Genomic DNA, 141744 nt, shown 5'->3' with positions numbered 1-141744 from the left:
CCCCACGCTTGCTGGCTGAGCCCCCAGAGCCCCCCAGGCCTTCAGACCCTAGAAACATCTGGGCTCTCAGAATAGCTGGGAGCAGAGACTCTGGAGGGGGTGGTCCAGGGTCGGCCTGCCTGCCACTTGAGCAGCCGCCCTGTCTGTGCTCAGCCCCAACGCCCAGGCCGCGAGCCTGAACCACAGAGCTGTGTCCCCAGGAGTGAAGCAGTGCGCTCAGAGCGCGGGCCAGCTCAGAGTGGGTGTGTGGTCGGTCTGCTTGTCATGATGTCCACAGCTGCTGCCCACTGGTGGGCGGAATGCCTGCCTGTCACCGGGGAGGCAGGAGCTGAGCCCCACTGTGGGGCCTGCTCACAGGGCCCCAGCCATCACTGCGCCCGCCCTCCAAGACCCCTGCGCTCTGGCTCTGTGGACGTAACTGAAGAACAAAGGAAGCAAGCGCTCAGGTGATCAGTCAGGCACTGTTCTTGAGTCCTCACCCCCTGGATGGGGACCCCGCTCCTCCTCCAGGACGCTGCCTGCTGCTCTACTTCCCATGGCTTTCTTTTGAGCCAGAAGCCCAGAAGCCCCCAGGCATCTGACCAGAACCAGGTACAGGAGACAGAAGCTTTGGAGCCCCTAGGCCTAGACCCCCACCTGCCTTGGGTGAGGTCTTGTTTCTATCGATGAGCCTCCTTCTATCGTTTCCCCAGTGGCCACCCACTGTGGTGCACAGATGCGAAGGGTCCGAGCTGGACTCAGAGGCCTCCCCCGCACCCCTTGCTGGACACCATGTGTGTCACCGTCCCTGAACTTGGGAATGACCTGGGCCAGACGTGCCCACCTGTTCCCTGCTCCCTGAATCTCTCAGAGGGGGAGTGACACACAGCTGATATGTCAATGTGAGAAGAAGCCCTCGGAGACCTCACCAAGGCTGTTTGTGATGGGTCCGGTCCCCTTGGCCTGAAAACAGCCGTGTCCCCGCCCAGAGCCCCACCGCCCCTGTCAATCAACAGTGTGAGGCCAGGCCCTGAGCACACACGCCCCAGAAGGCCGGTGACAACAGCCGGATGGGAGAGTAGGGCAGCCACGCTTGAGCTCGGCTAAGGCTGTGTGGTGTGTGCGGGCTTTTTAGGAGTTTCTGAGCCCAGTGCCACCTGGGGATGCGCCACTCAGATTGTCCTCCTAGAGAGACCGCCAGTCACTGCTGCACCAACGGCCTGGGTGCTCGGGTGACCCCAGTTCACAGAGGTGGACGAAGCCTTGCTGACATGTTCACTCCTGATAGCATTTCTTCTAAAAGAAGCCCGAGGAATTTCTCCAAGGAATGGCAGTTTTGTTGGCGGGAATAACTTTAGAACTCCTACTAACAAATTGTGAAAATTGGCCATTAACCTTTTGTGCATTTGTCCTTTGATTCATCTTCTTAGGTGTAAGCAAAGGCAAAAGTCTGCTTGGCAGCCTCCAGATTTACACAGAACTGGAGGCTTGAACGAGTCCTGGGTTGGAGCTACCCTGAAGGTGCTGAGGGGCGCGGGGGGCACAGAGGTGGAGGGGCCGTGGTGGGAGACTTACCCCTGCAGTGTGTGTGTGGGGGTCACAGCCCACTCCCCGACCCCCCTCAGGCTGCCGGAGAACCTGGGTGCCTGTGGTTGTGGGGGGCAGGCGGGTGGGGAGCGGGGCTGGCCCCAGCCGCCTCCTTGAGCTCAGGTGGGGGCTGTGTGCAGAGGGAAGGGTCGTGCTGCAGCATGTCCTGTGCCCCTTCCAAGTTTTGTTTTCGTCTCCATCTGTTTTGCTTCCACCATGGACGGCCGGGAACCATGCCGGCAAAATCAGAACGTGGCCACTCAGGAGCGGGGCCCCGGGGCCGTCCTTCACCACCCGCAGCAAGTGGGTGGATGGGCAGCTGGTTTGCCAGAGCTGCCTGGGGGCCTGTCACTGCCACCAGGGAGACCCTCCCCTTTAAGAAGCATAGCACAAATGCCACATACCCACACTGTGGGGTCCTGCTTGTGGGGGTCTCCACCAGCAGGGTCGGGTCCCCGTGGGGGCTCTGACAGGGACTCAGACAGAGTCAGGGAGTGGTGCCCACACCCCCATCCCACTGACTGCGAACGGGCAGCCTCCTCCTCCTCCACTGCTGTGCGGAGCCTGAGAGCAGAGGACCAAGGGCCTCCGCCGGTGACCCCGGGCCCTGTGGTCAGGACAGCTCTGTCCAGACCTCCCTGCCAAGGGCTCTGATCACCAGATGCGTTGCCTAAACCCCAAGGGGCACTGGAGCTGGAGGCAGAGCATGGGGCCAGGCTCCCCGACGACAGCAGGTGGCCCCACCAGTGGGACCAGCAGGCCTCAGCTGTCAGTGGAAAGTTTCCAGACACAAACGTCTGCAGCGTCCGTGGTGGGGACAGGAATTCCTGGGTACAGGTGAGCAGAACACTCATTTACACAAATTAGCCTTTCAGATGGGAACGCTGCTCATGCGAGACCTGGCTGGTCCAGGACGGTTGCTGGGGGGACGCTGCGTCCCGGGCACAGAGTCAAGGTCTGGGCAGCAGCCCGGCTCCTGCGCCACAGCTGCTGGAGAGCTGACCACCTCCATCAGGAGGACCACAGGGAGCACCTGCTCACGCTGACCTGGAGTGGGGTCAGTGTGGGGGCTGAGCACACCTGCCTATACTCTCTGGCCTGACTCTTGTGCTGGCTCCTTTAGAACACAGGGACTCTGACGTTCAGAGAAGATGCCGGGAAAAGCGCTGTTCCCTGCGACCCCCACACAGGCCTGCACTGTCCTGCAGGTGGGGGCTGCGTGTCCAGCAGGAGGCAGACCCAGCCCAGCGTGCACCACGTCCCCCCCAGTCTGCTGCACTCGGCCTCTGGGGCCGCCCAGGCACTGGGGGCCACCTACAGCCTTCTGGCCCTGGGCAGCCTGAAGTGGCTACGGGAGGGCGGCCCGGCAGGAGGGGGTGCTTTCAACTAGATGCTGCAGGAGATGAGGACTTCACTGTGTCCCGAGGGAGGGGGACCCCTGCAGGCCTGGTCTCTCACCCAGCCCTGCAGCACACCCATCGAGGGGACCGAGCTGTGTCAGCCCAGTCTTGCCCAAGCACAGCAACTTGTTCAGACTCCCATGAGGACGGCCACAGACACAGAAATAAGGGCTCTTGAGGGACCCGTCCCCACTGGAGGAAGAGGACCCAAGAAAGGCTGCTTGGTCCCTGAAGGCCCGGCCAGGAAAGGTGGGCTGTGTTGGCCTCTGGCCTCCTTGGTGAGGGACGCTGAGCCCTGAGCGGCCCCACTGAGTGTCAGAGTGAGTCCTCTGTTCTAAAGGCACTAACACGAGAGTCAGGCCCGCGGGTGAGGCGGGGACTCCAGCATGGACCCTCCCTGCTCCAGCTCCTTGGGCTCCGGGACCCCTGAGGCCCGATCCTCATGGCACCCTGCCAGGGCCTCTCCAGGACACCTCCCCACCGGGGCGCATGTGGCGGCTTCACCGACCCCACAACCGGGGACACCAGAGCTGGGCCTCAGAGCAACAGTGTGACTGAGACACACTTTCGTCTCCAAGGGCAGCGGTTTGAGCCTCCACCCTTTGCAGTGGCGTTGTCCCAGGCCTGTGACAGGCACTGCAGCTGGCTGCTCTGGTTTACCTGCGGTGGCACGAAGGCACGCCAGGAGCTCACTACACGCTCGCCCGACACAGGTGCTTTTGTGGGTGCCATGGAGCACGGCCTCTCTGTGCTTCAGTTTCCCCGTCTGCCAAATGGTTGTGTGAGCATGATTGAGGGAGGACAAAACCAGGGACTGCACCTCTCTTTTAGTAGATGAGGAAACTGAGGCACGGAGAGAGGGCAGGCTTTGCCCAACCATGTGACTGATGGTGGTCTGTCCGCATGAGCGGGTCCCTGCAGCCCCTCACTGCCCAGCTCCACGCGTGGTGATCCGTGCTGTCCTCAGGTTCTATGGGGACCCTGGGGGCAGTAGCCAACACCACCTGGTTTGAGCCTCTCCCATGCCAAGGTCCATCCGGCTCAGGGTTGCAGGCTGAGCCCGTCACCCCAGGGGAAGTCCGGGGGGTCCTGCAGCCTGAGGCGCTGAGATGAGGTGCTCCTGGCCCCACCAGGCTCAGGCAGCTCAGACCGGAGCCTGGGATCCCTAGCAAGTCCAGCTGTGCCCCCTCTGGCCTCCTCCCCACCGCCTGCTGCACAGGATTTCCTCCTGGTTTATGTCTGCAGCCTCGTCCTTACCCTTCCTGAGACCTTGCAGGGCAGAACCCACCCTGGGCCTGGCGGCATTGGCCCCGTGGGCACAGGCTGGGCTGAGGTCATTGGGCTGTAAAGCAGATGTGGTTGTGTTGGACATAAACCAGGACTTCTTTCTAAAATAGGAGTCGCCGGGTTTATTGAGTGTAATTCTGAGGAAGAATTGGGAAGCCAGCCCTGTCTGACTCAGCATTTAGTGGCTCAGGAGAGGGTGTGCAAGGTGCCACTCCCTCTGTCCCTCCTCCGGCAGTCCCCTGGGGTGGGCAACTGGAAATTCCTCCCCAGTGCCAATGTGCTTCCTTGGCCGGCTCCAGCCAAGCCCCCAGGTGGCCGCTGGTGTCCCAAGGCCAAGAGACCGGACAGCTGAGCTCCAGCAAATAGCAGCTGCCCGTGTAGATTTCAGGAATAATATTTTCCAAACCCAGCCTCCCCTGCTTCCGCTGTCTTGGCTTATGAAAACAAGGGCGTTTTTCTTGGGAATGCAGAGGGTCGCTCGCAGAACAGCCACCATCATTGGGCCCCCTACTGGCTCACCTGCCCAGGGTCACAGACGTCACCAGCACAACCAAATACGTCCAGCTCACCACATACCTCACATAAAAATGCTGCAGTTTGTTTCAGCCATTCTGCGGTTCTGAGACCAAACTGAACGCTTTGTGCTCTGCTCATGATGGACGCCTGCTCGCCTGGGCAGGTGACGGCCACCGCCTCACAGTCCTGCTGCCTTTTCTGTTTGGGCTGCAACCAGGTCTGCGTGAGTTACCACAGGCTTTGGCATTTTATGGAGACGTGCCAAGAAAGAGTACGCGCACTCTCACAGGCCGGTGCCCTGGTGCGGCGGGGGCCCGCAGGCCACGGTTTCGGGCGCGGGCACGGGTGGCCTCTCGACAGGATGGGCACCATCCTCGTGCTGGCCTGCCGTGAATATGTCCATTGTTCTGCCTTTGGACTTCCGTATTTAGAGAGCAGGCTTGAGCTGCACAGAAAGCAACAACAGCGCACACTTACCCCCGGCACGTCCCCACCCCAAGTTTCATTTGATACCCCTGGGAGGCCCATGTAGCAGGTCCAAGGGACAGCCTCTGCCCATGCCTTCTGCTCCCACGCTAAAGCAAGGAAGTGGAAGGCGTCGGTATTGGCCGACGACACAGTCTGGGGGACAGGCCCTGTGCCTCGGTGGCCCTGGCCAGGGACTTCCTCCCTCAGAGGCAGCACTGTGGCCTGCAGCAGCCAGGCCCCTTGGGGGGACCCTGGCCCGATGCTGGTCGGCTGTGCTGCCTTTGGGGAATGAGTGAGCCTCTCTGTGCCTGGCTCCCCGCTGTCAGCAGGAGAAGCACGTCTCCTGCTGGTCCAGCGAAGCCACTGCCCAGCGTGGGGCCAGAACGAGTGTCCCCTCACTGAGCACTGGCTGGTTGGCACTGGCGGGTGGCGCTTTATGTGAAGAATGATGGTGCCAACAGTGACCCGGTTCACTCATTTGCCCAAACGGCCTGGGAAACAGGTGCTCTGTCAGCGGGGGGCGTGTGCGTCCATGGCACCACACACATGCAGGCCTCAATGGGACGTTTCCCTGTCACTTCAGGGCACCAGGGCAGAAGGGGCATCCACGTTTCTTTCCAAACCCTGGAGTCCCCAGCAGGAGAAGTAAGAGGCTGACAGGGGTGACAGGGGAGGCCGGGTGGTAGGGTGCACCGGCTTGGGGCAGAGGGGGCCAGAGAGGGTTGGGCCGTGGCGCGTCCCTGATTAGCAGCTGGAGCCCGTCACGTAGCAGGTGTTGGAAGACACGTAGAGAACGAAAGCTGGCACACCTCTCAGCCTGGCCCCGTCCCCTGCGCCTGTGGACGGTGTCACCTCTGGACACCACAACATGCACGGCAGGACAGTGGCTCCGTTGGTGACCCCTCTCCTGACCTGCTCTGGCATCAGGCAGGCTGAGTGACCACGTCAGTATTTGTTGAAGAGCACATCTGACTTTTTATTAATGTCACAAATGCTCTAGAGGTGTGATCTGATGTGACCGCGTGTGACAGCCCTGCTGTTGGTGGCCAGGGAATGCACACGCTCCTGTGGGTTTTCTCCAGGGTTTTCCTGAGCCCACAGGCCTGGCTGCAGTCGGCTGTGCGGGCGGGAGGCCGGCCCGAGGGCCCCCAGTGTGTCTCCTGAGCCAATCTGTCCACCTGTCTGCAGCATGGGAGACACAGGGGACGACTCAGCAGGCCCGTTTGTGTGGACAGCTGTCCTTGAGACCAGGGCCAGACGCAGGCACAAGGTGCTCTGAGAGCAGCAGCGATCTGTGCGTCTGTGCCTGAGTAGTGCCCTGGGGGGTGGTCCGGGACTAGCCCCACACAGTGTTCTCTGACAAAACTATGTCCACCTGCCCTCTGGATTAGCTCATCTGAGACGGGGCTGCCTACAGGGTCATGTGGGGTCTGCCTGTTGCCCCAGGAAGGAGATTAGAGGTGCGGCCTGGATACAGCAGAGGACTCCTAGCTTTGGCTCTGAGCCACTTACTGTGTCTCTGGGGTGACCAGAGGCAGAGGGCAGGGTCAGGGAGAGGGGCCCCCTACGTGTTCCGATCTCTGAGATGCATTCTTTTCCCTTGGAAGGCCAACACCCACACCCTGTGCCCCTACCGCACCCCGACAGAATATTCTGGGGAACAGCAGGCATCAGCACTTAGTCAACGTCCTTACTGCCTGCTGGCAGCTCGCCCACAATCGGGCACGGTACTGGCACCCCCTGGACGCAGGATGGGCTGGGAGGTGAGCCAGTTTATGACATGCCATATTCTTGCCTTAAACCCCAAACGCTGTGCTTTGCCCTGCCTGTCACCTTAACCTGCTTGCAGGAAGGGAACTGCCTGTCCGGGAATGCGTGACTCTACAAATCACCTGCTCCCTGACCTTGGCCTCCCGGGACTGCTGTCCCAGCGCCAAGAGGGAAAAGCACACGGAGACGAGACGGGACAGCCTGGGCCCTCGTGGGTGACCTATGCAGATGAGCCCCTCAGCAAAGCTGCAGCTTGTGGGGGATATGAGCACAGTAATAGTGAAACAGCCCTGAAACTGTCAGTAATGGCTGTGCTGGGGGGGTTGCCCCAAAGCCCCACCAGGGGAGGTGCTGACGCCGGTGGGTGCCAGGGTCTGGGTGACGCCAGAGGCTCCCTGTGGCAGGGTCCTGCATGGGAGGCCGGGGAGTGGGGGCTGTGCCTTTTCCTAAGACCCCCACCCCCATCCTGTGACCTTGGTACCGTTCACAGCAAGACCCAGCCCTTATCGGGCGCTTTCCCTTTCTTTTCATTAAATCCTTATCAAACAGTAGTGCTGGCGCTGGTGAGATACCCGGGGTGGTGGGGTGGTGTTGGTGCAGAATTATATATTAACTCATGCTAATTAATGTTTACGCAGCCAGGTACAGCAGACGGCGCCTTGGACCACCACCTGCAACTCGATCAGAGGCAGCCACCTCTGTGTGGCACTCTGGTCTCAGGCCTCCGGTGGCCAGGCCCTCCCGTCTGCACCCCACCTGAGACCCTTTCCCCACCTGGGGTGCTCCCAAACCCTCCTGGGCCTCCCTCCTGAGAGAAACAGCAGTGACTGGGGGGCCGCCCCGCTCTGAGCCTGTCCATGGTCTCCCAAAGTCCTCTGGTCACAGCAGCAGGAGCCACTGCGTGTCCCGAGGCCCACGGAGGCCCGCATCCCCCGCTTCTGTGCTGTGTCTGCTGCTGTGAACCCCTCCCCCCCACGGCCACACCTTTCTTTGTCTTTGACCCACTGCCCCTGAATGGGCTCCACCAGGGTCACCTCCTTCCGCCCGCCTGCCCTCCACTGTTGTTCTGAAGCCGTCCCAGACCCACTATCACTTCACAGGCAGTAATAATGATAATAATTATAGCAATAAGGTCTGTAGTCAGACAGCGCATGTGAGCCTAGCCCTCAGGGAGCCTGATGGGTGCTGGGACTTCTCCTCTCGCGGGGCCGACCCTCCAGCTCTGGTGGTGTGGGAGGGGTGGTCTGGTCAGAGGTGCACTGTGCCCTGAGCTGCATGGGGACTGTTCCCACTGGGGAGCAGGCCGTTGTGCAGCGGCCGCAGGGTGAAATCCCGTAGGGCCTGGGGCAGCTGTGGAGTGAGGGGCATTTCCAAGGAGGAACCGCAGTTGAAGGCATGCAGTGATGACCTGGAGCCCGGCCTGCCTCCCCATGTCATCAGGAGTGCCGTGTGCTGTAGGTAGGGTCTGGAGGGGCTGGTGGGCAGGGCCAGCGGGGGCACAGTGCTGAGGTTCAGTCGGGTGTAAGGGTTGGTGGAGGGCCAGGTGGGGGGTGTTCCTGCCTGAGAATTGGCTAGTCAGTGAGACCCCAGCGTCCAGGACTGGCTGAAGTGTCTGTGCAGCCTTGTCACAGGCAGGTGTCCAGGGTGCGTTTCAGGGCTGGTGGGCGGGGGGTGGCTGATGGCCTCCCCTGGCCCAGCACCCTAGACACTGGCTTGCATGCCCAGTCCAGTGCTTGGCCCCAGCACGGTACTCACTGCCTCTTGACCCTCTGTCCCCTCAGCCTTGTGCTCCATCTCCCGGGTCTCAGCTTGCTGCTCCCCTGTTACCTCAAGCCCAAGTTTGGAGGATCGTCCAAACCCCCAAGTCATTCAGATCCTCAGGCTGAAGCTCCAGGCCCCCGAGCAGGAGGGCGTGGCTGGGCCAGAGAGCAGGTGCTTGTTCCCAGACGGCCACCCCACCCAGATCAGGCCCTGAGCCTCAGGGCCTTGGACTCCGGCCCCACAGACCTCCTTCTGCAGCGTCAGGCTTGTCCACTGACCACACTTGGGAAATGCGGCCTGGGTCAGGGAGATCCAGCAGTCCTGTCTGGCTTCAAAGCAAAACCTGGATGCCCTCGCTGAGAACATCCCTGCTGATTGCCAGTGTGCTCAAGGGAAGGTTCGAGGGGCTGGGTCTTTGGAGCTCCCCGTGTGGGGGGTGCAACTCACGACGGGGGCAAACTGATTCCAAGTTCCTGTGGGGGCAAAAGACCCACAACAGCCAACACAACACTGATGGAGAAAAACACAGTTGGAGGCGACACCACTCAACTTCAAGATTTTCTGTAAAACCACAGCAGCCAACAAGTAAGTAGACCAATGGACCAGAAATAGACCCACATCATATAGTCAACTGACTTTGACAAAGGAACAGAGGCAACACCATGGAGCAAAGAAAAGTCTTTTCAGCAAATGGTGTTGGAACAAATGAACATTCATATGAAAACAAAAATTCTAGGAACAGACCTTACATCTTTCATGAAAATTAAGTTAAAAGGGATGAAGGACCTAAATGTAAAACACAGAAGTATAACAGACCCACAGGAGGAAACCTAGACGTCCTTGGGTTTGCAGGTGCCTTTTTAGATATGACACCAAAGATATGATCCACAAAAGAAATAACTGATAAGGTGGACTTCATTAAAGTTACAGACTTCTGCTGTTCAAAAGACAATATCAAAAAAGTGAGAAGACAAGCCACAGACTGGGAGAAAATATTTACAAAAGACACATCAAATAAATACACAGCGAACCCTTAAAACTCAACAATAATAAAACACACCACAAACAGAAACGGGCCAAAGACCTTGACAGACACGTCACCAACACAGATGTTCCGTTGTCACATAAGCAGACAGAGATGACCCACATCGCGTGTCACCAGAGAAACGTGAATTCAAACTGCGAGACACCACCACACACCTGTCAGAAAGGCCTGAATCCAGGACCCTGACATCACCAAACGCTGGCAGGGCCACGGGGCAGCAGGAGGTCTCAGTCGCTGCTGGTGGGGACGCACAGTGTGACAGCCACTTTGGGAGACAGTGTGGCGGTTTCTTACAAAACTAAACAGTGCCACCACACGATCCAGTCATCACACACCTTGGAATTTACCCAAATGACTTGAAAACTTACTTCCACACAAACACCTGCCCGTGGGTGTTTATAGCAGCTTCATTCGTGTTATGAATAATTGCCAAAACTGGGAAGTGACCACAATGTCCCTCAGTGGGTGATGGATAAACAAACGGTACATCCAGACAATGGATATTATTCAGCGTTAAAAAGAAATGAGCCGTCAAGCCGTGAAGAGACACGGAGGAAACTGAGATGCGCATGCCTGAGTGAGAGAAGCCAGTCTGCAAATGCTACACGCCGTATGATTGCAACTCCGACACTCTAGAAAAGGCGAAACTGCGAGGACAGTAAAAGATCAGGGGCTGACAGGGCAGGGGAGGCGGAACACAGAGACTTTCTAGAGCAGTAAAACTACTCTGTGTGACACTGTCATGCTGGCCACGGGGCACTATCCACCTGCCCAAACCCACAGTCTGTGTGACACCAAGAGGGACCCTAATGTCACCTGTGGACTCTGAGAGGTGACGTGTCTATGTAACAAATGTCCCATTCTGGTGCGGGCTATTGACAATAAGGGAGGATGTGTGCATGTGAGGACGGGGGTGTGTGCATTTTGGGGGCAGGGGGTATACCTTCCTCTCAACCTTTCTGTAAACCTAACACTGCTCTAGAAAAATAAAGTCGCAAGCACAATAGGAAAAGAGCCAAAAGTGTGTCTGGCAGGGACACTGGATTTTAGCTAGTCCCCAAGGAGGGGCAGAACTTGGTGGTGGGCACTGGGCCCCTGTGAGTGGCCACGGGAGGAAGCCCTGCGGCTCTTGGCACTCAGCTGCCCTGTCTGCCGGCCACTTCCCTGGCTGGTCCAGGCCCTTCGCCCCATAGGAGGCCGAGAGACCCTTTTGAAAGGGGTGGGGCTCAGCGTCCTGACCTCGCAGTCCTGGGCGGTGTCCCACCTCCCGCCTGGGAGACAGCGGCCCCCACCGCACCCCCACCCACACTGCCGGACATGGAGTGTGTTCTTCCTTCCGTTGGTGTAGAGTTTGTTCTGCTCACTCTGAGCTCTGAGGGACAGGACTTCTCAGGGGCGGGCAGGAACGGCCATGCTCCTCTCCAGTCACGTGCACAATGTTGAAAGCGGGGCTGCTCCACTTCTTTTGCCCTAAAGCTGTGGAGGGGACATCCTCTGGGCTGCTTCACTGTCTCTTAGGAAGATACTCAGTCCCGACTGCTCAGAAGACGATGATGCTTCCCCCGCAGTCCCCATGGGGTGCCGGGTGGCAGTGGGGAGGCAGGGGCCTCGGGTGGGGGGAGAACTGGCCAGGGTGGGCATCTCAGCTGGACACACTCCAGCCCTGGGTCCAGCCATGAGACTGCTTCTGGGTTTGTGCTGTTCTCTGTGGACGCTCCCTAGGTCCTTGTCATCTTTGGACATCAGAGCGAGCTTGGCCAGGGTTTGGGGTGGGTCAAGGACCTTGGCGGGGCCATGCTCTAGACACTGAGAGGGGAAAACAGGCTTTGGGGCCCCTGGGGTGGGCGGGGAGGGTGCCTCAGAGGGTCTGGGAGGGCGGCTGGCTGACAACAGTCACTTCCGAGGACCCTGCCACCCGGACGTGGGTTACAGCCAGGCTCGGAGGAGACCCAGAGTCTCTGTTTTCTGCACGTTCAGTCATCAGCCTCATGTGATTTAGGACACGCTAGTCAGCAAAGAAGAAGAGCTCAACGGGCAGGAACAATGAACGAAACTGGAGGCCATCCTGTCACTTGTACAGAGAAAAAGCAGCTGTGGCAGGAGCTCGGCAAAGAACAGGATTGTCTCACTGTGACGGGCAGGGCCCCTGCTTGGGGCCCTGAGGATGAAAATCACTTCTCAATCAAGTCACCTTTAGCCAACCTCGCTCTTTAGAAGATGAAGGGTCAGTGCAGGGAGGTGGACACGCCGGCCCAGTGCAGGCTCAAGGTTCTGGTCAGCGAGCTGTGGGAGGAGCTGGGCCTGTGACTCCCACTTCCTCGCCTTGTTCACATTTCCGTGCTGCATGGTCACGCCAGTGGGGTGGGGAGGGCTGGTGGTTTCTGCAGATACTGGTAACAACCAGATACTGGTGGTTTCCAGAACATGAAGCCTGGCACATCGCCCCTAGAAAGTGAGCACACACTGGCCACACGTGGTGGCCCTCTCCCTAGGGACAGCAGCCATGGGGGACGACGGCGTGCTTCCATATTGTTCCTGAGGAAGAGCCACGGCTGGGAACTCTGAGCAAAGCCAGGGCTGTCTCTCCCCACCCCCACCCAAGGGTCCACGCCACCCACACCACACCACACCTGCTCTCTGGGCCCATCCAGCCTGGCATGAGGTAGACCCCACCTATCACAGGAGCCTGGTGAAGGACAAAACCCAAATGGCGCGGAAGACTACCCCAGACTACCCAGAGTCACCACTCACTCGGGGGCAGAGATGGGTGAGGTCCCCTGTGCCTTGCGTCAGCTGCTCAGGGCACTTTGCCCCTTCTCCTGCCATCTGCCTCCAGGGCAGAGTATCAACATATGTCCTCGAGGTTCTCTGGTGCTCAAACTTTCCAAACCATTAGAGGGGCATAAATAGGGCTTATCCTTCTAAGAGGAGCTCCGTCCCCAGGGGCCCTGGAGCCATCTGTGCAGGACCTTCAGCTGTGAACGCTTTACTAAGTCATGACCAAAGAGGTCTGGCTGGATTCTGAGTGTGAGCAGGTGACCTGCTGAGGATTCGTGGGGCAAGTACGAACAGCACGTAGACTCTTCCACCCAAACCTGGCCTTTAGGAAGCCCTTCCTGGTGGGCATTGCAGGACCGATGTGTGGCTGGACACGAGAGTGGACAGAGATTGGAGTTTAGACGTCATTGGTGACACTGCCAGTTGTGGGTGACCTCAGGGTGGTGTGAGACCTCTGGGTCCACGGATGACAGCCAGTGGCCCAGATAACTTCATCTTCCCTGCTGGCCTGACCTGTCCCTGGGAGTGGGACCACTGCGGGGAGGGTGCAGGACATGCCAGGTGTGGAGTCAGGCACCCAGTGGCCCCCAGGGACCCCAGACCTGAGCTTGTGCTTGGTGGCGGGCAGAAGGGTGGGAGCCTGGGCCCCATTGGGCCTCCTTCTTTGCTGCCTGCGTGGGGTGCTCCCGGGGCCAAGCAACGCCCAGTCATTCCCTAAAAAGCTGTTGTCTATGTTGACCCCATTTAAGACGTGAGGGTGGGGCCCTGTATGAAGTGCACGTTGCCCTCTCTCTGTGTTCCTCCTTCCCCGCCTGGCTGCTTCTCTCGGGGGGCTTCACTCCAGCAGGACAGCCTCTGACCTGTCCACCCCTCACCTACTGGGGTCCCGCAGAGACCCAGCGGCCAAAGGCACGGGGTCAGGGGTGCCCCTGGGGCTGCTGCTCAAGGCTGTGAGCAGACCCCTGGCCGGCAGAGCCTAGAATGGGCCCTGGGCCCTGAGGGGCGCAGGTTGGGGGAGAATCCACACCTGAAATGCGTCCCTCTGGGTCCCCACAGGCTCAGCCTCTGCTAACTTCAGTGGCTTGGGGAAGGTTCAAAGAAGGAGGTGGGGGAAAGTCACTTTGTCGTAGCCAAGGCCTGGAGCAGCTGCCAGGGGCTCATCAGGAGGAAAGTTCGCCCGTGGTCATGCCCGTCACTGTGTGGCCATGACACTGACACGGAGCCCTGGTCCACGCCAGTGGATTTCTTCACACGTGTGTGGCCGTGGGCTGCATTCGAGAGGCTAAGTTGCCCGGGGGCCGCTGGGCTCTCTTGGCCTTCCTCACCTCTGCCCTGTGCCTCGCTGGAGGCCGAGCACGGGTGTCCTGTGTCCTGAGTGGCTTGCTGTGGACTAGGACACACATACTTGGTGCCAAAACTATTTTTAGAACAGGGGCAAACGGGATGGAAGACGGCCCCTCCCGCCAATAAAGTTCAGAGTTACAATCTTGGACTTTGTGACATCAGATGGCCCCTGCTACTCAGACCTGCCGTGCTGACTTCCTGCTTCCTGGTTACACGGCAGGACCGGTGTCCCCACAGCTAAGCACCAGCCCTGGAGCCTCCTGGACAGAAGGGTGGGAGGCTGGGCTCCACTGGGCCTGAGCGCCTCCTCCTTTGCGGCCTGAATGGGGAGCTCCCAGGGCCAGGAGTATGGCGCCTGCCTGCCACTGCCTCCTACACGCTCAAGTTTAAAACTCATGGACCCATCCTAGAGGGGAAAGGGCCCCCTGACGGTGCACCTGGAACTCTAGGCAGAAGGAAGAGCAAGTGTGGGGCCCAGGAGGTGGAGGGGGTGCTCCAGGGACCTCCAAGGTGTCAGGAGGACTTTGGCAGACGAGGGTCTCCCCCTGCACCCCCGGGCCCTGGGAGCAGCCTGGGAAGGGGTGAGGTCAGCCATAGCCACTGCTCCCTGCGGTCCCCCCACCCCAGACCCCAGGACCCGCTAAGCAGGGGGAGGGAAGCTCTACCTTCAAATGGAGCTCAGTATTTCAAAGACCAGATGCTAGAATCACTGAAATGGGCCCCTTGCTCCTGAGACGACTGAAGCAGGAGCCCCTCTTTCTTGTCCACACTCCCCAGTGGCCTTGGTGTCTGCAGGATGAGTTACATGCCACGAGGCACCGGCTGGACAGTTCAGTCCAGCAGCTCACAGCCCCAGGGGCTGGGAAGAGGCCGGGCTCTTACTCTGCGGGCAGTGAGCAGCCCAGGGTCAGGGCTGCTCAGACCCGACGTCCGAGAAGGAAGCAAGTGTGGGGTACAGCAGCTGGTGTCTGCAGCCTGGAGGTCAAGGTCCGCCCACAGGGTCTGAACTGAGACACAGCGGCTGTCAGGTGGTCAGAGGCTTACGGATGGGGCCTGGCTGGGCAGGGCTGACAAGGCAGACGGGGCTCCAGGACCCTCATCAGCAGACTGGCCTATGCTGGGGGCCCACGGGGGCAGCTTTGAGGTGGGGTGGGGCTGTGTGCTGCCCCCCGCCCCGCCCACAGGCAAATCGGCCAGGGCAGCCAGACCCACGCGTGGTCCAGCCTGCCGTGCAGGTGAACCCAAGCTCTGCGGAGGCTCAGGCACCAGGTCGAGGAAGCCTGCTCTGCCCACACCTGCACGGTGAGCCAGGGCCTGGCCCTCAGTCGTCGTGTCCTGCCTCCTGCCAACCTGAGCACAGGAACCCCCACGCAGGTACCGCTCACTAGGGCTCGTTGGCGGGAAGTACACGATTGGTAGTTTTCCGTTTATCACAATGAATGGATGTCCATCTTATGATGACTAATTTTGCTCATGACGGTCTTGTCTGTGGACTGGGTACAGTTCACACAAGACACCTCATTAGAATTGCAACTCAGACAATCTGGCTAAGTTCAGGTGACCAAAGTGAGCCAGCAAGCAGACCCTAAAATCACCAATGCCACTGTGAACAGCTTTGGGGGCCACGAGATGTATCATGCGGTCTGTGTTTGGGAGATAACTGCCCATCGACAACTCTCTGAGGAAAAGCCCCTTCACTGTGTGCCCTGGAGAGAGGGGCCTGTGCGGAGGCCGGCTGAGTGTCAGGGAGGGCCAGGCTCCTGCTTTTGTGGAGGATAAACTGGGTTCCTCCTCCCAAAAAGCTCCAGAGTCATTTCAGCTCAGTGCAGGGTCTTCTGGGGTGTGGGAGCCCCCGCCAGTCCCAAAGGGGAGGCGCCTAGCCAGGGGTGTGGGGGCTTCCTGGAGCAGGTGACATTGGAGTAAGACCTGAGGGTGGGCTTCGCAGGTGGAGATGAGAGAAGAAGTCGTCTTGGCAACCTAGTGACAGTAAACAATTCGCTCGCCTTCTGCACTGTTCACATGGGCAGAAGGAATGAGCACTTCCAGGTGCCTGGCCAGCAGTCACACAAGCTCGGTGGAAGAAGCCACCTTCCACAGGCTGCAGTGCCAGCGGTGTGCTGCCCAGTCGCTCCGTGAACTCGGGGCCAACCCCAGGCGTCTGGTCCTCGTCCCTTGACCTTCTGCACGTCAGCCAGGTACCCATCACTTTCTTTAAATTCAGCTGCTAAAACGGTCACTTATGAGGGCCCAACAAGTAAACATCTGTTAAAAAGCAAGGCTACAATCTTGCTATGTTTATTCACTTATCCAGCCGGCCCGTCAGATCTTGGCATCGCCCCCCGCAGGAGTTCCTGAGAGGAGCCCTCGGCTCAGACAGACAGGCTTGTCTGGGAGAGGCCAGCAGAGTCCAGGCCCCGCACGCTGACCTCCTTTCAGGGTCGTGGTAGCACAGAGCTGAGAGGAGCCTGGGTGGCCATACCCCCTCCTCAGTCTAACGCAAAGGACACTTCTCAATCTGCACTGAGGTCGTGAGCAGCCTGATGCTGCTGGGGGTCTCCCCACCCCCCACCCCCCGCCACAGGGCGAGACTGAGGGGTGCGTGTGACAGAGACACACACACGCTTTTCTCTCACATCAGGCCAGGGGCTCCTTTTAATCTGGGGACTCCGCTCTTAAGGGTCTAACCTGAAGAAACCACAAGTTGCAAAGACAAACTTTGGTCCATAAAATATGCTTTAGTGAGGAAGACATGGAAACAACATAAACAAGGGAACTGATGAAACAAATCACATTCAAAAGATGGGTGGTGTACTTCCTGTAAAACTCCAAAGAATTTTAACGACAAGGGAAAACACTCACTGTGCGGAGAAGGAGAAGAAAACATCAGGACCCACACATGTAAATCATGACTGTAACTATAAGAGAGAGAAATATCGCATATGGATAGGCATGCAGAAATGGCTGGACAGAAACGCAGTTAGGTCGCAACAATGTTCTAGATAGGATTTGGGATGGATTTTATTCATTAACTTTCACTTTTCTATATCTTCCATTTTGTTTTCACAGTAAACACACACAGCTTACAAATAAAAAAGTTATTTAAAAAGTCAACTGACTTCCTCTTCCAGCTAAGATGGAATAACTGGGACCAGATCGACCTCCTGCCTGAGAAAACTGGAAATAGGAATAATATATGAAACAAAGGTTTGGGGGATATTGGACATCAGGTCACCTAGACAGTAGTCTTTAAGAGACTGGAAACAAATCGACAACGTCTCATGGGAATTCTAATGTCTGTGGAACAAGCAACTGCTGTGAGGCCTTAGCTGGTCGGCACCACTGAAAGGCAGAGTACGAGAAACTAAGGGTGCATCATAAACCCCCACGCAACCATGAAAACACAACAGACACACAGCCCACAATAGCCAAAACCCAACAGAGGAGACTAAGTGGAATCATAAAACCAGACTCTTCTCTGGTGGGGTTCTCGCTGCTCTGCTCCCTGGACTCTGACCTCCTACCGGAATTCTGATCGTAAAGGAGAAAACTGTGAGGACAAGCAAACCAAGCACATATGCTCCCAAGATAAATGGCAGTGACCAGGGCAGCAAGGCTGCTCTCCGCTATGGACTGAGAAACAAAAGAGAAGGGACAGCAAAGGAAGGGGCCTCTGCAGATGGTGGCCCCAGCAGGGAAGTGACGGCCTGCCACCTGCTGGAGAGCCGCTGCCTCCCCGAGCCACAGCTGTGGTCAAGGCCGCCTAAAGGAGCTGTGGGTTTCAGCACAACACCCAGCTGTTATGGCCCCCCTGAGAAGCCAGACCACATGCAAGGCTGTTGAAACCATGCTCCATAGTGTCACCAGAGGAAGGGACAGAGCTTAATGTCTCAGTGGTCAGCCTCACCTCTGCCCTGCGCCCCACACTGCCCAGGCCATCCAGCCTGTACGACCACTGATACTGTACAAATCACGCACACTGCTGGACCGCCCACACTGCTCAGCCCCACATTGCACAGACCCCACACTGCACAGATCCCATACTGCACAGACCTCACACTGCACAGACCCCACACTGCACAGACCCCACACTGCACAGACCCCACACTGCTCAGGCCCCACACTGCACAGACCCCACACTGCACAGACCCCACACTGCACAGACCCCCACACTGCTCAGGCCCCACACTGCACAGACCCCACACTGCACAGACCCCTCACTGCTCAGGCCCCACACTGCACAGACCCCAACTGCACAGACCCCAACACTGCACAGACCCCACACTGCTCAGGCCCCACACTGCACAGACCCCACACTGCACAGACCCCACACTGCACAGACCCCACACTGCTCAGGCCCCACACTGCACAGACCACACACTGCACAGACCCCACACTGCACAGACCCCACACTGCTCAGGCCCCACACTGCACAGACCCCACACTGCACAGACCTCACACTGCTCAGGCCCCACACTGCACAGACCCCACACTGCACAGACCCCATACTGCACAGACCTCACACTGCACAGACCCCACACTGCACAGATCCCATACTGCACAGACCTCACACTGCACAGACCCCACACTGCACAGACCCCACACTGCACAGACCCCACACTGCACAGACCCCACACTGCACAGATCCCACACTGCACAGACCCCACACTGCACAGACCCCACACTGTACAGATCCCACACTGCACAGACCCCACACTGCACAGACCCCACACTGCACAGACCCCACACTGCACAGACCACACACTGCACAGACCCCACACTGCACAGACCCCACACTGCTCAGGCCCCACACTGTTCAGGCCCCACACTGCACAGACCCCACACTGCACAGACCCCACACTGCTCAGGCCCCACACTGCTCAGGCCCCACACTGCACAGACCCCAACTGCACAGACCCCAACACTGCACAGACCCCAACACTGCACAGACCCCACACTGCTCAGGCCCCACACTGCACAGACCCCACACTGCACAGACCCCACACTGCACAGACCCCACACTGCACAGACCCCACACTGCACAGACCACACACTGCACAGACCCCACACTGCACAGACCCCACACTGCTCAGGCCCCACACTGCACAGACCCCACACTGCACAGACCCCACACTGCACAGACCCCACACTGCTCAGGCCCCACACTGCTCAGGCCCCACACTGCACAGACCCCAACTGCACAGACCCCAACACTGCACAGACCCCAACACTGCACAGACCCCACACTGCTCAGGCCCCACACTGCACAGACCCCAACTGCACAGACCCCACACTGCACAGACCCCCCACACTGCACAGACCCCCACACTGCACAGACCCCACACTGCACAGACCCACACTGCTCAGGCCCCACACTGCACAGACCCCACACTGCTCAGGCCCCACACTGTTCAGGCCCCACACTGCACAGACCCCACACTGCTCAGGCCCCACACTGCTCAGGCCCCACACTGCACAGACCCCAACTGCACAGACCCCAACACTGCACAGACCCCAACACTGCACAGACCCCACACTGCTCAGGCCCCACACTGCACAGACCCCAACTGCACAGACCCCACACTGCACAGACCCCCCACACTGCACAGACCCCCACACTGCACAGACCCCACACTGCACAGACCCGCCCACTGCACAGACCCCACACTGCACAGACCCCCACACTGCACAGACCCCACACTGTAAGACCCCCACACTGCACAGACCCCACACTGCACAGACCTCCACACTGCACAGACCCCACACTGCACAGACCTCACACTGCACAGACCCCACACTGCACAGACCCCACACTGCACAGACCTCACACTGCACAGACCCCACACTGCACAGACCCCCAGACACACTGAAGAGACCCACATGGCACAGACCCCCCCACACTGCACAGACCCCCACACTGCACAGATGCCCCCCCATACTGCACAGACCTCCACACACACGCTGCACAGACCCCCACACTGCACAGACCCCACACTGCACAGACACCCCACCCCGCTCATTGCTCAGGGTCTCAATGTATCTGCCGCCTAGGAAAATAACAACAGCTGACGCTGTGGGGAGGTGGTCGAGTGCCAAGCAGGCTCTATGAGCACAGTGTCCACTCACTGTCATCACACCCCGTGAGGTAGGTGCCATTACTGTCCTGTTTTAAGGCAGGGAGTCACAGCTCGGTGCCACCTCTCTGATGGCAGTCCTTTCCAAAGCAGTGGATGTGGGGTTATCCCGGGAGGGTCTTCTGTGTTCCTGATGTCATTAAGGAGAGACAGGCCCCACGCTCTTGCTGGGTAGACACCCCAAGTCTGGGGCACAGCTGGGCAGGGGGCATCTTCAGCAACAGGGGACCCAATGTCTAGACAAGAGCATCACTTTCCACATATTAACTGTAATTAACTGACTAAATGCACACAAGTCTGCTAAAACAAAAGCAAAGTAAGAGCCATGTGGTCCTGGGGGTAGGTGAGGGGTGCCATAAACCAGATGAAACAACTCAAAGGATAGGTTTAACAGCAAGTTAGTTTCAAATTTTCAAAACTGCTCTTCAAGAAACACACCTTCAATACAAAGTTATCAGCTAGGAGAAGGTCACAAAAGGGGCAAAAGACTCGTATCCAGAAAAACAGAACTCCTGTAAGTCAAGGTGACAAAGACAAGTCATCCAAAGTTTTTGTTTGAAGTAAGATCCAGTTTTATTATTTGCTTTTCCCTGAGCCCATGCCATACCGCCCTAGTGACTGATTTTATAAGAAACTGTGCTGGCTGGTATGGCAAGTCCTCCTGACCTTGAGACTATGGGCCAGGAGAAAACTGAGCAACATCTTACCTGTGGTGAAAGAAAGGAAACCCTCGCGCCAGGGGTCGTGTACCCCCTGGAACCATCAGCCTCAAAGCAGAATAGAGTAGCTTCCAAATAGGCCAAAGCACAGCTGCACCACACACAGCACGGAAGGCTCCTCGGGCCCAGGGAACTGGTCCCAAATTGGAGGAGACGAGGAACCCAACCAGAGTGGGGACATGGGAGAGAGCAGCACCCAGCCTGGCGGTGTGGGCCTGCCTCTCTGAGTGCTGGACAGGGGGAGAAGGGTGCAGCTGGGACGGTCGGAGACCTGCGTGTAGGGCTCATACGTACCGTCCAGGTCTCAGGACTGCTGTTCACCGGCTGCTGGGATGGGTCCATCCAGCGTTTCTCAACTTTAGCATTGTTGACATTCTCACCCCAACATTTTATTGTGGGAAACTGCACAAAACATAACACGGACTGCCTTAACCATATTTAAGTGCCCAGCTCAGTGGGCTTTGGAGCTGTCACACTGCTGTGCAGCCATTACCACCGTCCATCCCCAGAACTTTCCAGCTTCTGTCCCCGTTAGACACTCACTGCCCACCCCTCCCCCAGCCCCTGGCACCACCATCCACTTCCTGTCTCTATGAATCTGACTCCTGGGGATGGGACACCAGTGATGTCACAAAGTATTCATCCTTTGGTGACTGACTTGTCTTTCTCGGCGTGAAGTCATCAAGACTTTATCATGGTGTAGCCTGTGTCAGAATTTCCTTCTCTTTGAAGGCCGAATAATATTTCATCGCGTACAGATCACTTTTGCTCATTCATCCATCTGTCCCTGGACACTTGGGTTGTTGCTTCCACATTTCAGCTGTTGTGCGCGACGGTGCTGTGAACAGGCGTGCACACATTTCTCTTTGAGGCCCTGCTCTCAGTTCTTTTGAGTACATGCCCAGAATGGGGATGGTTGGATCACATGGTAGTTTCATCTTTATTTTTATTTTTAGGAACTTCCACAGTTCTCCACAGTGCTGAACCATTTTGTATTCATTCCCAACAGTGCACGAGGGTTCCAAATTCTCCACATTCTTGACAATACCTGCAATTTTCATTTTTTTTTTAAATAGAAACCTTGCGAATGGGTGTGTTAATTGGACAAAAATAATCTTTTAGATAGTTCATCAGAAGGAGGGTTTATTCAGGAAAAGAAAACAAAACCACCACAGCAGTGTGGGAACATGCACCTTCCAGCAGGCCATCCACGTGCAAAAGAGATCTCGCTAGATGGCTCCCTTATATACACCCCCGCCGGAAGTTGGAACCATAAAGTTTAACAGGAAGCCGGGACGAGAGAGTAACAGGAAGCCCAGCTCCAGTCTAGACCTCCCAGCTCCCTGGGCTATTTCCTTAGAGTGCTGATTCACTTTTATCAGATGTGAGGTGGTACCTCATTGTAGTTCTGATTGGCATTTCCCTGATGGTTAGGGATGGTGAGAATCTTTTCATGTCCTTATTGACCACCGTCATTGACTTTTCTTGGAAGAAATATCTATTCAAGTTATTTGCCCATTTTTGAATGGGGTTGTTTTGCTGTTGTTGTTGAGTTTTAGGACTTCTCTCTGTATTAAATAATCCAGCCCTGCCGACACCTTGATCTTGGACCTGTAGCCTCCAGAACTGTGAGAACACAAGTTTCTGTTGTTTCAGCCCCAGCCTGTGGCATTTGTCATGGTGGCTGCTGCAGACTAACACTGTAGGAGAACGTGCTGTGCTGGGTGTCCAGACTAAGAAAACCAGAGCAGCTAAGAGTCCGGTTCTGGCAAGACGTTGAATGAGAGGGAATGGAGAGCCCAGGAGAGTATGTGTATGAACACTTGACTTGTGACAAAGGTGCATTGCTGGCCAGTGGAAAAAGGATGATTTTTGTAAGTAAAACGTGTTGGGACAAGTGAGTCTCTGTATGGAAACCAACCAACCAACAAACTAGGCATCCATTTGGAAAGATTTCTTAAGTAGGACACAAAATAAATTAACCATCAAATATAGATAAATTTGACGACATTGAAAGTAAGAACTCCTATTCATTCAAAAGACATGATTTGAAGAAAGGAAAAGGCAACGAGAGTTGGAAAAGATACATGATTATATTGAGTGACAAAGGTTAGTATCCAAGTTATGTAAGGAGCTCCCAAAAAACGAAACAAGGAAAGTGGACAATAGACTCAACAGATGTCACCATAAAGGAAATCCAAGTAGCAAGTAAATATATGAATCGGTTCACCAGCCATCAGCAAACAAAACCAGAATGAGAACCTAGAATGGCTACAATTCAAAGGTCTGATAGCAGCAGCTGTGGGACATGAAACGTGGGACGTCCCCACTGCCATTGGGCCTACTCCAGCTAGGCAGCAGCTGCCAAAGTTCACCAGCCCACGGCCCCTATGTTTCCCAGCAAAACTCGTGCACATGCACAGCAAGAATGATGACTGCAAGAAGACCCCCAGCAGCCCCTGGGGACAGCCCCTGGGGAGAGTCCCTGGAGAGAAGGGACCTCCACGGGGTGCCGCTGGCGCCCACACACACCTGCCAGAGGGACCTCTCCCGGCGACGCCTGGGAAGCGCACTGTTCCTGAAGCCCTGAAGCCCTTTTTTCAGGCATCAGAAGGATTTCCACACAGCACACAGCAGCGGAAAACAGCTTGAAGTCGCCATCTCCGAAAAGCAGTGACACAGGCGGAGGTTTATTCATGCCACGCCCTTCTGGGGTGCGTTGTCAGGATAGCCACACCTGTGACCATTGTCACCCAGGTTCCCCCCCACACACACAGTGAGGAGGAGGGCTGCACCCACCACCTCCCCATCCCCAACCTCGCAGCCTGTCCTCTCTGCCCCAACATCCAGGGCCAGCACTGCCAAACCCGCTATCTCCATCCTTGGCCACCATCATGAGCTCCGAGTCCTGGACCACAGTTGTTCAAGGTCCTGGGACTCTTTGCACCCCTTCAGTACCCTGCAGCCCCAAAGCCTGTTTCCTGGGCTCCTCTGAGCCACTCTGAGCTCACCAGCTCACGCTGCAAGAGGAAGAAAGTCTGTCAAATACGAGGACACCCTCTTGTATCAGAACCCGAGGCTGCTCCTTGAAGGACTTCCACGGGCTCCACCTGTAGCCCACACAGACGCCTCAGCAAAGCTGGCCTCTCAGCTCACTGTTCTGCTCCCAGGGAGTCCCGGGGCCATCGGAAAGTTCATGTGTAATTAAGCAGTTAGCGCGCCCCAGCCCCCCATAACACTGAATACTCCCTGTTTCCTGAAGGATGGTGAAACCCCGGGATTCAGATACCACTACTTGGGAACTTGAATCTGAATCCACTATCCCTGTGTGACACCCTTGGGACAGGTGGCTTGGGGGTGCAGACCTTTTCAGGGCTGGGAAACGAGAGTGGTGTGAGGACATGGCACAGCCCCACAGCACCTAAAGCAAACACGCTTCCGACCAATCCCTGGAAGAACCGAGGACCACAGAGTTCAGGCCACACTTCGCACCAGACCTCCATCAGTGCTCCTGGGTTTTAGAATGGCGGGTGAGGAATGGCGGTCTGAACGGGGCTTCTCAGAGCAGTGGATGAAACGCTCCTGGCCTGCAGTGGGCAGGTCAGCCCCGAGGCCACACAGTCCCTGGCCCTTCCCAGCTCTCACTGGAGAAACAGAGGGATGCGTTCCAGCTGCACCCCAGCCAGGTAGGACCCACCTCTGTCTGCTGACAGCCCTGCAGGATTGGCACAATGTTCTTTGTAGGTGTCTCTACAATTAGCAAAGTATCTCCCCTTCATTTCCTCACAGGGCTGTGCCTAGGCAGGACTCTGCTAGCCGAGGGTCAGCCAGTTCCACCATTTAGGAAGAACACGTAGCCACTGATGGCTGAGCAGGGCTCAGACCAGCCCCTCGGCCTCCAGCCCCCATCCTTTCTGCTGCAGGTGCACACACTCATGGCTGACTGGTTCTATGCACGGACCAGGAGTGTTATGGTCAAAAAAACTGTCTTTGTGAAGAGGTCACTAACATCAGACACAATGGGATACGCTCACTGTCTTCTCTCAATCTGATCACCCACTGGGATGTCAGTTTTTAATTCAATTTGATGCTACAGCCCCCAAATCCAGCTTACCTGACAGCTGAGTTATTTGTACCACGCAATTTACCAAGAGCTGCATGCTTTATAAGGAACCAACACTCACAAATTCACAATTTGAAATGTGTGAAATTGCTGGTTGACATTAATCTTTTCACATATGATATAAAAAAGCTAAACAAATACACCAACAATTGACCCCTGTGCAAGGAGCACGGCCTTTTCCACTCACATTTCTGCACAGACACATGGAGGCCACGCATGCAGGCCCTGTACCCCGGCCACTGAGGGGCTCCCTCGGACAGTGGCACTAGCCTGACAGCACCTGTGTGCATTCGGATGTTATTTCACCCCAAGGGGGCCCCCGAAGGCCCAATAGGCTCCACATCTTGGCCTCATCTTCACCCCACTGGGCAGGCGTGGGACTGAGACAGCTGGACAGGGTGTCAGGGCCCCAGAGCCAAGGAGATGGGACGGCAAATGACCAGTGCTGTCAGCCGCTCGCCCAGGCCTGGGAGGCCAGTTTGCTGCTTGTAGAACATTGACAAGGCACGAGGAGTCATGAAAAGAAACCTGAAAGGCCCTGCAGACTGAACAGCACACAACGCTTCTAGAAGCTTGTTTTGCGAACACAGTGGAAACACTCAAACCGACGTAGTGCACTTACCCACAAGAGATGAAAGGGCCACAAGGGTCCACAGGACGATGAGAAAGTGGCTGCGTGGAGAACCACTTCAGGCTGGCTGCTGGGACCGCCGCTGTTCTGGAGGGAGAGGGGTGTGGAGTGGGTGCTGGCCCCAAGGCTGCAGCTGACCAGGGCCCACGGATGGATGGTGCCTGTCAGCCAGGCCAGCAGTGCAAAGGCACACAGGCCAGAGCCCTGTGCCCACGTGCTGGGTGTGGGGTACTGTCCTCCCAGCCAGGCTCCAAATAGCCACCGCGGGTTTTCACACCTGGCGGCAACCCAGTCAATTCAGGGAATGGCCCAGCTGGTCTCTGGCGGCACACTGGCCCCACTTCCTTCCAGCCGCCTCATCCTGAAGCTGAGGTATACCCTCCACCTCACACCCCTTCCCCTTCACTGACCACAAGCCAGGGCAAACCCATGACCCCAGGTCACCTCCATATAGGCCCCCAGTTCTTTCCTTGCCCATTGAGTCTGGCCAGTGGGCCTTCCTTGGAGCTGGCTGTCCTCACAGGAGTTCAAAGCCTTTGCTGGGATGGGACACCCATTTCCCTGGGCCGGGAAGATAAGGGGCTGCTTGTCCCCATGAGATTACGTACTGCCTGTCAGGCCAAATCAAAACAGATGAAGAAACGGGGTTTAATTGCTTCTTTATCAGGTGTTTCCGTCTCTGTTTGGAACACCGCGGTGGGATGGAAAAGGGCTCACAAAGCCTGACCTGCAAACGCAGCGCCAGCAGTGCGGTTCCTGTGTGGGGTCTGCTGTGAGACGTACACCTCACAAGGTCCCCCACCTCCCGCGGGCTTCCTCGCAGGACAGTGGTCCCTTCCGCCAAGGCCTGCTCAGGCTCGTTGGGCCTTCATCTCAGCTGCTGCCACTCAACTGAGTCAGGTGACCTCACTCACTGCAAGTGAAGAGCCCGTGTGGGATGGAGGGGCGTCCCGTCTGCCAGTATTCTATGATTAACAGAAGAGTCACAGCCGACGGACCTTCCAGCACAGCTGCTGTCTGGGTTGGGACACAGAAGCTGGGGTCTTCCTTCTGTGCCATCCTCCCAGAATCCCTCTCAACCTCTTCTAGGAGAAGCATTTTCTTCATTTCATTTTTCATTTCTTCATAACATTCATTTCTTCATAACATTCATTTCCTCATAACATTTTCTTCATCCTAAAGGTGGTAACACTACCCAGGCTTAAATGGTCTTTATTCTTCCCTCAAGATGAATGGCTGTTCCAGCTCCCCTGGAAACCACTGAGCAGAAGTGTTAGGTCAGCTGTGTTTTAGATCTGGCGTCTTTGGTCATATGAACAGGCAGGGTATGTCCCTAACTGAGCTGATTCCTTTGCATGTGGCATTGGGAAAAGGGACACCGAGCCCTGGGGTGTGCTGGCCTGGAGTTGGGGGTCTGCCCGACTCAGCCTCTTTGGTCCAGAGAGACATCTCTCTCTTTGGCTGTAAGTTTCCTCCAGCAGCTCCTTTCACCACGTCTATTTCAAAGGGAAACAAAAGAACCAGTTTTCAAGTGTCCCATATGAGGAAAGAGGATTACGACTGGATGTCATAAGGTCTCCAAAGGAAGACGCCGAGAGCAGCCAGAGTACCTCCTCCTTCTGGGCTTGGCTCCAGGCTGCGGGGACGCACCTGTGTGCCTGCCCACCAGGACACAACCTCACTCAGGGCCCACACCATCCAGTCCATTAAAACTCTTCCTTTCGGCAGAGACAGGAGGATGGGTGGGAACTCGTCCACATTTCTCAGCATTGTCTCATGCTGGAACAAAGGGACAGGGAGCCCCAGTTGTCTCTCTCGGTGTCCTGACACTTCTGTGTCATTACACTGAAAATAGATCTCATGTATGTTGAAATGTCACCCCCAATTGCGCCATGTCCCAGGACACTGCAATCCATTTCCTTGGATTTCTTTTTCCACAAGTGACGTAGGAGGTGTAACTTTCTTGACTGACAACAGCATGTATTTGAGTGAGTCTTTCCAGGAAGTGTGGTGAGGAAGCATCTCAGGTGCTGAGTCACGTGAAAGACAGAGTCTGAGGTGGAGCCAGTGCTGAGGGACCAGCGGGCAGGTGCACTGTGGTGCCCCACACACACCAGGGGTGGCAAGTGGACTACAGCAGACTTCTCATCCACAGCCGCACGCGGAGGGAACAATGGAACCACAACTTCATCATGCGAGAGGCAGGCGACGGTCACCACGAGTGAGGATAAAATAAAGGCACTCTGGGACATATCAAGACTAAAAAGAGAGTGTATAACTCACAGGCTTTCCCTGCGATAACCACTAAGTATATCCTTCACCCAGGAGGAAGGAGTGGGAGGAAAGAAGCAAAAACAAAGAACTTGGTAAATCCTATTTGTAGATGCAAATAGGCACCAACTATTTTTAAGTAAAAATCTGAAGGTGTATAAAAACTATGGAGAGCTTTGCTTGGTGAATGACAGTAACTTATGCCAGAGTAACTCTCCCATAGATAATAACTATACATTCTGGAAAAATATAAAACACTACTTGAAAATACTGGGGAGCAACTACAAGGCAGAAACTTACACGCAGACAGCCCTTGAAAGAACAGCTGCAGCAGGTGACGCTCATGTGACCACCTTTTTGCCCAAGATCACATGGGCCACTGTGGCAAGCCAATCAGCGAGCTACAACCTCCCTGGTTTGAAGAGTCTGATGCTGGAAAATGAAGGATAAAATCTCCAAACAGGGGAGCCACAGACAATGAGGCCCACACGTCTGTGTATAACCCCCCAACAAATCCTCGGCGGACTCCTGACTGCTTGCGAAGGGAAGGTGCTAAGTATCCCAGCGAAGAAATGCAGCTGCTCGAGGCAGAAGGAACTGAGCACAGGTGGCAGTTGCTTGCGTCCCCTCCAGGGTACAAGAGCTGGTCCTTGGGCCCTGCCAGGTAAGTGACCTGCAACAAGGATGAACGCTCGTCAGATGAAGAGAACACAACCCAGAGTCACTACCGCATACTGACAACAATGACTGACATACAATACTTTATAATAAAAAGTTACGAGCCATGCAAAGAAACAGGAAAATGTGACCCAGGTACAGGAAAAGACAGTCATTAGCAACCAACCTCAGAAAACAAAAGACAGTGGAACTAGAAGTCAACACCTTTAATATGTTCAGGGAATTCAAGAAAAATACAGTCATGAGGAATAATCAGGGAATCTCAGCAGAGAAATGAAAATTATTTTTTACAAAGAACCAAGTAGAAATTCTGGAACTTAAAAGTACTAGGGATCATATGCTAGGTCTTAGAATAAGTCTCACTATTTCCAATAAATGAAATCTTAGAAAGTATATTCTCTGATCACGGAGGAGTCAAATTAGAAATCAAGAATAATTATACACAAAGATTTGCAAATTAAATAACATATTTTTAAATAATGGGTCAAAAAATCACAAAAGAAATTAGAAAATATTTCAAGCTGAGTAATAATATATAAAATATCAAATCTGTAAGTGAGCTAAAAGGGAAACTTATAGTTCTAAATGTTCACTTTAGAAAAAAAGAATTTTTTCAACGAAAAATCAAAGATCCCACCTTAAGAAGTTTAAAAAAGATGAGTAAGTTAAATTCAAAATAAGTAGGAGGGAGAAAACAATAAAGATGGGAAAATAATGAATTATAAAACAGAGAAGTCAGTAGAAACAAAAGTCGTTTTTTGAAAAGATTAGGAAAATTGATAAAACCCTAGCAAGAGTGATCAAAGGAAGAAATAATCGTAAATTACCACTATTAGGATATAAGAGGATATCACAGAAAATTCTATAAATTTGAATAGGATAATACTGGAACATTATGAACAATTTTATACTGATGAATTTGACAGTTTATGTAATAAACACGTTCTTCTGAGAGCACAAGTTACCCACAATGACACAATGTGAAGTGGAAAATTTGAATAGCCCCATATTTTCCCCAGGTAAGAACTTTAATGAACTGAACATGATTGTTTACAGCACTGTATTTATTTAAAACATTGAATTTGTTATCAAAAACCTTTCCCAAGGAAAACTCCTGAGCTAGATGACTTGAAAAATAAATTCTATGACATAGTTAATGAAGATATAAAGCCAAAATTTCATAAACTACTCCCAAAACTAGTCGAGAACCTTCTCAGCGTGTTTTATGAAGCTAGCTTAGCTCGGATGTCAAAACTTGGCAAAGACATTATGAGATGAGAAAATTACCGATGAACATTTTCATGAAAAGAGATGCAAGAAATGTAAACAAAAGACTAGTAAATTGAATCCAGTAATACAGAGGGTGCCAAAAAGTACACATTTTAAGAAAGAAAACAACTGTATTAAAATTGTAACACAATGAATGACACTAGAGTTCATTTGATTAACGCCATCTTTTGAGCGAACATCATACGACACATGGCTACCGTAATTCAATTCAACTTCGAAAAGTAACACATAAATAACATCTCTTAAAATGTGGACTTTTTTTGGCACCCCATATAGAAAAAAGGTAACACCTACCTCCTAATAAAGAAGTTTTTTTTTCCAGGAAGCAAGACTATGCTACTGTTTGAAAATCAAATCAATAGAATTCACCATACTGCCAAATACGAGAAAACCATATGACTTCACAATAGGAACAGAAAGAGCAAAATTTACCGAAATTCAAAATCCATTCAAGATAAAACTCTCAGCAATCAAATATATCAATATAAATATCAATATAAATATAAGTATCAATATAAAACCTCCCACTAATACCATCCTTAAATGCAAAATATTCTGTGCTTCTCCCCTAAGACCAGGAACAAGGGAAAGAAGGTACCTCCAACTATTTCTAGGTCACATTTTTGTGGAGGTCTCACATAGTGTAATAAAGCAAGAAAGAAATAGAAGGAAAAAGATTGATCAGGAAGAAGTGAAACTATACTCACTGGCAATGCAGCTATTAACATGGACAATTTTAAGGCATCTTCAAGAGCAACCAGTAGAGTTGGTAGGAGGTTAGCTGTCTCCACATAAGGTCAGATACCACTCACTCACTTATACATCGATATACTAGCAACAAACAATTTAAAAATAAAAAATTTTAATTATTCAGTTTACAATAGCATCAAAACTATAAAATGCTTAGGACTAAATTTAATAGAAGACATACAAGACACCTACAAAACATGGCTGAAGGGAAATAAAACAGACCTGAATAAATGGAAAAATATCCTTCACAGACTGCAACATTCATTGTCACCAAGATGTCAGTTCTACCCAAGTTCTACTACAGATGCAAACCGATCCCAGCTGTAGTCCCAGGAGGTATGGGTCTAGTGTGGGTTAGGGGACCAGAAGGGCTGGGTGCAGATGGGACGTGGAGGACACCTGGGTTGAAAGGTCAGTCTTCCACAGCCAGCAGTGCCCCGCTGTTGTGGGCGCCCTTTACGTGAGGAAACACAGGGACAGAGTGGCACGCAGGCTGGGCTGGGACTTGACCTGACTCTGGAGTGTCATCCACTGTTATAGTTTTATTTCCTAATCACCATCTTCTTCCTCAAAGGATTTAAGGAGGCTTAAAATATTCTCTGTAGACAGCTAGTTTTGGGATTTCACTCTGAATTCTCAAGGTTGAGAAAGACTGGTTGATTCTGGACTGCGCCCTCGTCCTCAGGAACTGCAGCCTGGGGGTGCTGTTTGTGGCAGTGTCTGAGACGGTTCGCCCCAAAATGGTGTTACCTGGGGGTCAGGGCCCAGCATCCAGCTCAGTGCTGGGGTGTGAGCCCTCTTTCTGGCTACATGGGTTGGGCCCAGCTCTCATGTGAGCTTGGGCAAGGCCCCGTCCCTCGGGGGTGTCATGGTGCTCAGACTGCGACGAGGACTTGTGACTAGACAACCCCAGACTCTTCACTGTATTTGCATGAGCCCTGCACCGCCAGTCACTCAATGCTGACTGGGAAGCAGCTGCTTGATGGCCGGATTTACCTCTCCACCTAGAGCTTCCCATGTCTGGCACGGTGCCTAGCGCACAGTAGGTGTGCAACAGATGGCAGCTATCGATGCTATTGCAGCAGTCACCCACACTCCCTCTGTGGGACAAGGATCTCTGACAAAGCCTGGGGCTGACCAGCCAGACAGGGATTTGTTGGCAGGCATGGGAGCAAACCCAGAGTTAACACAACGCAAGAGCAAATAGCACACCCTTCATTGTAATCCTTAAATTGGCGGGCAGTTTCCTCCTCCGATAAGCTATGCAGTGTTTTGAATTTCATCCAGTCTCAGTATGTGTGTTTTAAAGATTTCGTTGCATTTGCTCGGCCCTAATAAGGCATTCAAGTGACACCAAGCATACAGTGTTCCCTTCTTCGCACCAAAGTCTTCAATTTCTACTGACACTTAATATTTCCAATTCCTGAGCCTTCACAGGGGTATTATGCTCTTGTTTGCTACAGAATTAAAAGCAGGAAGAGAATGAGCACAGCGATGCCCCCACATGGCAGGCCCCAGAGAGCCCAGCCTCAGGGCTGCAGCTGGCAGCTGCCCTGTGCATGGCCACCCCCCAGGTGTGGCAGGTGTGAACCCTCCAGGCACTTCGGAACCATGTGAAGGAGCTGGGTGATGGGTAGACGGGTGGGATTTGAGGAAACTCAAGTACACACACCATTTGTAATTGTAATTTTTAAGCATATTTACATGTTTCTTGTATGTTCACAAGATGTCAGCATAGAGATGGTTTTCCCTTTGCCCGCTGACTCACTGAGGTGGTGAACACATGTATACCCCACACGCTTGCCCAGCTGTAGGGCATTCCACCACTGTCCAGGGCTCCCCAGTACAGCTGCTTAGGGCTCCCAGCCACAATAAAAAGTAGGGACCTGCATGAGACATAGGGGATCTGCTTGCTCCAAGAAATGGCTGAACTGCTGGGTGGTGAACACACAACGTGATATATAGATGATGTATTACAGAATTGTACACCTGAAACCCATGTAACTTTATTAATAATTGTCACCCCAGTAAACTTTAATTAAAATAAAAAGAAAGAGGGGCCGGTCCAGTGGCTCAGGCAGTTGGAGCTCCATGCTCCTAACTCCGAAGGCTGCCGGTTTGATTCCCACATGGGCCAGTGGGCTCTCAACCACAAGGTTGCCAGTTCAATTCCTTGAGTCCCATAAGGGATGGTGGGCTCCACCCCCTGCAACTAAGATTGAACACGGCACCTTGAGTTGAGCTGCCTCCCAGATGGCTCAGTTGGTTGGAGCGCGTCCTCTCAACCACAAGGTTGCCGGTTCAATTCCTCGACTCCAGAAAGGGATGGTGGGCAGTGCCCCCTGCAACTAGTAATGACAACTGGACCTGGAGCTGAGCTGCGCCCTCCACAACTAAGACTGAAAGGACAACAACCTGACTTGGAAAAAGAAAAGTCCTGGAAGTACACACTGTTCCCCAATAAAGTCCTGTTCCCCTTCCCCAATAAAATCTTGAAAGGAAGAAAGAAATGGCTGAACTGCTGAGAGAGCCACTGGCTTCACAGCATGCTTTTCGTGCAGTGATGGCATTCAGAAGGGACATATGGCATCGTGGCATTTTCTATTTTATTGGCTATTTCATACCTCAAAGCACAATTGCATGCATACTTGCACCAACACATGCACACGCACGTGTGTGTACAGACACTCGTGTCCTGCTCGCATGTCTGTTCCCATCTGGGACAGACCTGCTCTGACACTTTTTACTCCTCATTTCTTCACACTTGCTTTTGAAGTTTTCCCTCAGGTTTCCTGGTGTGTTTGGTGCCCATCAGCTGCTTCTGAGCGCGTCCTGATGAGTCAGTTGCATAGTGAACATGAGGAGAAGGGAAGGCATCATGTCCAGGGATGAAGGGCAGGACCCAGAAGTGCTGAAGAGAAAAGTGTGGACGCTCGCAGACGTGTTGCCACCCTTGCATGGGGCATGCTAATCTTTGTGTGGTCCAATTTTTGCATGTGTGCTTAATTATGGCTCTTGAAAAGAAGAGACAGTTGGAGAAAATGTAAGGAAACTCACATAATAGCTAACATACTCATATTGCTTGCTCTGGGCCACGCGCTGTTTCAAGCTCTAGACACATATGAACTCATTCAGCCCCTTGACGCTCTGCGAGGTACAGAGGCCACATGAGAGGGAGACAGGGCGTGTGACACAGGTGGGCCATGACTAATGCTGTCCTCCCTGTTAGCTGCCAGGTCTCATCAGCCTGGCCCACACTTGACCCCAGAGACTTGGACCCTGCGACTCGCCCTAGAAGGTGCCGGGAGTGGAAGCTGTCCTGGGGTTCCAGTGGGCCTCGATGTCCTCTGAGCTCTAAGAGTTGAAAGAAAAGGACAAAGTCAGGACAACCCCTCATCAGCGGCCCGAACCCCGACGCTCTTCTTCCATCCATCTCTGTCTTCATGAGCAGGGAAACTATGCAAGCTTCTTTTCTACCCTGAGGAATTAGATGTCGGCAGAAATGGACATGGAATCTTTTCCATAGCAGCTACTCCTCTAGCAGTTGGTCTCAGTTTCCCCTCTGAACTGGTCCTTGACACCTCGAGGTGAGACGTTCCACGTCAGCTAGGTATGGACTGAGTAACGCTACATGTTTGTTGCAGGGCTTCTTGGGTGAGTGTGTGCATCTTTCCAGAAGGAGCCCTGGCGCCCAGGGTTTGTCCCACACATTGACCACAGAACCCTCCCCACCCTGTCTCTTTTGTTTTGAAGGATCCCATTGTCATCCTATCATTGTCATGCATGAGGCATGGAAAACATCGCCACCACCCTGTGACCCACTGACTTTACAAATGCTATGAAATGTCTGTGAACATCAGCTTTCAAAATAATCATGATGTTTTAAGTCTACAACCCTAAAATAAAGAAGAGTAGCTGCCCCACCCATCCCCCAGTCCACAAAATGTCCTGAGCAGCTCGCGGAGGAGCTGGGCTGAGCCGCCTGCAATGCTCACCGCAGCTGCAGGGGCGGCCATGGGCCCAGCCCCCTTCCAGGCGGACGGCTGGACGGCTGGACGCAAAGAGACCCGTGGTTCTTGGCACCCGCCACGCTCCCACGACCGTCAGCACCGGGGCTTGGGCTGGTGGCCAGCGGCTCAGAAGGTTTGCACCTTGGGGAGGAGCAAGGGTAGTTCCATACCACCGGGCCCTGCGCCATCTGCCAGGCACGTGCAGGGACGTCAGGCTAGGCTGAATGGACTTCCTGAGATGCACCTTTCAGCCGGGTGCTCTCACAACTTTCCTCAGAATGCTGTGATCTACATCCTTGTTTTGCAGCCATGCTATCTATGAAAGCCATAAATAATGCAACTAGGAACACGCTCTGCGGCTCTGAAGAAAGACAGCTCCCACGTCATCACTCATCCGCTCCAGAGAGAGGGACAGGGCACCATCCAGGCAACTCCACCACCGCCCAGCTCTGCCCACACCACCCTGACACAATAGTCATTATCTGTTCCTAAAACTTCTGTTTTCTGGTGGTTTCTGTGGGTGAAGAATCGGTGGGTTACCGTCTCGGGGCCTCGCGTGGCAGTCAAGCTCTCAGCCGGGACTGTGGTCCCCTCGGAAGACTCAGTCGGGGGCTGGTGGGTCCAATCCCAGGCGCCCACTTACAGTAGGCAGGAGCAATCAGCTCCTCTCTAGGAGCCAGCACTCAGGGAGGTACATGGTCTGTGGCACCCAACTCAGAAGTGACATCCCTTCACGCCTGCCATTTCCTACTGGCCACAGGCCAAGCCGGTGTGACGAGAGGTGACCGCACGACGGTGTGAACCAGGGAGCAGGGTCTCGGGAGCCACTAAAGAGACTGCCACCAGCAAAGTGGGAGCTTTTAGGTGGATTTCCTTCATTTTAAATAAACATTTATTGGATGCCTAATGTGTTTCTAATGTGCTAAATGTTATAGCAAAAAACATATATCTGGCAAGACCTTAGCAATTACACTGTTTAATTTTCACATTTGGCTGCAGAGAGAACTGGTCATCCAGAGAGGGCCAGAAACTTGTCTCAGGTATAAAGGCACAATTAGCTGGTGACAGAGCTGTCATCAGAATTTGTGTCTCTAATTCCCATTTCTATTTCACCCCACGCAGCTTCTGAGAAAAAAGCACATCCTTGCCTTTAAGAAAAATTTCTTGGGAAGAAAAATCCTTCTTTATTTAATGAAGAATCATAGTCTTAATATTTTCCATAAACTATAGAGGAAGTTTTTTTCCACAGTAAAGGTAAGAGAAAAGCAGTGGGGATCTTAGCACATGAGGGCAGGAATAGGACTAATCAATAAAAAATGCATATTTGGGAGTAGGAGATGTATAAAGGAAAATAGAGAAATCAGAGGTTGAGAAAAAGAACAGTATTATGTCACAGTCTTTTGTAACCAAGATAGAAAGTGTCAGGTATAATTAGATGCATTCCCTCAACACCCTAAAAGAATAAGTTCCTTATTAAGAATGTTCCTTTGTAATGATGTAGTGTAATGAAATTTCACTTTATATATGAAAATACAGATTATCTTTTTAGTCAATGATAATAGCCATAAGCCTTGTATCCATGAGGGCACAGTCAGGAAACAGAAAATACAGCCATCATTCAACACAGAGAATGGAATATAAAGGATGGTTACCTGGGTATGAAGTGTACCAGGTAACTAAATGGTATCTTGGAGGTAGAAACTGCCTGATGCAGCTACTATGTCTATGGCCAAGGAAACAAAGGGAAAAGACTGGAATTATTAAAATTTTGGAACTCAGACCTTAGAGGAGGGGAACCAGCTGTCTGGGGCCGGTGTGTTAAGGTTCAGAGGAGATACGTTTCCTTATGTTCCACGTAGATATGCAATTCATCCAGCACTATTTATTGAAAAGATGGTGTTTTCCCAGTGTATTGCCAACATTTTTATTGTTCTCCTGGGAGTTTTGTTTTCTTTTGTCTTTAATTACGAAAATATTTTTGTTTTAACTTTATTCTTGAATGACATTTTTACTGGATTGATTTTTCTAGCCTGGGAGTTATTTTTTCCTTCTTACAGCATTTAAAGATATTATTCTATTTTCCTTTGGCTTTCATTGTTTCTGTAGAGAAGTTAGCTATCTATCAAATTGTTTCTCTTTCTAAAGTAATCTTACTTTGTCCTCCAGCTGCTTTTATGATTTTCCTCTTTGTTTTAATTTTCTCAAGTTTCACTATGATGTGCCTAAGTTGTGGATTTCTTTTTAATTCATTTTGTTTGGAGTTCTTTGGGACTGCTGATTTTGTAGATTGATGTCTTTACCTACTTTTGCAAATTCCTCAGTCGTTATTTATTTCAGTACTGATTATGATTCTTTCTCTTTCTTCTTTCTTTCTGCAACTCTAATTATACATATATTAGACATTCTCACTGCAGTTTCTCTGTTCTTACCCTCCTTGTTTATGCTTTTTTCTTTGGTCTCTCCTTACTTCATCCTGGATAATTTCTTCTGACCTACCTTGATAACCTAACAACTACCTACCTTATTAGCTGTTTCTGCTGTATTGTGCTAATTTAAGATTATGTACTTGGTGATTATTTACTGTGTGCAGGCACTCTGTCTGAAATTTTGTAGAAATAATGTTCTCCAGTTTCAGTGAGGATTTTTGTTTGCTTCTTCCCAGAGCCTTAAGCCACCAACAGTGTGGGGTCACTTTGGTTCAGTACCAGGGAGAGATTTTTGGGGCAACCCAGATCACTTAAGTCTGCATTGTTTACCCCTCCCGCCTCCCTGCTCAAGAGAAGCCATGAAGGTTCTCAATCCCAGCAAGGGGTTTGCACCAGAGCCTTGGTCCCACTGGGACCTGATGTTAACATTTGTTCCCCAGGCCTCACAGGGCTTTCAAAAGGCTGGATCTGATGTTTAGCCACTCTTTCTGGAATTGGCACAGCCCACAGAAGACATGACCCCAAATTCCAGGGTCACCCATCTAATTCATATTTCTCTCAGCTATTGGCCAATTATCTCTACCCTGCCATGTCAGCTCCCAGTGCCTTCAAGCAAATGTTTGTATTTTTTCCATCTTCTCCAGTTGTCCTTAGCAGCATGGTTGGCTTAAGTTAATTGGAATTCCCATGGTTTATTTTTTACAGATTAGTATTTGAGGAGTCATTGTACATTTGCTACCTCTTTTGCTGGCACTGGCTCTGGTTATGTGGTAGAAGGCACAGACTAGCCTGCAACCATTATATGTTCTTTTCTGTGAAATGTTCTTTGAAAAGATCAATAAAATTAATAAACCTTTAACCAGACTGATCAAAGAGAGAGCAGGGGGTGATAGAAATTACCAATATTGGTAGTGAAAAAGGGGGTATCATTATGTCCCCACAGACAGTAAAAGGATAGTAAGGGAACATTATGAATTGCTCTATGTACATACAGTTAGATGAAATGGACCAATTATTTGAAAGCTACAAAACACCAAAATTTACCAAAGAGGAAATAGATAACCCAAGTAATCCTTTTTGTATTAAAATAATTGAATTTATAGTGAAAAATCTGAAAATGAAAATTGTTGATAAGACAGTTTCACTAGTGAATGTCATGAATATTTAAAGAAGAGGTGCTACCAGTTCTACACAATCTCTCCCAGAAAATAGAAGAAGAAAAACCCTTTTCTATTGATGTGATGAGGCCAGCATTGCCCTGCTCTCAAGGCCAGGTAAATGACAGTATGATAAAGAAAAAGACATGTAAAAACAATAATGTGTTCTAACAAAGTGGAATGAAAGGCTGATTAAGCATTGAAATTCAATTGGTATAATACACCATATTAACAGATGAAAGAAGAGAAAAATATATGATCATTTCAAGTGGTGCAGAAGAAAAATGACAAAATTCAAGATTCATTCATAACAAAAACTCTCAGCAAACTAGGAATAAAAGAGAGCTTTCTTAACCTGAAAAAAGGCATCTTTTAAAAACCTGCAGCTAACATCATACTTAATGGTGAAAACTAAATACTTTCTCCCTAAGACCTGGAAAGGAAAAGGTTGTCTGCTCTCACCATGCCTTCCAACATCATCCTGGAAGTCCCAGCTGGTGCAGTAATGCAAGATAAAAACACACAGATTGCAAAGGAAGGGACAGAACCATCTCTATTTGCAGATGTTATCAACATTTATGTAGAAAATCCCAAGGAATTTACTACACAAAACACCTAGTGATAATAAGGTCAGCAAGGTCACAGAATACAAAACCAACACACAAAGGTCAGCCCCATGTTAATAACTAACAACAGACATGTGGAGACCAAAATTCAGCAGTCAATACCATTCCCAATTGCTCCACAGAAAATGAAATATGTATACACTTAAAACAGGACTAGGGTCACTATGCTGAAAATTACAAAATGCTGATGAAAGAAATCAAAGAAGACTTAAATAAATGGAGAGACATAACGCATTCATGGATTGGAAGACTCAACATAATAAAAATGTCAATTCTCATCAAATTGATCTATAGGTTTAACACAATTCCAATAAATATCCTAGCACGTTTTTTTCTAGATAAATGAAGCATGTTCTAATATTTATATTGAAAAGCAAAGGACCTGATTAACCAAATCAATTTTGAAAAAAGAAAAAAGAGAACAAAGTAGGAGGGCTCATATTACCTGATTTTAAGGCTTACTGTAAAGGTATAGTAATAAAAAGAGTGTGGTATCAGCAAAAAAGACAAGTTAACCAATAGGAAAAATAGAGGGTCCAGAAATACACCCACACAATTATGGTCTGTTGATTTTTGTAACGGATGCAGGACAATTCAAGGGAGAAAGGACTGTCTTTTAAACAACTGGTGTTGAAACAACTGGATACCCACATGCAAAAAGATGAACATTGATGCACACATCTATACTGATCTATAAAAATTAACTCAAAATAGATCATAAATCTAAACACTAAGTGTGAAACTAGAAAATGTTTAGAAGAAAAAATAGGAAAAATGATTTTGACTTTGGGTTAGAAATTGAGTTCTTGGAGGAGCCAAGATGGTGAAATAGATAAACACTGTATGTGCTTCCTTCTGTGAACACATTAAAATTACAACTAAATTATAGAGCAATCAACTTGGAGAACCCTCTGAAATCTGGCTGAACAGAAGTTTTGTAACTAAGGATCTAGAGAAGAAGCCATGTCCTGACTGTTGGGGGGGGCTGGCCCCAAACCTCCGTGTGGCGGTTGAGAACCAGGAGGGACATCTCAGCCGTGGAGGTTCCCCCCAGAGGAGCAAGGGACCCCAGCCCCACACTGGCCTCCCCAACCTGGAGTACTGGTGCTGGGAAGAGAAGACTACACAACATCTGGTTATGGAAAACTGGGGATTCCAACCAGCTGGTGGGACGGAAGGCTTCAGGAAACCCAGGCATCCTCTTAAAGGGCCTGCACACAGATTCACGCTCGCAAGCACTCACCTTGGGCTCTGGAGAAGAGATGGTGACTCGGGGGATGTTGGAGGCATACGTGGGCACACTGAGCTGTGTGGCTTCATGGCAAAGACTGAAGGACAGTCGCCATTTCCCCTGTGTGGGATTCTTCTCCCGCGCAGCCAGCAGGCAGGCGCCATCTTACGCGTGTTGAGCCCACCCCCTAAATCACGGCCAAATCTGAATATGATTGGTCTGGTGAGCTCCGCAGCTCTGCCCTGTTGACTCCCTAGAACCCTGCCTCTCCCAAATTCCCCAACATCGGAAGCACTTTCTTGGCAAGAAGCCAGCCCTGCCCACATTGTGCTCTTTCTTGGAAAACTATTGGAGTCCACTGGCCCCAGGCAGGCGGCAACTGGCTTCAGTGCTCTGAGACTTGCTGAGTAGCTCCAGGCTCAGAACTGGCACCAAACCAGAGTTTATATTAACCTGATAACTGGAACTCCTCCCACTCTAGTGACTCCCTGAGACCCTGCCTCACCCAATTAGCTTACCACACTAAGCTTTATCAGTGGCTGACCCTTAAGGGAGCTGGCAGGAGGCAGCAGGCCTTGGGGTGTCCTGGCTTTTTGTGGAGCTACCCCAGGTCCAGTACTGGTGTCAACCATCCTCTATTTGCAGTTTGGCCTCTCCCGTGCACCTCCAGGTTTAGCACAGGCAGTGAACAACCGCAGTTCACTTGTAACACCTACCAGGTAGCCCCTGGCCTGTCACATGCAGTGGGTGACCTGGGCCTGCACTGGAGCTGCTCCCAAGCGGCCCCAGAACCAACATACTTGGAGGTTGGCTTCAGACCACAGCAGAGCACCACCCAATTAGCCCCCACAGCAGCACACACACAGGGTGGTCTCAGTAGGCACCATAGCACGTTGGGGTAAATCCTACTCAGTGGGTAAGCCCCTCTCACAGCAGCCCATAAGCCCACAATGGGGCAGCTGCTCTGAGAAAGTGGGGTGGGTTCTTTTAAAGCTCACCTTCGCTTACCACGTGATTCAGCAATACCACCCCTAGGAAGGTACCCTAGAGAAATGAAAACAGATTTCAGAGAAATCTAAACATGACTATTTACAGTAGCTTTGTTCATACTCACCAAAAGCTGAGAACAACATTCCATCTCTCAACAGGTGGATGGGCTATGCATACATCAGACAATAGGGTCCCACTCAGTGATAAAAGAGATCGAGTGTTGATACGTAGGACAACTTGGATGGACCCACAGACCTCCTGCTGAGTGAAAGGAGCATCTCAAAAGGTTAAATTTATCTGACATTTCATAAAGACAAAGTTCTAGAGATGGAGAAACACAAGTGTTTCCCAAAACACGGGGTGTCAGTCAGAGTGGTTTGACTACAAAAGGGAGGCAGGCAAGTTTTGGGATGATGGAAGGGTTTTGTGTCCCTTTTCTTATAATAAGAAAACAGTAAATTTTATGCTGTGCATATAACTTAATTAATGAACCAAATTAAAACAAAAAGGAAAGAGTATAAGTTTTAAAGGTTTAAGAAATACTGTCAACACTGGCAGTTAACTGCTCAGCCTATATTTCCAAATCCTTGCTCTGGATCCTGTTTCTAAGTTATCAGTTTAAGGTTCTGGGTCCAGATTCTGGGTTCTAGTTCTGTGTGTAGAATCTTAAATTCAAAATTATATTCCAAATTCTAGATCTTAATTCGAGCTTACCTTCCCTGTCTTTGGTTGTCTGCGGCTAGTTCTTGGGTGCAGAGGTCAGCACAGCCTGACTCAGGGCAAAGTCAAGCCCTCTCCAAGGGAGAGTGGCCTTTATGTTCTAAATGGCTACATTTCAGATGGTTCTGTGTGTCCCTGCATGTCCCCAAATTTGTTTCTGGGCCAACAGAGCCTAAGCCATTTCCCAGCTTGTCCTCTGCTGTAGTGGATCCGGGCTCTCCAGAACTTTCCATGTGTACCTGCTGCTCCTCAGATACTCCAAGGTCAGTTTGTCCGGGTGTAAGTCCCTGGCCTGTATTCATTCTCTTTGTTTGATTGTCTTAAATATGTCACTCCATTGTCTTCTGGCAAAAAGATGGCCCTGATTTTCTTTCCTGTGTAAGTAAGTCTTTTGTCTTATGACCAAGTAGTAACATCTCTTTTTCTGTAACGTTCACTCATTTTGTTGATAAATGTTCAGTGACCATCACTCTGCGTGGATTTTCCAGTACTCAGTGAGCTCTTTCACGTGCATTTTATTGAACTGTACTTGTGCTTTCGTTCACTCTTTGCTCTCTTCCTGGGGACGGCTGTGTGTATGGGCTGCTTTGCCACCTCTGGACCACTCCCTCCTCAGTGCTTTCCTCCTTTCCTGCATTGTTTAGTTTGAAACACAGCCTTCATTTCTTTTATTTCTTGTAAGGCAACACCCATTGTGATTTTTCATAGTTGTGTTTCTTCTGGTTTAGTCTTTCCTAAACTTTAAAAATATTTTAGCTTTTTTCCTGAGTTCGGCCATCTGCCTTTTCAAATACTATGTCCAATCACCTCACTTCTAAGTTGTTCTATATTTGAATCACTGTTGTTCTTTCACAGTTTCTTTCATTTTGTTTCTTTTTAGCTCCTTTCAAAATATTTAGTTACGGTTTTCATTTTTTTCTTTCTTTTTTTACTGGGGAAGGGGAACAGAACTTTATTGGGGAACAGTGTGTAATTCCAGGACTTTTTCCAAGCCAAGTTGTTGTCCTTTCAGTCTTAGTTGTGGAGGGTGCAGCTCAGCTCCAGGTCCAGTTGCCGTTGATAGTTGCAGGGGTCGCAGCCCACCATCCCCTGTGTGTGTGGAACCAGCAACCTTGTGGTTGACAGGACGCGCTCCAATCAACTGAGCCATCTGGGAGCTCAGCTCAGCTCAAGTTGCCGTGTTCAATCTCAGTTGCAGGGGGCTGAGCCCACCATCCCTTGCGGGAATCAAGGAATCGAACCAGCGACCTTGTGGTTGAGAGCCCACTGGCCCATGTGGGAATCAAACCGGCAGCTTTCGGTGTTAGGAGCATGGAGCTCCAACCACGTGGGCCACCGGGCCAGCCCTTCATTTCTTTCTTAGTCTTTCTGATGTGCTACCTATTATAGGTTTAACATCCTTTACTGCAGGTTAGCCTTTATCCCATAAGCCAGTCCTAAGTTCATTTCAAGAATTAGAAAATAAACCACTTAAATGAATCTTGTTACTATCACCCAAAACACCAACTTATGAATGTGTAAACAACAAACTGAGAACTACTGAAAATTGAAAGATACTTGTTCACATACTTCAATTATTTGTCTATTCTGCTTCTTTTGCTTTCTACTCCAAATCTTTATTTATTCATTCCTATGGCTATTTCTACTGAAGATTATTAAACTAATCTTTTGACTATTTAAATAATCGATGTGACATTTATTTTAAAAAACTAAATTAAACACATTTTTCTGTAAGACCTGACATTTTGTTTAGTATCCCGTAGGTCCAAAGGAAAATAGAGAGGGACCAAATGAACCAAAAGCATGGAGATCAGTAGAAAAATAATATGGGCAAAAAGAAGTAAGCAGTAGAAAGGGTAAAAACGTTTGGCATTTTGGCTTCGAGAGGTGCTGACGGCGGTCAGCGCAGGCCAGGCCTGGCGTGGACAGGACTGCGCACGCCATTCCTCTCCTGCGTGGCCGGCCATGGTTACTGGCCCTGACCCGAGCACCTCCATCAGGAACTCACTTGCGCTCTTTCCCCAGACCCCTAGCGTGGACAGCATCACTTCAGCGCTGATCGTCCGGTCTCTGCTTCCCCCCCTCCCCCATCAGGCCTCTCCTGTGCTGTCTTCGTGTCCCCTTCCTGGTGGCCTCCTCACCATTCCTGTGGCACGTTTCACCTCCTGGCACACTGCAGCAGTTACAATGCCTCCCCTCGCTGGCAGCAAAGGTCCACTGTATGCTCAGCACCTAGAACTGGATCTGGAATAAGCAGGCGCTTGATAAACTTTTATCGACTGAATGAATGAGGCCCCTGCCACAGAAGTGAACAAGTCTTGGCCTCACTCACCTGCCTCGCATCAGTGCAGCCAGCCATGACACAGAGAGAGACGTCAGGAAACAAGGCCAGAGGGGCTCCATGAACAGCGCTAGATGGCGGTGCTGGTGGACATTGCTGGGGTGGGGAGAGGGGTGCTGGCAGAGAGGCATGGTGTGAGAAGCACCGGGGCAGACTCTCCTGGCACGGGGCTCCAAACGAGGAATATGTTAGCAGATTAAAAGTCGATTTCTAAACATCCGTGCAGTGGGTGAGAATTCAGGTGTGTATCTGTGGATAGGACTGGGCCCCACCGTATGCCAGGTGTGGCCACCTCCTGTGGACTTCAAAGATTGGGGGAGGAAAGGGGCTGCAGACCTGCAAACAGGTGACTCAGCCTATTGTTCCACATATCTGAAAAATCAATTGGGTCCAAAGTAAAAATATTTATTTAATGAGCAAAAATGTATGGCTAATTGGTTTTTAAAAGGATATTGCTTCCTGCTCCTGGAGACAGCAAAAGGGCCTTTGAAAAAAGTCATTTAAAGGGACTGAGTTCTGAAAATGGTTATTAGAGGTTAAATAAGTACCGAAAGTCGCACATAACCCGCAGGAGGCAAGTCCGTCTGCCCCAGAGGGTCCTAAGCAAAGTGGACACGTCCAGGGGCCTCCGATGCCAGCGGACAGCACCCCACAAGGCAGCGTGCTGGGGGCCAGACCACTGTGGGCAAAGGGCGATGTGACCTCCCACCCCCGTTTCAGGTGTCTGCGGGGTCCTACGGGCTTGTGTCTCTTTGGGAAGTGGTCCCCATCAGTGAAGGGCTGAGTCTGGAGGAAGAACTGGGTGTGATCCTCGGAGCCTGACCACGCTCCTACAAAATGGATATGAGAGGGGTGGCCCGCTCCCGTGGGGTCCTTGTGGCTGTCGATAGAAACAACGCCTGGCCCAGCAAGGCTGAATCTGCAGCCGGCCGGCCTGCGGGTCCAAGGTGTGGCTGAGGCCTCCACTCAGGGCGCACACGCCCCGTCCCACAGTCAGTCCTGCTGCCCAGTGTCCAGGTACGTGCCCCAGGCGCCCTGAGACACAGGACCCCTGTCTTCTCAGCACTCGCGTGCGGGCTTTTCCAGGTTCAGTACGGGGTGTGGAGGCGGAGGTCCCCTGCTGGATGGGAAGGAAGGAATCATGTGCAGCCTCATGGGTACTGAGAGCTTGGGTTGCTGATGGGCCAAGCTGAGCCTTCCCGGGGGTGGGGGCCTTAGGGTTCTAGTTGTGTCCGTGTGTCGTCTGCCCCAGCTGCGCTCTACTAGCATCTTAACTGATACCTCAACTAGATCATAAAGTTTACAAACACTCACAGGTGAACCACCCCCCAGAGTGGCCTACCTGCTCCTTCCTTCTCTGTTCCCCTTTCACACAGACGCTGTTTTTTCCTGACACCCATTGTATGGGTGACTCATGAGGGTAAGTCTCCAGGCTGAGTGTGTGACTTCCCCACCTCAGGGGTGTCCTGCCCCAGGGACCAGGACCCCTAACTCACAGGGGAAGCCACCAGAGCTGTGGGTCCTGCAGGTGGAGGCCTTGCACCATTCCTTCTGAACTTGCACCTTCCTGGGATGAGGCACAAATCACGGGCAGCCAGAGCTGCAATGCACAGCAAAGACCCAGAAGTCCACATGGCTGTGCTCTCTGCTGGCCGCAGCCTATCCCCAGCTGACAGAGCCGCACAGGACACCCTGTTGATCAGAGCAAAGCAGAAGAGGCAGCACCCGAACTCAATGTGGAGGTGACTAGTGACATGTTAAGATGTTAACATAGCCCTGACCCACCCTCGAGAATGTTTCCCCTAAAGCAGGCACACACACAGAGGGCCTCGCACCCCATCTCATTTCACACTTTGGCGAGAAAGTAGTTAGCAAAACGACATTGACAATCATAAACATTGATGTTGATCCTTACTATTAGAAATGCACAAGGGAAAGGGCCATTTCAACATTTATGAGTGAATGAGCACAAGGAGAAAATGTAGCCACCGCAAAGCTGACCTGACCAGATGCTGCTCACAAGGTCGGGTGGGGGGAGGGCCTGCTCTGAGGGCTGATGGCGTCCCCTCCCGCCAAATACTGCTCCTAAAAAGATGGGAGCAGCACCGACCAAAAGCCCATGATGAGAAGTCCCTCAGGCACATCTATCTATGCAGCGTCCACTTCATCCATGGAGGGGATGAGCCCCAGAGCACTCAGCTCAGTGGTATCCCACGCGTACCAAGGGTCTGTTCCTGCCATTTGGCCGGGGCAAGGCTGGAGGGGTTGGAGCTCCGGCTGTGAGCTGGCCTTAGAGGTGTGTGTGAGTGTGTGCGAGAGTGCACCTGGGTGTATGACTGAGCTGCCACAGTGTGCATTGGTGTGCCTGTGAGAGTTGTCGGGGGACTCAGGAGGGATAGGGTGTGTGGGTTCATCTTCATGCTCACAGGAGAGTCCTGTGTTTCACTGGCCTGGTGCATGAGCACAGGTGAGGCTGCCCTAACCTGACACTGATTTTCAGTCAAATCGCACCCAGTTGGTTCCTGTTTCCTTGCTGGTGAAATAGCACACTGCTGGCTTTTCTCACAGGATGCAGCGATAACAGGTCATAACAGCTAACATGTGACCCCTCAGCCGCTCTGGCTCTGAAGACCTGAGGAAGGTGGGAGACTGCCCCATTTATGCTCCCGGCTCGCTCCAAAGCATCTCAGAAGGACCTTCAAAACCACACTCAACTAGATTTGTCACCGTAAAAAGTGGAAACAGACCATCTATAGATGGTCAGCTAGAGAACATGGGTTAAATAAATCTGGGTTTAGTTAATGATCTAATGTGACCATTAAAACCGATGTTGAAGACTATTTAGTAATATCGTGTTGAGAAAATGCAAAAAAAAAGTATATATGAGAATGCTCAGCATAATCTCATTGTTGTAAAATAGACACAGGCTTGGAAGAAATATCTGAAGGAGACAGGTGAAAGTGTCAACATTGGTTATCTCTGCGTGGTGGAATATTTAATGTGTTCTTCTGAATTTTCCACCTTTTCTACAATGAATATGCAATACTTCCGTAACAGAGCACAAGGTTTTCTGTTTTTATTGGCGCTTCCATGAAAACAGAGAAGCTGACCCTGTTTGTGTGCTGGTGTCCCACAGGACATGTGCAGAGGTCTGCTCTCCACGACTGTGCCCTGAGACAAGGCCATCTGACCTGATGTGCCCGCAGGAGGAAGCAGCAGGTGTTTGGAGCGTGTGCTGTGCTGACGAGCTACTTGTCTGGGGTGGCGGTGACAGAAGCCTTTTGTCTGTCTTTGTTTGCTTCTGAAAAGCCAGGATATTCGTTCATTTGTCTCCTGGATGCACAGAGTAGCACTCGGCGGACACCTGGTGTGGCGACCCCCGGCTGGCGTGGGACGTGTGGGAATCCCTCCAGCCTCCCAGGAAGGGGCCCGCGGGGAGCATGTGGACGGAAATCGTCACGGGCCTGTCCTCCCGAGCGCTCTCCAGTCTCCGGAACCCCCTCGCTCCGAGGCCCGGGGGGGCTGCGCACCGGGTTTGCCGTTCTGCTCAGTGCGGGCGAGATGAGCGCCCGGCCCGGCCCGCCGCGCACGCCCGCGGCCTGCGGACGTCCCCCACGGCCCCCAGGCTGTGACGTGCCGGGACGCCACCAACCCCCTGCGGTGACGGGAGCGGGGCGCGCAGACAGCAGGAGTGGGGGCTGGGGCAGCCCAGGCCCCGCGGGGTGGGGCGGCTTCGGCCCCAAACCCTGCCGGTCCGAGGCTCCCCAGGCAGCCCGTGAAGGGCCCAGGGGGACAGACACGCCTGAACCTTCCGGCCAGCGGGGGACCCGCAAGACCGCACCCCGGAGATCCCGGGAAGTTGACGGCTGGGACGGGGACCGGCCGCCGCCGAGTGACCGCGGCGGGAAAGAACTGCGACCCCACGGGCGGGATTCCGGGCAGGACCTGGGCGCCCCGCGCCCAGACACCGGGAAGGCTCGGGGCCCGCGGGGTGCCCAGGCGGGGCGGGGTCCCACGGGCACGCGGTCGTCCTGGGGCGGACGCCGAGGCACGGAGGCGGCATCCGAGGGGCCGCGCGGGCGGAGCAGGCCCGGGGGCGGGTTCCTCACCCCGATAATCCGGCCCGTGGCCCCGCCCAGCCCGGTCCCGGCCGCCCCGAAGCCCCGGCCACCTCCCCCGCCCCGTGGGTCCTTGGCCCCGCCCCGTGGCCCCGTGGCCCCGCCCCCGCAGCCCCGTCGCAGCGCCTGGCCCCGCCCACACGGGGCCCCGCCCACACGGCGGCCTCACTGCGCAGGCGCGCCCGAACGGCGTGCAGGTTGAAAGCATGGCGCCCGCTGGGCCGCGGCTGGTCCTCTGTGAGCGGAGGATCCGGGAGGAGAGCGGCCTGGCGCCTCACCGCGATCTGGGTGCGCGGCGGCCGCCGGCGGGAGGGCGGCGCTGGCCGAGGGCGCGAGCTTCCCTCCGGGCGGTCAGGCCAGCGGCGCCGGCACGCGGAGGGGCGGGGTCCGAACGGCCGCCGGCCGGGGGCGCGGGGTGGGGGCCCCGGGGGCGCGGGGTGGGGGCCCCGGGGGGCGCGGGGTGGGGGCCCCGGGGGGCGCGGGGTGGGGGCCCCGGGGGGCGCGGGGTGGGGGCCCCGGGGGGCGCGGGGTGGGGGCCCCGGGGGCGCGGGGTGGGGGGCGCGGTGTGGGGGCCCCGGGGGCGCGGAGGAGGGGGCGCGGGGGACGCGGGGTGGGGGCCCCGAGGGCGCGGGGTGGGGGGCGCGGGGTGGGGGCCCCGGGGGCGCGGGGTGGGGGCCCCGAGGGGCGCGGGGTGGGGGCCCCGGGGGCGCGGGGTGGGGGGCGCGGGGTGGGGGCCCCGGGGGCGCGGGGTGGGGGCGCGGGGGGCGCGGGGTGGGGGCCCCGAGGGCGCGGGGTGGGGGCCCCGGGGGCGCGGGGTGGGGGCCCCGGGGGCGCGGGGTGGAGGCGCGGGGTGGGGGCCCCGGGGGCGCGGGGTGGGGGCCCCGAGGGGCGCGGGGTGGGGGCCCCGGGGGCGCGGGGTGGGGGGCGCGGGGTGGGGGCCCCGGGGGCGCGGGGTGGGGGGCGCGGGGTGGGGGCCCCGGGGGCGCGGTGTGGGGGCCCCGGGGGCGCGGAGGAGGGGGCGCGGGGGACGCGGGGTGGGGGCCCCGAGGGCGCGGGGTGGGGGCCCCGGGGGCGCGGGGTGGGGGGCGCGGGGTGGGGGCCCCGGGGGCGCGGTGTGGGGGCCCCGGGGGCGCGGAGGAGGGGGCGCGGGGGACGCGGGGTGGGGGCCCCGAGGGCGCGGGGTGGGGGGCGCGGGGTGGGGGCCCCGGGGGCGCGGGGTGGGGGGCGCGGGGTGGGGGCCCCGGGGGCGCGGTGTGGGGGCCCCGGGGGCGCGGAGGAGGGGGCGCGGGGGACGCGGGGTGGGGGCCCCGAGGGCGCGGGGTGGGGGGCGCGGGGTGGGGGCCCCGGGGGCGCGGGGTGGGGGCCCCGAGGGGCGCGGGGTGGGGGCCCCGGGGGCGCGGGGTGGGGGGCGCGGGGTGGGGGCCCCGGGGGCGCGGGGTGGGGGCGCGGGGGGCGCGGGGTGGGGGCCCCGAGGGCGCGGGGTGGGGGCCCCGGGGGCGCGGGGTGGGGGCCCCGGGGGCGCGGGGTGGAGGCGCGGGGTGGGGGCCCCGGGGGCGCGGGGTGGGGGCCCCGAGGGGCGCGGGGTGGGGGCCCCGGGGGCGCGGGGTGGGGGGCGCGGGGTGGGGGCCCCGGGGGCGCGGGGTGGGGGGCGCGGGGTGGGGGCCCCGGGGGCGCGGGGTGGGGGCGCGGGGGGCGCGGGGTGGGGGCCCCGAGGGCGCGGGGTGGGGGCCCCGGGGGCGCGGGGTGGGGGCCCCGGGGGCGCGGGGTGGGGGCGCGGGGGGCGCGGGGTGGGGGCCCCGGGGGCGCGGGGGGGGCCCCCGAGGGCGCGGGGGGGGGTGCGGGGGGGGCGCTGGGTGGGGGCGCGGGGGGCGCGTTGGAGGGGGCGCGGGGTGGGGGGCGCGGGGTGGGGGCCCCGGGGGCGCGGGGTGGGGGGCGCGGGGTGGGGGCCCCGGGGGCGCGGGGTGGGGAGCCCGGGGGGGCGCGGCGGCCGTGGGGTGGGCAGTGCGGTGAGGGGCGAGCCTGGGCCTGGGCACGTTCGGGAGGTGAGCATAAGCGAAAACTTTAAATGCGATGCTAATATTGCTGTTCGAACTTGAGTTGCATTATTTTTGTGGTTTTTCAGATTATAAAGTTCCTATATCTTGCTTTTACGACAATTTATTTTCAATGAAAAATAAGGTTCAAATCTCATAATTTTCTCTTAGCTGAACTTCGGTCGTTGTCTATCCCTGGAACTTACCAAGAGAAGATTACTCACCTAGGAAATTCTCTGATGAATTTAACAGGTCTGAAATCTTTAGATCTCTCACGCAACTCCTTGGTTAGTCTGGAGGTACGTTTTAGTTTGTTTCTTAAACGAAAATGTATTGCTATCAGTAGCAGTGGAAAGTACATTTATACTTGAAACGTGTTCTGTTTGATAATGATGTCCTCGTGCTTGTACACTGTACACGAAACAGTGATTTCAGTGCAGTGTCGTTTTTCTGGTGTTCACAGGGAGCTCGTTTCTTACACACCACATTGTCTTTATACTACTCTGACAACCGAAAGTTGTAGCTCTCTGATGAAGGTGGTCGTGTCTTTAAAGGGATACAGTAAGGCCCAAGAGACTAATGTGTGTGCGCCCATCAGTCTCCATCCCTTTCCCAGTCGTGTTTTCTTCTCCATCCACTTTCTGATCTGCACGTCTGTTTATGGTCTGACTCCTGGTGGCCACAGGCCCTTGAATGGCAGGGCCACAAGTGCAGGCCTGCTACAGCGGGCCTGTCCGGGCAGGGGCTCAGTCCTCACTCAGTCACGGAGGTGGTGGCCAGTGGGAATGCTGTGTAAACACTGCTGGTGGCTTATGTGGAGAAGAAGGCAGGACATTGCCCTGGACCGTGGTACTTCGGTGCCCCTGACATGAGATCAGGAGCCTGCCCAGAGTCAGAGGCCAGTTCCAGTCCAGGCTGTACCCAGTGCTGGCTCATCTCTCTGCCCCCAGGCCTCAGTGTTCTAATCTGTGACATGGGGCAACAGTGGTGCTCATCCTGTGCAGTTACGTGCAAGTGAATGAAATCAATTGAGCTCGGTACCTGCTGAGAATGCAGCAGGCACCAGCTGTCCCCGGTGGTCACGACTGGGGCAGACGTCTCTGCACAGTCATGTGACCATTTGCAACACAGAGAGGACACTCATCTTCATGCTCTTCCTGGTAACGGTATGTGTTCAGCGCAGCGTGCTTGTTGAGGGGGCTGATGGTTCTGTGATGGCCCGTGGCGCTGCTGATTTTTCCACGTGTGAGCTGATTCAGCGTTTTGTCCCTGGCAGGGGATTCAGCACCTGGCTGCCCTGGAGCGTCTCAGCCTCTACCACAACTGTGTGTCCTCGCTGGCGGAAGTGTTGAGGCTGCGCTCCTTGCCCGAGCTCAGGGATGTGGACTTGCGACTGAACCCCGTGGTGAAGAATGAGCCCGGTTACCGTCACTTCGTCGTGCACGCGCTCCCGAAGCTCAGGCAGCTGGGTGGGTGCCGACCCCGCACTCACTCGCTGGGGCCTGTCTGTCAGGGTCTGCGCTCCCTGGTCGATCGCGCTGTTGGTCTTTCTGAAAAGGGATGGTGACTTTCTGCTCTAATGGCGTGAGGGTCTGTGTCACCAGGTGGGTCTTGCAGGAGAGCCACCTGGAAAGGTGGCAAGGAGCCCCACAGCCCCAGATAATACCCAGGGAGGCCAGGAGCACAGGTGTCGGCTGGCTGCTCGGCTCCTGGTTTCCCTTCTAGCTGTTTGCCTGGGCGCGTTCCTGAACTTCTGGTGCCTGTTTCTGCGCATGGTCCCTGGGCTTTGTCTTAGGCTTAGCCGGACAGCTGGACTCCACCTGGAAGGACACAGGACAGGAGGCTCACTGGGCTGCACCCTCCCCGGGGGACCGGGGTGACAGGGTGAGCCCGCACCTGAGCCTAGCATCCCGTTTCCCCCTACGGGGTAGATCTGTGGCAGGCTTGCAGGGAGCCGATTCGACATGACCTGTCAGGAGGGTGACACTCCAGGAGCCACAGGTGCCTTCCCACTGCCTCCCAGCATGTGTCTTTGCCGTGAGTTGTGTGGCCAGTGGCCCTGCCAATGCTCCCCCGCGTCGCACTTCCATGGCGCGCTGACCGTGCAGCGTGGGGGTGGCAGGCTTGGGGCATCGTGCCCTTGGTCCTGCAGTGAAGGCGGGTGACGGCTGGTGCCTGTGCTGCAGGAGTGTCTGGATAAGGGGTGTGAGCATAGTGGGTCCTGAGTCCCCAGCCCTCTCACTTCGCAGCGAGGCTGGGGGTGTGTTTATTCAGGGCCTGTTCTCCCTGGGGGCCGACTTCAAGAACCCAGTGACAGCCACTAGGGCAGCATTTGTCACGAAGGTGTGGGGCACCACTGTCCACATGGTGAACACGGAGCTGTTGGCAGACTGTGGACACGGTCCTGCCGGTGCCCAGCTGGGGTCTGTGGAAACCCGTCCGCACGTCTGGGTTGCGAGGGCACTGATGCCACGCGGGTGAGCTGTGCTGTGGCTGTTAGTGACCGGCCCCCCCCCCGTGGGGAGTCTCACAGTGTTCAGTGTGAGACCTACTCAGAATGTCTAGATGCCTGGGAGAGTGCGTGCTTCCGCTCTAACCTTTGACTCCAAATAACTCATAGGCAGTTGATGTGGGCTCTTTTTCAGAAGTTTCCCAATCCTGATTATGGGAAATGTTTGTAATCTTCAGTCTGAAATCATTCCTTTCCCTTTGTCACAAATGTTTTAGATTCAGACTCTCAGTGTTTGTGTGGAGCAAGGATGTGAGAGTCTCCCACACAGCGAGTCACTCAGTGCAGCACCTCTGACACCCATGGGTGCCCCGTAAATCAGAGCAGCCAGCGGCTCTGGGCAACTGAAGGGCCCTGCAAGCTGACACGAGTGGAGCGAGCACGCTGCATGGTCCAGGGGTTGTGGGGTCTGGGAGAATGTTGCAGTCAGGAGAGGGCGTAGTTTTGGGGCAAATGAGTTTGCATTTGATTTGAGCCGTATGGAGTTTGAATTTGTAGTTGAATGGTCCAGAGCAGTATTCTGATAGCGAGAGTTTTGGAGCCGAGAAGGGAAGGGAAGCCCCAGTGAGGGGAGTTGTGTGTCATCAGCACCAACGAGTGTCTGCACCTGCTCTCAGGTGCAGTGCCAGGGAATGTGGGAAAGACAGAGGCCAGGAGACCAGGCTGTGTCTCGTGGATGGGGGTCACTGAGGACACGGCAGGGACAGGCTTAGGGAGGCGAACCCCAGCCTGCAGACGCATTGCTGCGCGGTTTTCCCAGCTCCTCTGTTTCCCTCTTTGGATGCGACTGGTGCAGCATCACTCACTTGCTGCGGTTGTGCTCTCTGGGCTGTGCCACAGGCAATGCCCGTGGGCAGGCAGCTTCGGAACGGACGTACCATTTGGAACGGTAACCTGTGCTCTCGCATCGCCGCTGTGCACACACCAACTGAGAACATTTGGGAAGCGCGTCACCTTCAGGTCCCGGAGGGAAGCCCTGGAGTTGTTGAGCAGAAGCCTCTGAAGCTGGGCATGCTTGTGGGGACAGTTTAAACTTGCCGTCTGTGTTTGCCAGTCCTGAGGCTCTGAGGGTGCAAATGTTAGGCGTGAGGACATCTTCTCTCTAGCGTGTCCAGGTGTGCTCACGCAGTGTCCAGAACGTGTATTACAAGAAGGGGGCCAGAGGGTGTGCCAGTATGGACCTGCACATGCGTTTCTTTTCCTGTGGACACAGCCTGACTCCAGAGCGGGATCTGTGGAGAGCTTTGTGCGAGCGGGCAGCATCTCTGGGAAGGAGCCCAGCATCCTTTCCTGGGTTTGCCCAGTGCTGTGGGGGATACTGGCAGGGTCAGCCCAAAGGGGACAGCAGGTGCGGAGCAAGCGGTGTCAGCCCTGGGCATGTACAGGGTGGTGCCGGGGTGCCTTGTGGTGTCGTTTGCTCGTGTCTTGGTGGCATTTGCTCCCTAGATGACCGCCCCGTGAGAGAGAGCGAGCGGGAAGCATCCTGGCTGCGTTTTGCTTCAGAGGGATCACTGGACTCCACACAGAGCGTGCCAGCTATGGGCAGAGCCGGAAGGTATGAACACGTGTGGTGAGGGAGTGTGCAGAGATGCTGAGGCCGGCCTGGTGTTGGGCGCGTAGCTAAAGGACGGAGAGCTCCGCGTTAACTCGAGCTCGATTGTTTTGTGGGTGGATGGCCACTGAAGGGTAGACACGCAGGAGAAGAGGCAAGGAGAAGGGCCTGGGTACCAGCTGGGGCGCAAGGAGACAAGGGACGGAGTCCCTCTTCCTGTAAGTTACTTTTTAATGTTAAAATGTTTACTAAAGTCACACGTGTAAAGTCAAATAGCGCAGAGGCTTCTGGCGAGAAGCATCATCCCCTCTCCCCGCTGCTGCCCCCGACGGTGCCGACACATTGCCAGGTCTGGCTGTGCACACTTGGAGCAGGACTGCCGGCTGCCGCAGCCCCCACCCCACACCCTGTGACAGCCTGTGGAGTGGCCCTGTGGCCAGTGCACCTACCTCTGCTTGGCCTGTGCCCGCCTGCCATCCCCGCCCTCGGCATCTTCAGGATTCTGCACGTGGTCACAGCTGGTAGTTTTTAAATGCTTTGAAGCCATGGAGAATCTTCAGGCTTTGTGTAACGGGTTGACCGAAAGGGCAGAAGTCAGTTAACTGTTAATGGTGCTTGTCATGTACTAGGATGGTGTCCTCCTTTACACCATTTCCTTCGGGCTGAAGCTTTCATAGTTCCCTTTTTCTCCCATTATATGCCTTAGCTCATCCATAAATTCCTCCAGTGTGGAGGTCGGCCAACTTTTTTTTGTAAACAATATCTATAGTGCTGAGGGGACACCCTTGCTTTGTTCCCGGTCTCTCATTTCTCACCACCAAGTGTGATATTAGCTGTAGGTTTTTGTAGGTATTTTTTTTTTATCAAGCTGAGGAAGTTCCCTTCTGTTCCTGGTTTGCTGACCATTTTTATCATGAAAGGAGGCTGGATTTTATCATCTGCTTTTTTTTGCGTCTATTCATACTATCATGCGATTTTTATTCTTTAGCCTGTTGGTGTGATGTATTGCATTGTTTTCCAGATGTTGGACCAGCCTTACGTACCTGGAATAAATCCCACTTGGTCATGGTGTATAATTCTTTTTATACGTTGTTGGATTCAATTTGCTAATATTTTTTTTTGAGGATTTTTGTATCTGTGTTCATGAGAGAATAATTTTCTTGTATTGTCTTTGCTGGTTCTGTTATTAAGGTAATGTTGGCCTCGTAGAACGAGTTAGGAAGTGTTCCCTCCACTTCTAGAAGAGATTATAGAGAATTGGTACAGTTCTTCTTTAAGTGTTTGGTAGAATTCACCAGTGTACCCATCTGGACCTGGTGTTTTAGAAGGCTATTAATTATTGATTCAATGTCTTTAATTAATGTAAGGCGATTCAGATTATTCATTTCACCTTGTGTGAATTTTGGTAGATTGTTTTTTTTCCAGGAACTGGTCCGTTTCATCTAGATGATCAAATTTGTGGGCATAGAATTGTTCATAATATTCCTTTATTTTCCTTTTAATGTCCGTGAGATCTGTAGTGGTGCCCCTGCTTTCATTTCTGATGTTAGTAATTTATGTTAACCTGGCATAGATGTTTTTCAATTTTATTGATCTTTTTAAAGAACTTTTGGATTTGTTGATTTTTTTTCTATTGATTTCCTGTTTTCAATTTCATTGATTTCTGCTCTAATTTTTTAAAAGTAAATTTTATTGGGGAATATTAGGGGACAGTGTGTTTCTCCAGGGCCCATCAGCTCCACGTCATTGTCCTTCAATCTAGTTGTGGAGGGCGCAGCTCAGCTCCAAGTCCAGTCGCCATTTTCAATCTTTAGTTGCAGGAGGCGCAGCCCAGCATCCCATGTGGGAATGGAACCGACAACCTTGCTGTCCAGAGCTCACGCTCTAACCAGCTGAGCCATCCGGACGCCCCTCTGCTCTAATTTTTATTATTTTTTTTATTTTGCTTACTTTGAATTTAATTTGTTCTTCTTTTTCTAGTTTCCTAATGTCGAATCTTGGATTACTGATTTTAGCTCTCACTGGTTTCTTTTTCTGATATATGCGTTTAATACTATAAATTCCCCTCATCATTGTTTTCACTGCATCCCACAGATTTTGAGAAGATATATTTTTTTTTTCATTCAGTACAAAACATTTTTAAATTTCTCTTGAGATTTCTTCTTTGACCCGTGTGTTATTTGGAAATATGTTGTTTCATCTCCAAGTATTTTGGGATTTTCCAGTTATCTATAATTGATTACTAGTGTAATTCATTGTAGTCTGAGAGCAGATAGTCATATAAGATTTCTCTTCTTTAAATGTGTAAAAGTCTGTTTATGGCTCAGAATGTGATAGGTCTTGGTGAATGTTCACGTGAGCTTGAGAATGTGTGTTCTGCTGTTGGAGGATGTCGTCTGTAGATGTCCTTCTACCCAGCGATTGATGGTGCTGTCGAGCTCAGTGTGTCCTGACTGACTGCCAGCCGGCTGGGTCTGGCTGTGTCTGAGGGAGGGCGTAGGAATCTCCCACTGGGGTGGTGGGGTCACCTTTCTCCTCGCAGCTCTCTCAGTTTTTGTCTCATGTAGTTTGAGGGTCTACATCATCAAAAATAAGTTTGGTCGGTGCATGGACGTTAAGGATTGTTTCGGCTTCTTGGGGAATTGACCCCTTTATTGTTACGTGATTGATGCCCGGCTTTATCCGATAACTTTGCTAGCTTTGGAGTCTGCTTTACCTGGTATTACTGCAACTACTCTAGCTTTCTTTTGATTAGTGTCACCCTGGTACATTTGTCTCTATCCCTTTACTTTTAATCCATCTGTGTCTTTATAGTTAAAGTGGGTTTCTTGTAAACAACATATAGTTGGGTCTTATTTTTCGGTCCACTCTGGCAATCTGTGTCTTTTAATTGGTGTATTCATACCATCAATGTTTAGAGTAATTATTGATACAGTTGGATGAATATCTATGATATTTGTTACTGTTTTCTTCTCATTGCCCTTGGTCCTTGCTCCTGTTCTTGTCTCCTGCTCTTTTTCTTCCTTTTGTTGATTTAAATGAACATTTTATATGATTCCATTCCATTTTCTCTCTTTGCTTAGCATATCAGTTGTATTTTTACTTTTTTTAGTGGTTGCCCTACAGTATGCAATATACATTTACAACTAATCCAAGTCCGCTTTCAAATAGCATCACACTGCTTCACAGGGAATGCAAGTGCCTTGTGATGACAAATGCTCCCAATCCTCCCCTCCCTGTCCCTGGATCATCCGGTCATTCATGCCCTACTATTCTACACAAGCATGTATTTTGTATGTATACACATGGGCGTGTGTCATTGAATACATTGTTGCTATTATTATTTTAAACTGTTACCTGTTAGGTCAATTAAAAATAAGAATAATAAAAGTAAAAGTTTTTATTTTACCTTCACTAATTTCTTCTCTAATGCTCTTCCTTTCTTTATGTAGCTCCGAGTTTCTGACTTACATTCTTCTCCTCTCTATAAAGAAGTTCTTTTAAGATTTCTTACAAGGGAGGTCTACTGGTAACAAGATTCCCTCAGTTTTTGTCTGTCTGAGAAAGTCTTTATTTCTCCTTCATTTTGAAGGATACCGAATTTTAGATTGGTAGTTTTGTTCTCTCAGCACTTTAAATATTTTACGCCACTCTTTCTTGCTTGCATGGTTTCTGAGGTGAAGTCAGATGTAATTCTTATCTCTGTGCCTCCAGGTAAAATGTTTTTTCTGATCTGGCTTTTTTCAAGATTTTTTTTTCTTTGTCTTTGATATTCTCCAGTTTGTATATGGTATTCATTGAAGTGGTTGTTTTGCCATTTAACTTGTCAGTGTTCTCTGAGCTTCCTGGATCTGTGGTTTGGTGTCTGACATTAATTTGAGGAATTTTCAGTCTTTACTGAAATGCTTTTTCTGTTCCTTTCTCTTTCTGGTATTCTTATTATGTATATGTTACACCTTTTGTAGTTGTGCCAGAATGCTTGAGTATTCTAGCGTGTTTTGTTTTTCAGTCTTTTTTTTTTTCTCTTTGCTTTTCAGTTTTGGCATTTTCTTTTTGGGGGAGGGGTTCGGGGGGAAGGTGAACAGGACTTTATTGGGGAACAGTGTGTACTTCCATACTGTTTTCCAAGTCAAGTTGTTCTCCTTTCAATCTTAGTTGTGGAGGGTGCAGCTCAGCTCTAGGTTCAATTGCCCTTGTTAGTTGCAGGGGTGCAGCCCACCATCCTTGCAGGAGTTGAAGAGTTGAACCTGCAACCTTGTGGTTGAGAGCCCGTGCTCCAACCAACTGAGCCATCTGGTACTGGCCCATGTGGGAATCGAACTGGCAGTCTTCAGCATTAGGAGCACGGAGCTCCCCAACCGCCTGAGCCACCGGGCCAGCCCCAGTTTTGGAATTTTCTGTTGACACACCCTCAGGCTCAGAGATTCTTTCTTCAGCCGTGTCTTGTCTACAGATGAGCCAATCCAAGGCAGTCTTCATGTCGGTTACAGTGTTGTGATCTCTAGTATTTCTTTTTGATTTTTTTCTTAGAATGTCCATCTCTCTGCTTATGTTTCCCATCTTGCAATTTCATTAGAGCCCTTACATTATTACTCGTAGTTGTTTTAAATCCTGATCTGATCATTCCAGCGTTTCTGTCATATCTGAGTCTGGTTCTAATGCTTCCTCTTTTTTTTCAAGATTGTTTTGGCTATTTGGAGTCCCCTGAGATTCCAGCTGCATTTTAGCGTGGGTTTTTCTATTTCTGCAAAAATATCGTTGGGATTTTGAGAGGGATTACACTGATTCTGTAGCTCACTTTGAACAGTATTGACATCTTAATGTTAAGTCTTCCTGTCCATGAACATGGGACATGTTTCCATTTATGTGTGTCTTCTTTAATTTCTTTCAGCAATGTTCTGTAGCTCACCTGCTCTTGATAATCTCAAGACTGCATTGTCACAGAGTTGGGAGTTCAGAGGACTAATAAACAATCTGGGCAACCTCCTTCCTATCCAGAGGTGACAGTGGAGGCCCAGAGGGGCTGGAATGTGTCAGATGTCAGGTTTCTGTGAGCAGACCCAGGAAGAGAACCTAGGGCCCTACTTTCTGCAGGGATCTGGAAAACTTTGTTATAGAAAATAGTGCGTTTACCTCTTCGTGTGTGATCACTCATCATAGAATCAGTTATACTTATAATCCCCAGGATACGAGTGAGGATTATTGTGAAGGGTCTCTTCTCAAGCTGCCCTTGAGGTCTGTCTGCGTGGAGGGTCACTGTTGGGAGTGAGGTCATCTTGAAAACACCTCACGTTTTAGTCACTCAATGTAAACATAGAAGTTTGGACACTGTGTCCTTTACCTTTCTTCATCTCATGGACCGTACTGTGATGTGCTACGAAAAGGAGAGCTTTCCGAACTTTCGTTCTTGAACAAATCCTAGTGGGGCTCTGCACGTGCTGGGTGCCGTGGTGACATCACATGCTCTTGCTGTCCGTCACCAGTTGTCCTGCCGAGTTCCTCCTTGACTTCTCTTTAGTGGAAGCACAAGAGCCATTGCTCTGCCACTGCGCCGGCTTCCCCCAAGACCTGTGGCTGTGCAGGTGTGTGGCCGCGCCCCTCACAGGGTCTGCATGGGCTGGGGCCACAGCACCGAGCTGCCTTTTCTTTGCAGACCGTTCCAGTCCAGAGCCAAGTGCACTGACCCCTCGGCCAAGAAGTGCTTGGTCGTGGACGTGGATGATGAGGCAGTCCTGAGCCTGATTGCTGAGTGCGAGTGGGACTTGAGCAACCCTCCTGGGAGCACGAGTTCCAGCCGGAGGGAGAGAGAGGCCGACTTCCACAGTCCCCAAGGTATGCTGCTGCGCCCCATGAAGGCCGGCGGGTCCCCCTCCCCTAGCTCTGAGGTGGCCATCACGGGCTTCACGATGCACCTGAGCTTTCTAGAGAACTTAAATACAGAATCTTCATGCAGTCTTTTAAATGTCAGTAAGTTGGATTCTAGAATTACAAGAGGAAAAGTCAGTGAATTTAAGTTGACAATCAGCATACCACGTGCTTGTTTTCAGTCACGTTACTCCTCAGCCCCTTCCAGTTACAGGGAAGGGGTAGGACGTCCGAGTGGACAAGAAGGGAACATGGCCTGTGGCTGGTGGAGCTGCCGTCCGTGTCGGCCTGGCAGGTGTTCGCTGAGCTTTGGGAAGCGCTGAGCCCGTGGCCATAACCCAAGGGTGTGGGGGCTCTGCCGTGCATGGCTTCTCCACCTGTGCACCTCAGCAGGGGCTCTGCTGGCACCAGGACTTGTGCCCAGTTGTGGCTCCGTCTCTTCCTCTGTGGTGACGTCACATGCCCTGGGAGGGTTCCATCAAGACCCCAACAGGTCGAGGCGTAAGTTCGGGCTGAAGTCCCAGGAGAGTACATTCGCTGGCACAAGGGCGTCTGCCCGTTGAGCTTCTTTGCCAGCTCTTGTCATGGTCCGTCCTTAATGCTGGCAGTTCTCCTGGGTCGGTAGTCGTAGTTCATTAATAGCTGCCATTTGCATTTTCTGGAAGCCCCGTCATGAAACTCTCTTCACGTGCTGACAGGCCATGTGTATGTCCTGTGGTGATGCTTCTACACCCTGTTTTCTCTCCTTGGTGTGGAGTCAGAGGAGCTCCGCATGGTTTGTGCATACAACCTCTTCTTAGATGTAAGGATTGCAAATTTTCTACCATTCTGTTACTTGCCTTCCATTTTCTTAACGGTGCTTCGAAGAGCAGAAGTTTTATTTTCAGTATAGTCCAGTTTAGCGGTTTTTTCTTTATGATTCGTGTTTTGTGCCCTGCAATCTTTTCCCTGACGCTTGTGAGGATTTTCCCTGTAGGTGTCCTGTGGTTTCGATGTTTAGTCTTTGACCTGCTGTTGGTCTGGATTTGTGAGTGGGCTGTGGGATGGGTTGGGTTGCCCCCCAGCCCACCCTGCACATATATTGGTGCTAATGCCATTTGTTGAAAAGTCTGTCTTCTTTCTCATGTCATAACCTTGGCACGTTTGTTAATTCGGTTGGTTCTGCGTTCTGCTCTATGGGTCACCAAGTCTGTCTTTGTACTAGTACCACACCATCTTGACTCTCGGCTGTGAGATGACCCGTGAGTCAGGCAGGGTCGGTCCCCTGCCTGCAGCAGTGACCATGGCAGCTCAGAACCCAGCAGGACAAGGGTTGGCTATTGCATTGTTAACCCACTCAGTCACCTCTTTCTTGTTTAAGTGATATACTTAATCGATTTCAGGCAGTGTCAGAAGCTTAAAATGTGATCTTTAATGAACTAAAACTTTTTAAATGTTCTCTAATAAAATAGAATCCAGACATCTGTTGAATCCTCAGTCAGTACAGTACCAGTGTGGGGACTCCATAAAGAAGGGCCATGAGAGGAGAAAAGGCAGCTCCAGAGGGTCTGGTGCAGTAAAGCCTCAGAACCTGTACCACGGAGAGCCCTTGCCGCAGCACGGAGACCAAGTCGAGGCCGGCCGCCCCCTGGGGCCATACACGCACTCGTCCCCACACCCAGGTAATGTCACACAGCCGCATCAACTGCTCCTTAAGCAGGTAGCTATTGTCACCATGTTTTTTGTTGCTGTGGAACTTCTCCTATTCTCTTTATTAAACTTGTTTGTGGAATGCTCTAAAATGTCTTATGAAGGAACCTCGTACATTGAAATTTATAATACATTTATATTTTAGATTCCTAGTCTGTAAGTATTTTGGTGCATTTACACACACACACACACACACACACACACACACTTCTAAATCCAGGCTATGACAATAGCTACATTTTAAAAATTAAAGATGAGGGAAATGAGATACTGAGTTCAATTAAGAGTGTTGTATGCATGTATGTGGCAAAGTGTCAGAAAACCCCCAAATATGAGTGAACACAATACCTTCTGAGGCTTGTTCAGGCTGGTCCTTGGGGCTTTGAAGACAGGACGAGTTGTGGTGGTGACCTGCCCAGGCTGCCTGTGGCGGCTGCAGAGCAGGGTGTGGTGTTGAGGCCGGGTCACACCCCTGTGATGTTCTCTGCTGTCATCGTCCCAGTGGCTTTTCCTCTGTATTCTGAGACCTCAGCAAGATGCCGTGGTATGTGGGTTCATAGCACCCCTGTTTATGCAACTGTCAGAATTCATTTCACCTCAGTTCACGAACACACACGACTCAATGCTTAGACCTCTCTGCAACCTGTAGTCCCTGTGAATTTCCAGAGTGAACTTGGAAAGGCTGCCCCAGCAGGACAAGGGACTTGCCTGTCTGCTCCATCCAGACTCCCAAAGTCAGACTCCCGTTGAGCACCTTTGATCAGTTGTGCCCCTCGCCCTGTGTACGTGGGTGTGTCCTTGTGTGGGTGTGGTATATATGTACACATGCATGTGCACGCATGCATGTTGTGTACACATGTGTATGAATATACTTGTATGTGTACGTGTGTGTGCTGTAGGAATCTGTGTGTCCTTGTGTATGCATGTGTATATGTATACATATACTTGTGTGCATGTGTATATGTACATGTGTGTACATGTGAACTATATGTGTCCGTGTGTAAGTCCATGTGTGTCCCTGTGGATGCATGTGTGTACATGTGTGTGCATGTGTGCACATGCGCTCGTCCGTGTCCCCATGTATTCATGTATGTATATATGTACACGTGTGTGCTGTGTGTGTCCCTGTGTATGCATGTGTTGCACTCATGCACATGCATGTATGTGTGCATGTGTGTACATATATATGTCTACGTCCCTATGTGTATTCATGTATATACGTGTGTATGTGTGCCTGTGTGTGTGTATGTGTATACATGGGTGTATATCCGTGTGTGTGCACACTCTCTGTCATTGTTCTTTTTCTGAATCTGGGAGTGGGATGTCCTGTCACTCCTAAATATTCCTGTGTGTGGTTCTTAACAGCAGGGACACTCTCCAGAATCGGAAATGAACTTTGTCACAGACAGCCTGTTAACATTTCACGAGATGTTCAAGTGACATTGTTTTCTTTGTGGTCCAGGATCCCGTCCAGGTGCACGCAACGTATCTAATTGTCATGTCTCACCAGACTCCTATGACCCGAAATGATTTCTCACGATCTTTCTGTCTCTGCACCTTGAGGGTTAAAGCATTCAGATTTTATTTTTGTTGGTTGACTCCCAGTGTGGCTTGCTCTGCTGATTCCTGGTGGCCAGATTCAGCCGATTGTTCTGGGGGGTGGGCTCATGCAGAGGCTGGAGCGGAGTGGGGAGAAAGAAGAGTACAGGTCAAGACCAAGGTGAGGTGCTGCAGCAGTGCATGGTCTGTGTCTGTCCCCAGGCGGGGTGGGGTGGTGTGGAGTGACCAGTGGGATCGTGGAGGGCGGGTGGGAGGGCCCATCTGTATGGACCCAGCAAGAGGTGGAGGGACTTGGTAAGTTTGGTCACAGACATGGCGCTGAAGGGGGAGTGTGTCCAGGTGATCTGTGCCCCAGGCAGACAGGTGACTACAAGCACAGGAGCCTGGGTTTGCCGGGAGGCCAGGCTTGGCTATGCTCACGGTGAGCCTAGGAGCTGTGTGGATGCCAGTGCAGTGTGGGACCCTGCAGGAGACACCTAGTGGGAGGGCGGCCTCCTAAGGTGGACCTGAGCCTGGGTGTGGGGAACCAGGCGGGTATGGGGACTCCAGATAGAGGAGGGTCCCAGGGCTCAGGGCCAAGGAGCTTCAAGAGGAGAGCAGGGAGAGCCGGGCCCTGGGCACCCTGGGAGAGCCTCTTCTAAGGACCCTGGTCCACAACGTACTGGGCCCGAGGCGCCCAGGTGTGACCCTTGCCTTCTCCGGGCGCTGAGTGGTGCTGGTATGAGCCCACCAGGGGACGTGGTTCAGAGGATGTGGGGGCAGGAAGGTCGCAGGTACTGATCCGTGAACGGTCTCCCATAGGAACAGTGCTGGGGTCCTCTCTCATTTCCAAATGTTAGCTTTGTACTCATCTTTGTTGTATGTGATTTTGGGATGAAAACATACAGTAATACTTCAGTCTTGTCACTCTGATGGATTTTCCATGTGTGTACACACATACACGTGTAGGCATGCATGTACACATGCGTGCATGTACGCACACCCTTTTTAAATGACAATACTGGTCACTGCGCCCAGGGAACTTGGTCTGATGAGGGCTCTGTTGTTCCCTGTGTTACAGACGGCACAGACGTCGAGGACTCAGCCCCCTCTTCTCAGAAATCAAGTTTGTCAGCACAGAACGTGTTCAAGCCCTCGCCTGCTCCCGAAAAGTGCAGGAAGCAGAGAGTGCCTGGTGGGAGGTCCCAGGCACCTGCCGCCCAGGCCTGTGTGAGCTGCCTGGAGGGTGGTCTGCGCGGTCACAGCGGCTCCCAGGGCAGCAGCCAGACGGCCTGTTCCCCCTCAGAGGTGTCGGAGCCCGGAGAGCACAGGCCCCTTGGCACGCGTGGCTCCGACGTGGGGGTGAGTGGGCGCTGTCGTCGGTCACACTCCTGAGATAAACACTCTTCCTTCGTGTTTGCCCCTTAGTGTTTGGCAGTATTCTCCTGTGCGTTGGGGTCCAGACATGATGGGCTGGCTGCCCGCTGGTCACTGCTGGTCGTGGGTCGAGCCTGTTCCTACAAGTGGCCTGGCCGCTGTCCGGCTGCCCCTTCAGCCTGTCGCTGTCTCCCTGTTGGGGTGGAGGGAAGGGAGAACGTGCTTGTGCCTGAGGGGGGACGTGCGTGGGCCTTTCCTGTCGGCCAGGAGGGACACGGCCAAGTGCAGAACTGCGCCCATGGCCTCGCACACTCACTGTGGTCATCCTCATGGAGAGGGCAGTACCCGTGCTCCTTGGGGAAGACAGAAATCTGAGTGACCAAACTGGGTCCACTGTGGGGACCTCGGCCTGTCACCCATGCCTGTCACCCTGGCCGAGTGTCCAGATGCAGCTTCGGATCTGGAATGGTCTTAGCTTCAGCTTTGGGCGTGAGCAGCAGGGCCTTAGTGTTAGCACACTGACCGGTTACTGGGGTGGCTGCCCCTCCCCTGCCCTGTGACCTTGGCAGAGCAGTGCTCCTTTGGTGTTCTTGCTCCTGGGGTCCTGAGGACACGTCCACCACCGCTGTGTTTCCTGGGGCTCCTGGGGTAGGCAGCGGTGGCAAGAGGTGAGGGGTGTCCCACTCAAGTGGCTTTACCTGCCCTGGCCCAGGTCGTCCCATCACTCAGGCACTCACTGGCTGTTCCAGAAGTTCTTTAGTAGAAAGGCCTTTTCATATATTAAGTGCCAGTGAAGGGCGAGACTCTCGCTGGCCTGCTGCCTGGGAGACAGATGGAGCTTTTCCTCCGTCCTAGTCCAACGCGCGGTCAGTGTTCCCTGCGCACTTGGGAAGTAGGCAGGAGGGCTGGAGCCGTGCCCCTTCAGTAATTTTACAATTGGTAGTCATTCTTGTAAAGGTAGGAACAGAATGCCAGCTGAGTGCTGGCGATGGCTGGCTGTGTGTAGGGGCCCCCACGGCCACTGGTGTGCTCGGACGCTGGGCTCTGCCCAGTAGCCGCTGTGTGTGACTTCACTATATGGGGGCCTTTCACGCCAGTGGCCACGCAGGCCGCTGGCTCTGTGGGGTGTCTGCCGTCCAGGAGTCAATGTGGACTGGTCAGGGGGTCTCTGTGGGAGTCCCCACAGCCTCAGCCCTTACACTGTCATGGTGGGTTACATGGCCCCGTGTCAGTGCAGACCCGTGGCATAACGCCTCAGTTTAGGTCTTGCATTCTCCATTAGCCATTCCTCCTGGTTTGGCATATTACCCTGCCCCACAAACATGGACACTTGGCACGGAGCTCTCGGAACCTGCCCACCGCCACATGTCGAGAGGGGATGAATCCTGTGTCTCACCCCCTGTGGATTTGTGTAGGGGCCAGTGTGCAGGCTCCATGGATAAGGGTATTGGCGTGGTACCTGTGGGCATCAAGCTTGTGGTGTCAGAAGCCTTGTGTTGGGAACTGGAAGCCAGTGTCATGGTTCTGTTTCTGTCCCAGGTGTCTCCCAAACAGTACCCGTCCAGGAAGGCCACCGTGGAGGTGACGCTCCTAGAAGTGCTTCTCGACCTGGTGGACAGGTACTGGAGTGGCTGCAAGTCCCTGCACGGCAACGAGGTGTTCCTGGGTGAGTGGGGAGAGACGGTCAGCCGGTCAGCTCTGGCGGCACTGGGTCAGCAGGTGTTCGTCCTCCCGCTGGGTTCTGCGCCCTGCTCCGGCTGGACCCGGCCTCCCCCCATCACCCGTCAGTGTGGCCGCTGCTCTGTAGGGAGCCTGCCCGTGTCCTCACAGCAGCTGGGCTCCCTTAGCTGTGGGACACGAGGGACGCCACGCAGGCCTGTGGCTTTTGGCTCCCGCCTGCTGGCTCTGGGGTTTGTGAGATGCCTCGTCACCTGGTTTTGTTGGAAGTGCCGTTCACAGGTGTTTGCTTCTCATGGCTCTGTTTTCATGTGAGGATATGGAGAGACTAAAAAGCTGTTGCTGTTGTGTCCAAATCCTCTGAGATTGTGTGCAGGGCCCAGGATTCGCGGAGATTTTGGTGGAAATGACTGAGGTCCAGGAGGATGGTCCCTCCCCCGAGAGCATTTGGGTTCGCTGTGTGCCCTGTGTACAGAAGCACATTGGGGACCCTTCCACCCAGAGTTGGGGTGTGAGGCAGGATGCTGCATCCCTGGGGCTACCTTCTCTTTCTCCTGCAGCCTGGGGTGCAGCCGTCAGTGTCCCAGTGGCAACAGGGGCTTGCCAGCTGTCTCCTTCCTAGCACTCCCTGGGCCCTGCCTGCGGCCATCATCTTAGCCACCACCAGAAGCTCCTGGGTACTCCATCTGCTCAGTCTGGCGGCCCCTCAGCTTCTCCTCCTGGGATTGGGAAGCCTCGAGACGCTGGAGCCTGGAGGCCGACCCCACAAACCTACACCCTATTGTTAGGGCCGCCGTGAGCCCGGCCTGTGGTACAGACTGCTGTCCCCAGTCGTGAAGCTACCTGGTGGGGTGCTGAAGAGGGCGTGGCAGGCTGTGAGGGCAGCGAGCCATAGCATCCCAGGCCTCCCCTCTCCGGAGGGCCACCTTTCTCTAAAGTAAAACTGCTCCTCTGGGTGTAGCAAAGCCTGAGCGAACGTTATTTCAGGGGTGCCCACGTCTCTGCTAGTCTCCAAGCCTGTAGTGTTTTTGAGACATGTAGTGTGTGACATTCAAAATATATTGAACACATCTTGTTCACACTTCTCTTTTTCCACATAAATGCTATAATAACACTGTATTTTTGCTCGTAGCTCAGGCAAGACGTATTTTGTCATCTGCTCAAGAATTTGCAGCAGCTCAGGACAATTCGACAATTCTGAATGAAGAAATTAGCTACCTGACTCTCGAAAACAAAGCTTTGCACAATCGCCTGGCTGAGCAGCAGCAACAATATGGCATGAAGATGAGTGAGGTGGTGTCGGAGCTCAGCAGCACCCGGAAGGAGATGGTGAGCCACGTCCTGGTGTTGTTTCCCTTTGTTCACAGATGGGGGGAAATGTCTTGACTCTGCACTGCCCCCCAGCCACTGTCGGGCTACAGCTGGAGCTCCTCTCCTGCCCTTCCAGGATCACAAAGCCTCTCCTAACCTGGTCTGGTTGCTCCCAGACCCCATGGCCCCAGTGACATGCAGATGGCAGCATCACTGCTACTCCCAGCTCTGCCTCTCCTGGGCGGCTGCCCTCTTACAAGAAAGGCTGCGTGGGAGAGACAGAGAAGATGAAGCTGGGCTTGAGGTAGAGCTTTTGTGGCCCCATGTTCTCTGGTCCAGGCTCGCGAGGCTACTGATGAGAGAGGTTCCAGTTAGCTGGGTGATCCTGGGGTTTCTGCTGCTGCCTTGCCTGCACGAGCCAACCACGGGACCGAGGTCCTGTTGGACCCGAGGGGATTTCTACCAGCAGGTGGCGCCCGACGGCAGCCAGAGCCAGCAAAGCAGCCGAGCCCAAGATTCCTGGCTGGGCAGGGCTGCCCTTGCCCTTTGTAACCTCACGGTAAGACCATCACACATAAATATGTACAGTGAAGAAGAAAGGTCTCAAATTAACAACGTAACTTTACACCTCAAAGAACTAGAAAAAGAACAACAAACTAAACCCAAAGTTAACAGAAGGAAAAGAATAATAAAGAGTAAAGCAGAAGTAAAGAGAATAGAAAAACAATAGGAAAAATCAACAAAATTGAGTTGGGTTTTTGAAAAAATATACAAAATCAACAAACCCTACACTAGACTGAGAGAGAGAGAAGACTCAAGACTCAAAATTAGAAATGAAAGCGGAGACATTACAATGGATGCCTTGAAAATATAAAGAATCATAAGGAACGGTTCTGCATGATTATATACTAACGTATTGAGTAACTAAAAGAAATTAATACATTCTTGAAAACATACAACCTCCCAAGACTGTATCAGGAAGGAATAAAGCCCGAACAAACCAATAAGAAATAAGGAGATTGAATCAAAAAAGCTCAAAGTAATCAAAAAGCTCCGGTGAAAGAAAAGCCCACGTCCAGATGGCTTCATGGCCGAGTTCTAGCAAACATTTAAAGAAAAATTAATACCGATCCCTCGAAAGCTCTTTCAAAAAATAGAAGTAGAGGGAATACTTTCAAATTCATTTTGTGAAGCAGCATTTGATACCAAAGCCAGACAGAGACACCCCAAGAAAGAGAACTGCAGGCCAATATTTCTGATGAACACAGATGTGAAAACCTTCAGTAATGTATTGGCAGACCAAATTCAACAGCACATCAGGAAGATTTTATACCATGAGAAGTGAGATCTTCCCCTGGAATGCAAAGGTGGTTCAACATATGCAAATTAATACACCACATTAACAGATTGAAAGATAAAAACAATTAACAGATGCAGGAAAAAGCATTTGACAAAAGTTCAGTATCCATTTGTGATAAAACAAACTCTCAACAAAATGGTACAAAAGAAAATTTCCTCAACACAGTAATGGCTGTTTATGTAAAGGCACAGCTAACATCATGATCAGTGGGAGAAAATTGAAGACTTTTTCGCTAAGATCCAGTATACAGTAAGGGTGCCCACTCTCAGCACTTCTAGCCAACATACTCGTACTGGAACTGCCAGCAAGAGCAAGCAGACAAGAAAGAGAAATGAAAGGCCCAAATTTGAAAGGAAGAAGTAAAATTATCTCTATTTGCAGATGACCTGGTCATATATATATAGACAACCCTAAAGATTTCACACCAGAAAAAAAAAAAAAAAGAAAACCTGTTAGAACTAATAAATTCAGTGAAGTTGCAGGATTCAAAACCAACATAACAAAAATCAGTTGTGTTTCTTTTCTACCAACAATTTATCTGGAAAGGAAACCCAAGGAAATATTCCTATTTATGGTAGCATCAAAAATATTAGGAATAAGTTTAACCAAGGAGTTTAAAAATATTAACACTGAAAACTATAAAACATTGATGAAAGAAATTGAAGAAGATGCAGATGAATGGAAGGAAAGCCCGTGTTCATGAACGGGAAGATTAATATTGTCAAAATGTCCATACGTGCAAATTGATCGGAAGGGTCAACACAGTCCCTATAAAAATTCCAATGCTGATTTTCACAGAAATAGAAAAAACAATTTAAAAAACTGTGTAATTTTCTTGTGATTTGTATTCTTTTTCTAGTTCCATAAAAGACCCCAAAGCAACCTTGGGAAAGAACAGCGTTCTCGCATCTCTCTCGCCATTCCAGGTTGTACTGCAGGCCGTAGTCATCCAGGCAGCGTGGTCTTGGCATAGAAACAGACATGCCGATTGTTGAAACAGATCAGTGAGCCCAGAAATAAACCCCACTATATCTGGTCAACTAATTTCCCACAAGGACACCAAGAACACCCACTGGGAAAAGGATAATCTCTTTAATAAGTGGTGTTGGGAATACTGGACAGCCACATGCAAAAGAATGAAACTGGACCCTTATCTTACAGCATATACAAAAATTAAAATGGATGCAAGACTTATGTAAGACTTGAAACTGCAAAACTCCTAGAAGAAAACATAGGAAAAAGCTCCTTGACATGGACTTGGCAGTGATTTTGTTGTATATGACACCAAAATAGCAGACAACAAAGGCAAAAAAACAAAAACAAAAGAAACTAGTGGGACCACATCAAGTTAAAAAGCTGCACAGCAAAAGAAACAATCACCAGAATAAAAAGGCAACCTATGAAATGGGAGAAAATATTTGCAAACCACATATCTGATAAGGGGCTAATACCCAGAATATATTAAAAAACTCATACTGCTCCACAGCAAAAAAAGAAACAGTCTCATTAAAAATGGGCAGAGGATCTGAATAGACATTTCTCCAAAGAGGACACACAGGTGGCCAACAGGTATTTGAAAGATGCTCAGTGTCACTAGTCATCAGAGAAATGCAAACTAGAACCACAATGAGATATCACCTCACACCTGTAAGAATGAGCATCGTCAATAAATCAAAAAACCTGTTGGCGAGGATGTGGAGAAAAGGGGATCCTCTTCCACTGTTGGTGGCATTGCAGATTGGTGCAGCCGCTGTGGAAAACAGTATGGAGGTTCCTTAAGAAATTGAAAGAACTACCGTGTGATCCAGCCATCCCTGTCCTGGGTAGATACCTGTAGGAAATAAAATCAGTACCATGAAGACATACCTGCACCCGAGGTCCACTGCAGCATTATTCACGGTGGCCGAGGTGTGGGAGTTACCTCAGGGCCCATTGGTGGATGGATGGATGGATGGATCAGGAACGTGTATCCACACAATGGACACTACTCATCCTCAGGAAGAAGGAAACCCTGCCATTTGTGACAACATGGGTGTACCTGGAGGGCATTGGAGTAAGTGAAATTGGTCAGAAGAACTGCATGGTCTCCCTTACATGTGGAATGTGAAACGTCAAGGCCACAGAGGCAGAGCGTAGACAGGGTGTCAGAGGCAGGAGGTGGGGCATCAGGGCGGTGCTGGTCAGATGCAGAACTACTGGCTCCTGTGTGCCAGGAGCCCCATGCGCGTGGCCTGTACGTCGGGCTCGATCCCGTGCAGCTTTGTGTGGTTGCGTCGGGCTGGGGGTCAGGGCTGTGCTCTCCGCAGGCCTCCAGGCCCTCTCGGGTGTCCGGTGGCCTCACGTGACCTCCTGTCAGGAGTGAGTTGTCACTCTCGGTTAGGAGCCAGTGAGCACACGAGGGCAGGAGTGCCCGTGGCCATCTCAGCATCCACCTGTTGCACCCCCCATGCTCAGCCTCCTCGTTTGTGGAAAGGGTTGAAGGTCGCTGCAAGATTGCTGGGAAACACATACGTGTCTGTAAGTGCCTGTTCCTTTGTCCTTTCTAAGAGCAGACCTCAGCCAGCTCTTCAGAAGCCTACAGCATGGACCCCACACCGAAAGGTTTGCACTGATCAGTGTTCATGGCGCTTTATCTGCTTATAGCAAACCTGTGATGAAAAAGAGACAAAGCAAGCAGACCACCATGCACATACTTCTGGAAAGAGTGACACGTCCTCAAGAAGAGCCCCTTGGCAGGTCCTTCAGGAGGTGGTCACGGGAGGTGACAGCTCCATGTACCTCACTGCCCAAGACCTTCCAGTGGGACGGGATGAGGAGGTGGAGAGTGACAGTGATGAGCCTGACCCGGGTAGACCGAGGCGTGTGTGTGTGTGTGTGTGTGTCTTAGTTTTTATCAAAATTTAAAAAGTTAAAATAATAAATAGGAAACTTACAAAATAAAGGTATGCAGAAGGAAAATAGTTTTCACAGCTATACAATGTGTTTCTGTTTTAAGCTGTGTTTTTGCAAGAGTTGAAATGTTAAAAAATATAAAAGCTTATAAAGTAAAAAAGTTACTGTAAGCTAAGGTTAATTTATCATTGAAGAAAGAAAAAGAATTTACAATAAACTGCGTGTAGCCTCAGCATGCAGTGTTTACGTCTGCAGTCGGGCACAGTCACGCCCCAGGCTGCCACGTCCACTCCCTCTGACTCACCCGGCGCCACGCCCGTCCTGCAGGCTCCCTTCTTGGTGAGTGTCCTGTCCAGGTGTGCCGTCTTTACCTCTACACCGTGTGCTCGCTGCGCCCTGGCTCTGGTTAGCTGCCCAAATGCCATGTTCCAACCTTCTGCGGTCCTTGGTGCCCGCACACGCTTCCAGGCTTATGGCCGAGGTGCAGCAGGCTGCAGCACGCAGCCCGGGGTGCAGTGGGCGGTGCCCTCCTGCCTCTGTCATGTTCACAGACGACGGATCACCTAGCAACGCGTTTCTCAGAACTGCATGCCCCTCCGGTAGCCAGCCTGTGGCTACACTGCTCTTCCCACTGTGATTCCGCATTCTCACTCAAAACAGGAAGCTGGCGTCCGGTGGTTTCAAGGGTTTTCCTTTAACGTTCTGTGTGCCTTCTACCGAATTGGACTTGTCTGCTTTAAGTGTACTGTTCTGTGTCCTTAGGATGACTTGAGACAGCATTTAGACAGATCTTTGGAGGAGAACAGTAGCTTAAAGTCTCTTCTGTTCAGCATGAAAGAAGTAAGAAATGCAGACACTTCAGCTACGTTAAATGTGCAAATCACTGGTGAGTTGCCAGTTCCTGTGGTTCCGCTCGGTTCCGACGCCCCTCTGGAGGCTTCATCTCCAGTTATTCACAGGATTCAGGAACCGCAGATACCATAAAGCGGCTGCTGTGCGCGTCGGGGCGGGCCGCCCTGCTCCATTCCCTTGCCTCCCCAGCCGCTCGGGTGTGCGGCACATGCCGTGGCCACTCTCTGCTCAGCCTGGACTGTCCCATGCAGGCGCAGGGCTGCTCCTCCTTGGTCCCTGGCCTTCCAGACTCACATCGATTTCATTTCCCTCTCTTCACTTTCTTTGATTCTGTTTTGCCATTTTTACAAAAGTGCTCTCGGTATTTCCCATTCAGATACCAGACTCTCGAATGAGGAGGTGTCGGCAGTGTGTTTTCCATGGTGTGAAGTGGGGTCTCTTGAAGGTGTTGATTTCACTGAGGATGGACAGGTTGAGCACCTTTTCCCATCCGTATCTCTCAGGCGTCCCAGAATTTCTACGTAAAGGGCCACGTGGTCCATACTTCTGGTTCAGGGCCTTTTGGCCTCTGTGCCAAGTACTCACCGTGGCCTTTGTTGCGTGAATGCAGCCACCCATAGTCGCCCTGGTCTGTCTTTGCCCATCGTGTTTATTGGGCCATTGTACTGAGTGTAAAGAGTGGTTTACAGTCCTTTTATTTAAACTTTTATTTAAAAACTTCTCCTTTTCACCTTCTGTTTCTTTCCGATGTCATTGTCATGTTCACTTGCTCTTGGGTTCCTTCCAGTTGAGCCTTCATTTCTTGCGAAGCTTCCCTTTGCTGCTCATTCCTTGCCTGACTGCAGCCACGTCCCTTCTCACACTCTCCAATTCTAATGTAGGTGCTTCCTTCACTTCTGGTATCACTTCCTTTCTGTCTTTGGTTCATTTTAAAATGGGTAGTTGTGGTTTCAGTGTGTTCTGGGCATGGCTTTCACTGTCTGGAGGGGCGCTGTCGCGCTCCTGTAGTAACTCTTGTGGGGTCTGGCCTTCGTGTTGTTCACTGTCAGGAGTTCCGAGATGAGCAGGTCAGGCAGCTTTTCTAACTTTGCAGATACATATGGCAGCCTCCATTGGGGGCTTCCAGGCCCTGTTCCCTCCCCCATTTCTCTCTGGTGTCCTGCCCTGCTCAACCTGGACCCCTCACCGACTGTTTGTAGGGACCGGGCAGGCCAGCCTCGAGGGGTCATGGTGGCTCCAGCTCCTTGAGACCACACGGGACCTGCCTTTACCTTATTAGGGGAGACTGACTCTCCCTCACGCCCGCCCTGGGTCCCTAGCTAGCCTGCTGGGATTTCCCATGAAAATGGGACATGAGGGTGCTCCCACCTGCAGGGCTGTGGCTGTCTTACCTTTGGGGTTGTGAGGCTACCTGGTCGCCAGGGGCTCTAACGTTGCCTGTGGGGTTCTGGTCTTGGCCTCCAGTTACTCTTGGTGTTGACTAGTGTGGGGCTTTTTCCCGGGGGGCACAGGTCCGGAGGAGTGTTTTCTTGTCTGAGCACATGGCAGTGGCATTCCTGAGAAGGACCTCAGTCGTCATCACCACCCCCCTGCCCCCGCCCCCCCGCTCCCTGCCTTCCTGCGCGGGTTTTGCCATCGCCTCTGGTGGGCTGTGGTCCTGCAGGGCCGTGTCTGCATGTGGATTTATGGGTAGCCTGGTTTTGGATTGGGGAGCCAATAAATAGTATCTTTCTTCTCCCCTCGAGAAGGAAACCCAGAGAGAAGCAGGAGTCATGTAGATGGATGCAGACACATGGTCTGCCGTGAGACCAGAGGGCACAGCAGAGACTTGGGGCCACCGTGGGCTTCCGTCGCTTCTCCCCAAAGCTACAGGCCCTCCCCTTGGGCAGAGGTCACTGCGCTGTGGAAGGGACGCCTGAGGGTTGCCCTGCCAGCAGGCAGACCACCTGTCACCTCTCTGCCCTCCCCGTAGGGGTGCAGTTCCTCAGGGTTCCTGGGGGCAGATCCCCACAGCTTTACCTGAGGAGGCAGCTGGAGCGGGGCCTTCTCTGTTCACCCCCCGCTTAGTGGCTTACAGAAGCTCACCTTTCCCAAGCTGCATTCTTTCTCTTGTATCCCCGTCCAGTTTAACCTCTAGAATTGTTTTAGTTTTCCAAATGTACAAATGAATTTCACTAAACAGCTACCGACTTTCCCTTTCAGGTCTTCAGACAGGCATGCAGAGGTTGTCGGGTGAGGTCATGGCGTTACAGCAGCACCTGGAGCACTGTGACGAGACCCGGGAGCTCACACGCATGCTGCAGGAGAGTCACAGGTACGCGGAGGGCGCCGGGTCTGGCGCCAGGCGTCGGAATGCTGACTTTCCTTCCTGCCACAGCAGCCTGTGAGGTGTGACCAGGGCCATGAGGGGAGGGGCACGTGAGGGACGCTGGTCGGTGACGCGAGCCTGCATTCCAAGGGCCCTGGGCCTTGGCTTGTGCTGTGCCCTCAGCTTGGTCGTGTCTGCTCACTGAGCAACACGGAGATGCCACCTTTAGTCCCTGGGGGGCTCTGGTGGAGGTGAGAAGGGAACTGGGGGTGTGGGTGTTGTCAAGGCAGGACCTCAGCTGTTCTTTAGAGAATTGTGTCCTGGAAACTGGGTGGAGGCTGTGCAGACAGGAAGTTGCCTCGGGGGGAGGCGTGCTGCTGGCTGAGGCGAGGACGGCTTTATCTGGGCTTTGTTGGGGTGCGGCTGTGTGAGCCCCAGTGCCTGCGGCCAGTGCCCACACCCCTGCCCTTTCCTCCACTGTCCTCGCTTGTCCTCTCTCTCTCCTCGGCTGAGGCCACCACATCTCCCCGGATTTGGGTGCAGGCTGGTCATAGGTGGAGCCAGGCTGTGACCTTTCAGGGTTTATGGCCACAGACCCTGTGGGCCCATTATGGGCACAGGTCACAGGACAGGGGCTCCTGAGAGACGGGCCTGACTGAGATGGGCAGAGGCAGGGAGGTGACGCAGCCACGAGTACAGGGATTGGCCGGCGAGGCGAGATCACTGCCTGGACCTGACGGGCCGCCTGGCGGGTCACTAGGAGCTGGCCCTGTAGGCTGGTGTGGACCGGGCGGGAGTGGGGTGGCGTCTCCCTTGCCAGGGGCTGTGTCAGGTCCAAGCCAACAGGCTGCTGCCCGCAGGGGCTGGGCCTGGGACCTCAGGGGAACGTGGCCCTGCTTTCGCCCAGTTCTCGTGATGCCACAGATGTGTTTGTCATTGCTAACTGGGTCATTGCTAACTAGCAGGGCAACTTGGAGATGATAGAATCAGTAGAGTACAGCAGCACCTTCTCTGCAAAAAGCCTTCTAAAATTAAAAATGGTTGAGGATATTCAAAAGTCAGGACTTTCAGTTAATGTTACAATGTCAGAATCATTAAGGGTCCTTTATACTTGACCAGGAATTGGAAATACTTCAGTCGTGGGTCTTTTCTAGAACCAGGCCATTGCTCTGCCAGCCGTGGACTACGGTGGTCCTCTCAATGACCCTCTGTGGATGGGGCATTGAGGGAGCCATGGGTTCGCTGTTGAGTCCATTTATCCCTTCCCCGGGTGCCGAGGGGGCCTGCAGGGCGGCGTGATGGCCAAGGGGCCGACAAACCCGCCCACCCGGTCTGGGGGCAAGGGGGACAGAGGGGCAGTGGCTGGGGGAGCTCGAGGGGTATACTACGGTCAGGACTGCCTGCGGTCTGGCTGGCCGTGGGTCAAGGGGGAGGGTGCTGCTGGCAGGCACAACCGCAGGTCAGCAAACGGGACTTCCGGCCCTGTGTCCCCGCAGCTCCCTGGTCAGCACCAACGAGCACCTGCTGCAGGAGCTGGGCCGGGCGCGGGCGCTGCACGGGGCTGAGGTGCAGCAGCTGCACTGGAGCTACCAGGCGCTCAAGAGGACCTTGGGCCTGTCCCCGCACGGCAGCGCCCACCCGCCCTGCGCCCCTTAAGCCCCCCACGTGGTGGCCTGTGCACGCTCTATTCAGGGCCCACAGCTCCATCTTCCGAAACAGCCTGAGAAGGCAGAAGTACGCAGGCCCTTCCCGGGTTTCCAGACAAAATAGAAATCCTTAAGTTTCATCAGGCATCTTGAGATCAAGAAAATGCTGCATTTTGCTGCCCCATGTGAAAAAGAGCGTGTGTGATGATTGAAGAAAAGTTTTTTGTGAACAATTAGTCCTTATTTAATAAACGAATACATTGTCCTAAAAAGTGGCTCTTCACAAATTATACCTGAGTTTCTCATTGAATTGTGTAAAACGAGATATGCACCCTGGTCGGTGAGCAGAAACGAGTTAAGTTCCAGGAGTTCATAAAATAACATTCATAATTGTGGGAATCGTTAAAAAACTGTTGTTTTTTGATATTAACATCCCACAGTAAAAATAGCTCTCTTTTGTTCAGTGTGGTTCTGAAATGGTGTCATAACAGGGCATAAAATTAGATGTAGTTTGGAAACGTCCATCTTCTGTGACACTTGCCGTCTTCAGCAAAACAAAGGAATTTTTTAGAACCCTGTTTAATTGACGGAGGAAGAAGCTGCTGTGTGGCTGTCAGCGTGTGTCCCAAGGGAAGTCGGAGGGGCGCTGGCTGTCCCCTGAGAGGAGACTCAGCCTTGGGTCCTTGCCAGTTACCTCTGGTCACGGCGGTGGCCGATAGCACCAGGTTTTGTAATTGAGCTGGGAAATGTGTCACACCAAATGTAGTTTCTGTGTGTGGGCTGGGGTTTCTGTCGTCACCAGATCGTTTCTAATTTATTTAAAAGATTTTAGTATTAATGCATTTTCAGCTGGTAGAAAACGATCACCAGGCTGTCACTTTATGCTTCTCTTTTTAGGATTTCACTAAGTTTCTTGGATCTGTAACTATATTTTTCATCAGATTTGGGAAAGTTTTGGTCACCATTTCTTCAAATTTCTTGTTTGACCCAGTACCTATCTACCTATCTATCCGTGTCTCCCTCTCCTCGCGACTCCAGCTTCACTTACGTTAGACCACTGGATATTGTCCCCATAGGTCACCAAACTCGGGTCTTTGTTCTCAGGGATTAACTTGGGATCTGGTGTGTTGCCCAGTTAACAAGTTTACTGATCTTCTGCCTTACCTGCGGTTGAGCCTGTACAGGGAATTTTTAATTTCAGAAATTGTATATATTTTAGTTCTGGAATTCCATCTGGTTCTTTGTTTACTAAGGTTTTATTTCCCATTCTGTCCATCTTTAAGTCCTTACCCATGTTCTTGGTAGCTTTACTATAGACATCTTCTGGTTTTATGCAAAGTGGTTGTACCAACTAACAGCCCCGGTAGCAAAATGTGATGGTTTCTGTTGGCCTGTGTTTTCAGCACGACTGATGAAGGTTTTAGTATCTTCATTCTAGAGGGTGTCATATTCCTCCCATAGTTTTAATGTGCTTCCCCCTAGTTATCTCACGTTTATTGGCCACCTGGACTTTGTCTTTGTAAAGTGCCCTTTTCAGGTGTTTTCCCTAATTTTCCTGTTGGATAATCTGTCTCCTGTTTGCTGTAAGAGTTACTTAGAGTAGTACTGTGTGGATTACATTTGCAAATAGCCTTTTCTTGTCTTTTCACTTTTTAATGGTGTCTTGATGAAGGGAAATTTTAAACTTTCATATAGTCCAGTTTATCAGTCTTTTTCATTATGCTTAAAGAATTTTTGATCCAAATTTTAAAAAATATTTGTGGTCATGAAGATACTGTGTTATCTTCTAAAAGATTTTATAGTTTTGTCTATTTTGAAGACAAAAATATATATTCTCCATGGAACTGATTTGTGTGTGTTGTGAGGTTAAGGATCCAATTTCATTGTTTTCACACGTGAGGCCAATTAACCACCATCATCGCTGACAAAACTCCGTGGTCACCAGTGGTGTGTGGCTGAGCCTGCTCTCCCCAAAGGCTGCCCTGTCCGTCTCTGCACGGCAAGGCCTTTCATGGCACGTGCAGTCTGTCTTGGCTGTTTTGACCATTTGCAGTTCACAGATTTTAGAATTAGCTGGTTAAATTGGGCGTCCGTTTGAGATTTCACTGCTGGGTTTGGGAAGAATGGACATGTGGGCCTTCCAAACCGTGTGGGTTTGGAATAGTGGGCCTTCCAAACCATGAAGACAGAGTGAGACCTCTGTCCCCTCGTTAGAGCTTCTCTACTGCACATCATTGTAGTTTTGTCTTTTCTCCATCGAGGTCATGTGCATCTTTTGTTATATTTAGTCCTAGGTTTTTCTTGTTTTGTGATGACATTCTAAAAGGTATATATTTTAAATTAATTGGGATTTCATTTTCTAATTATTTGTTGCTGTTACGTATGGAAATCCAGTTGAGTTTTGTATATTATTAATTCTGTGTCTTGTTAAGCTCTTATTAATTTTAATAACTTATCCATAGTTATTTTAGCCTTTCCAAAACACAGTCATGTTTCCCGTGAGTAATGAGTTCTTGTTTTCTTTTCCATTCCTTTACTGTGCGTTACTTTATTTTCTTTTTATTTTGTTTTGCTGTTTGTTTTTTTCATGCTGGCTGGTACTTCTGGTGCAATATGGATTAGAAGTGGTAATAGAATTCTAGATAATAAATAAAAGGCGAAGTTTGAGCATTTCACCACTAAATTTGTGATTGGTTTTTTGTAGATGGCCTTTCTCAGGTTAAAGAAGTTCCTTCCGTTGTTAATTTGCTAAGAATTGTGCATCATGAATGGATGAATTTTATCAGACACTTTTCTGCAACTATTGAGATGTCCATGTGTATGATTTTTCTCCTGTGTTGTCGGCTTGGTTAATTACCATAATTTGCTAATGTAAAAAACACCTTACATTTCTGGGACAAGAACAACTTAGTAATGATGGGTTTTCCTTCACAGACAAATTGTTGTATTTGGTTTGTTAACATTTTGTTTAGGATTTTGTATTCTAGGTACAGCACTTAATGTCTAACTTTGGGCGATTATTTACGTTCTCTGTCCTCGAGTTCTTCATTTGTAAAATGGGCTAGTACCATGTTTTCCCGAATAAAGCCCCAGTTAAGATCATCAGCCAGATGGACGCATTTAGTACGTTATGACGATGTTCCAGAAGAAGATGACATGACTGTATTTGAATAAATGTAGATTGTTGTAGATGAAAAAATAAGACATCCCTGAAAATACGCCCTAATGCGTCTTTTGGAGCAAAAATGAATGTAAGACCCGGTCTCATTTTCTGGGAAACACGGTAGTAGTGCCTGCCTTGTAGGTTGTTGTGAAGGTGGAATGAATTATTGTAAATAATGTTGTAGGGCACTGACACATAGGAAGCGCGATGTAAACTGTTTGCGTGGTAGGCCACTCTGATAGCCTCCCTTCCCTCGGTGACCTTGCGAACTGTGCCACAAGGTCAGGAAGCCTGTTTCTCTTCTGTTAGAAGAGATCCCTGCTGACCCCACTTGGACTCTCTGTGAGTGAGAAATAGATTTTGTTGTGTCCAGCCACTGAGATTTCGGGGGTTTTCCACTGTAGTTGGTAGTTCCTTACCCTAAATCATAGGACTATGTGGGCTTCCATTTCTTCTTGAGTTAGTTTTCCTCAGTTATGCATCTCTAGGAATTTGTTCAGGTGCCTAATTTTCAAATTTTTTTGGCCCAACACTCAGTCTTTTAGTGCCATTTCAATAATAGCTTCAGCATTTGAAGTTGTGTCCCTGAGGCAGGTGGAGGGCCGGTGTCCTCCTTCAAGCAACACCTGGCCGTGCAGGGGAAGGGATGCATGTAAGAGACGACCTCCAGCTGCTCGTGGCCCCGGGCTCTGCCTCAGCTGTCATCCGCGGGCCCAAGTCGGTGACCGAGCTGGCGGGCCACTGGGGCCTGGCCCTCCTGCCACGGGGTTACCTCTGACAGCCCATCTCCAGGGACCCTGTGGGGCTGGCAAGACTGTGAGGTCTGCATTGTGGTCTGGAGGCTTCCCTGCTCCTGCGTCCTCCCTGGTTCAGTGCTAACCGCGTGGCACCTGCTCTGCCCACCTCACTGCCCTGGGCCTCCGCGTGCTCCGCGTCTGCTCCACCGGAAGCTCGTCAGCTTGATCAGTGCTTCCAGAGAACCAGCCTTGGTCTTCAAGTCCTTCTCTTCATTTTGTTTCCGCTTTTACCTTTCTGTTTTTAGCCATGCTGAAATTAATGATACATTTGGCTTAAAAATACTATTTTATCAATTTTCTTGTTCTGTGTTTCCTTCTCTTGCTTTATCAGCTAATATTATTGACATAATTTAAATGTCATCTCATTTTTTGCTGTTTTTCTGTGATGTTTTTTCCTCTCTACTGTTGCTGTTTTTAGACTTTTTACCATTTAGCATTTCGTCTGTGCTAGTTTGGAAGCTACGTCCTCCTTTCTGCTATCACATGTTCATGTTTGTTCATCAGCCCTTCTGTCCCCTCGGACGTGGTACACCGGCCATACACTCTAAGTGCCTGCGACCCTTCTGTTTTCCCGGGGGGGTTTCACACTCCCGCCCAAGTATTTTAGTCACTGGTGGGAGTTACTTACTATTCATGCTTTGCTCCACTTTCCTTCCACCCATGTCCGACGTTCCATCTGTGATCACTTTCCTCCTGCATTTATAATTTCTACTGATGTCTCCTGGTGGGAGTTCCTCTGGTGCTGTTTATAATGCCTTCATCTTCTCTCTGTTTTTGAAAACTTTCACTGGGCTGGGCTGGGCTGTCAGGCTGGCAGTTACCTGATGATGTCGTCCCTGCCTTTGGGGGCTGCTGTGCTTGTTTGTAACGTGCTGTGGCTGCGCCGGACGAGACCAGGCCTCGGACACAGCAGATGGCCGGCCCACTGGCTCCTCGTGAGGTCGGGTCAGGGGTCGCCTACTTGAGGAAGCGAAGGCTGTCTCGGGTGAGGTGACATGAGCGTCTCTCGGGTTGTTAGTGCCTGTGTGTGACTGCTGGTTCAGACACTGAGGATAACGGAGGGCCACAGTTAACACCTTTATTGTCACTTTACCATTTGACACAATGTTAACAGCAGTGGACAAAGGAGGCGCAATGTGCAGACAGACATGAGCTGTTTCACTGAAGGGCCCAAGCCAGGCCTTGACAGCGACCCCGATGGTAACACCGCTCCTCGCACTGTGCGGGCGGACAGCAGGGCCACCCCGTCCACGAGCATTCCCGTGAGTGCGGTTTAGACTTTCTGAGTCAGGACACCCATGACATCGACATGACTAGCCATCACCCTGATAAAGTGATAGACTCGTTACTCCCTCACATAACAGAACAGTGTAAAAATATATTGCATGTATATGTAAATCTATTTCCCTTTCCTGAAATCAGTTAGTGCAAAACTATGACCCCTTTCAAGTTTCTTTCAGTTGTGCGTTTCCTTTGTTGTTTGGCTTGGTTTGGTTTTTCAAGAGTCTGAAGGGAGAGAGGGTTAACTGAAGCATCTCCAAGCATGGGTGACCACGCCTGACTCACCCATGGCCACCCTCCCCGCCCCCCCGCCCCAGCCATGCTGTCCATGTGCCCACAAAGGCCACCAGGTTTCACAAAGTGTTCAGTAGTAAGTCAGTGGCAGGAAGCTATTCAGGGTCAGTGTTTTAAGGATATTCTAGCCTATTGATAATTTCACAGTACAGCTGAATTGTCAGCCTGTGCTGTATTGAACAGGTGACAAGGTGTCCTCGTGTGGCGTGTGCTGTAGGATGGGGTGTGGGAGCCAGCTTGTATGTAAATAAATGCCCCGACTGGGTCTTCAAGGGCTCCCCAGTGAAGGGCCAGAGGGTGGCTATTTTAGGTTTCATGGGCCCTGACATCTGTCCACCCCTCCCCACTGCCAGTGTCACTGCAGAGGCAGCCACAGTGCCTCAGACACAGGTGTGGCCTCTGCCATTAAAGCTGTTCACAGAGACAGGCGGCTGTGCTAGCCCAGGGCGCAGACTGGGAGCCTCTGCCTGTGGCTCTTTCACTCCGTGGGGTGGGTGGGACTGGCCGGTGCCTGCCTGGAGCTCAGTGCTGGGTGTAGGTGAGGACGACTGGGGTGGTGCCAGGGAAGTGCCCCTCGCGCAGGCTTCTGCCCAACACAGGAGCACCTGCTAAAATTCTCACGTCTCAAAACTAGGCCCAAGGGTATTAACAGTGTAAAAATACTCCAGTACAAATATATAGTATTTTGAACTTACAGTTTGAACTGCAATTTTGGTAAAGCTCACTGTTACTGACCATTCCCTAATTGCTTATCAATGGCGTTAATAGAAATAAATAGTATTCTGGTACGATGAGAGCTCTCAGACATGCTCCTTCTACTGTTCTCTCCTGATATATAGACACCATCAACACTGTCCTTTCTCAGCTCGAGCCCCGTCACCTGAGTGTCCTCCCCTGAGGACGTGTCCCGTCACCTGAGTGTCCTCCCCTCAGGATGTGTCCCGTCACCCGGGTGTCCTCCCCTCAGCTCGTGTCCCGTCACCTGGGTGTCCTCCGCTCAGCTCGTGTCCCGTCACCTGGGTGTCCTCCCCTCAGCTCGTGTCCCGTCACCTGGGTGTCTTCCCTCAGGACGTGTCCCGTCACCTGGGTGTCCTCCCCTCAGGACGTGTCCCGTCACTTGGGTGTCTTCCCTCAGGACGTGTCCCGTCACCCGGGTGTCCTCCCCTCAGGATGTGTCCCGAAACCCGGGTGTCCTCCCCTCAGGACGTGTCCCGTCACCTGGGTGTCCTCCCCTCAGCTCGTGTCCCGTCACCTGGGTGTCCTCCCCTCAGCTCGTGTCCCGTCACCTGGGTGTCCTCCCCTCAGCTCGTGTCCCGTCACCTGGGTGTCTTCCCTCAGGACGTGTCCCGTCACCCGGGTGTCCTCCCCTCAGGATGTGTCCCGAAACCCGGGTGTCCTCCCCTCAGGACGTGTCCCGTCACCCGGGTGTCCTCCCCTCAGGACGTGTCCCGTCACCTGGGTGTCCTCCCCTCAGCTCGTGTCCCGTCACCTGGGTGTCCTCCCCTCAGCTCGTGTCCCGTCACCTGGGTGTCCTCCCCTCAGCTCGTGTCCCGTCACCTGGGTGTCTTCCCTCAGGACGTGTCCCGTCACCCGGGTGTCCTCCCCTCAGGACGTGTCCCGTCACCTGGGTGTCCTCCCTCAGGACGTGTCCCGTCACCTGGGTGTCCTCCCTCAGGACGTGTCCCGTCACCTGGGTGTCCTCCCCTCAGGACGTGTCCCGTCACCTGGGTGTCCTCCCTCAGGACGTGTCCCGTCACCTGGGTGTCCTCCCCTCAGGACGTGTCCCGTCACCTGGGTGTCCTCCCTTCATGTCGTGTCCCGTCACCCGGGTGTCCTCCCCTCAGGACGTGTCCCGTCACCTGGGTGTCCTCCCCTCAGGACGTGTCCCGTCACCCGGGTGTCCTCCCTTCATGTCGTGTCCCGTCACCCGGGTGTCCTCCCCTCAGGACGTGTCCCGTCACCCGGGTGTCCTCCCTTCATGTCGTGTCCCGTCACCCGGGTGTCCTCCCCTCAGGACGTGTCCCGTCACCCGGGTGTCCTCCCCTCAGGACGTGTCCCGTCACCCGGGTGTCCTCCCTCAGGACGTGTCCCGTCACCCGGGTGTCCTCCCCTCAGGACGTGTCCCGTCACCCGGGTGTCCTCCCCTCAGGACGTGTCCCGTCACCCGGGTGTCCTCCCTCAGGACGTGTCCCGTCACCCGGGTGTCCTCCCCTCAGGACGTGTCCCGTCACCCGGGTGTCCTCCCCTCAGGACGTGTCCCGTCACCCGGGTGTCCTCCCCTCAGGATGTGTCCCGTCACCCGGGTGTCCTCCCCTCAGCTCATGTCCCGTCACCCGGGTGTCCTCCCCTCAGCTCGTGTCCCGTCACCCGGGTGTCCTCCCCTCAGCTCGTGTCCCGTCACCCGGGTGTCCTTCCCTCAGGACGTGTCCCGTCACCCGGGTGTCCTCCCCTCAGGACGTGTCCCGTCACCCGGGTGTCCTCCCCTCAGGACGTGTCCCGTCACCCGGGTGTCCTCCCTTCATGTCGTGTCCCGTCACCCGGGTGTCCTCCCCTCAGGACGTGTCCCGTCACCCGGGTGTCCTCCCCTCAGCTCGTGTCCCGTCACCCGGGTGTCCTCCCCTCAGGACGTGTCCCGTCACCCGGGTGTCCTCCCCTCAGGACGTGTCCCGTCACCCGGGTGTCCTTCCCTCAGGACGTGTCCCGTCACCCGGGTGTCCTCCCCTCAGCTCGTGTCCCGTCACCCGGGTGTCCTCCCCTCAGCTCGTGTACCGTCACCTGGGTGTCTTCCCTCAGGACGTGTCCCGCCACCTGGGTGTCCTCCCCTCAGGACGTGTCCCGTCACCCGGGTGTCCTCCCCTCAGGACGTGTCCCGTCACCCGGGTGTCTTCCCTCAGGACGTGTCCCGTCACCCGGGTGTCCTCCCCTCAGCTCGTGTCCCGTCACCCGGGTGTCCTCCCCTCAGCTCGTGTCCCGTCACCCGGGTGTCCTCCCCTCAGCTCGTGTCCCGTCACCCGGGTGTCCTCCCCTCAGCTCGTGTCCCGTCACCCGGGTGTCCTCCCCTCAGCTCGTGTCCCGTCACCCGGGTGTCTTCCCTCAGGACGTGTCCCGTCACCTGGGTGTCTTCCCTCAGGACGTGTCCCGTCACCTGAGTGTCCTCCCTTCAGGACGTGTCCTGTCACGTGTATGTCCTCCCTCAGGTTGTCCCATCTCCTGGGTGTCTTCCCTCAGGACGGCCCTGTCACCGGGTGCCTGCTTTGCGTCCTCTAGTCACAGGTGACATGCAGAGTGTGACTACGGTCAGGAGCAGCTGACTGGGATGCATGAGCACGTGCACACAAACACCCTGCGAGCCTCACAGCAGCCGGAACCTGATGGCTGCTCGTGCATGTTTCATGCGGTGAGTCTGGAGTCCACACATGTGTCATATGTTCAAAGCCTGCACATCGACGCAGTGAAGAATAACAGATGGTGTTAGAGGGACAGAATGGTGACCAGTTTGTCTCATGACTCAGTTTCCGCCTCTTCCTGCTTGCCTGCTTGGGAGGGTGGGTTTGCAGAGCCACACTGACCGGAGGAGGCTGCGCCCTGGCGTGCATGTGGCCGACGGAGCCTGCGGACGGGCAGGTGAAGCAGGAGGCCCCAGTGGCACCTCGGTGCGCTTCTCCCGGGAGGAGCCCCTGTGCTGGGCTGGCACCGTGAGGCCACCGGGGGAGCAGCTAGGTGCACTTGACCCTCATTGGTGACACGCAAAGGGAAGTGCTGCTGTAAGGGTCAGCAGGGTGATCGGTCCTTTCTTGCCAGGCAGGTCACCTGCACCGGCCTGTGGGGTGGCGCTGGTGCTCCATGGGCCGGGACCGCCTCACGGGAAGACGGGGGCTCCAGTCCAGGGTGGGCTCTGCGGCCAGGACCCCAAGGACGGGCACTCGTGTTGTTTCTTTTGCTTAGACCCCACTTTCCCGGTGAGCTCCTGGCAGCCAGACCCCCACTGGGGTCGGACCTTCCATGTGGAGGCCATTCTTGCCTGAAGACAGCATTCTCAGACAGGGACCACGTCCTGGTGTCGGGCACCCTCTCGTGTCCTGGGGGCGCGACAGCACTGAGAAGGGCCAGCATCCGTGGTGCCCAAGTGACATGCGTTCCTCTACAGGCTGTGGCGTGGGGACCCTGTGCTATCCTCTCTGGCGTGCACGCTGTGGTGACCGAGGTCTTGGACTCCAGTGTCTGTGACAGTGGGGACTGGGCTATTCACGGGCAGGAGACCCACGTCCCCGGCGGTGTCTCCGGGCCCTGGGGAGGAGCCCTGCTCTGTGACCACTGATGAAAATGTCGCCGGCCATGGAACATGGGCTGTGGTTTGTCAAGAAACACGTGGCATGTTCGGTTGTCTTCAGACATGCTTCCCACAGGTTTCACACAAGGTCCAGCCTGGGGCAGGGGAGGAGCACAGGGCGAGGGCTGGTCTCCTGCCTGCCTTTCCCCCAGACCTCCGTCCTCAGTTTCCCTGCCCAGCCAGGCACTTAGGATCCCCAAGTTAGAAACTTTCGAGGCAGTAGTGAGACTGTGACCTAAAAGTGACCCTCAAAGCCTGTGCTCTATGATTTCCTCCATTCCAGTTCCACACGCTGGGAGCTCCCAGTGCCTCAGAACAGCTGCCTGCAGAGGACATCACCACCCACAAGTAGAGGCCTGCAGGGCGGTGGCAAGGGGCCTGGGGGAGACAGTTGCTTCAGAGGGGCCATGTCATCTGGCCGCGCTGGCCCTGAGCCTGTCGGGCGGGGCTCGGAGGCGCGTGTGTGCGCCACGGCAGTGCTGGTGCCTGTTTAGCTGCGTGTCTAGGAAGGGGGTGCAGAGCGCACAGTGGGGTGGCCCAGCTCCAGTAAGCATTTCCCCGAGGCTGCTGGGGGCTTCTGCCAGGACCAGCTCCAGGACACACGGTCCAGCTGGTCACACACCAGACTGTGGATCCGTTTATGTGCTGCCACCAAGTGCCAGCCTGACCTGATTTTGTGCGGTTTCCTCGCTCAGGAGTTGGGACAGCCCAGGAGGCTTGATCCCAGGGGCCTTGTGCTGTGAGCGAAAAGGGGCAGCCTGGTCCACTCAGCCTCGACCCTGGAGCCCAGAGCGGGCACGGGCAGAAGACACCTGTCACGAGCCTGTGCAGGAGCCTCCGAGCCAACAGGGGCTTGTGACCCGGAGATGCAGGGCCGGCAGGAAGAGAGCCATAGAGGCAGGGTGTCCGGAACCTTTCCAGGTCTGTTCTGAGGATAAAGAAACAGTTATGGTTTCTTCTCGTTTCTCATTTAAAAACCGAAATGACCTGTCGTCCTTCCTTTCAAACTCCTAGCTTCACACATCAAATCACTTTCCTTGGGTCCACCGAGGGGCGTTCTTTCCTGGCTCACCTTCGTTTGCACACTAGCCTTCACTTACATGAGCGCACTTAGCACAGACCTGGTCCATGGGCGTGGGTGTGCGTGTGCACGAGTGTGGGTAGGCCTGTGAGTGCGTGAGCAAGTGCATGTGTGTCAGCATGAGTATCATGTGCGAGCGTGCACCGTGGCCCACACCTGCATGAGGCCTTGCAGACGCCGCCGTGTCCAGTTCCGGATTCTCCCGTTTCACTGCTGCCGGTGTATTAGTGCACACTGCCCTGTGGCTCCTGGGAGAGTCTGCCAGCCAGGAGGTCCCCTCTGACAGGGTCCCCCTTCGCCTGCAAACCAGGTGGCCGTGTGGTCTGGTCCCAGAAGACTCTGGAAATGACCAGTTGTTGACTTACCAGCAAGGGACGAGGCAGGTGTGTTAGAGGAAGGTCTGAGTTCAGGGGCCCACCTGGGGTTGGAGAGGAGCGCGCCCGGGTCCCAGGCAGGAGGCAGGCTTGAGTGGCACCCTCAGCCCCCTGCCCGGGCATCTGAGTTTTGCCCCAGTGAGTCCAGGAATGTAACGAAGTGTGAGGCGATGTGGGCCCGCGAAGGAGGGCGGCTACTTGCCCCCCTGCACCTTCTGGTCGTAGGTGCCCGCATGCTTGTACCCGGGCACGTAGCCCGACTCGTCCACGAGGTCCACGCGCCCGGCCTTGCCTTTGCCTCTGCCCGAGGGGTCGAAGCGTTCCTTGTGGGAGCCCGTGAACTTGGTCGTGTCCGTGAGCCGCGACACGGTGGGGGACGAGATGGCTTTCTGCAGGAGGAGAGGGAGCGGGTTAGCAGCACAGAGGGAGGGGAGGTCCCTGCAAGAGGGGCCCTGGGGGGCGGCCTGGGCCAGCCCGCACCCAGGTGCCTGAAGGCTTCGTCCTGTCCTTAGGGCACTGCTACCCGTTCCCCAGACCTCACGTGTCACGCTCCCCAAGGGACCTCCTCGCTCACCGTCACCCCTGAGATGATGGGGGCCTTGCCCTCGATGAGCCTGTGCACCTCTCGCACGGCCTCCTCGCTGCTCTTGTCCTTGAACCTCTTCTTGGACAGCTCCTCCAGTGCCTCCTTGAACTGTTCGAACGTGATGGTCCGGCAGCCCTTCCCTCTGCGGGGAGAGAGGACGAAGGGACACCAGCCACTTGCATGGCCACTCGCTCCCATGCTGAAGAACCACTGCTCTGAGCAGTCGCTGGGCTGTGACCAGGCCACCCGACCACATGGGTGAACCCTAACCTTGCCCAGGGACCTGATGGGGCGCCCAGCGCTGCCCGGGGACCCCCGCCCACCTCTCTCCCACACCAGAAAGCGAGTCTAACATTAAAATACAGAACACGCCTTCCTCGCCCTTCCCCTCCCCCGCTCTTCCTTCCCCTGCCCTCCTCCCTCCTTTTCTCCTCCCCTCCCCTCTCCCTACCCTCCCCCTTCCTCCCCCCTTCCCTGCCTGCAGTGTTTACACCCAACAGTTGGTTGCCATTGGTAACAATAGCAAATATAAATTGTCTTGGAAAACAGCTTAAAGGAAGCACGTCCTTTATGAACAACTGGACATTGAAACAAAGCCGTTGTCTGGTTCTAAACGGTATATGTGTGGCCTCCAGTCAGGGAAGGACTCAGAAAAGTTACAGTGACGCGCTCAGTGGATCCAAACCACAGGGGAGACCTGGGTGCTGCGTGGGGCCAGGGAGTCCGTCAGGGTTACCACAGGGCGAGGAGGGGTGCTCCCAGGACAGAGCCGCTGCATGGGCGAGGGGTGTGAGGAGCGGGCGAGGGGTGTGAGGAGCGGGCGAGGGGTGTGAGGAGCGGGCGAGGGGTGTGAGGAGCGGGCGAGGGGTGTGAGGAGCGGGCGAGGGGTGTGAGGAGCGGGCGAGGGGTGTGAGGAGCGGGCGAGGGGTGTGAGGAGCGGGCGAGGGGTGTGAGGAGCGGGCGAGGGGTGTGAGGAGCGGCCGCCAGCACTTCCTGCAAACGCATCTGTGACGGGAGGAAAGCTCTGAACTGGCTCATCACCTTTCATAATTTTCACTGGAGAACATTCTTGCCACTTTAACTGGGTCTTTCCCAGCTCTTCCATTCAGTGTGTTTTGAATGTTTTAAAACCAGAGATGGCGGGAAGCGGCCCCGTGGTTCCCAGCCAGGGTGCGTAGCAGCTCAAACCGCCCAAGTTCAAGACACGTCTCAGCCCCGGGACGAGACGACAGGACACACAGGATTCACAGCAAAGGCTACTGAGTGCAGAAAGGAGCACGTTTGTAACACACGGGGCTGGAAGACTGGACACCCCACGTAGAGGGAGGAGCTGCCATCTGCCTTGTGCCGTGCACAGGCGTGAACCCAGAAGGATCAAAGTCCTAAGCCTAAAGCTAAAACTTCTGGAAGAACATCGAAGAGAGTCTCTGTGACCTGGGGTTAGACAAAGATTTCTTAGAAATGGCACCAGGAAACAGTCCATAAAAGAAACAAAGATGAACTAGATTTCAACAAAATCTTAAACACCATTTTCTTCAAAAGACACTAATGAAAAGACAAGCCACAGACTGGGAGAAAATACTCACAAAACACACATCTGATAAAGGACTGTGTCTCAAATAGACAAAGAACTCTTAGAACTCAACAAGAAGAAGGAACCCAGTGTGAAAAATTGGGCAGAATCGCTGAACCAGACGTGGTTCAAAGACCTGTGGGGGCCAAAGCAGCCAGTCCCCAGGGACCTGCCGCACACCCCGGGGACGGCCCAAAAGCCCCGACGGAAGAAGACGGCGTCCCCCATGCATGGGGACGCGGGGCCAGCACCCAGACGCAGCCGCTGGGGGGACGCAGCATGGTGTCCACTGCGCAGTTTCTCAGAGGTCACGACCCCACAACTCCCGGGTTTTCCCTGGAGAAATGAAAACTGGAGCTCACGTGGAATCGCTATTCACTCACAGTTTTCAGTCACCAAGACCCAGAAACGCCGGCGGTGAGCAACAGACACGCTTTGGCACGTCCACAGCCCAGACGGGGTCCACCTGCACTAGTGACACGTGTGTCTGAAAACGCGGGACATGCAAAGCAACGCCCCCAGTCAGGAGAGCTGAGCGGAGGCCGCAGCCGACCTCACTCCAGGGAGGCCACTCGAGAGAGGGACCAGGAGCATTCAGAGCCGTCTGTCCTAAGGGCACTTCTCCCCACACGGCCCACAGGGCAGGCGCTGGGTGGCGGGTGGACACAGGGCTTCATCGGACTCCGTGTTTGGCGGTAGGTTCTGCCCCATGGAGCTCTCGGCCGTGAAACCCACCAGCACGCTGAGGCCTGCGGGGCCAGGTTGGATGAATTGGGATCAGATGCAGGGCCATTCCAGGTGCTGCCCTCAGCCTGGCTGCCTGGAATGGTGTAAACATGGCCTCTTTTCTCCCTCTGGACCCTGCGGGGTGGGTAACCTCCAGAGCCACAGGCCTGTTTGTTTGTCCTGGGCTGTCACAAGCACTCCTGTCTCTTGTCACGGCCTGCCTGGGATGGCACATGAATGCCAGGCCTGACGGCCAACCCTCTGACCAGCCCCTGGAGCGCACGGCCGTCTCAGGGCGCCCCGGCACCAGGCGCCACCAGTCTGACTCACTCAGCCCAGGGGTGGGGGACTGCCAACGGGGGCTCCCGTCAGAGGCCACATTCAGATCTGGGTGGACATACAGCCCCAGGGCCCTGGCTCGCCTACTCCATCTGGCCAGGCCGTTGTCCCCAAGTGTCCCCAGTGTGACTGGTAGGTGGGTCTCAGAACCTTCCCCAGGGGACTCAGTGTCCTGCTGCTGGGAAAATCCCCAGCAAGTTCTAGAATGATAATGCCAGTCCCTTCCCTGGAGACACGATCCCATCGCACAGCTCTCGGCACACAGAGCGGGCCTGTTCTCGCGTCCTCAGGACGGCGGTGTCCCCACACCGGCCCTGCTCAGTGGCAGCTGTTGTGCTGGCAAGTCAGCCCAGCAGCCATGGGGGCCCTGGGGCTACGCTCTGCTTCCCAGGCCCTGCGTCCCCTGGGCCTGAAGGCCCAGCTCAGGGCAGGCAAAGGGGCCAGGCTGGCTGCTCCTGAAAGACCAGGGCCCCGGGGGCCAGTCCAGACCTGCAAGGACAGATGTGTGTGTCCAGTAACATGAAGGCTCCCAGGCTCTGGCCAGTGTCCCAGGATGGAGCATGGGACCCCCAGCCCCTCCTGAAAGGCACAGCCAGACTCCCGGGGGGAGGATCAGAGAAAGTGTGCTGGCTCCCCCAGGCTCCCCCAGGCTCCCCCAGGTGACCTGTCCAGACAGCAGCCTGGCTGTGGGCAGTGTGGGCAGGAAGCGAGGGGTCGAGGGGGCATCGGAGGTACTGCCAAGAGGCAGAGAGAGGGAGCCTCTGGGTACACCCATCAGCTCTGGGCCAGAGGGGGAATGGGCTCCGGGGGGACCTGTGCCTGTTGGGGACGTGACACCTGGGGGCGCCTGATGTGTTTGGGGAGGGTGCAGCTGCTCTGATCGGCCTCTCCTGGAGACCGCCCCTCGCCCCCTCCAGTGACCGGCCCCCCCGGGTCCCCCCCAACTGGGCCTCAGCAGGTGCAGAGCCGGGAGCGCAGACCCAGCCCCCGCCCGTGGACGGCAGGGTGCTCAGGTCTCAGGTGGGGCAGGCAAGGTGCCAACCTGCCTGAAGGGGCAGCTGTGACCCTCACGTTCAGTTACACTCCCCTAGTTAGGAGAGAACGTCCTGTGTGTGTGCCTGGGTGGCCACGAGAGGGCCCCACAGAGGATTCACCAACAGCCACCCTGGTGGAGACCCTAACACCTAAACTGAAAGCACAGCTGGGGGCACCCTCCCTCCAGGGCCCTCGCCACCAGCTGGAGGGAGGAGCTGGGGCAGGAAACGCCCTTCACTCGCGGAGTGTGGCCCGTTCAGCCCCCAGGCCCAGGAGCAGGGAGGGAGCCCCTGGGCACTGAGCAGGCTCTGCCACCAGCCCTGTCAGGTCACTCATCGGTGGTGTTTCTTGGACATCACATCACACGCAGAGCCCCCTGCCCACTCCAGCAGCCTCCACCCCACAACGGCGCTCTCAAGGGGGCTCGCGGGCCGACAGCTTCCGGGGTGCACACCGCTCGGGTCCGTTACCCCAGAACCGAGGGGTCCCTGCCTCAGACCACTCCCACGTGTCCTGTCTATGGCTGTGGCGTGTGTGGCCAGCACAGAGCAGCTTTCCAGGCCGCTCCCAGCCTGGGACCAGACGCTGGACTCGGGCGAGTTGTGTCAGCCTCAGAGTCGCAGGAAACAGGCCGCTGCTGTGTGAACACAGCACCCGGAGGACAGTTGGGAGGTGGCAGAGGCTGAGCAGACACCTGCCCTCCTCGGCCCCTCGGTCCGGCCGCTGCCCTGCAGGCCGGGGACCCCAGTGTCAGCCGCACAGGCAGGCAGGACGGAAGTGGACGTTGCCACCCACGGCCCCCACGTGGCACTGTGAGGCTGGCAGTCCTGCCTGTGCATGTCAACTCCTGATTAATTAATATTTCAGACTGACCATCGTCTGTCCTTCGCGGCGGGGAGGGTGCCCGAGTCTTTGTCTAGGTAACAATAGTCTTCCGTCCAGACCTGCTATAAAGCGGCAAGAAATCTGTTTAAAATGTAACGCATAGTAACATGAAAACAGACAGGCGCTGCCATGGTGACAGGATGTAAACAAAGGCTGCAGATACCCCAGCTGGCGCCCTGGCAACCTCCCCCAAACAGGAAGGGCCAGCTTTTCTCCACCAAATGGGTGACTCTGAGATCCCACACCCATCTTGCAGGACCCCACGACCCTGCCCGGGGACTGTCCCCCCAACGACACTGTCTGCCTCTTCCATCCCAGGGACAAGGCATGAGTCCCTCCACCATACCCTGCGTGATGCCCAGCAAGCCACCCAGGCATGGGGACCCCACCTCCCTTCTAGGGGTCTCTGTGGCTGCCACTCTGTGACCTTGACTGTGTGGTGACCAGGACCCCTCACTGGGCTGGGGCCACAGCTGCCCATTCTCCAATTCCACATCCCCCTACAGTGAACTGAGGCAGAGACAGCCCTGGCTTCTGCAATGGGGAGCCCGTTGTGCCCAGGAGCCAGGGACCAGGCCTCAGGCACGAAGTGTCCGAGCAGCTAACACCCTGCTCCCAGGACAGGCACTGGGAGCGGGTGGGCTCCTTCCCAGGGCCCACTCATGCTGTGACCCAGCGCCCCACGTGGGCCCTGCTTCCTGCACACGGGCCTCTGGCCTGTCCAGCGTACTCATCCTCTGAATGAGCCACCTCCCCTCCTCCTGCAAGGATGTGCAGAGCCTGTGTGGGCATGCGTGTGTGCGTGTGCACTGTGGGCTTGTGCACACATGAACATATGCATGTCTGTAGTGTGTGGGCTGTGAGCGCGTGTGTGCTCATGCACACGCTGCATGACCTCCCGTGAAGGAGTGTGCGCCTGAGGGCTGTGAGCTAAGTGTGCACACATGTGCAGTGGCTCCATGCAGCAGCTTGAGGGCAACTTGCTGCAGAGGAAGGAAGAGTAACCACCACCTGACACAGCAAGTCTGGACCAGTGCCGTGGGCGTGGGGACCTGTGGCACTCATCCCACCTGCCTCCCAGCCCTTCTGGAACATTCCCCAACAGAAACAGCTCTCGGGGTTCCTCTGCTTGTGCGCCTGTCCCCTCTGTGGTTCCTGACACATTGAGTTTACCCGGGCCGGCTCTACGGGCCCGCGGGACCTGCCTGGGACTGAGGGAGGGACCGTGCCGAGCCCGCAGCCCTGCCCCCACTGCGCCTCTCCCCCCGCCTGCGCCCTCCTCTAACCCGGGCCTTCAGCCGGCACAGGCTCACTGGAAACGGGGAGCTCCGGGATCCCGTGTCCCCCTGTTGTGTCGCTGGGGCTCTGTCCAACTGGAGTAAATCTTACTGGTTCCCACTGTTCAGGGGAGGCTGGAAAGCTGGGGTCCCCTCCACCTGATGAGTGCCTGTCTCCTGTGCCCCGTCACTCAGCGCCACCGCCACCCTGCCCCAGCCAGGCACCCCAGGGCAACCTCCCGCCTCACGGGAACGACCTAACCCCAGGACGGCCGGCCTGGGGCTCTGCAGGGACCAGCAGTGATGGCTGCCCCTCAGCCTCAGGTGGCTGTCACCCCGGGCGTCGGGGAGACCTCGCCTCAGCATTTCCACACACAGTGCTGACATGAAGTCACAGCCTCTGGGGAAGCAACTTAAGAAAGTATTCACGACCTCTGTGCTCAGAGCAGGACGGATGGAGCAGCCAGGCCACTAAGCGGAAGGCGCGGGTGACCTGAGATGGAACATGGTGGGACTAGAGACTGCGACGGACACGGGCCAAACTAAGCGGGAATGACACCATTTTCCAGCAACAGGCATGACCTGGACAGAGACTGGACGGCTGGTGCCCCTGGGGGATGCTGCTAATTTTCTCAGGTGTGGTCACGGGTTGTGGATGGCAGGGGAATGTCCTGGCAGAACCCTGCCTGCACGAGCTCCCAGCGTCTAGGAGGAAGGATGTGTGCAGCCGGCGTGGACACGCACCGAGGAAGCACCGGAGCACTGCGCAGACTCCATGCTCGCTGTCGTGTTGGCCACACTGACTCATGTGTGGCCATTTCCCAAAGTGGAGGGGACCCCACGGAGGGGCTGGCTGGCAGGGCCGGGTGGGACCCCACTGGCACCTCCAACAGGCTTCACAGCTCAGCACGGGTGGCCACCTCCCAGACTCGGCCACCTGAGCTCCCCCAGCCCCGTGGGGCAGGGCCCCCCACACGGGGTGTTCTGGCTCCAATCCTGGGGCACCTGACTGGGATCGGAAGGGTTTGGAAGCATCACACCTCCTTGCAGCCCGAACCCCAGCTGCCCAGTCGCACGTCCGGCCCACTGTGGGCCTGGGGACGCCAGCGAGCCCAGTGCACTTACTTGATTTTGCTGAAGACGATGTCCACGTCGGTGACAGTCACATTCTTCCCGTCGATCACCTGGCAGTCCTTGCACAGCTTTGACCAGTTCTTCCCGTGCAGCTCCTTGCCCGTAGCTCTGGTGTCCCCGTGCACCGCAAACCGCCGGAAGGCCTCCTCCAGGGCGCTGAGCTCGGGGGCCGCGGCCGCCCCCTCGGGGGTACCTTCTGACTCCAAGGACAGCCTCTTAGCCGCCTTGTCCTTCGCGGGGTCCCCTGGGGACTTTGGGGGTGTCTTGTTGATGGGCTTGGCCTTGCTGTCAGCCATATTCCTGGGGAGGAAGGATGGCAGAGGGTTATTCTGTTTCTGGGGGTCGCTGCCCACTCAGGACACGGCAGGGACCCGGAGACCTGCGGAGCCAAACCTTGGGCAGAGGGGCCAGAACCCTGTGCAGGTGGCCCCGGCTGGATGCCTCTGGGCGAGGCACTGCCCCCCGAGTACCAGCACCCTGCCAGCCACTGCTGGGCCTCCCCTCCCCAAACAGTCAACGCTATCAGCAATGGCAGGACCGTGGGGGTGCCCCCAGCCCCGCCCCCTGTCTGTCAGCCCCCCACGCGCTCCCCTCCTCTGGGGACTCCCAGAACGATGTCCTTCCCAGGGCCATGCAGCACTGCCTTCCTTGGGGGGGGGGGGCAGAATCCATCCTGCTGCCCCCACCTCGGAGCTGAGACCGCTGTCCTCGTGCAGATGGGGAGAGGGAACCTGGCATCTGCCAGGGACACTGAGGGACGAGCAGGGGCTGTGTCAGATCCCCAAACCCAGCTGGGTCCCCGTGGGGCTGAGGACAGGAGCCCGTGCAGGCTTTGGGAGCACAGGGCTAAGCTCTGCTGCCTCCACTGGTGGCCGGGGACGGGGGGGGGGTACCCCAAATGCCCAAGCCAGGCAAAGCTCCAGAGGAACACCCGCCAGGGAGAACGCACAGGGGCTCAATGAGAGGAGTGAACTCGGTCGGGGCCACCAAGCGAGCTGGCCTAGGACCCTGCCACTCGTTGAAATCCCCTTTAAATCTGCTTTGCTAACACCAGTTAGGACAGAGGCAGAGGCGGGGAGGGTCCTGGAGGCCCTGCTGAACCCAAGACCCTGCAAGCTGCCAGCAGCCGGATTCACATGCCCACGACCACCAGCTGAACGTTCTCGGCCTCACGGGTGCTGTCCCACCCCGTCCCCCTCTGTGATGGCACAAAAAGTAGACCTGCTGTTGGGAGAAATCCCAGACGCGGGGATGGAGCCGTGTGCTCCTGCAGGGCACAGGGGACAAAGGGTGTGGGCGCCTGCAGGGGACAGGACGGGGCTGTGGGCGCCTGCAGGACACAGGGGACAAAGGGTGTGGGCGCCTACAGGGGACAGGACGGGTCTGTGGGCGCCTGCAGGACACAGGACAAAGGGTGTGGGCACCTGCAGGACACAGGGGACAAGGGTGTGGGCGCCTGCAGGGGACAGGGGACAAAGGGTGTGGGCGCCTACAGGGGACAGGACGGGGCTGTGGGCGCCTGCAGGGGACAGGACGGGGCTGTGGGCGCCTGCAGGACACGGGGGACAAAGGGTGTGGGCGCCTACAGGGGACAGGACGGGGCTGTGGGCGCCTGCAGGACACGGGGGACAAAGGGTGTGGGCGCCTACAGGGGACAGGACGGGTCTGTGGGCGCCTGCAGGACACGGGGGACAAAGGGTGTGGGCTCCTACAGGGGACAGGACGGGGCTGTGGGCGCCTGCAGGACACAGGACAAAGGGTGTGGGCACCTGCAGGACACAGGGGACAAGGGTGTGGGCGCCTGCAGGGGACAGGGGACAGGACGGGGCTGTGGGCGCCTGCAGGGGACAGGACGGGGCTGTGGGCGCCTGCAGGACACAGGGGACAAAGGGTGTGGGCGCCTGCAGGGGACAGGACGGGGCTGTGGGCGCCTGCAGGACACAGGGGACAAAGGGTGTGGGCGTCTGCAGGGGACAGGACGGGGCTGTGGGCGCCTGCAGTGGACAGGATGGGGCTGTGGGCGCCTGCAGGACACGGGGGACAAAGGGTGTGGGCGCCTACGGGACACAGGGGATGCCATCTCTGCTGGACCCCAGTGCCAAGGCGAGTCGGGTGGCAGTGGAACGGCCTCCCGTCTTATCGCTGACACCATTTCTTTGAAACAGGAGCTCCTGACCTGCGGCGACGGCAGCTGAGTGCTCACCAAGTGCTCACCATGGCACTTCTGCAGCTCAAGGCCCAGGCAGGAAAGCCGCTTGGAAAGGTCTAGAAGCTGAGTCGGCTTTGAGGATGTGGGGACACGTGTCTGTGTGTGAGAAGCTCTCAGGGTGCCCCAAATTCAGTGCCTTCTGTGGTGCAGGCCACACCACGTGGGAGAAGAGAACACGGCAAAGTGACCCTGGGAGAGCTGTCTCTGGGTGTCGAAATTACGGGTCATTTCTCCTCGTGCTTTTCTGCATTTTGCAGATTTCCTCCAGGCGCCATTTCACAGCAAGGGCCACCTGGGTGGACCCGGCCTGCTCAGTGTCCCCAAGTCAGCCCTCCAGGAGCCAACAGCGAGCCCCCCGGTGTGTGGCGGGCCAAGCGCCCCACCGAGGTCAGAGGAGACGGACCCCTGTGAAGTACCCTGGACACGTGCTAACAGGTACACAGGGCAGGCTCTCTGGGAAGCTGAGCCCCGGGACTGAGAGTGAAGGACACAGGGCACAGATGTGGGCTCAGGCACAGCTCGGCTCGCTGTTGGCTGCACCTGCAGTCCCTGGAAGTGAGGACTGAACACGAGGTCACAAATTCTGTTTTCTTGAGGTTTACCTGGAAAAGGCAATGACCACGGAAACAAACCCAGGGGACAGGTGCACAAGGGGAAACGGAGGCAGGTAAGACGTAGCGCTGATTTGCCACCAAGTGTAGGGGAAGTGTGAGTGGGGACGAGTCACACGAAGGCACTGGCGTGTGCCACCAATACCGCCCTGAACCCCACTGGACAGTTGGGGTCCCCCCCTGCCCCTAAGCCCCCACAATGGTAAGCAGGTGGGAGAGGAAAGAGGACTCAGCCAGGCTGGCACCAGGAGACAAGGATGGCGCTTTAAATGTCCTGAGAGAAAACCCTACCAACTGGGGACTTCTGCACCCACTGTCCCCACCCCCCAGGGGTGAGGGCCGAGACCGGCTGCAGACTGACAAGCTTGGTGGCTCTGCCACACTCACCAACAGGAATTGGTGACTGTCAGTGTGGCAGGAATCCATGGGGCCCGGGGAGGGCACCTGGGGAAAAGCCACCGAGGCGCCTCGGAGCCCGCGAGGCCGGTGCCGGAGGGCTTCACGCAGTCCCTTCAAACGGAGGCTGGGGTCAGCTGGCCCAGGGCCTTTCCCTACAAAGCAGGTGGCAACAGCGACATTGGACGTCTCCTCCTGGAGCTGTCAACGCCACTTTGGGGCCATTACTGGGTGTGTTGATGGGTTTTCATTAGGGATCAGCTTGGAGTCTGCTCTCTGAGACAGTGGAGGCCACGGTGGACAGAAGGGACCGGGGCAACGACCGTCCTCCCGACCACTCTGTCTGGGCAGGGCTCCTGACCTCACAGTGGCAGAGGTGGCGCAGCCACAAGACCCTGTCTGGGGTCCCCTTTGTTTCACCATGGACGCGCATCGTGGTAATAAAACGTGCTGACACTGACTTGAACAAACGTGACGGAAGGAGTGAGACCCTACGAGCCAGGAGGGGAAGCGTCCAAGTGAACCGTTTGCTCTTCGGGAAACCGTTGCTCTGAGCAGGCAGGTGACAGCAGGACAGGAGCCAGAGCCATAAGGGACGGGCTGTGGCTTCGAGGCTGTTCTTGCGTGTTTGAATTGTTCCAATAAACCCATGTGTTATTTCCGCAATATTGTGATAACAATGAATTTCATTTAAAAAGAAACCAAGGTCTACTGCAGGGGTGTCCAAACTGCGGCCCGCGGGCCAACTGCGATCCGCAACCCATTTTTTATTGGCCCACAGCAAATTCCAAAAATATGTTTAGTTTACTTAAATAAACCAGGTGAGGCAATAGGTATTTCACCTCGAGTGAGTGGCCCGGCTGTTTGTGTATTTTACCACATATGGCCCTTGGTAAAAAACGTTGAAAAAAGTTTGGACACCCCTGGTCTACTGGAATAGAGGTGTCCAGACAGACCCTGCCGTGCCAGCGATGACAGGCTCACGAGGGGCCCCTCCCAGCACAGGCCTCCAGCCCCCCACAGCCTGGCTTCTCTCCCCCCTGGAGGCTGCGGCTCCCGTTTTCCTGCCCCCATTGCTGCTGGGGGTGCAGTGAGTCTGAACCCTGGGTGGCCTCCCAGACCCCTTCCCACCTGTGCCACCCACTTTCCACCATGGTGAAAAATAAACTCATTTAGAGGAAGAGGCTGCCAGGAAGTCGAATACCAACCCACCAAATGCAGCATTAAACGGAGGACTTCTGGGGTGTGGACCATACTCTTAGGTGTGTACTGCACCCCCAGGTGTGTCCCCTGCACCCCCAGGTGTGTGCCCTGCACCCAGGTGTGTCCCCTGCACACCCAGGTGCGTTTGCCCGAGAGCCAACCCCGCCCTGGCCAAGATGGCCCTTACAAGGGCACAGGTCAGCCTATGGTAGGAGTGGAGGCCTACCAGGTCTGACCAGGGTGCCCAGGAGGCTCTGTCCTGGCTCCCTCACTGTGAAGATTTTCAACAGCTCGGGAAAGCACCAGTGAGTCAAGTTCTGACTTATTTCATGGCTGGCCCAGGACCCCCAGCTCCCTGGGAAACCCAGTTTCTCTCCTGGCCCTCTCCAGTCTGCTTCTGTGGAGAGAGCCCAGACCCTTTAGGATGTTTGGAGGGTGGAGAGGGAGGAAGAGGAGAGCACAGAGGGGCAGGGAGGCCGTAGGAGGCTGAGGGGCATACCTGGGAAATGCAGATGCGGAGCTGGGACATGCCTTCCCAGACAAGAGCTGGGCTCCCCTGGGATCCCTCTTCTGCTGGCCTGAGGGACCCTGGGCAGGAGGACAGCTGTGCCCCTCCCTGTCCCTGGGCCTCTGACTGAGCAGCCCATCACAGGCCTGTTCCTTGTGGGACCCCGGTGGTGAGCCCCTTAGCAGCTCAGGGCGGGGGCGAAGGGCGGGCAGGCGAGCTGGGGTCAGGGCGGGGGAAGGGCCGGCAGGTGAGCTGGGGGAGCCAGCACGGCCACTCCTGTGAGAGCCGTCAGTTCGGCCAGGTCCCACTTGAGGCAGGGCAGGAGCTGTCCTGGAGCTCAGGAGGGGACTGACACAGAACTCACCCTGGGCATGGGGACAGACTGTTACTGGAGTTGCATTTTCAAAGGAGGGCTGGAGAGCGTAAGGCCGACTGAAAGTGGAATTACAGCTCACTGTGGCAGAAGGTGTGTGCGGGGGGCACTTGGTGCCCAGAGGGCTGTCGCCCCGAAAGAGTCAAACAAAAGCCCCAGTCCTGGTGACACCATCCAGACCTGGGGACACCTGTCCACCGTGCTCTACGGACCATCCCACTGCTGAGGCCAGGCTGTGTCAGACCCCACGTTACCCCACCGCCCCTTCACGGGCTAAAGATACTCCAAATACGGACGTACCAAGCACCCTATTTACAGAACAATGTTCCCTGAAGTCCTGCTTAGGACTTGACTGCCTGAAGCGAAACCTATAGAAAACCAACACAGGACAGACCCTACCTAACATGTGACAGTCACAGTAGCCACATCACATCAGCACACAGCACCCCAATCAGGAGGACTGAAAATTTGTGTAGTGACGTGTTGCAACAGCGCCAGGTGTGTCTGAGAGCAGACCAGGTGTGTCTGAGAGCAGACCAGGTGTGTCTGAGCAGGCCACGTGTGTCTGAGAGCAGGCCAGGTGTGTCTGAGAGCAGGCCAGGTGTGTCTGAAAACAGGACCAGGTGTATCTGTGAGCAGGCCAGGTGTGTCTGAGCAGGCCAGGTGTGTCTGAGAGCAGGCCAGGTGTGTCTGAGAGCAGGCCAGGTGTGTCTGTGAGCAGACCAGGTGTGTCTGAGCAGGCCACGTGTGTCTGAGAGCAGGCCAGGTGTGTCTGAGAGCATGCCAAGTGTGTCTGAAAACAGGACCAGGTGTATCTGTGAGCAGGCCAGGTGTGTCTGAGCAGGCCAGGTGTGTCTGAGAGCAGGCCAGGTGTGTCTGAGAGCAGGCCAGGTGTGTCTGTGAGCAGGCCAGGTGTGTCTGAGAGCAGGCCAGGTGTGTCTGAGAGCAGGCCAGGTGTGTCTGAGCAGGCCAGGTGTGTCTGAGAGCAGGCCAGGTGTGTCTGTGAGCAGACCAGGTGTGTCTGAGAGCAGGCCAGGTGTGTCTGAGCAGGCCAGGTGTGTCTGAGCAGGCCACGTGTGTCTGAGAGCAGGCCACGTGTGTCTGAGAGCAGGCCAGGTGTGTCTGTGAGCAGGCCAGGTGTGTCTGAGCAAGCCAGGTGTGTCTGAGAGCAGGCCAGGTGTGTCTGAGAGCAGGCCAGGTGTGTCTGAGAGCAGGCCAGGTGTGTCTGAGAGCAGGCCAGGTGTGTCTGAGAGCAGGCCAGGTGTGTCTGTGAGCAGGCCAGGTGTGTCTGAGAGCAGGCCACGTGTGTCTGAGAGCAGGCCACGTGTGTCTGAGAGCAGGCCAGCTGTGTCTGAGAGCAGGCCAGGTGTGTCTGTGAGCAGACCTGTGTGTCTGAGAGCAGACCAGGTGTGTCTGAGAGCAGGCCAGGTGTGTCTGAGAGCAGGCCAGGTGTGTCTGAGAGCAGGCCAGGTGTGTCTGTGAGCAGGCCAGGTGTGTCTGAGAGCAGGCCAGGTGTGTCTGAGAGCAGGCCAGGTGTGTCTGTGAGCACACCTGTGTGTCTGAGAGCAGACCAGGTGAGTCTGAGAGCAGGCCAGGTGTGTCTGAGAGCAGACCAGGTGTGTCTGTGAGCAGACCAGGTGTGTCTGTGAGCAGGCCAGGTGTGTCTAAGAGCAGACCAGGTGTGTCTGAGAGCAGACCAGGTGTGTCTGAGAGCAGGCCAGGTGTGTCTGTGAGCAGGCCAGGTGTGTCTGAGAGCAGGCCCGGTGTGTCTGTGAGCAGGCCAGGTGTGTCTGAGAGCAGGCCAGGTGTGTCTGTGAGCAGACCAGGTGTGTCTGAGAGCAGGCCAGGTGTGTCTGAGAGCAGACCAGGTGTGTCTGAGAGCAGGCCAGGTGTGTCTGAGAGCAGACCAGGTGTGTCTGAGAGCAGGCCAGGTGTGTCTGTGAGCAGGCCAGGTGTGTCTGTGAGCAGACCTGTGTGTCTGTGAGCAGGCCAGGTGTGTCTGAAAACAGGACCAGGTGTGTCTGAAAACAGGACCAGGTGTGTCTGTGAGCAGGCCAGGTGTGTCTGAGAGCAGACCAGGTGTGTCTGAGAGCAGGCCAGGTGTGTCTGTGAGCAGGCCAGGTGTGTCTGTGAGCAGACCTGTGTGTCTGAGAGCAGACCAGGTGTGTCTGAGAGCTGACCAGGTGTGTCTGTGAACAGGCCAGGTGTGTCTGAGAGCAGGCTAGGTGTGTCTGTGAGCAGACCAGGTGTGTCTGAGAGCAGACCAGGTGTGTCTGAGAGCAGGCCAGGTGTGTCTGTGAGCAGGCCAGGTGTGTCTGAGCAGGCCAGGTGTGTCTGTGAGCAGGCCAGGTGTGTCTGTGAGCAGGCCAGGTGTGTCTGAGCAGGCCAGGTGTGTCTGTGAGCAGACCAGGTGTGTCTGAGAGCAGACCAGGTGTGTCTGAGAGCAGGCCAGGTGTGTCTGTGAGCAGGCCAGGTGTGTCTGAGAGCAGGCCAGGTGTGTCTGTGAGCAGGCCAGGTGTGTCTGAGAGCAGGCCAGGTGTGTCTGTGAGCAGACCAGGTGTGTCTGAGAGCAGGCCAGGTGTGTCTGAGAGCAGACCAGGTGTGTCTGAGAGCAGGCCAGGTGTGTCTGAGAGCAGACCAGGTGTGTCTGAGAGCAGGCCAGGTGTGTCTGTGAGCAGGCCAGGTGTGTCTGTGAGCAGACCTGTGTGTCTGAGAGCAGACCAGGTGTGTCTGTGAGCAGGCCAGGTGTGTCTGAAAACAGGACCAGGTGTGTCTGAAAACAGGACCAGGTGTGTCTGTGAGCAGGCCAGGTGTGTCTGAGAGCAGACCAGGTGTGTCTGAGAGCAGGCCAGGTGTGTCTGTGAGCAGGCCAGGTGTGTCTGTGAGCAGACCTGTGTGTCTGAGAGCAGACCAGGTGTGTCTGAGAGCTGACCAGGTGTGTCTGTGAACAGGCCAGGTGTGTCTGAGAGCAGGCTAGGTGTGTCTGTGAGCAGACCAGGTGTGTCTGAGAGCAGACCAGGTGTGTCTGAGAGCAGGCCAGGTGTGTCTGTGAGCAGGCCAGGTGTGTCTGAGCAGGCCAGGTGTGTCTGTGAGCAGGCCAGGTGTGTCTGTGAGCAGGCCAGGTGTGTCTGAGCAGGCCAGGTGTGTCTGTGAGCAGACCAGGTGTGTCTGAGAGCAGGCCAGGTGTGTCTGAGAGCAGGCCAGGTGTGTCTGTGAGCAGGCCAGGTGTGTCTGAGCAGGCCAGGTGTGTCTGTGAGCAGACCAGGTGTGTCTGAGAGCAGGCCAGGTGTGTCTGAGAGCAGACCAGGTGTGTCTGAGAGCAGGCCAGGTGTGTCTGTGAGCAGGCCAGGTGTGTCTGAGCAGGCCAGGTGTGTCTGTGAGCAGGCCAGGTGTGTCTGTGAGCAGGCCAGGTGTGTCTGAGCAGGCCAGGTGTGTCTGTGAGCAGGCCAGGTGTGTCTGAGAGCAGGCCAGGTGTGTCTGAGAGCAGGCCAGGTGTGTCTGTGAGCAGGCCAGGTGTGTCTGTGAGCAGGCCAGGTGTGTCTGAGAGCAGGCCAGGTGTGTCTGAGAGCAGGCCAGGTGTGTCTGAGAGCAGGCCAGGTGTGTCTGTGAGCAGACCAGGTGTGTCTGAAAACAGGACCAGGTGTGTCTGTGAGCAGACCAGTGTGTCTGAGAGCAGAACGGGTATGTCTGTGAGCAGACCAGGTGTATGTCTGAGCAGGCCAGGTGTCTGTGAACAGTCCAGGTATGTCTGTGAGAAGAACCAGGTATGTCTGAGAGCAGACCAGTGTGTCTGAGAGCAGACCAGGTGTCTGGTAGTGGGTCCAGGTGTGATTGTAAAGGTGGCAGCAATGGCAGCTTGGTGATCTCCTGGTTGCCCTTCCTGCACAGGGCATGGGAGTGCCTTGAATGTGAAGATGGGTGCGCCTGCTTTCTCAGGTATGAATCAATTCCACTGTTGGGCTCCCCAAGCCCATGCTCAGCACCTCATTCCCGATGCCCCACCAGCTCCTTTGTCCTGTCCCCAAGCTACACCCCCACCTGCAGGGCTCCTGCGACCCAACCAGGCCAGTCAGAGTGACCATCTTGCCCTTTGTAACCAGATGCCCTCCAGCTCCCTCTCGGCCTCCAACCCCTTCCTACCTCCCCCACATATTCTAGTGGCACTGCCTGTGGGGCAACACCAACACACTGTCCTCCTCAGGTGGGCACTGGGTGCAACCAAATGGGCGAGCTGGCTGGAGCGAGGGCCTGTGGACGCTGTGCTAACCCCAGGGAGGGCAGCAAGAGACGGCATGCAGAGTGGGGCAAGGTGGGGGCCAGCAGGACCTGCCAAGGGGACCCAGAGCTCACACACCCTCCCTGGGGGCTGTGTGAGACTCTGCTGCCGGCCCTGCTCCCTGGGGACCTCTGACAGAGCAGCAGTACAGTTGGCCTCCCTGGGACACCCCCGCCCCGACCCTGGGAACTTTCTCTACTGCGTTGCCTGCCCTGGGCCCAGCTGGCCCTCCTGGGAGGACCCACAGCCAGAGGCCCCATGGCCCAGGGCTCCATCCACCTCCGGAAACTCAGTCCCCACCCTGGAGGGGCACAGCCCTGCCCCCCACACCCCTAAGCGACCCTGGCACAGGACATGCGGTGGAAGGAACGTGAGTGATGACAGCCCTGCTCCACAGAGGGACCTTCTGCAACCAGGGCCACCCTGATCCCACCAGGAGGCAGACGCTCTTGCCAAACAACCAGGTGGGGTGTCTCACTCGGTGACAGGACACACAGTCTTAACTTGGGAACCTTCTGGTCACTAAGGCTATGCAGAAGCCCTGCTGGAGAAGTCCCTGTTTAGGAGAGTGGGGACAGCCACATTCCGACACCTGCGGCCAGGTGGACCCTCGAGCTTCCCTGCGGCCACGGCTGTGACTACAGTCTTGGCTTGGGGACCTGTCAGTAATCTCTTTCTCCAAACGTGCAGTGCCAGCCCCCTCAATGGGCTGCAGTCCCCAGGATGTGTGTAGCAAGCTGGCCTGGCAAACAGGCAGCGGGCCCTGCTGTGCGGTGTGGGAATGAGGTGTCTCCTGGGCTTGTGACAGAGGCTGCCACAGGCCCTGCAGGTGGGAAAGGGCTCCTGGGACAGTGGGCGTCAGAAGGAAACCGTTGGCTCCCCCGGAGAGGCCTGAGCACCTCTGGCCCTCCTCACGTTCAGCAGATGCCACCAGCATCTCTACACCACGCGGTCAGGGGCACGCCCCCCACCAGGGCCAAAGGCTGGAGCCCCTGGACGGTCGCTGGGCCCCCTGATGTGACCCCAAGGCCCAGGGACCGTGGGAGAAACCTCGTGGGCCCTGGAAATGCAGGTGTTCCTGAGGGGCCGACAGACTGGCTCCTGCTCAGACCACTTGCAGGGTAGATGGGCAGTGAGGGGGCAGCTCTGGGGATGAGAGCTGAATGACGGGCACCTGTGTGGAGGCTCAGGGCACAGGAAGCACCTCCAGACTGTGCCGGACTCTCAGAAGCAACCTGGGGCTCCAGGAAAGTGGGCGGGAGAGGAAGACGCAGGGAGAGGGGCCGTGTCCCTGCCGCCCAGCCTCCATGGCAGGCGGGTCCATTAGGGTCTGGTCCCAGGAGGCACGGGGATTGGGGAATAATGGCAACAGCCCCAGAGACATGCCACCCACAACTGCCCCCGAGGCACCCAAGGGTCAGCTAGTTCAGGGGCAGCCTTCTACTCACTGAGGCCGTCTGTCCACCCGCACAGGCCCTGCCACCCACCGTGACACTGCCAGGGCATTCGGGTGTGTGCGTGAGAACCTCAGCAAAGGTCAGGGTGGGTCAGCAAAGTCCAAGGGCCACAGCAGCCTGAAGCCGAGAGGGGCTGGAGAACGCTTGGCTCATCCCTCTCCCCACTTCTGTCCCACCACCGCCCATCCGGGTCTCAGGCCCCCAGTATCGGGCTGTGGGAGTTTGGGTCCTGTCCCCAGCATGGGCAGAGCCCACGCCCCCCTCAAACAGGCCAGGGGAACAAAGGCCATCACAAGTCGAGGACCCCCCGGCCAGCCCGGCACAGCACCCCGCCCCCCATCTTCAGCTCTTTATCTGAGTCCATTTGAGTACAACACGGCTCTTTGGCAGTTGTTCACGTTTTTAATCACAACCCCCCACCCCCACCCCGTGGCTGCCTGGACACTTGATGTGAATGACACTCGTGTCAGCCGAAGACCGTCCCAGGCAGTGGGAGCTTCCAGAGCTGGACAAAGCGGCCTTTTCTGAGTCCACAGGCTCCCACCAAGCATGCAGGGACGGTCTCTGTCGCCTCAGGCGAGCATGGGACACAGCCTGCCACCCCACGTCCACCTTCAAGTCCTGTTGTTGAGAAGCCCCAACCCATGGAGCTGGCGGACTGGGGTATCAGAATGGGGTGCAGCCCAGAAGGTCCACGGGTCAAAACAGCCTGAGACTGAATCATGGCCCCGCCGCTCCCTGCTCACAGATCAAACGCAATTTCTCTCAGACATGAGAGAAGAAAGAGCGGAGTGGGCAAGCTGGCGTCTTCCCCAGGCCACCTGGCCACCTCAGAGCCGTGCCCATGATGCCATGGCCGTCCTGCGGCGGGCTCACCCTGGACCCACATGGGGCCTGGGCAGGACGGGGACCGGTGGGGACAGTGGCAGGCCCCAACAGGCCGTGCACTCTCCAAAGATGGCCGCGAGCAGCCTTTCCAGAAAGGGAAACTGAGGAAAATGGAGACTGCCAAGGGGGGACACCTTTAACCCCACCCACGGGACAAAGCACTCCTGTGCGGGACCCCATAGACACGCTCCCCTACCCCTCAGAATTGGCGTCCACTGCAGGAACTTCTCCAGTCACCAAGGAGCTGGTGGTTTCAGAGGAACCTTTGGCTTTCCAGGAGCCACACTTCGCCCCGGCCCCTGGCGCCCAGCGGCGCTGGTCCCTGTCAGCGTGTTTTGTATGAAATCTAAGAACATAGACGACCAGCAGTGGCTGAGGGGAGTGTGTGAGCACAGGGAGTTAAGAAGACGAGGCGCTGTGAGGGCCAAGGGGGAGCCTGCAGGACGGCAGGGCCACCCCATTCCTGACAGGGGCCTCAGGACAGCAAGCCACTGGAAGGACAGGTCCCCCGGCACCAACGGGAACAGAGGAACACGGGGCTCCTGGCCGCCTGCCCACTCGGGGACCCGCAAGGCCCTCACAGCGGCCCCCAGGCCAGCAGGGCATGCAGCCCCCAGACGTCTGCCCAGCCCTGTCACAGCCCATCTGCCAACAGAGCCCCCAGCAGGAGTCCAAGCCACCAAGCAGGACAGAAGGACCCAGGAAAGGCAGGGACCACACAGGGCCGACAGATGGAAGGCAGGAGGAAACTGACAGACAGGCGTCCACCGTGAGGGGTCTGACACCCACCCTCTCGTGGAAAGCGCCCTGACGGTTAGAAGAGGACACTTGTAGAACCATCTACCGTCTGATCCCGCCCTAGTCAATCAGCACAAGCCCCTGCCCCACAAGGAACTAGTGGGGGAGGGGGTTTCAGCCTGCGGCTGACCTGGGGTCAGGAGGGCTCCCTATGCGGGGGGGGGGGGTGCAGAGGGGTGAATGTTCGTCCAAATTAGCGGTGTCCCATCCTCACCCCGGGAACCTGTGAATGGGACCTTGTTTGGAAAAAGGGTCTTCGCAGATGTGGTTGGACCAAAGGTGCTGAGGTGAAGTCAACCTGGGTCACCCAGGCGGCCTGAATCCAGTGACAGTGTCCTTCCGTGACAGACGAGGAGAGACACAGACACGGGGAGGCCACGTGGATACCAGGGCCACCAGGAACCCCAGGACCTGGCAGAAGCAGAAAGGACCGTCCCCAGGAAATTCCAGAGGGAGTGTGACCCTGTGACACCTGGGTCTCACACTTCTGGCCCTAGAGCAGGGACAGGACAAGTTTCGGTGTTCCAGCCGCTCCAGGGGCCTCACACAGGTGCAACCATAAGGATGAGTGACCTAAAGGCCCAGAGGGGGCTATGCCGTCAGGGCTGGCAGGCAGCCCAGGGGCAGGGGGCCCTACGTGATGGATCGCAGAGGCCCCTGGAGCTCCCCCTAAGCCAGGATGGGCTCTGAGGAGGAGATGCCAAATGACACCTGTCCTCTGAGATACCCATGCTGGCCGCGGTTGGAAGTATTAGGGCAGAGAAAAGGATGGCTGCACATCCAAGGTGAGCAAATACTGGGTGAAGCACATGAGACCCTGACAGGAAACCTGTGAATTCACAGGCAGGTAAAGCTGCATGTGCAGCTGCCAGGTGGCCTCTTCCAGGTGGGGACGTGCCCCGTTGGGTGAGCCTGAGGCCACAGTGACTCCCTTTCACCTGTCCCTTTGAGGGCACCCAGGGCCAAACCGACAAGCACAGCACCAGATGGCAGGTCAGAGAGTACTGGAGATTTGCTCAGGCCGGAGCTGCAAGGCTGACCATGGTGACAAGGACGCAAGCAGGAAGCATAGGGGACCTGCGGGAAAGGGCCACTGGCCAGTTCGGCCTGGCTCACAGAGAGCCACAGCGTCGTGTCTGCTCGCCTCAGAGACGTGTCTCCAGGCAGCCAGCGTGGGAAGAGGCGCGGAGAGCACTGCAGTCGGCACGAAAGCTGCAGGGCCGGCCCTGGGTGGGACGTGGGGGGACCGGCTGTGGGAGTTAGGTGCGGCTGCATCAGCTTGGTGGGCATGGGCACATGTCTGCAAACACCTGGCCAGGCAGCACGTGTCACTGTGCCACCCATCAGAACCGACCAAGAGCTTTGAAAATGCAGATGTCACAGTCCTGCGCCCACGTGCCCACAGGGCGGTCAGAGTGGACAACAGAAAAGCCACGTGCTAACTGGGGAGAGGAAGGTAACTGGCCAGGCCCCAGGGAAGAGGCCCTGGGAGGCCAGCCACACGCTCGGGCCATTTCTCCGTGGGCACTGGCTGGTGCTGGAAGAGGAGAGAGGCAAGGGTGAGCTGGCAGGAGACCGCGTCATCTCAGCCCCTCTCTACCCACAACTGCACTGAGGTGACCCCAGATTGTGAGTGCCCCCAAATGCTGGCATGACACATGTAAATACTCTCTAGAGGAAAATACTGTCATCCAACACCTCCATATATTTCTATGAACGTATTTCGATTACAATCTACTACACGGTAAAAAACAACCAGGCACACGAGGGGGAAAAGGAGCCAACAACCTGCAGGACAACAAGAGCACAAAGGACCCAGGGTCCCAGTTACTGGCGCTTGACCAGACACTGAGAATGTGTGCTGTGTGCAAGGAAGGAGAAGGACAAGACGGGGGATCCCAGCAAAGAGCTGGGAACTACGCAAATGTAGATAGCAGCTGTGAAAAAGAACATCTTAGAAATTCTAGCCCTAAAAATACAATAACTAAAATTCAGAGCTCAGCGAATGGGTTCAACAGCAGGGCGGATTCAACACAGCTTTAAAAAAAATTCGTGAATTGGAAATACCCAAAAGGAAACACCTAGATGTGGTGGAAACGTGTGTCTGTACACACATGTACATAAGTGTGTGTACACGCTACACACATACATGAAAATTAGTGAGCTGAGAAGACATCTAAGAAAAACCCTCAGCAAGGTAAGGACGAAAACAAACATAAAATAATGAAAATAAATGTAAAAATTCATTAGAAAACAAACACAACACAGAGGACCTGTGTCAGAGTTCTGACACGACTAAAATTGCTCAATACTGGGGCAATTAATCAAGAAAAAGAAAGAGCAGGTCAAAATATGCAGTGTCAGGAATGGAAGATGGAGCCATCCCTACAAATTCTACAGACAGTAAAGATCAAAATATCATAAGAGAATATTACAAACAACTTTACACCAATATATTCGATGATTTCAATGAAACACACAGTCCTAAAAACAAAGCAAAAGCCACTTTGTCAAATGGTAATAAGAAAGAGATTCTTATAATTATTTTAAGAATTATTCCTGTAATTACTAAGGACTTGACTCCTTACATATTTCTCATGAGGAAACCCTCCTGGCATGGATGTTTTCACTCGCACATTTTACCTTATATCAAAAGAGGAACTAATGCCAATCTTAGAGAAATTCTTCCAGAGAACAGTAAGAGACGGAACAACCATTTTATGATTAAAATAATCCTGGTACCAAAACCCGATAAGGGGGTTACAATAAAATTTTATGTCAACGTCAGTTATGAACATAGATGCAAAAATCCTAAACAAAATACTACCCAACAGAATCGAGTAAGATATAAAAAGAATCGGTGCCTTACAGTCAAGTTGGGTCTATGCCAGGAATGCAAGGCTGGTTTAAGATTAACATTCACCCGTATAATTAATCACACTAACAGGATAGAGGATAAAAATGATATTATCATCTTAATAAATGTGGGCAATGCCTTTGACAGAGTTCAATATGTAGTCACCAAAAGAATTCTTAGCAAATTAGAAAAAGAAGGATAATTCCTTAATTTGATAAAGGGTACCTATCAAAATACTACACAAATCATCACACTTAACAACGAAACATTGAAAGATTTTCTTTTCTAACTAGAATAAGACAAGGACGCTGTCAGCACTCCTATTCACTGTGCCAGTACAGTAAGACAGAAAAGGACATAAAAATTGGAAATGAAACTGGCATATAAAAAATCCATTTTATTTCCATGTAGCAGCAAAGCCAGACTATCAGAAGTATTCAGAAATACACTATTTAAAATAGTGTGAAGAAATCTCAGTTACCTAGGAATAAACATAACAGAAGATGTGCAAAACCATTGACAGAGAAAACTAGGAGGCATTATTGAAAAACAAAAGGTCTAAACAATGATATGATGAACATGGATTAAAATCTGAATACACAAAGATGTCAGTTATCCCTAAATTCATGCACAGTTTTAATCTAATCCAAATGAAAATTCCAACAATTTGTATGTCTGGGTATCTAGACATGCTGACCCTAAAATACCAGGGGTGCCAAACAAATGTATACACATTTTAACAGATGTTATCTGTGTGTTACTTTTCAAAGTTGAATTGAATTACAGTAACAATGTGTAGTATGACGTTCGCTCAAATGATGGCTTTAATCAAATGAACGCTAGTGTCACCATGCGACAGGCAGGACAGTCAAAGAACATGGCAGAAGCACGGCTGTCATTCGAGGAGTACAAGGCCATTTTGAAGTGGTACTTGAAATTCGAGAACGTTGTGGAAGTGCAACAACAGTGGAGGAGAGAGTGTGCCACAGGACCTCCATCCAACACGCCTGCCAATTGCACACACTCCTGATAAGTCTGAGACACATGGTGTGTGTGACAAGCACCAGGGAAGGTCCCCGATGCCTCGCACGGCAACAAGTCTTGCTCTCCTGCTGTGGTGTTGGAACAGTTTACACGCTCGCCACAAACGTCTACCCAACAATGTTCGCCAGGATCAGAAGTGTGTGGACACTGATGGGAACCACTGTGAGCACCTCTTGTCATTGCAGAAGTCAAACGTGACTTGTGCTCATCTTTCGTTATTGGTTTATATTGAGTATTACAATTTTAATGCAGTTTCCTTTCTTGAAATGTGTATACATTTTTTTGGCACCCTCTGTATATGTGTAAAGACCATGGGCTGAAATAACCGAGTGACCTTGAAGGAACAGGTGGGAAGATGTGCTCCCGCCTTGACACAAAGCTCTGGACAGGAAGACGGTGTGGTGTGTGGTCCTGGGGCGAGCGAGGAGGGAACTAAACCAGTGGGATGAAGAAAGCCCCAAAGAGACCCAAATACACAGGCACACTAACCTTTACAAAGGTGGCCCTGCAGGAAAAAAGGGGAAAGAATGTTTTCAGTAATGGAGATGGGTTGATGAAATAGAAGCAAAGGCCAAAAAAAGGAAAACCGCCTCCTAGCCTCATGGGTTCAGGTTCACCGAGGGTTGAAGCCGGGTACTGAAGCCTCAGGATGACATCCCACGAGAGGGACCCACGTCCTCGGGGCAGGGAGACTCACCACACAGGACACAGGCATCACTATCCCTGAAGGAAAATAGCACCAGGGTGAAATGAAGAGCTTGTGTTCATCCAAAAATCTCACTGAGGGAGGGAAAAGGCAAGCGGTGGGGTAGGAGGAGTCTGTCCCCCATAAGGAAGACAGGCTCATCCCCATGTCCATAAGGAACACTGCAATGGGCAGGGAGAAGGAGAGGCAGACGGGGACGTGACCAGGCATTGGTGAGAGCACCCCAGTGTGCCGTGATGTGTGTAATCTGGGAAGGGCAAGTAAACCCCAACCAGACACCCCCATATGGTCCAGAACGGCTGACAGTCGACTCAAAAGGGTGACAAGGACTCAGGACAGGGAGGGAGGGGGGCAACAGCCAAGTGCAGGCACAGCTTCCAGCCGCCCTGGAGTCACCTTGGCCTCATGGACACAGCAGAGATCTGGGTGCCGAGGACCCACTCTGCACATGGGCGGTCACCCCAGAAACACTTGCGTGCTCCCCCCTGAGAGTACTGAAGGGGGCTCAGGCAGCTGGGCTCAGCACGGCCACAGTGGAAGAGCCACACGCCCCTCACCCACATGGCGGTGTACGGCGGCGGTGGGCTCCCAGCATGGAACATGTTCATACACAGGCTCCGCCAGCCCACACAAGGGGTCGCTCACAGCAGAACCCAGACTCTGGCTTCACAAATACAGAGGTGACAAGCACAGTGGTAGGCCCTCAAACCACAGCAAAGGCAGACCCTTCCCACAGGGACAGAGAAGAGAGCAGCCGCCACATCTGGCCTGGGTACATGTGGGCGCCAGCACCCCAGCCAAGGCCAGGCTGGGACAGGAGGCCAGATGAGTTCTGTGAACTGCCGTCCTCCAGCCTCATGCAGGCACGGAGGCTCGCAGCTGACCCCGCACCCAGAGGCAGGTGGGACATCTGGCACGGGCACCCAGGAGCTCTGAGGCCACAGGCAGAGGGGAGTGGTCATGGCAGAGGCGCTGAAGGCCAAGGGAACTGACACGTGGGACAGGTGTGCAGACAAAAGGGCAGCCACCTGTGCGAGCTCAGTGGGCCGAATCATGGTGCTGAGGTCTTGTGGGAGAAGGCCTGGTGGGGCGCGGAGTGGGAGTGGGGCTGCGTGGAGAAAACTCCCGGGAGATGAACCCATGGCTGTGTGGCCAGACGGGGGGTCCTGGGTGGGGAGGCAGGAATCAGCTGTGCGGCAATTCAGGCAGAAATTAAAGAGTGCTCACAGAAAAGGGCCGGGGAGAAGAAGACCCTGGCGCAGAGGACCTGATAGCCAGGAGGCAGACGCCGACCCCAGGATATGCAATGACAAGGACAAAGGACACAAACCAGAGCTGCCTGGCAAGCAACAGGAATCAGGACCAGGGCGCAGCGGGAAAGGTGGCCGAGGGGCCGTCTCCCCTTGGAGGTGGGCCCTGCCCCGAGGAAAGCAAAGCAGTTAGCCAAGGAGACGAGGCTGGGGAAGAGCAGGGCCAGGAAGGGAGCAGGTGGACGCCTGACCATGGGGGCAGGGCAAGAGGAGAAGGACAGGACTCGGACTCGCAGCCTGAGCAGGCTGCCAGTGACCATCAAAGGCTGAAGGCACAGGCGTGGGACACACGGGGCCCCCAGAAGCATCACTGGAGGAGCACCTTTACCTCCCAGTGAGGCCACCTCATGCTCTCCCACCACGTGCCCTCCCCTGGAACCTGGCCACCTTGGTGACTGTCTCCACCACTGACTCCTGAAGTCACAGCATGAAGGGCAAGACTCCTGTCACCAGGTTTTCTCTGGGGACCTGTAACAGGGAACCTGAACCGACAGGCGAGGGTTCCTGCCCGCTGAAGCCTGCATTCTGGGAAGACCCCCCAGAGAAAGAGGAGCCCCCGCTGTGCCAGCCAGCCAAACCTAGACATGTGGCTGAGCAGAGGAGCCTCAAAGCCCACCCAGCCAAAGCCAGGGAACAGAGAAGTCTCACAGGCTGAGCCCTGCTGGGCGGCAGATTCATGAGCAAGGCGAATGCTGTCACTGTCCTAACCCCTGGTTGGGGGTGGGCTGTTGTACAGCTTTAGAAAACCAGAGCGGGTGGGGAGCTGGGAGGGACTGAGGGTCAGAGAGAGGATGGCGGTGGGGACCATGAGACGCACACGGTCCTTAAGGGCAGCACACGGCCCAGGGCTTGCAAGCTGGTCAGACGTAGCGGGCGCCTGAGTTAACACTGAGTCTGGGGCAGGACCCCTAGGTATTAAGCACTCCTCCCCTAACCCCCCGCTGACTCCAAGAGAAGATGAGACAGCGGGAAGACAGGGCCTAAACAAGGCCACCTGAAGGAGGCTGCCTGTTTTGGGACATTCCCACTGGAGTGAGAGCTCCCCAGGGTGGAGGCCACACCGGCACCTGGCACCCGGCACCTGGCACCCGGCACCTGGCACATGCTCAGCAGATATCTGTTGAACAAATGGGTGCAACAGGGTTACAGGATGAGATCTTGGTAGAAGTGGTCCAGCAGGAGATCACGTGGAGCCCACATGGGGCGCCCCACTTATCATGCCAAGAAAATCAGGGACGAGGGACACACTGGGGACATGCTGGGACAACAGGCCCTGGGAGAGGAGGATAGAAGAGCAAAGAGGGGCTCCAGGTAGTTTAAATTTTAAGCTTGAAAAATTAAGGACCCACCCCTCCCTTTCACACATCTAATTGAAAAAAGAAAACGGCGGTGTGCCCAGGTCTTACCAGGATGAGCTCACACTTCCCACTGCTAAGGACAGCTCAGGCTTCTGAGCGTGGGGAGTGGCAGAGACATTCCAGAGTGGTGTCAAAGTCAGAGAGCCACCCCTTTCTTATACTCTGAAAGACTTCCTCCATTTCTTCACCAAAGGGCCTGCATTTGCACATTTAGACACTAACTCCCCAGTCACAACTGAGCTGTCGTTGCATGCCGCTGTAGTTAAAGGGGAGCTATGGAAACTGAAAATAGAGTCACCTGCCACATCAGGGAGCGAGTTGTGGAGACAGTACGCCAAGTTCCTGTGGGGAGCTGCCCTTCCCCCACATGTGGTGCTTGGGGGCTGCCAATGGATCAGACCCTACACCCTCCCCTGTGACCACGGCAGGGCCGATTAAAGCCACTGCCAGGAGCAGCTTCCCTCGGTGAGTGGGCATGCCGTGATGGCGGATGGTGTGGGTCCTGACCCCGTGGCTGCCTCTCCACCCAATGAGGATGCTGGCCTCCCCAGGAGGGCTGACCAGTGGAGAGGACCCAGTCCCTCTTTCCCAGCAAACACCCATTTATTTAAGCAACGGGACTGGGTGGCTGTCCATTCTCCTGCCTAGTCCCAGTGTCGGCCTGGCCCAGGCCTTGTGGGCTCAGGGGGACTCAGCACTGTGCCCAGCACCCTCGGTCCAGAGTGATTTCCAGACGACACCAGGCTGGGCTCAGAGCCTGGACCTCACGGCCCGAGGGGGACCTGATACTCAGGGTGCAGGAGGCCCCTGCCTCAGGACTCCCAGAGGGTATGTCTTGTGCTTGCTCCCCCACCCACCCCAGCAACTGCATCAGCTAGGAACAGGCCTGGCTCCAAGTGGGTGCCACCTCTCCCCAGGGAGATCGGAATTCTCACTCTTCTACAGGGAGCCAAACTGCTGCCATCCTCCCTGCTTCCCCCGTGGGGGGACGCTCCCCTAAGGACAGTCTTCTCTTAAACCTCAGTGATGAGTGACTTTAATTTTCTTTATGACATTCACACATTTTCCACAATGAGCATTTATTACCTTGTATATAGTTGAAACAGTTATTTATTCCAACTTCAGAGGGGTCAGGCAGATGCCTTCCTCTAATCTCTACAAAGATGAAGAGTGTTTTACTGTAGCCCTTAAATTATGGTATCTTTCTGAGCCATAGATCCCTTCGGAAGCCATGAAAGCCACAGAGCCTTTCCCAGGGAAACTGCATGCGCTCAGGTGGCATGCATTTTGCAGAAGCTCCCAGGAAGCTCACCTGCACCCCTCCCCCATCACTCATCACTGCGATTCAGACCATGTGATGGGAACAGGGGCTGGTACCAGAGACGGCATCATGGGATCCAGCTGAAGGCATCTCCAGCCTTGCTGTCTCTCTCCCCCCTGCACACACACACACCCCGTTTCCTGCCTGAGCCAAACTCTCCCTCCTCAGCCCCACCACCCCTCCCCAGATGGGACCCCAGCACACTGGGAGCTCGGGTCAGTGTTTACTGACCACGTCCTAGGGGCCAAGGGCTGGTCTGTGCTCTGTGAGAACCCCAGCCGCCCAGCTTGCCGGCTCTCGGGGAGGTCGGCCATGGGGAGTGCTGGAAGGCAGGCGGTGGGGGCCCTGGGGGCGCTGAGCTTTCATCGGCCACGCGCAGGGGCTCCCCGAGTATCCAGCAGAAGTCAGGGGAAGCAGCCGACGCGCGCGCAGGTGAGGACAGCACAGCCGCCCATCCCAAAAGGTGCGATCCTCAGAGAACACAGATGCCTATCAAACGGCAGTCACGGCCGAGAAGCGCGGACGGATCTTCTCCCCGGCCTCGCACGGCTTCGCTTACGTAACCGGAGCCGCAGAAGCCCGGGCTCCCGCGGAGGCCGCCGGCAAGGGGGCGCTGCTCCCAGCGGCGTGGGAAGCGTCCGGCGGCCGGCCTGGGGCGCTGACTGCGGGCCACACGCTCGCAAAACGCGATGAGAACACACACCGCCCCGGGCAGCTTCGGTCTGCGCACCGCACGCCCGACACTGGCTCCGGGACAGCGTGTGACGTCTGTGCCCCCGAGAGGGGCTGGGTCCCGAGAGCGGCGGCGCGGTCCTCGACCAGGACCACGGGTCATTGTGGGCCCCTGCGCACCAGTGGCCCTCTCTGCGCCCGAGGGCCTCCCACAGTCCGTGCTGTCGCACAGCGGCTGCATTTAAACCCCTTCAGCCCGAGTGTCCCGCCGTCTCGCTGGCCGCGCGCCCCGCAGGCCCGGCGTCGGTAAACAGAGCTTACGGGGCTGGGCCAGGAGCGGCGGGCGTGCGGCCGCGCGGCGCGGGGAGAAGGCGGCTGCGAGGGGCCCCGACGCGAAACCCGCGGGCGGCTCGGCTCGGCGTCGCTCCCGCCCGCGTCCCCAGACCCCCGCCCCGCGCGGCTCCCACCTCCTGGCAGCCTCCCGCGAGGGAGCAGGTGGCAGGCGGAGCCGGCGGCGAGGACCCGGTGGCCCTGGCGGGTGCCCGTCCGCGCCGCGCCCGGGAACCGAGCCCCACGGCTACTCACCTCCGGACGCAGCGACTGCAGCGGCGGCGCCTCCGCGACTCGGCCGCGCGCTACCGGGCGCCGGGCGGTGCGCTCGCGCCGCCACCGCCCCGGCCCCGCCCCGGGCCGCCCCCACTGGTCCGCTCGCGGCCCCGGCTCCGCCCCCAGGCCCAGGCCCCGCCCCGGGCCGCCCCCACTGGTCCGCTCGCGGCCCCGGCTCCGCCCCCAGGCCCAGGCCCCGCCCCGGGCCGCCCCCACTGGTCCGCTCGCGGCCCCGGCCCCGCCCCCAGGCCAGGCCCCGCCCCCGGGGACGGGCCGGGCGCCCGGAGGCCGGTCGGAGCGCCCCCTCTGCCTTACAAGGCCGGCTCGGCTCGGGCCCCGCGGCCGGCGGCTCAGCGCGCAGGGCCGTGGGAACCCCGCGGGGCGGTGCCCGTGCGGCCGCAGCTGGCGCTCCGGGGCTCCCGGAACTGCGGGCCGGGTCTGCGCGCCGCCGCAGGAGGCTGGCGGACGAGGGTGGTGGCGGCGGGAGGATGAATGGGCGCGCGGACGGGCCTTCCCGGGTGGGGCGGTGGGGGCGCTGGCCCCCTCGCGGAGACGCTCGGAACACGAGGCGGACCGGGTGCGGGGCGCTCGGACGCCACGGAGGGTGCGCAGGTCGGGGCGGGGAGTGGAGCCGCGCCCCGAGAGTTCGGGGACACCCGGGGCGGGGGTGGAGGTGCGGTGAGCGCCTGGGTGGGGCAGCGCGGCGGGGAGGCAGGTCCGAGCGGGGCACCGTGCGCGGCGCGCGGCTGGGCCGCCTTTCCCGGGACGGGCAGCGGCTGCGCGCCCACCTCCTCCCACACTCCAGCTGAGGCCTTCCCCCGTCCTCGGGAAGGACCAAGTGGGCGTCCGCTGCTTACCCGTGTGCGGGGCGCCGTCCTGTAAGCCTCTTCCAGTTTCTCCTCTTGCCCTCCCCACGGCTGGCTCTGCGGTGGGGACGGGCTGTGTGAGCCTTCAGCAGAAGCGACTTGCTCAGCAGGAGGTGAGGGGCAGGACGGTGGGGAGGTACTGGCCTGAGTGCTGGGACTTGGGGTGCAGGGGTCTCCCTCTGACCCGCCCTCCTCCCCAGGACCCCCCAGGGGAAGAGCTCTCCTCAGGCGGTGGAGAGGCTCAGCCTCCTAGGGGAGGGTGACCTTTGGTCATTTCCAGCTTCACTGCTGTGGTTCCCTTGAAGCTGGCCAAGGAACCCCCACCCAGGGTCTGTCCTCACCATCCTGGCCGCAGATCGCCCACACACCACCCCCAGGTGTCCTGCTGGCAGCATGTCCCTTGAGACCCAAGTGCCTGTGGCAGGGCTCAGCATGTGGGAGCACAGTTTCAGGCTTCACCTCAGATGCCAGGCAGGTCAGGGAGACTGGCAAAGGCAGCAGAGGAAGTTGGGTGCTGAGCCACAGAAGGGGTGATGGGTGTTGGCTGTCCACCAGGCCACCAGCCCACAAATGAGAGGAGGTTGTTTCCTGCACTCAGGCAGCCAGGGAGAGGCAGGCGGAGGGCAGGAGATGGTGCTCAGCCCCCACCGCACCCCACGGTGGGCCTGGGACCTCTCCACCCCTCTGATTTCCAGTGCTGCTCAAAACAGGCCTGAAAATGGGCTTCTCATTCTGATGGCTCAGAAAAGTCCCACACTGCAGAGCCAGGTGAGTCTGAAAAGATCTGGGAAAAGTCTGGGAGAACGGGAAGCTCAGGTGTGTCTCCCAAGTCCCCGCTCTGCCGCCTCACGCTTCTGCTGTTTAGGTGGAAGCGAGGCTTCTGTGTGTCCACAGGGCCCTACGCACTGCTGTGGCCAGGAACTGACTACCAACAATGCAAATGAAATAAAAGCATCACTGTTATGTTCCCATCATCGTATTAGCCAGGTGACTGTTTAGTCCACTTTTCAGAACCTGCACAAGCGCTCTGACATCAACGCGGTGATTTTGCCGATGGTAGAAGTGCAGTGGGAGGTGAGCACTGGGCTTCAGAAGCAGAAATGTTACAGGAACGGGGCCACCTGGGAGCAGGGGCGAGGTGTGGGGAGGAGGGTGCTGGCAGGGCCCTGAGCCAGCGGGCTCGGCACCTGGGCCCAGGACGAGGGTGGAGCCTGGGCTGCCGCCCAGCGTTTCAGACCTGGGGCTCCCTCTGCTTCTCGACTGTCAGTGGCCCGAGCTGGGTTTGCTGTGTGTCCCCTTGTGCAGACTCCTGGGGGTCTGCGAGTCGGGTTTTATTGTGAGTTCAAGGGTGTGCTGTTTCATAACGGAGTCAGTCAGTCCACACTTAGAAAATCACCTACAATGATGGCACAGGCTCTTACCAAGCTGGGGAAGTCCCCTTCACCATAGAATTGCGCGGTTTATCCTGGGTGGGCAGTCAGACTCGCCCTGCCTGCTGGACACTGCACCCTGGCTCTTGGTCCATGAGACGTGGATGACCTCCCTCTACCCTCTGGTTGTTAGAACCAGCTCACAGTGGGCGGGTATGTGTCTACACCTTGGCCACACAGAGGCTTTGCAGGTAAGCTGGAATCATCTGTGTTTGTAGGGCACTTTCCTGGCGCCCAGGGAACAAAGGAACACACGCTGGCAGTTTAAACCACAGAAATCCTCGCACAGCTCTGGGGCCAGAAGTTCCGAGTCAAGGTATCAGCGGGCTGCCGTCCCTCCAGAGGCTCTAGGGGTGACCTTCCTGCCTCCTCCAGCCCAGGAGCTCCAGGTGTCCCTGGGCTTGTGGCTTTGTCACTCCAACCTCTTCTTCCATCTTCATGTGCCCCCCCCACCCCACCCCACCCCCATCTGTCTTCCTCCCTGTGTCTCTCACAACGACACTCTCACTGGATTTAAGGCCACCTGGATAATGCAGGATGATCTCATGTCCAGGTCCCTAATTATATCTGCAGAGACCCTTTTTCCAAATGAAGTCACATTCTGAGTTTCTGGTGCTCTGTCACCCCAGTACAGATGCTCTTTCTGGTTCTCCAGGCGGTGGTCATCTCTGCCCAGCAGTCACTGTAGAGGGAGACGCCCCTGGCTGCTCCCTCTGGCTTCCTGAGCGGGTTTTGTGTCACACAGTTGGGAGCATGTGGGCCAGTGGCTCAGGTGGGTTGGGCAGGAGAGGGCTCTGACACCGGCTCCCTGCCCACTCTCCACTGAAAGGCCACCCAAAAGCCAAAGATTCAAAATTTACTAAGACTGATTTCAAGTTTATTGCCATTAAAATTAATTTTTATTGTTTTCTATAACACGTCCTAAAGAATTATGAGGCATTTCCTTAAAAGTTACTTAAACTCATACACTTATTAACATTACAAATCAACAAAAGTAAAAACATGGCCTTGAAATCCGCTGAAGTAACCATGGATGGCTACGTTATTCTAGGAGGACAGCAGATTTAAAGTAGACATTTTACTCAGTTTGGAAGCCATATTTTAAGGGACGTTCACAATTAGGAAACCACGCCCATGGTGGGGGTGAGGGGGTAGGGAGAGCATCTTGGGGTCACAGGTCCACTCCCTCCCGAAGCTCTGAATCTTCAGGTGTGGGCCTCTGGGGACTCAGTGCAGTGCCTGCTTCGGGCTCATCAGAAACCCTGGAGGCAGAGCCGAACTCCACGCTGTGAATCAGAGACACGTGGGTCCTGGTCCGTCCCTGGCCTGCCTGGCTGGATGGCTCGGTCCAGCACTGATACACCTGCTTTGGCAGCTGGCCTGCCTCACACACCTTTGGGATGGCCTGTGCCTCCTCCAGCTCCTTTGAGGTGAAAAGGGGTAGATGTCACACTCGGGGCCTTCTGGCTCTCTGCGAGGGCTTCCCTGGGTGCTGTGATAGCCCATTCTGGCTGCAACCATGCAGAGAGTTCAGGAGCAGAAGGTGTCAGCAGCTGGGCTGGCACAGGCCCCCCAAGCTCCTGCAGAACAAAGGAAAGTCACTGTGAGTGCCACGAGGGAGGGTGCAGGGGGCCTGTCAAGCCCTGCGCACACGGGAACAGAGCCCGTCTCTATTTGCAACTGAGACCAAGGCCAGGTTCTTAGCACACCTTGCCGGGAGGCGGGCCGCTCCTGGGAGAACACCTGGGTTTACCCACAGAGCCCACTCACAGCTAGGTTCCATTGGCATTCCCTGTTGCACTCCCCCTGCCCATTGGGATGGGCGGCCTGAAGCTGAGGAATGATGTCTTCCAAACAGGTGGCTTTCTGTTCTTATTGTGAAATAGGTCACAGATGCAGGAGAAGGAGACTGTGTGAAACATTTCTGTCCATTAACACAAGAGCGTGACAGCCCATGTGAGCACGCAGGGAGAGAGTCTCCTGTGTGTCCTCTGGTCACATCCCTCCCTTTTCCTCCCCTCCCCCATGGCCAGTACAGGAACCTGTGGCTGCACTGCCCCCATTTCCACAAATGAGAAGAGTACCACTCTCACGTGGCACGCCTCTCCAAAACACACGCCTTGTCTCCTGCCTGGCTGAAATGTGAGTCCAGACGTTTCTTGCTTCTCCCACTCCATGTGACATCCATGTGAATGCAGTGCTGTTCCCTCGCACCCCCTTGCCAGTGCCCAGGACCCTGAGACTCATTCTGCTCGTGTGCTGGGCGTATCATGGACCTAGTCTGCTTTCAGGTAGCATTTCCGTGATTACGGACACACTTTTAAGCACTTTTCATGTTTCTTGGCCCTTCATGTTCCCTCTTCTTTGAAGTCCCCATGCAGTGGTTTCTTATTGAGTCAGAATTTTTATATATTCTGGGTGATAGTCGTTTGTCAGTTATGTATTACAAACATTTTTCCAACTTTTGGTGTGAGTTTTCACTTTTAATGGCACCTTTTGATAACCACAAGTTCTTCATTTTAGCGTAGTCTCATTTATGCGTATCTTCCTTTACAGTTAGTGTCTTTAAAAGAAAAAAGTCTTACTTAACAAATCCTTATAGACCCAGAAGGCATGAAACTGTTTTCCAATATTATCTTTCAAACACTTGTATACATTTTCCTTATGTTTTTGTCTTCATCAAGTAGGAGTTGATTTCTGTGAGCCGTACTTGCTGGGTTCTAATCTCACTAATGTTTTTCCCACGTGGGCACCAGATTGTTCCAGCAGCATTTATTATGAAATCTATCCATCCCTACTCACCAATCACGTCTGCCAAAAATTCAGCATCCATGTGTCCATGGACTTTCTATTGGCATGTCTCGTCCCCCTCACTGGTCTCAAGGTTGCTTTCTGCACAGATACCACCGTCTTTAATGAACCAAGCTCTGAGGAGGTGTCAGCCAGGTCTCCCTGCATTGCCCTTTTTCCTCTTGAGTGTCTTGGCTTAGTATTATATATGCATTTTAGAATGAGCTTTCCAAGTTACATCGTGCATTTGTATACCCTATAAGGGGTGGGGGATTCATCAACGTTTCATTGACTAGGAAATGTGCTATATCCTTCCAACATAACCTACACTCCATTGAAGTTACACATCCTTCTTTGTTCAGTTCTTTCTAAGTTTTATAAAGTTTTCTTCAGGTCTTGCACATTTTTTGTTAGGTTGATTCCTACGGATGTCAGTAAAAAAAAAAAAAAAAATGCTCTCGTAGGGCCGGCCCGGTGGCTCAGGCGGTTGGAGCCCTGCGCTGCTAATGCTGAAGGTTGCCGGTTCGAGTCCCACATGGGTCAGTGGGCTATCAATCACAAGATTGCCAGTTCAATTCCTCGAGTCCCGCAAGGGATGGTGGGCTGCGTCCCCTGCAACTAAGATTGAACATGGGGCACCTTGAGCTGAGCTGCCGCTGAGCTCCCAGATGGCTCAGTTGGTTGGAGCGTGTCCTCTCAACCACAAGGTTGCAGGTTTGACTCCTGCAACGGATGGTGGGCTGTGCCCCCTGGAACTAGAAAACGGCAACTGGACCTGGAGCTGAGCTGCGCCCTCCACAACTAAGACTGAAAGGACAACAACTTGACTTGGAAAAGTCCTGGAAGTACACACTGTTCCCCAATAAAGTCCTGTTCCCCTTCCCCAATAAAATCTTTTTTAAAAATGCTCTTGTAAATGGTATATTTTTCATTTTCTAACGTTTATTACTCATATGTAAAAATGTCTATTTCCTCCTCATTCTTAAAAGATACATCAAGTATAGAATCCTAGGTTGACTTCCCCACCACGCCGACAGTCTGATTCAACTCCATTCTGGCTTCCATTTGTGTGAATGAATTGAGTTAATCACTGACTCCTTGGAAGAGAATGTCTTTTATCACTAGGTATTTAAAAGTACATACTTTCTTCATCTCAGGTGTTTGTCAGTTTGCTTATGATGTCTCTACAGTTTGATTCACCATTTTTAGGCTGTTGGACTTTGTGAATCTGTGACTTGGTATCTTATAACACTGTTGCCAAACTCTCAGCCATCATCTCTTTAAATATTGTCTCTTCACAATGTGCTTTGTGTCTGGGACTCTGCTAACACATTCCATAGACTTCACACTCTATCTTCACTCACTTTCCTTCCTGTTTTGCATGTCTTTGTGTATCTAATGAAATCGCTTCTTCAACTCTAATTTCTAGTTCACCAATTCAGTATTCAGCTGTGACTCATGTGTTTTTAAGTCAATCAGTCAACTTTTTAACTTCAGTGATATTTTCAGCATTCCTATAAGTTCTAGTTGGTTCCTTTTTTGAATGTGCTTGGTAATTTCCACGTTGTTTTTTTCTGCTATAGTTCCGTTGATTCTCGCTCTTAGTGCTTTGTTTCCATGTGCAGTCATTTTTTTATTGAGAGTTGCTCATTTCCTTTGTAGTTTTATTGGTGAAAAGTCTGATGAAAAGGCAGCCTGGGATGACGGTCAGATCCTCAGAGTGGATTTCTGCTTGTCACCTGGAAATGACTCAGGCAGAACAACTCTGTATTAATTGTCAGCTGGAGGAGTTTGGGGACCACCCAGACAGCACAAAGTTAGGGACAGTCTGTTGTTCCAGAAGTCCGCAGTGGGCTTCCTCTTTTCCTTTCAGCTCCTAGGTTTGAGACGGCTGATGATTCCTCAGTCCTTTGTGGGTGCAGAGTGGGCTCCTTCCTCTTCCTCACCACTGTGAGGGCTCAGCCATTTGCTGGTCCCAGTTTTATGGGCTAACTTACTGGCCTCCCATTTGGCTGTGCTCTGAGCTTGGTCTTCTCTTTCTACCCCTGGAACGTGGGGAAAAGAAGGAGAAAGAGCCAGACTGCAGCAACACCATGTGCGCAGTCTTGGCAATTTAGCACTAACTGGAAAGGGTGACCCCGAATGATCCAAACATTACGCACACAGTGTCCTTTCTGTAACATGAACGTTACTGCGGGTATGTACTTGTTAGAAGTATATATAATCTCAAACACTAATTAAAAAGAGAACATGAGAATGGAGAACGCCAGTAGGGTACAAAGATGGAGGGTGGGGACCACATTGGCACACGTAGGCCATGTCAGGACCCTGCCCTTTCTTGGATGGTTGTCCTTCTCTTATCAAAGATCAATAATGAAAACGTTGAGTAAATTAAACAAGCAAGTCATGCACAGATCAATGACAAGTGTGTGTCCTTAACCAAGGGTTATGGTTAACGCAGTTCTGTGCACCAAGGTCCAAAGCAAGTGTGTGTGGGAGGCAACTGCCATTCCCTGGGTGACAGTATGCATGAGTCCTCATCGTGTCTTCACACGAACCCCTCTGTGAAGTAGGGGTCAATATCCCCCATTTCTTCATGAAGAAACAGACGCACAGGTTTAGGACACTTGCTCAAGGTGATTGGGGCAGTGAGGTCACCACAGCACAGTGGCACCAGGTCTGTGTGCTGCCAGAGTCCAAGGGCACTCTGGTGCCCATCAGGGTCCAATCACCACAGGGAGCTGCAGCCTCTGGGTTCCCCCTCCCCCCCAGACAGGGGAGCCCAGGGCAGCTGGGCTGTCATAGTGACAGGATCCCATGGGCTCTGCACTGTCAGGATATCACAGGCGGGTCTTGGGGTATCATCAGAATTCGTGAGTGTGGGTGTGTGGTGAAAGGCTGAGGTCTCACCTTCTGTGGACAGCATGTGCTTCTTAAATGGAGGCAAAGACCACGCATCAATTTCAGGTGTGTCCTTCGGAGTCTGTGGCCAAAGAAGCTAAATTAGGCGCCTATCAGAAGGGGAAGGGAAACCCACCGTGCAGGCCCCTTGAGGCACTCTGAGGGAGCACCGGGAAGTCTGAGGCCAGCAGGGACCACAGCCTTTAGCCCTAGGGCAGCCTGGCCTCTGAGCCATGGTCTGCCTGGGGGCTGCCCATGCACCAGAGCTCAGGGAACCCCAGGCCTGCACACACAACCTGTCCCAGGGGTCACAGCACTTCTCGTCTGCACACTTCCTCACTCAGTTGGCCTTTGACTCCTGCCTGGGTCAACCTCCCACACTCACATGCTGTACTTTTTGACCATTCATTACACACACACCATCTTTATTCCCTGTTTCCTACACACAGACTTATTCCCCAACATTCATTCTAAAATGTTCCAAATATACAGAGAGTTGAGAGAATTTTTAGAGAACACCCATAAAACATCCACCATGGAGATTTGTCGCTGCAGACGTTTTCCACCAGACCCTTTGTCACACAACTGTCTACCTGTCACTTTGCATGTGGTGCATTCCCAGGGTGCTGGCAGAGTCCAGTACACCCCAGCACAGCAAGCATCTGTTTCCGTCAGCACATTTCCGTACCTCCTGTGCATCCATCACACACACACAACGTGCTCACACGTACGTCCCCAGTTAGGAAATTTCAGTAACCCACTTTGTCTTGTGTTGGCATCTCAGTAGCACCCTGGAGCACTATCAATGCTTCACACTGTGAAACAGCAGTTCTGATATCGTCCTGATGTCAGTGTTAGGGGCCTCAGGCCCAAACTCGACTGTCACCCTCGCCCTCGGCTCTGTGCAGCTCACCTTTGTCAAAGGGAAGGTCTCTGGGCCTATGACAGTGACGGAGGTGAGACTTGAGCATCTCGACAGCGACTCGCATGCCTTCTACTTCATTTTATCAGGTGGGACAGAAAAGCATACTTGTCAACAAAGAGACCCCGCCTGCGGGGAGTGAGCTCACAGAGGCCGCAAAGGTGGCCAAGTGCCGACAAGCAGCTCGTGACAGTGGTTTCCCTCCGCCCTGCGTGCCACAGGGACAGCGTCTGCGGGGAGGTGGCTGCAGGGCCTGCGGGTCTGCTGTGCAATAGACAGGCCTACTGCTCATGTGGGAGGACCCAGGTGCTTGTCGGTGGGGGCGCCCACACACATGCTCCCACCGCCCACAGAAGGTTAAGCCACGGGCTGCACCTTCTCCACAATCAGACAGGAGGTAGCGTCGTGTGCAGGAAGGATCCCACTACGTATCCATCCTTTCATTGCGTCTGGCCAATTCCTACAGAACTATTCAATTTAATATCCCAGAGCAGATACAGACCCAGAAGGAAAACTCCCATTATGTTTGTCTGGTGACTGCTAGTAGAGACAGACTTCCTAAAGTCCTACACAATGGTTTCCACTAACATGCACCCGGAGTGACACCTTGTCACTCCACAGGCACTTCCTGAGTGCTTTTCCCAGGGGCAATCTTCAGACAACAAGGCCCTGAGCCAGAACTGGGACCCTAACCCACCGCCAGTGGCACCAGACAACAAATTACTGAGGTGAGAGGGTAACGTGTGACAGAGCAGCCTCTTTACTACAGGGAACACGTGCTCCCTGTGCACTCAGGGACACACTGGGGACCAGAGAGTATGTGACTTACATCTGTGCTGTGAGGATGTTTCCTGGTCCTCAGCATTCTATGTGAAAGTGACTTTTCACGGCTGTACACAGTTTTGTCATGAGGACAGAGTGCACTCTTTAAAGGATGGGCTTGAACCTCATCACAATCTTTCTCATGGGTCACATTCTGACTATGTGAAATTCAAGGTGGGAAACTCATGTGCACATTGTGTGGGCCTGTGTGCTGTGTCGGCAACATAGCTGTCATTATGAACATAGTTTCTGAGCATAGTGAAAGGGCATCCAGCTTTAGCATATGGTACATATTGAAAGAAAGAAAGAAAAAAAGAAAGGAAGGAAGGAAGGAAGGAAAGAAGGAAGGAAGGAAGGAAGGAGAGAGAGAGAGAGAGAGCAAGGAAGGAAGGAAGGCAGGAAGGAAGGAAGGAAGGAGAGAGAGAGAGAGAGGAAGGAAGGAAGGAAGGAAGGAAGGAAGGAGACAGAGACAGAGAGAGGAGGGAGGGAGGGAGGAAGAAAGAAAGAAAAGAGAGAGAAAGAAAGAAAAAAGAAAGGAAAAAAGAAAACAGAAAGAAAGAGAAAAAAGAAAGAAGAGAGAGAGAGAGATACAAACAAACAAACAAACAAACAAACAAAGGTGAGTGCCCCCTACCTGCCTGCGTTAGCTCAGGTGACACTTGTGTTCACAATAGAGTGGAGAACGAGTGAAATTACTCAAGTAAGGGAATGCACTAGGGTACATGAATGGCTGTGTCCATAACATTCACTCAAACTATTTTCTATGTTGTTGTCACATTATTTTAAAACGTCCCATCAAAAATGAATGAATTAGTACTATATTTGAGCAACGTGCATTGAGACGGTTACACAGCTATTTTTCAGATAGCTAAAACAACTCCAGGAAGCTTACACACTTACCCAAGTGGAGATGGGCGGAGGTTGTATTTCCTGTGTATTTAGATGTATTTCCTGTGAGGGCATAAATGACAATTCATAAAATAAAAAATAAAGTAGTTGTTTACACTGAGCTTATTCTTTAAAACATCCAGCCCATTAGCAGTTGAATTTGACTCAAGTTACCTCAGAGTCCCCTAGGCCCTGGGAAAGGACCTGTGGTGGGAGGTACCTTTCCTCCCAAACATCCTGTTATGGCCTGAATTGTGGCCCCTCCATTTTCACATGTTGAAGTCCTAACCTGGAGGTTCTTAGAAGGTGACTGTATTTGCAGAGAGGGGCTTTCCAGAAGTCATGTCAAGTGAGGCCACTGGAATGGGCCCTAATCCACAGTGACCAGTGTCCTTGTACAATGAGAACAGGACACAGAGCACATGGAGGGAAGAGCATGTGAAGACACGGAGGAGACAGCCGAGGACAGTGGCCTCAGAAGAGTCCAGCCTTGACCGCCACTTGATCTCACACTTCTGGCCTCCAGAACTGTGAGAAAATGAGGTTGCTGTTTAAGCCACCCCGTCTGTGGTGTAGCAATGGCAGCTCGGTCACATGATAAGTGTATGTTTCACTTAAGACACTGTCCAAGGTGCTGGCCAGTGTGGCATTGTTTTGCACTTCTATTTTACATCCCTTCTGCAGACATGAGATTCCAGCTCTTCTCCATCATCACCAATGCTTGGTAAGGTTAATCTTTTGGGCCACAGTCATTGTAGTGGGTCTGTAGTGATGTCTCGTTGTGGTTTCAATCTGTATGTCATGAATAGTAATGATGTTGAGCATCGTGGCTGGGATTCCTTACCATCCACAGAGGCCCTTGGTGAAGACTTCGTTCCATCTAATCCTAACCCTCACACCCTCACCCTCACCCTAACCATAACCAGAAATTTGGATGAAGTCCAACGTACCATTTTTTCTCCCTCTCCAATGTGTTGAACTTTGAAATAATTTTAATATTATTTTGTATCATGCAACCATATATAGCACTTTGGAAAACAGAGAAAAGAAAACTAAAAATTACCCAGGATTCAATTATCCTAATGCATTTCTTATCATTTCCCCCTATTTATAAAATTTTTGTTCTATACAATTGCAAATATACCATACATATAGTTTTATATGCTGCTTTGTCCCACTTCGTCCATGTTTCCCCAAAAATAAGATGTAGCTGGACAATCAGCTCTAATGTGTCTGTTGGACCAAAAATTAATATAAGACCCAGTCTTATTTAACTATAAGATCGGGTCTTAATAATTTAATATTATAATATAATATAATACAATACAATACAATACAATATAATACTGGGTCTTATATTAATTTTTGCTCCAAAAGACGCATCAGAGCTGATTGTCTGGCTAGGTCTTATTTTCGGGGAAATAGGGTTGTACTATGAGTATTTTAAAAGTATTGTTCTATAGTTTTCATAGCTAGAATGTTCAATGGTTCCAACCCTTAAAAGACGTGAATATTCTGCCTATCTTACTGAATCATTCACCGGATTTGGATTTTTAGATCGGTTCAGATTTCTCATTATTAGAAACAAAGTTACAGTGAGCATCTTTGCATAAACCTTTGTCTTTATGTTAAGGTAATAAACAAGTGAGTGCGTCCTGTGCATTGGTTACTGTGCTAGTACATGGATAGTCTCATCTCCTCTTTATAGAAACCTTCAGGTAGTTTTATCATCCCCATTTTACAGATGAGGACACAAGCACAGGTGAATGAGCTTCCCCACTCCGATACATGACAGGCCTAGATAAACCCAGGAAGCCTACAGGCTATTAGCATTCTCAGGAGTGTGAGTCCTGGGTCAGAGTTTACTGATGGGTGAACCCAAAGGAAGGCATTTTAAAAACAAAGCTTAGGCTCCAATGTACAGCATGGTGACTGTATTTGACATTTGCTAACAAAGTAGATCTTAAGGGTTGTCATCAAAAAAATGGGGGAGGGGGGAACTATGGGAGATAATGGATGTGTTAATTACTTTGAGTGTCGTGGTCACCAACCAGTGTATATGTATATCATGCTACTCTTGATTATATAGTGCTTTTGGTATTATAGCAAAGGAAACTTTGCCTGATGCAAGATCAAACATTTTATTACATGATTTCTCCTAGAAGTGGTAAAGTTTTACCACTGAAATTTAGATGTCTGATCAATTTTGAATTAAATTCCTTATATGGTTGAAGCAGGTACTAAGTCATTTTGATTTCCATACAGATATCCAATTCTTCCAGCACCGTTTTTGAAATTACCCTCATTTCTCACAGTGGATTGATTTGGTACCATTGAGAATCAAGGGGCCATGCGTGTAAAGATTTCTCTGTGGAATTTTCATTCTCTTTCCTAGATCTGTAGGTCTATCTTATGCCAGTCTCACACTCTCTTGATTCCTGTAGATTTATACTAAATTTTGAAGTCAAGTTGTATAATTCCTCCATTTTAGTACTCCATTCAAAATTGTTTTTTGGCTACTCCGTGTTTTCTAAATTTTCATACGCATTTAGATCCAGCTTGTCTCTTTCCTTAAAAAAAAAAAAAGGCCGCTGGGGAATTTGACAGGGATTGTGGGAACTTCAATTCTGAAGGGGTCTTGGATCCTCCATTTAGCTCCATTTGAGGCCCATGGCCAGCAGCCCCGCTCAAAGGGACAGTCTCTGGGCCAATGACAGTGACAGAAGTGAGACTTGAGCACCTCAACAACGGCTCCCACGCCTTCTTTTTCATTCTGCCACTTGGGACAGGAAAGAACACTTGTGAACAAACAAGGCCCTGGCTCTGGGGAGTGAGCTCAAATCACAATGGAAAGAAAGCAAATAAAAATTATAAAATTAGCAGAGAATATGGAGGATGTTTCTGTAAACTCAGAATAGGGAAGACTTTTTGAAACAAGACAGTTAAGAAGAAAATATAACTAATTTTCAGATAAAACTACTCTAGTAAGATTGCAACTTACCTACGTGCAGATGAAAGCAGGTTATCTGCTTGCTGTGGGGATAATGAAAATACAGAAAATGAAGGCAAGTTGTTAATGCTGAGCTTATTTTACACAAAATCCAAGCCAATGTTTAGTTGATTTTGCCTCCCCTGGGTCCTGGGCAAGGACCTCACTGTGGGGAGAGCACCCTCCTCCCAGCCCTCGTGACATGCGTACCTACCGTTTTTCCCTTCTCTTTCCTAAAACACCATGAATGGGACCGCTGGTTCATAGGGTAAATGTATATTTCAGTTTTTAAGAAGCTGCCTCACCTCCAGAGTGGTGGACTTCACAGTTCCACTAGGAATGTGGGAGGCTGCCAGTTTCCCCCGCTTCACCGATATGTGCTACAAGTATTGCTGGTCTTTCGACTGTAGCCACTCTGACAGCATGCAGTGGTACCTTCTGCTTTTCACCTGACCCCCTAATGTTGAATGAGGCCAGCCACCTTTCCATGAGCTCATTTGTCACCCACAGATCCACATTGGTGTACAGTTTGTACAAATCTTTTGCCCACTTAAAAACTGGGTCCTTTTTCTCATAATTAAGTGTTGAAAGTTCTTTATTCTGGACACAGTGTCTGATTTGCAAATATTGTATTTCTGTGTGTGGCTCATATTTTCATCTCTTCATGGTGACCTTGGAGGAGCAAGTGTTTTTACCATTGATTCATAAGGGGCAGCTGCTGAAGGGGGCAGGCCTAAGGGAGTCAGCCCTGCTGGCAGGGTCCTCTGAGAGGAATGCAGAAAGGAGGCAGCACACATATGCACGCCACACACACACACACACACACACACACACGCACAGGCACTGCCTCACTCACACATGCACACTCACACAGAAACACCCCCCATACCATACACACTCACACACAGACACGTTATATACACATTATCACCCAAAACACACACACACACACACTACACACCACACACCACACACACCTTACACACACACGCACGCACCACACACACCTTACACACACGCACACATACACCACACACAGACAGGCACGCACACACCACATACACCTCACACACACGCACACACACTACACACAACTTACACACACGCATGCACACACACCCCACACATACACTCATACACGCACGCGCATACACCACATACACCTTACACACACGCACACAGACGCACACACACCACATACACACACATGTGCACACACCACATACACCTAACACACGCACACACATTTTACACACATCATGCACACACACACCACACACACACACACAGGCACTGCATCACACTCACATGCACACTTACAGGACCATGCCCACACAGAAGCAAAGGACTGTGACTAAGTGATCCTGTCCACAGGTGACCTAGGGACTTGTGCCAGGCCTTGACACACAAAAAGAATGATGCATGGGTTTAACATGAAAGCAACTGTTGAAGATGAAAAACTCCAAGGCAAGATCAATGATGAGGACAAACAGAAGATTCTTGACAAGTGCAATGAAATCATCAACTGGCTTGATAAGAATCAGACTGCAGAGAAGGAAGAATTTGAACATCAGCAGAAAGAGCTGGAAAAAGTCTGCAATCCCATCATTACCAAGCTGTACCAGAGTGCAGGAGGCATGCCGGGGGGCATGCCTGGAGGCTTCCCTGGGGGTGGAGCCCCTCCTTCTGGTGGTGCCTCTTCTGGACCCACCATTGAAGAGGTTGATTAAGCCAACCTTGAGCGTAAATTTAGCATCGTTCCACACAAAATATGGAAGGACCCAAATTTGTAGCAAATTCACAGCAGTTTTAAAGTTGAGCTGTTATATAGTAAGAAAAACTGGGCATTCTTAATACTTGAATATGGAATATGTGCACAGGGAAAGGAAATAACAATGTACTTTATATGCACTGTATTGTAAAGTGGAAAATGCGATGTCTTAAATAAAACTATTTAAAATTGAAAAAAAAAAAGAAAAAAAAAGCATGATGCATGGGGACTTCCGTACCTTTGCGAAGGGCAGATTTTTCCACAGGGCTGAGGCTTTTGGTGTCTTCAGGCTCTGGCTCTTTCTCAGATGAGCAAGACTACTTAGGCCATTGCACACTAGAAAGGAGAAAGGAGAGCAAAAGATGAAACTGCCATCAGCTGTGCACAGTGCCCACATACAAGTGGGCAGCACGGGGCCCAGTCCCAGACCCCAGGGCCCCACTCCACAGTGCCGGGGACTGCTCCCTAACCCGGAACCCCGGGAGCTGCTGGACGGCCTCTCCAGAGCCCATCTGGCCTGTGGGCAGTGGCCACAGCTCCTTCCCTGCTGCCCTGCCTGCCTCAGAGCCCACAAAGTGAACGTGCACCTACAGTGAGTGCCAGCTGGGACACTGGTGGCAAGTCACCATAGGTTCTCAAAAGAAAGGCAGAGGTCTTGGAGCTGGTTGCATGACTTTTTTCCACTTTTGTCAGTGGAAAAGCAGTATCAGTGAGAAGGGGTTCTGTGCCTGTTTCACCAGTGTGCTTCATGAGGGGCTATCTTTCCATTTGTCTCCCTGGAAACCACCAGGCACACAGCACACAGTTTACAATCGTGTCTGCAAAGTGAGGCCCCCCACAAGCCTACTTGCAGCTCGTCCAGGTCGGGGCTCGAGGAGCAGAAGCCCACCCCTTCCCTGGCGGTCAGTACCCACTTTTGTTTCTGTTGTGATTGGCCTGCTTCTCTTTCTGATTAACTCCACCTGGCTCTTATTGCATTCTTCCACATTCCCTCTGACCTGGGTCAGAGTTGGAGGCCATACACTCACACGTGTTTATATTACAGTGGGAATAGCCATTCCTTTGCATGGGTTTACACAAATGCCACCCACAGCAGCTTGTGAGCAGGCCCTGCGTGACTCCAAGCACCCAGCCACTCTGTTTCATGTGAAACGTTGACATGTGACAGAACGAGGAAGCAGAGGTCACATAGCACAGAACTTTAGACCTGACAGGTGAGGAACCTGGAGCCCACAGCACAGCGTGCGGTAAAAGGACGTCCGCCCGTGTTCCCTCCAATAACCCGGTGTGCACACACCAGCTTGGGCAGTCTGTGGGACCCTGCTCTCCCTCACTACCATCCAAGATGCTTTCTCTTCCTTTGGCCACGCAGGTGGCTTTTCTTCACACCTGTGCTGCAGGCACTCTCCACATTCGCACGTCTTCCCAGCAGACCTCGCCCTCACCAGGGCGTCACTTCCACTTGTGTTCTGAGGATTCAGCATGATGTCCCTCTCCCAAGCTTCGAAATGGAGCACCCCACTGCTGACAGGTTCTGTGTCCCCAGCAGTGCCCACTACAGGGCCTTCGTCCCTTTGTACCCTGTCCTCTGGACTGCGGGGCCTAGGGATTTGCAGAAAAGCTGACTGCTGGAACGTCATTTCCATGACTGGGTTACAGAGCCTGGCTTCGTCTTGCCGCCCTCTCTCTCGTCCTCTCATTTGTTGCTCTGATGATGCCATCTGTCCTGTTGTGAGACGCTCTGTCCTTCACGCAAGGGAAGGAGGCCACTGCCAGGAACTCACGAGGACTGAGCCTGCCAACAGCCTGCTGGGGAGCCTGGAGGGTCCTCCCCAGTCAGATGAGACCACGGCCCCTGCCAGCAGCTTGACTGGTGCCTCACGGAAGACCCAGGATGGGAGGACCCTGCCCAGCTGGACTCCTGACCCACAGACACCGAGGCAGTAAGCACACGCTGTTTGATGTGGCCACGCTTCAGGGAGGTTTTACTATAACTGACATCCCAACTTCTGCCTGGAAACCTACTCTTTGATGTCCAAACCCCTAAAGTAGACGTGGCCAGTGCTGTGCTCGTGCGCTGCTCCCCTGTCAGGGGGTCTCCTCCTGAGTGTGCCCACCGCAGTCAGTGTGGCACCACTACCCTCCTGGTTGCCCGAGTTGGAACCCCCGCGGTCTCTGTCCTCAGATCTCCAGTTGGCCATTAAGTCCTGTGGATTTGGGGTTCTCCAGTGTCCCCTCTCTTGTGCCCGTGAACTCATCATGTATGTCCTGAGCGGCTGCGCAGGCCCCAGCCCGGCTTGCCTGCCCAGCTTGTCCCCTGCAGGCTGGGGTGCACACTGCTGCCGGGCCTCTGTCTCCAAGGTGCACCCTCGAACCCTCAACCCCCACTCAGCCGGCAGCGTGCTCAGCAGCTTGGGGAACAGCCTCGGCCGACCAGGCCTTCGGGCGCTGTTTTAGGACACTTCTCTGGCTCAGCCAGGGACGTCCCCACACTAGACCAATTGGCACAGCCCTTCCAGATCCACCTTCTCTTAGGGAGCAGCCATCATGACTTTCAAAGAAAGGCTTCGGGCTGGGGAAGTCATGCCTCCCCTATCCAGGGGCTCGATGGGGTGTGCCACGTGCCGCCAACCACCCCAAGTGCACAGGAGAAAGCCACCAGTCCTCCTGCAGCACATCTGCCTAGTGGACACGTTGTCACTGAGCTGAGTGTCTTCATGGTTAGGATTTCCGGTTGGTGCTGTTCTCTTTCCATGGTGCCCTGGTCCTGCCTCATAGATTCCATTTCTCTCTGAACATGTTAACCTATAGCTTTTCCATCTCATGTTTTCCCCAGATCTCAGGGTGGAACTTGCCCAGCTGCCTCTCGCGGTGCTGGTTTGTCCTTTGGGCTTGGAGCTGGTTGCTGGCAGAGGCCGGGGGGTGGCAAGGGAAGGGCCGCCTGACTTGGGACACCTGTGAACATAAGGGGGCAAAGACCAGCTGATGTGGGTGGGGGTGTGTGAGAGGTACATATGCAGGTGGATGTGGAAAATGAGCAGGTGCCGAGCACCACCGGGCTGATGATGGCCAACAGCAGCACGACACCTTGATGCTCAGGACTGTTGGGGTCTTCGTCCTCAGTGGGGAAAAGGCAGGCACAGCAGCCACGTGCCCTGACTCCTGATGGCGGTGGAGACAAGGGACACATGCCGCATCCAGCATCTGCTGACACGGCAGCACCTGTCCTCAGGTGAGCAGCAGGGGACAGAGCTTGGCAGTGGGGGAGGCAATACCCGCCTGAGCGAGGTGAGCCTGTCCTCCTTACCCAGGTGAGCACCTCTCAGCCCAGGTGAGCCCTTTCTCCTCACCCAGGTGAACATCTGCTTGCCCAGGTGAGCACCTCCTCCTAACCCAGGTGTGTGCCCTGCCTTACCTAAGTGCCCTGGCAGCCCCTCCTGACTGCAGTGGGCATTGTGATTCCACTTTATGGGTCTTGAAAGTGAGGCTGGGATAAGGGAACTACGTCCAGCTCATAGAGCCTGACCTCTCTGCCTCATCCCATCACTACCCTGTCCTGCAGGCCATGGCCTCACGGGCCCCTCTCCTTTCTTCACCTGCCACACTCAAGAAACACTGGAAGGCTACAGCCAGCACCTTGGGGCATTTCTCGGATATGGTCTGCTGTGATGCTTCCAGCCACACGGCTTCCAAAAGTAAGTGGGAGAAAAGTCTCGAAGGTTGTGTGAGTGGGGCAGCGGAAGTCTCTGCTCCACAGCAAATTCTGGAAAAGGGCTTGAGCCCAGGTACCTTCATGGTACCTAAAGGTGATGGCCACGCATGGCTGTATTGTGTGTCTGTGGGCAGAATCTGATGCCCCAGGGGTGGCAGTGCCATCTGGTGGGGCTGGGTTGTACCCTCCAACGAGAGCAAAGCATCCCGGGGAACTGGACGTTCAGAACCCCTGTGGAGTCTTCCAGAACAGTGAGCCCAGGAAGTGGCCTCCACCCCCAGTCGAGGAATTCACCTGGAGCCCAATAATTGCACTATGGCTCCAGGACCAGCAAGTCCCAGAGAGGCCACCCTCATCTCACCCTGCTCATGTGCTGCCCAGCACCTCCCACCCTCTCCTGCTCTCCTCAGAGCCAGCAAAGTGAGGGGCCCAGTCAACAGGACAATCAACCAGTGACAAAGGACAAGAGAAATGCACAAAGACCATGCCCTGAGCACCTGGTGTGTTGAGGTCTCGCTCACCAGACGCGAGCCACGTTCCCATTCCATCTGCGGGGCCGAGTGTGGAACCAGTGGCCACCAGTGTGGACGGAGGCACTGCAGGGCCCTCCACATGCAGCTCACAGGGCTCGTCCTCCAAGGAACGTTCCCAGGCTGCTGGGCACCAAGGCTGCCCCTCTGACTGAGGTCGCCTGTGTGGCGTGTCAGGGAGCGTGGTGGTCAGAGTCCTGGGGCGGCGCTTCCTGCTGAGCGGGGCCTGGTCTCACTGAGCCCTGTCATTCACATTTGCGGCACCCAAGGCTGCAGAACCCCAGGCCCGTCCCCAGACAGCTCTGCCTCGTGCCCCACACTGATCCCATCCACGACCAAATGTGAGGGCCGGGGTGCGGACCCCACTCTCTGATGCCTGACACTCCCCGGGGGCTCGGGCAGCTGCTGGGCTGGCGTGTGGACTCTGGTCCCTCCGCCCCAGGAGAGTACCAGCCTCCCTCCCCCAAACAGGCTGACGGCTCCTGGAGGAAGGCTTTGACCTGGAAGACAGCTGGGGGGGTGGCCGAGACACGCAGAAACCCAAGGGGAAGCAAACCCAGGGAGCAGCACGTACCTCCATAGTGGGGGTCCACACAGAGCCTCTCTGGATTGACCCAGTGATGGACGAAGACGTACATCGCGATGATAATGACGCAGAGCAAACTGGCAAAGGCGGAGGCCACGGAGCTGAAGAACCACCTACGGGAGACACAGGGCTCAGAGCCCGTGACGGCAGCGCTCCAGCAGCGAGCAGGGCCTGTGTGTCCCCATGGCGGGTCGGCCCAGCACACCCTGACGCTGCTCGGTCGCATGGTGAAGCTCAGCCCTTTCTCCTCCCACTCTCTGTCCTTGGAGCATTTCCTGCAGGCGCTCTAGGTGACGTCACTGATTCGTGACCACCACTGATCACGCCGACGGTCTCATATTGCCTCACAGCATACAAACGTGATCTCATTTAATCCCCACAAGAGGCTGTGAAATGAGGACCAACCCAGCTCACAGAGGGAAACTGAGGCTCAGAGATGGGCTTTTAGCTGCCCAAACCACCTGGGCCCACCTAGATGACTGGTGAAGGCTTCCACCTCATCCAGGCCTGCAGCCCGCGGCTGCCTGCCCTCCCCTGCTCCCACTTGTCCAGCCCAGGGCTCCCTCCCAGCCACGACTCCCTGCGTCCTCCCCTCAGCTCTGGAACTGTGGGAAATGAGCCCTTATGGGCTCTTAGTCTGAGGTGGGGCTCATGTCTACTGCAGTTGAACAGAATCCCCATGTGACCAGGTGGAGCTCCCTGGTACCATCAAGGGCTCCAGACTCGGAAGCTAGGGATACATTCTGGAGATGCTTGGATGGCACGTGGGCTCCCTGAGGCTAATTGGCACCTACAGGCTGGCAAGCAGGAGCCTTACCTCTGTGCCTGCAGACCACATGCCGTTCCGAGGCCCATGGGCACACCTGTGCCACACACGGTTAGACCATAACTACTCCTGCCCCACGTCTGTGCTCAAGACACAGAGTACATTCTATCTGAAAAGGAAATTCTGGGTAGCCCTTCTTTGGAGTATGCTTTCACTAAAATGTCTTCCATTAGTCCTTGTGCTATTCTATTTTTTAAAACGATTCCTCTTCATTTTCAATCTTAAACAACGTCCTTTGTTCACCTGAAAGTTAGTTGATTCCGTTATTCTGTTATACAACTTTTTTTTCTTCTTTGTTCCATTTATTCAGTAAATAAATTGAAAAAGGTGACCACTTCTTGAAAAGCCAAGAATCCAATTGAGGCTTACAGAAAACCTTCCCCTCATAATATTGACTCTTCTACTTTAAAATCCCATTCCAAGGATGGCCCTTAAAACTTAATTCTTCAATAAGAACAATGATTGCTAATACTTATTATATGCCGGTCTCTGTTTGAAGCTCTTTACATACATTTACTGCTCAGAACAATCCTAAGACATAGGTATTTTGGCATCCTCACTCTACAAGTGGGGAAACTGAGGCACAGAGTCAAAGAACCCAAACTTGCCCAGCTAGAAAGTGCTGGAACTCACCTTTGATCCGAGGCTGGCTGGTTCCAGAGGCTGTGCAACAATCCTCTCGGTGGACTTGGTATGACCAAGAGCAGACCCAGAGTGTCTGATGATGTGAATCTCTAACAAAATGAAATGCAGCTCTTTAGTAGGGAGTACAGGTTAAACCACAAGCACATTTGTTCCTCTTAAGAGCAGCATGCCAGTTTTTCAATTTAAACAATTTTATTACCAACTATCTCTGCAGTTAACTAGCTCTTACTAAGCTGAAAAGAAAAATTCCAGAGCAGAGTGACTCACCAGCACCATCGTTAAGTTGCAAATCTACCGTTTGTCTCGGAGCAAGAATATATTTCAGATCAAGTCAAGAAAATAAGTGTTCACAGAAGAAGTACCCAGAGCCATTTATCATGCATTCCAGAGCCTCACAGCCCCTTCTGCAATTGTCTAACTCCTGACCCAGTCTCTTTTATAGTCTGAAAACAGGGAATCACTCAAGTGAGATATCCCTTCAGAGCATAGTTGAAAATACATTAAGTGTAGAGATATCCCAGATCCCTGTTCTAAGCGTAAAAAGTATATTAGCACACAGAGAAAACATCCGGAGATAAATTCTATTATGTTCTAATGAGTTTTGCTTCCCCCTTTTTCATAATGCCTTCAATTTCTTCTGAGACATTTCCTTTGTAGTTCTACTGCATTTCTCTCCTTTTGAGACTCCGGTGCCAAACCATTCTCTTTTGCACCAATTCAAGTGACCTTTTTTACTGGGGTGAAGGGGGAGACTCATGGTCTTTCATCCAATAACTTCAATAGGTTATTTCTTCCCCTTCTTGAGTATAAACAGTAACTTCTATTGGGACACATTGACCCTATTCCACTATTGACCCCTTCTTGCTTATCCAGAGAACTTAAATTGCTTTTGTTCATTTTCCATACTGCTCCCCATCCTTCATCACCAGGACTTTGAAAAATGGTGGCCATGCCTTCATGCCAAGCCTCACTTGCTTTGCCTTGGGAATTGCCAAAGTCAAGCTTAAAATCCTGCAGGTGGGCCACACAGGGTTTCGGAGGTGAATCCACCCACTCGGCACGTTGCTGCCCTAGAACACATACAGAAAACTGTCCTCCTCCGGGCCCTGCATGTCCTTGCAGCCCGATTCCCCGTGTCCTACCAGACACCTACACGGCCCCAGAGTCGGCAGCAGGGGTACCAGGAGAGGACAGCGAAAGCAGCACAGTGGCCGATGACTCCAGGCCAGTGTCTACAACTTCTTGAAGTTTCTTTACACAAATCTTTAGGCGAAGGGCTAAAATAGGAGTGTTCTCAGAGGGTGAAGTGGGTGTGGAACGTAGCCCTGGGTAAGACACGGCCCTGAGGGCCCCTCCATTGTCCCTCTGAGGTGTGTCCTGTGTAGGCCGAGTCTCCTGTGAATGCGGGTCCTCCAGGGCCTGGGCCCGTGACGCCACAAGTACAGGGGACACAGAACAGGGCCCCCACACTTGGCTCTGGACTCCAGAAGGCCGGGGGTGTGGCGAGCAGCCCCCTCCAGACGGTGGGCTAGCCCCATCCCCAAATCCTCCGGGCCATCTTAGTCCTGCTGTCGGGCAGAACTGCCGTCTCCCCTGGTGCAAGAGGTAGACCCCAGGATGGGTGGGAGTGGGGTCCCCCTAAACGGGCACACTTGTCGTGGTCTTCTCCCCTCAAATGTCTGCAAAGAATCATTTCCTTCCTTGATTCATGTCTTCGTTTGCACCATGGCCCTCACTAGATTTCATTTGCCACCATTCCTCATTCTCTTGTCCGGACCCATCTGTTCACACTTTGTCACCTCTTTTGGCCAAATTCTCTTTAAATGCTTTTGCTCTCCTTA

At 54.0% G+C, this 141744-nt stretch overlaps 2 protein-coding genes across 12 annotated transcripts; one reads left to right on the top strand and one right to left on the bottom strand.

The window, feature by feature from the left end:
- The first annotated feature begins 47641 nt into the window (after positions 1 to 47641).
- On the top strand, positions 47642 to 99512 carry CEP72 (centrosomal protein 72). Of its 11 annotated transcripts, none has more exons than XM_081053151.1 (12): positions 47706 to 48435; positions 50352 to 50479; positions 51457 to 51649; positions 54136 to 54244; positions 59895 to 60073; positions 61558 to 61767; positions 64416 to 64696; positions 66251 to 66377; positions 67521 to 67717; positions 72714 to 72837; positions 75006 to 75117; positions 97798 to 98152. In XM_081053151.1, the coding sequence occupies exons 1-12, from the start codon at positions 48354 to 48356 to the stop codon at positions 97805 to 97807; spliced, it is 1752 nt and encodes a 583-aa protein (XP_080909277.1). In that variant the 5' UTR covers positions 47706 to 48353; the 3' UTR covers positions 97808 to 98152. The 11 variants fall into 11 exon arrangements, 10 of the variants coding, with proteins under 10 accessions (XP_080909276.1, XP_080909269.1, XP_080909271.1 ...); XM_081053149.1 differs by lacking the exon at positions 97798 to 98152 and adding an exon at positions 76608 to 83221 and having other exon boundaries at positions 47710 to 48435; XR_013993606.1 differs by lacking the exons at positions 72714 to 72837; positions 75006 to 75117; positions 97798 to 98152 and adding exons at positions 67836 to 71112; positions 71607 to 71640 and having other exon boundaries at positions 47687 to 48435.
- Positions 84948 to 118312, bottom strand: TPPP (tubulin polymerization promoting protein). The gene is made up of 4 exons (XM_081053154.1): positions 118205 to 118312; positions 95624 to 95932; positions 88652 to 88805; positions 84948 to 88466 (listed from the first exon to the last, which is right to left on the bottom strand). Exons 2-4 carry the CDS (start codon positions 95926 to 95928, stop codon positions 88272 to 88274), a joined length of 654 nt encoding a protein of 217 aa, XP_080909280.1. The 5' UTR covers positions 95929 to 95932; positions 118205 to 118312; the 3' UTR covers positions 84948 to 88271.
- Positions 118313 to 141744: the final 23432 nt, after the last annotated feature.

The sequence above is a fragment of the Rhinolophus hipposideros genome (genome assembly GCF_964194185.1).
Source record: "Rhinolophus hipposideros genome assembly, chromosome: 7".
Classification (NCBI taxonomy): Eukaryota; Metazoa; Chordata; class Mammalia; order Chiroptera; family Rhinolophidae; genus Rhinolophus; species Rhinolophus hipposideros.
This window is presented reverse-complemented; position numbering and strand designations above follow the sequence as displayed.

Coding starts and splice junctions, on each gene's coding strand:
- CEP72 (XM_081053143.1), top strand. CDS start 48,354: ATGGCGCCCGCTGGGCCGCGGCTGGTCCTCTGTGAGCGGAGGATCCGG. Junction 50,480..51,456: donor ACTCCTTGGTTAGTCTGGAG/GTACGTTTTAGT, acceptor TGTCCCTGGCAG/GGGATTCAGCACCTGGCTGC. Junction 54,245..59,894: donor GCTATGGGCAGAGCCGGAAG/GTATGAACACGT, acceptor TTTTCTTTGCAG/ACCGTTCCAGTCCAGAGCCA.
- TPPP (XM_081053154.1), bottom strand. CDS start 95,928: ATGGCTGACAGCAAGGCCAAGCCCATCAACAAGACACCCCCAAAGTCC. Junction 88,806..95,623: donor ATCGTCTTCAGCAAAATCAA/GTAAGTGCACTG, acceptor CTCTCCCCGCAG/AGGGAAGGGCTGCCGGACCA. Junction 88,467..88,651: donor CCATCATCTCAGGGGTGACG/GTGAGCGAGGAG, acceptor CTCCTCCTGCAG/AAAGCCATCTCGTCCCCCAC.